The sequence below is a fragment of the Dryobates pubescens genome, chromosome 5, assembly GCF_014839835.1.
Source record: "Dryobates pubescens isolate bDryPub1 chromosome 5, bDryPub1.pri, whole genome shotgun sequence".
Lineage (NCBI taxonomy): Eukaryota > Metazoa > Chordata > Aves > Piciformes > Picidae > Dryobates > Dryobates pubescens.
Genome location: NC_071616.1, coordinates 17,645,541 through 17,750,144, shown reverse-complemented (window position 1 = coordinate 17,750,144; position 104,604 = coordinate 17,645,541). Strand labels below are relative to the sequence as shown.

At 40.7% G+C, this 104,604-nt stretch overlaps 3 protein-coding genes and 1 non-coding gene across 7 annotated transcripts; 1 reads left to right on the top strand and 3 right to left on the bottom strand.

Moving 5' to 3' along the window:
- Positions 1-7,084: 7,084 nt before the first annotated feature.
- Positions 7,085-56,249, bottom strand: ARID4A (AT-rich interaction domain 4A). 4 transcript variants are annotated; one of them, XM_054161703.1, is made up of 24 exons: positions 56,197-56,249; positions 54,839-54,949; positions 52,308-52,373; positions 51,256-51,346; positions 40,557-40,636; positions 40,348-40,442; positions 39,604-39,736; positions 37,699-37,778; positions 35,902-35,978; positions 34,318-34,484; positions 26,276-26,348; positions 23,708-23,802; positions 23,465-23,562; positions 21,750-21,978; positions 18,228-18,478; positions 16,187-16,384; positions 14,917-15,001; positions 13,952-14,153; positions 13,690-13,752; positions 11,401-12,531; positions 11,121-11,225; positions 9,897-10,112; positions 9,529-9,675; positions 7,085-9,113 (listed from the first exon to the last, which is right to left on the bottom strand). In XM_054161703.1, the coding sequence occupies exons 1-24, from the start codon at positions 56,200-56,202 to the stop codon at positions 9,010-9,012; spliced, it is 3,903 nt and encodes a 1,300-aa protein (XP_054017678.1). In that variant the 5' UTR covers positions 56,203-56,249; the 3' UTR covers positions 7,085-9,009. The 4 variants fall into 4 exon arrangements, with proteins under 4 accessions (XP_054017678.1, XP_054017679.1, XP_054017680.1 ...); XM_054161704.1 differs by having other exon boundaries at positions 14,021-14,153; XM_054161705.1 differs by lacking the exon at positions 13,690-13,752 and having other exon boundaries at positions 14,021-14,153.
- Positions 56,250-69,473: 13,224 nt separating this feature from the next.
- PSMA3 (proteasome 20S subunit alpha 3) lies at positions 69,474-82,991 on the bottom strand. The gene is made up of 11 exons (XM_054161702.1): positions 82,885-82,991; positions 81,645-81,727; positions 80,352-80,475; positions 78,553-78,654; positions 78,352-78,425; positions 77,649-77,721; positions 76,946-77,011; positions 73,532-73,578; positions 70,395-70,462; positions 70,188-70,252; positions 69,474-69,660 (listed from the first exon to the last, which is right to left on the bottom strand). The coding sequence occupies exons 1-11, from the start codon at positions 82,903-82,905 to the stop codon at positions 69,616-69,618; spliced, it is 768 nt and encodes a 255-aa protein (XP_054017677.1). The 5' UTR covers positions 82,906-82,991; the 3' UTR covers positions 69,474-69,615.
- Positions 82,992-83,122: 131 nt separating this feature from the next.
- Positions 83,123-83,195, top strand: TRNAK-CUU (transfer RNA lysine (anticodon CUU)). Its single transcript has one exon. It is a non-coding gene; the product is annotated as a tRNA-Lys (tRNA).
- Positions 83,196-89,102: 5,907 nt separating this feature from the next.
- ACTR10 (actin related protein 10) lies at positions 89,103-103,081 on the bottom strand. The gene is made up of 13 exons (XM_009908269.2): positions 102,961-103,081; positions 100,100-100,172; positions 99,528-99,610; positions 98,425-98,533; positions 96,688-96,795; positions 96,247-96,314; positions 95,866-95,945; positions 95,425-95,460; positions 93,801-93,880; positions 93,637-93,710; positions 92,418-92,499; positions 90,741-90,942; positions 89,103-89,626 (listed from the first exon to the last, which is right to left on the bottom strand). Exons 1-13 carry the CDS (start codon positions 103,035-103,037, stop codon positions 89,445-89,447), a joined length of 1,254 nt encoding a protein of 417 aa, XP_009906571.1. The 5' UTR covers positions 103,038-103,081; the 3' UTR covers positions 89,103-89,444.
- Between the last annotated feature and the right edge of the window lie 1,523 nt (positions 103,082-104,604).

Below are 104,604 nucleotides of genomic sequence, written 5' to 3'. Positions count from 1 at the left end.
CGTTTTTTCATTCTTCTAACAAGTATTGTATAAAAACAATTTGATTTTCTACAACTCCTAATTTTCATAGGGCAAGTAAATTAAAAAGACATCTCAGATACTTATAAGTCCTTTATCCTTAAGTCTGCACTGCTTTGATATAACAATAATATAGGTATCTTTTTGAGACATATGCATATTTATTTATTTATTCCTCATGAGGAAATGTCTACAGCAGTTGCAACTCCCCCACCCCCTTCAGCTTCCCAAAGCAGCTGCAGCTTCCTCTATACTATCCTCCACCCTGCCTAAACAGCTCCTGCTCCACTACCACCATTTTTGCACCCATCCTAGAGCCTGGGGTAAGACCCTCAACCAGCCAAGATACCACACAGAGGAGCTCAGCCCCATAAGGAAGCCCAGCCAGCACCCGTGGATGATATTGGAGTAGTCATCAATTCTGGCCCTAACAACCGGGGGGCCACCAGGCCCCCCGGCCTTTGTTGTCACCACCACCATCACCCAGTGTGCACCATGGGTACTCACCAGTGAAGAGAGGAGGATCCCTCAGCCCAGATGGGCTCAGCTTAGGGCTTCTGCCTTCCCTGAGGGGGATTAAAAAGGGGAGTGGGTGGGGAGGGAAAGTGGACACACCTGGGGTGGGAGGAGACTCCAGCAGAACCCAGGTGCTCTGGGATTTGATGGGGGAAAAGGGGGAAATGGAGATTTTAAAAAAGAGGTGGGTGGGGTGGAAAAGGGGCAGATATGGTGGGAAAGGGAGGTGGTTCTGGGCTGATCCCCAGCAGCATGGGCAAGGATGAGATGGGATTCTGTCCCTCTGCTCTGCAGAGACCCCACCTGTAGTGCTGGGGCCAGCTCTGGAGTCCTCAGCACAGACATGGACCTGTTGGAATGGGGCCAGAGGAGGCCACAGAAATTATAGGCTTAAAACTTACCCATTCCTAAGGGGAGTATTTTTCAGGACATGAATGAGCATTGAGATCATGTTTTAAGCTGTGCATGCATGTAAACAAATGGCTTGTTAGGGGAAGGAAAAAAACAAACCCAAACAAAACCAAAAACCCCAACACCCTTGTGTAATGTAACAAAGTATTTCATACAAATTCCACATCTTACCCTTTCTTACATAACTGGCATAGCTGGCAGGATCACGGCAAATTAGGTCAAGCTGTACCCAGATGAGGGATTAGAGGAGGAGTAGTTTAGAAATAGCTGAAGACACTGACAGGACTGGAATGTAAATGTTGGATTATTCTGAAGAGCAGGGAAAGACACAGGTATCACCAGTAACATGTAACTGTTCTTCACCAGCTAGGCTCGGTGAGAGTTAACACTCTACTTGATAAACAGCCTGCAGGTTCCCACAGCTGTAATGGAGCTCTAGTGCTGATTTTCTTTGCTGCCAAGGAATGAAACAGAAACTATGTGTCATAATGTTTCTGTGGCTTTTTTTGGTAAGGAGCGAGCTGTACCGGTGAATTAAAGCCAAGTGTCACAAAACAGATGCTCTTCACCTTTGACAACTATTGCTATAGGACAAAACTAGTATAAGGGTACTAAATATTATAAACAGCAGGTAGCTGCAGACCTGGAGCAGAACCAACCAGCACAGCCCTGCTCTGAAACAGAAAGAGGATTTCTCTGAAACTGGGGAGGAGGAGGAATAGCAACATAAATAGCACTGAGATAATTCAAAACAAAGAGGAAGCCAGGAAAACCCTATTCTTAGAAGGAGTGAGAAACAGCCTGCTTTCACAATTAAGACTGCCTTATCTGTTTCCCTTAAATGACAGAGAAGTAGCTGTCATCAGGCTGTGACTAATCACAAAATCCACCACTCAGTGGCAATAAAACAGGCACATATTCATAGAATGACAGAATGGTTTAGGTTGGAAGGGATCTTAAATATCTGGTTCCAACCCCTCTGCCACGGGCAGGGACACCTGCCACTAGACCAGGTTGCTCAAGGCCCCATCCAGCTTGGCTTTGAACACTTCCAGGGTTGGAACCTCCACAACTTCTCCAGTCCACCTGTTCCAGTGCCTAAACACATTCATGTTGAAGAATTTCTTCCTAATGTCTCTGTTTTGATTGGGATTAAATTAACCCCAAAATTTATTTGCAGGTTCTATCTGGTTGCGAATTCTACCAGGATGCTTATGGGCAACTTTAGTACAATTTAGAGAATTCAGAAAATGGAAAAGGCTAAGCCACAGGATAGCTTTACCCCACTTACAAAACAGGCAAGCCAGGACCCTAGGGAAAGCCAGCGAGAACGCCAGGTTGCCAGGCTGTACTCGGGAGGACGGAGCGGGAATTTGGAGATAGTCCCTAGGTCTCTCTTCTGTGGCAGGCTCCGGGACTGCCAGTTTATAATCCAGTGTGTGGAAAACGCAGCACAAATGCAAAGGAAAAGGGACCCGCCGAAAGCAAAGTGTGATTAGACACAGCTGCCACGAGGCAAAACTCGCGGAGCGACGCTGTCTGAGATGAGCAGCGCACGGAAGCCGCGCTGCGGGCCTGTCCCAGCCAGCAGCCGCCGCTTTACGGCAGGCAGGGTCACTCCAGCAGTAGGCAGGGAGCAGGACCCCAGGATAGGCAGACCGGGGGAGAAGCCAGGTCCAAGTGCTGATCTCTCCAATTTCGCCGCAAATCCAGAGCAAGAGCAGAGCGAGTCCAAAATGAGCGCCAAAACTGATCCAAAAATGTGAGCCAACATAAGAGCCAGAATCACAGAATCAACCAGATTGGAAGAGACCTCCTGGATCATCCAGTCCAGCCTATCACCCAGCCCTGTCCAATCAACTAGACCATGGCACTAAGTGCCTCATCCAGGCTTTTCTTGAAGATCTCCAGTGATAGCGACTCCACCACCTCCCTGGGCAGCCCATTCCAGTGACAAATCACTCTCTCTCTGAAGAACTTCTTCCTAATATCCAGCCTGAACCTCCCCTGGCACAACCTAAGACTGTGTCCCCTTGTTATGTTGCTGGTTGCCTGGGAGAACAGACTGACCCCCACCTGGCTACAACCTCCCTTCAGGTAGTTGTAGACAGCAATCAAGTCTCCCCTGAGCCTCTTCTTCTACAGGCTAAACAGCCCCAGCTCCCTCAGCCTCTCCTCATAGGGCTTGTGCTTCAGACCCCTCACCAGTTTCATCACCCTTCTCTGTACACATTCCAGTACCTCAACATCTCTCTTGAATTGAGAACTGGACACAGCACTCAAGGTGTGGCCTGACCAGTGCTCAGTACAGGGGAAGAATAACCTCCCTTGTCCTGCTGGCCACACTATTCCTGATACAGGCCAGGATGCCATTGGCTTTCTTGGCTACCTGGGCACACTGCTGGCTCATGTTAAACCTACTATCTACCAGTACCCCCAGGTCCTTTTCTGCCTGGCTGCTCTCCAGCCACTCTGACCCCAGCCTATAGCGCTGCTTGGGGTTGTTGTGGCACAAGTGTAGAACCCCGCACTTACTTAGCCTTATTAAATCTTATCCCATTAGCCTCTGCCCACCCATCCAGCCTGAAAAGGTCACTCTGCAGGGCCCTCCTACCCTCCAACAGATCCTAATGTGCTCCTGACTTGTGTCATCTACAAATCTACTGATGATGGACTCAATCTCCTCGTTCAGATCATCAATAAAGATATTGAACAGTATGGGGCCCAGCGCTGATCCCTGGGGGACACCACCAGTGACTGGCTGCCAGATGGATGTGACACCATTTACCACCAAAATGAGAGCCAAGGTGCTCTCTGGTCACTCTATTTAAGACTTTCCTAGACAGTGTGTCCAGTGCCAATATATACTGGGCACGAAGAACCCAGTAAGTCCCAGTGCCAAATCCCAGCGCAGGCTTCTCCCTCAGGTGAATACCTGTGAGAGGCTTCAGCTGCCGGCGGGAAGAACGGAGCCTCTTTACCTGTGCCCCAGGAGGAGGGGAAAGCAATTTCACACCTTTGTCTTCCCACATCAAACCTCTGCTGATGGAGGTGGGGGAAGGGGAGTTTGAAGTACCCTGTAACAGTCTCGTCTAAATTCAGACCAGTAATATGAAAAAAACCTGAACTAATTTACATATTCCTCCAAAGCAGGAGATGAGACTAACTAATGCTTGTGGAATTTGGGGAGCTGTTTTTCAAAACAAAAAACCTTCCAGTAAGTGATATCTACCTAGTGGTAACTAATAAAGGTGAGTAATTTTAAACTCTCCCAGAGACCTCTTAAGAAAATCATCCTATTTGGTGGCAGATAATATGGCAGAATGTCAGACTCTGTCAAAATCTGAGGGCAATAGCTGGATAAATAGCATGAGCTAATTATAAAACATCTTTTTTTCCTAAGCCCTGGAATTACAGTGAGTCAGTCTCTGGCATCATCCCCATTGGTTTCACTGCTTTGTTATGTTCTTTACATCTCCAGAGGTAGAATTATCCTGCACATTGTAGCAAATAATAAATTCCCAAGTACAGAGAAGTAAAAATAGCCAAGAATTTACCGCACAGTGATGCACGGGCACAGTGAACAGTGCAACACACTTTCGTTAACACATTCAGCATTCATCTCAGCTTGTGTCTTCTGCCTCATTCCTCAGATTTGTTTCGAGTTATCAAACCAAGAGTGCTCTTTTCTCAAAAAGAAAGCAACAGCGTTTCCTACTTACTGCTGCAAGCAAAACAAAATAAAACCCACCAGTAAATGCTGCCCAGAAAACCCACTTGGCTGCCTCAGCTAGCCAAGAATATTTTTAATGCAGAAAAGGAACATTTTATAAGAATATTCATTTCTTTAATGCAAGATTCCATCTGGTTGACAAACTTATCTGGAAAGAGAAGGCACTCTCAGGAGTGGATAGTCTGAGAAGCAGGAGATGACAATCCTAAAAGTCAGACTTTCTATTTTGGTAGCCATCACTACGGGGCTCCCTACAAGTAAAAAGAGAGTATGTATCCATTAAAAAAACTTCTGCCCAGATTATTCCACTACTGCACCTTTAAAAACATTAAAGTGGAACTTGTGCAAGACACCACAATGAAGAAGTGATTTAATCACCTGTGATACTTTTAGGCTATGTCTTTCAATTTTTTTCACAGATCTTGAACAGAAAGTAGCAAAATATAAATAAATATTGGGTGTAAAAAGGAAAATAAAGATAATACTAAACAATGCCATCGGAGGAGATAAGGGACTAAAACTAGTTGTACCAAAACAATCTTCTCCTCTTCTCTCACTTCTTCACTCAGGGGGAGATACTAACTTCCTTCTGCTTGAATTTGGCTGCATTGTTTTGGTTAGTTTAACTCCTTTCTCTTCTCCCATTTGTACATGGAGGTAGGGGGGAGGCAGGGAAGGAGAAGGTAGTAGCTTCCCCTGGTCTTTGACTAGGGGGTTCCTTGTGCTGTTTATTAATTGTAAATATCTGGAAATATTGTAAATACTGTGTGTTTTCTACATATTCAATGCATTCCATTGTAAATTGTAGTTTTGCTTGTAAATACAGCTTTCATTTGCTTCCAACTGAGCTGGTCTGGCAAAGTTAATGTTGGGGGTTAAATCTCAACCCACCACATCACCTTTTCCTCTTCTGCTGTCCTTCAAACTAATGGTCTGTGCTGCTCCCTGTGAAGGTCACATTCTGCTTTGTAAAGACCCACACTTTGATTTGACCTTGTTCTGCTTTCCTTTTGCTACTAATTACTACTGCAAGTCTGTCTCACCTCTGTTGAAACAACAGCTTGTTTTTATTGTTCTGACACTTCTGCTGATCATTCAGACTGATGAAGCAAGAGGTGGTTTCTCACACACCAGCACTCTGATGGACAAGCCAGAAACAAGTGGATATTTAACTGGGTATTGCCAAACTGACTCATAAGTATAAAATTGCAGCTGGTTTACTTCATGGAAAGGAAGTAAAACAAGCAAGGAAATTAACCTTTCCTTACTTTATGTCCTTGCATGCAAATGTTTCAAATATTTTCCAACTTTCAGATATATTCCCATATGAAAACACTAAATCTGCCAGAGATCTAACAAATCAGCTGCAGGAGGTGGGGGGGGAAGGCTGAATTCTCTTGCAGCCCTATTCTTTTTAGCAGTTCTACCAGTCTTGGATCCTGTAATCTGAATTGTGGTATGGTTTTTTTACCTCCTAACTGAGCTTGAAATAACAGCTATCATTTTGAGAAAAACTGTGAAAGAGTAGAAGGGAAGAGAACAGCAGGAAGTCTGCCAAGAGGGTACTTTACTTCTGATTGCTCTTGCAAACATGACACCTAAGCTCTTATTGAGGGCAAAAAATTCCAAATTCAATAGAATCAGAATTAGTGCATCCTCAACAGCATAAACTTTCAATTAAAGCAGGATAATACATTTTGAAATTTATTTTATTTCAACAGAGCAGAAGCAAGGGGATTATTGTAAAGTGAGAAGTGGAAAAAACCAATGGGGTTTCTTGTTGATTTCACCTTCAGTACTGCAGAGTCCCATATTATTTAGTTAATCTTTTCCCTGTGGTGCTTTGAAATGCCATAGGAAACTACTTGAAACATCTACTGAGTCATCTGGCTGACAGATAAGCTGCTTGCCAGAAAGATAAAACCAGGAAGTCAGTAACACACTGGAGGCTTTGCCTCTGGACTTGCAGATTTAGTGTCCTGCCAGAACAGTGATGCTGGCTGTTACTGGGGGAGAGTGTGGGTTGTCTGTTCATGAGTACTAGAGCAAGGTACACAGGTGGAGAGAGGAAGTAAGGAAGTTCTCTATGTCAAGGAGCGATCATCTGTTAGAATAGGCTTCCATGTTTATGAAACCACACCTTCTGTCTTCCACGGGTACTTTGGACCTTCGTAAGAGAGAAAGGGAAGCACACACTGACCACCTACACTGCTCTACACTGAAGTAGAGTTAGAAATCATTCATCATCTCTGCATGTTGTACCTACCTAAGATCTCACACAGTCCGTAGACAGAGGTTAGGTATGTGCAAGAGATACAATTCATCCTACAGTTTCACTGAGTTTGAAGATCCCTTCTGCAAATAGTATCCTGGAATATTACAAATATTAGCATGGAAGATAATCTGAGAAAATGTGACCCATGTTATTTCCTTTTGAATGAGTATTGCTTTTTATTCACAGCTATTAGAAGATGAACAGTAGAAGTTAGCTCTGAAAAAAAGGTCTTTACAGTGATTTATGGAGATTAATTTCCCTATTTAGGTAAGTCCAGACATTTACAAGAACAACCACTTAAAAATAAAATATAAAGCCTATGTTTAAAACATGGCCTTTATTAATGCTGTCTTGTGAGCTCCATATTTATCTTACATTGAAATAGTTCTGCTTTGCTTAAGAAAAGACAGAAAAAGTGCATTTACAAGAGTACTTTTTCTTTAATTTTCTGCGAAAATGGAAAGAATTGGAACCACAAGTTGACAAATGCTGCAAAATGAAATTTCCAGAAACATCCATCGTAGTAATGCTACGCCGTCACTAGTGTTTCCTTCTGCCTTTATGCTGTGTGAACCAGAATATCCTGCTATACAGTCTAGAGCATCTAGGTTATTACTCTACAGCATATTAAACACAGAAAAAGAGGCGAAGAGCCCCTTTCAATGTACAAACATGGATAAAAAAATTGATTTAAAAAAAAAAAATCACTTTTTATACATCATGTATATGCAAACTGCTTTAAATACATGGTCTTGGAGGAGTTATTTACAAACTGTATCCACCCGTGGAACAACCCACGGACAAAGCACGCAGAGTTGCTTTACTTTATGGTTGCATCTCAGCTTTGGGAGATAGAAATTCATTCGGCAGTACAGCAAACATAAAGAGCTTGTGACAAAGTATCTCAAGGGCAACCCAATAAATTTTGTTCCTCAAAACAAGAGTACTAGGACTGCCAAAGTTTCCACATAAAGCCGTAGTTTAACCCAGATGCCCGCTTCCAGACTGGGGGTGCGGAGGATGCGTGGACAGACCCATGTGTGGCTACTGGGTAGCACCTCCTTACGAGCCCATCACTGGTCAGGGGTTTTTAATTGAAAGAGTGAACTAACCTAGAATTTTTATTTTATGTTTTTTTTTTTTCCAATTTTATTAATATTTTAAAAAATACATAAAAATACAACATCCAATGTCTGAATAAATATATTTAACAAGTTGCAAGATACCTTATTTTACACAAAAATTTCAGCTTTAGAAATCTTGTTAAATAACTTCACTGTTGTTATATATTTCATTTTTCGTCTTTTTTTGTAACAAAATAAAAACTCTGAAATTACATAGAAAAAAGACAAAATATTTTTGTCAAGGGATAAGATAGTCCACTGAAAACCTATTCACAATTCCACTGTAAACATTAATAAACATTAAAATATTTGCATAATTGTGTGCTCAAAAATCCTATAAAAAGTGGAAGACTTATTACAACTGTAGTTTTCAGTCAACTACACTTCCTTTCACAATTTATTTTGTCCCATTTACACCTTTAAAACTGGGCACACTGCTGAACACATACTTTGGCAGTTCTGTATAGCAAGTGCTTCCACAAAGAGGAACTACTCACCAAGAGTTACCGTACAGCTTGGTGAAAGTGCAGCAGTTACTCAAGTCTTTTGACAATACTCTGGTGTCTGCTTGGTGCACTTGCTTTTCTAAGATCTCCCTAGAACACCTGAATGCTTCACTGGACATAACTTCTTAAATTTGATAAGTGCCCTTTCTCTGCATTAATTAAAAAAAAACAAACAAAACAAAGACAAACACAATGACAAGCATGTCACATTGTGCCTACAAACCTTCAGTTACCAATGAGCTTAAATTCTCTGAACAGTAAATTAAACCGAAGAAGAGGGTAGGAGGCGAGAACAGGTACAGTCCAGCAGTGGAAGTGTGTACAGAATATACTTGGCAATGTCAAACCAGTTGAGTGCTTTCTGTGGTTGAATTTCAGGATTTATGTCCATGGCAGCAAGTTGCTGGCAAGGCAAAGAAATGTGTATCACCTGCATTCTACAGCAAGCACATTTTGAGGAGGAGAAGATGATGATGGACTCATTCCAGTGTCTGATGAAGCAGATGACATGGAAGCTCCTGTATGTGACACTGAATACAAATAACAACAGATCAGCATCAGGTTATCAAAGCACATGTCAGGATGAAGGTTTCCTTGTAACTAAGTTTTTTAAAAGACCTCAAAGCAGCTGAGTCACAGAAAACTGGTAGGAAAGTTTTTATCAGTTGCTTTCCCTGCTATATTCACATACATTTGAGCAGTAACCTCACCTCCTGCACCGCAGACCACAGCTGCAGCAGGAGGTCCAAATTTGATACACATTTACAAAACAGTGGACGTTTTCATGCCTGTAAAGCCACAAATACTCTATAAATATGTACAAATGACAACTAGGTAAACGTTAGAATGCTTATTTTTCAAAAAAATACTGTCAATTAAACTCTGAATTATGTATTTTCAGGCAAATTAAACCTCTCTGAGGGGAAGTATAAATCTGAAAGTTACCTTCTCTGTCTTTCTTTTTCAATCGTTTTCTTCTCCTGTCTATGGTCGCTACTTCCGACTTCAAGGACATGTAGTATTTCCGTATTTCCTGTAGTTTTTCTTGTAAGAAGGAGATCCTTTCAGTGCTGCTCATATTGTCTAGTTCATCTGAGAAGAGGGAAGAAAGAATAAAAAAACTTTATCAAGGTGAATTTGAAGAAAAGCAATTCTTGAGAGTATACAAGATGCAGCATGGAATATCACACACTTCCGTAATTTCACCATAAAAGGCCTATACCTAATCTAGAATCCCAAAATTTGTTCTGAAAAAAATGGTGCAAGTTTCCTTTTAGATGCCCTATAATCAAATCACTTAAAAATAATCTTACTGAGCTGAAAACTCCATTTGTACACTCTAGGTGAAGCATTCGGGTGGTGGTGTTTCTCTTTGTGTTTATCCTTCTCTCCATCTTTGATGTGAGGTGAAATCACTCTCGCAGGTGATCGAGAAATCTTCTGTGGTTTGGATGCATTTACATGTTTCACAGGAGTACATTTACTGGAACTGTCTAGGACAGGAAGGTCCTCACTGTCACTGCTTTGTCCTGCAGTAAGAGAAAAGTATTTGGACTTCAAAAAACCAACATTGACATTTAAAAAAAAAGAAAAAAAGTAGTTATAGTCACACACACACAAAAAATTAAGAAAAAAAGGTTTCTTCTTGCTCAGAAGATTGCAGACTGCACACAAGGAAGAGCATTTCAGATTCAATGTGTAACCTTATCAGGCACAACAAGGCACAAGCACTGAACTCTCAAGAGAGCTGATTGTTAATGCAGGAGAAGTCAAGGGCTGACTGGGCCTCAGTTAAAAAGCAATGGTCATTTTTTTAAAGCAGCAGCAATAAATAAGCTTATTAAAATAAGCCAAGACAGCTTATCAGTGCTCTGAAAGTCACATATTTGGGGTTTTTTATATCAGGCAGACACTAGAATCTCATTCTTAAAGATTAATACTGTATTAATATAGGTAGGTAGCACGTGATTGTATTTACCAAATTGCTTTCTACATCTAAGAGGAAGAGTTTTCAACATGACTGAAATCATAAAAGCTTTAACATGTAACAGCAAATTTTAAGCTAATATATGTAAATATTTTAGATTCCCACAACAATTGCAAAGTTTAACATAGGTGTGTAAAATATGTGAATATTGTATGTCAGAAGTAATGCTGCCACAGGGCTTAAATATGCAGCAATCACTAAAAATGATCTACAGGAACACAAAAATCAATGTTTCTGTAGCAAGTTAAAACAGAGTCACATACTTGAGTTAAAACCCACACATGATTCCATCAGCTGAGAAGTTATTTTTAGCATCAAACATTTTTTCCCTCCATACTTCAAAAATGGGCTTTTTCCCATGGGAAACACCTGTCCTAGGACTTGTTTCTCCTCAGAACAAGCTTCCCTATCCCAAATTCATAACCAAACCTATATATAAAAATCAACATAATGGTAAATATTTAGTAACTTCTAATACTAAGAACAGTGGGCCCTTGTACATGCTGATAGGCCAGCACAACCTTCTTCCTCTCTCCCTCTGGGAATGTACCTGTTCCATTCTTTTCAGTTTTGGCTGCAGCACTTGTTCGCTTTGGAGTACGCTTCTGTTTTTTTGCCAGTGTTCCACTATTGCTGTCGCTGGGCCTTTTTTGACCTAAATGAAAAAGAAGAAATGATGCCTCAAGCATGTCTTCTAACAACATGCTGTTTTTATAAGGAACAGGAAAGTTTAAAATCAGAAGCCAGAACAAGCCAGCCATTTCTAGCTAAGTGACACCAGATTTAAGATGACTTAGAGCAGAGAACAGCTGTGCGCAGGCACCACTCACCTTTCTCCCCGATATCCCTCTCTTGCACAGCTATGCTACAATTGCTTGAGGTCGTACTGGCTTCAAACCCATTAGCAGACTCGCTTTCACACAGACCTTCTTGAGACTCTTCTGCTACACTGTCCACTTCAATAGTCATGTCACTTTCACTCTTGATACTGCGCGACTCATCCTGACTAAGCATAAGCGGTGAGGCCACTGAGAAGCTCGGCTGGACAGCTGCAGGTAAGGCAGATGGATTTGAACTTGAAACATTTGGCTCTGGCTTTTCTGATACCGTGTCTTCACTTCCGCTCTTCTCCTTTTCATCCAAGTCATCCAAGTCTACTTCATGGCACAGCAAAGTTTCAGGACCAATGTGAGGCATTGCATCATCCTCGTCCTTTAAGGGAACATTTTCATTTTCCTCAGATGGATGTTCGAAGTTCTCATGCCTTGGCTCTTGACTGTGCTGAACAGATTCTGCCACCAGTGATGGCATTTCTTCATTTTCAGTTCTGAGGGACTCTTCAGCATTCAGCCCTCTACATTCTTCTGCTCCAGTACATTCATTGGTCCTCTCTTCAGATACAATATTTGGCACTTCCATCTCACTCTCTCGTCGATTTCTCTTCTCTGGCGATGCCTGTTCCAAAGTTTTCCTTTTCAAAAGCTTCTTATCTTTTGTAAAAGGTTCTGTTTCACATTCAGTAGTGCTGGAAATGTCTTTACAGTCCAAGGAAGACACATCTAATCTTTCAGGTTCTGTTAGAGATTCATTTGCCACCTCTTCTTGGCTTCCTGGTGCAATCTTTGCATTGTCTAGAGAGGCATCTTTTGTCTTGCTCCTTCTCCCTTTTCCTTTAGGTGATTTCTCAGCCTCTCTTTTGATTTCTTCTATTTGTTCCACTTTATTTCCAAAAATCTGAACAATTTGTTCATTTTCTTCAACTTCCAGTTTCAGTGCTTCTAGTGGCTGTACTTCAGTCCTGTCATTTTCTTTTAATGCATGAGGAATCTTTGGGTTTTCTTCATCAAGCTTCTCATCACGTAGTTTTTCGCTTTTTTCCAGTTCTGAAGTTTCTGGAGAAAATTCTTCATTCAAATTCTTTTCAGATGACTCATCTGCTTCACTGTCAGATGAACCAGAATCTAAAAAAGATGCATTAAAAAAAGGACACAGCACCCTAAATCATCAGTCACAGCACAATGTTATTTACTTTTTACCTGCTACAATTCCACCCCCCCCCCCCGCCCTGTGTTTCATGGTATTTGTATCTGTTTACAATAAATTATTCCAAACTTTAAAAATCTGGTATTATTCAACACACTATAGGTGTTAGTTTGACTCAAAATGTCTAGGAAACTACAATAGCAGGAATAGTGCCATCAGAGTTCAAGTAGCATTTGGACAATGCTCTTAGTCATACAGTTTAATTTCAGGCAGTCCTGTGAGGAGCAGGAGTTGGACTCGATGATACCTATGGGTGCCTTCCAGATTAAAATATTCTGTAATTCTACTGCTAAGATTCTCCAAATAAACCAATATAAACAAAGTACAGTTTATAGTAGCAAAAATAGTTTGGCAACTCCCATGACCTGGTGTCTTTCTACTTGTGGGTATTGCCTCCTCCACCTGACACAACAAAGACTAAAAACAAGACTCCTCCCCTATATGCACAAAAAAACCCCAAACTAAAACCACAAGCAAAAACCCCACACCAAACAAACAAGCAAACACACACCAACCAAAACCCAAACAAGCAAACAAAACTCCCCCAAAACCTTCCATTCAACAATATGAACATTTCTCTGCTCAACTATTGCATGAATCATGCGCCACAGACAAAGCAAGTGTTATTACGTTACCAGAAGGTTATTTTGGAACCTGTACTGAAAGGAGATGCTGATTTCACTTCTGTTCTTGTTCACACAGACTCAGAAACACCAAAAATATTGTTGCCATTTGTATATAACTTACAACTCTGCTAGATGATGTAGTACTGATGCTGAGGACTTAATTACCACAACAAAGACTACCATTATACCACTAGATTTGGTCTGTTCAAGATTAGGACTGAAAGGTCTTGGCTAAATATGGAACAACTTGCACAGACATTTCCATGCTACAGCTCTTCTGTGAGCAAACAGTGCTCCTCAGCAGTGTCAGCTCAACTGCTTCCTCAATAAAATTCATGGGGAGAAATAAAAGAGGCAGAGGGGGAAATAAGGTCAGAAATAAAAATCAAACATCTTTTCCAAAAGGTACTGAAAAAACCTCAAAGCGTACACAGGATTGAGATCACTCACCGTTTGATCCTCTATCAGAATCAAACATTCCTGAGCTACGTCTTGTCTGCCTGCGAGGTGTTGCTACAATCAAAATCAAAAGTATTAATTTTTAGCGTGTAAAATCTGCAGCAAAGCTGTGTTCTGTTACACTGCTCATACACTGACTGGTTAAGCAGGACTTTAAAGCTGCTGACAGCACTGCGTTCGCTGACGATGCCGTATTAATTACATCACTGTTTACATGCACTTCCATGCCAGAACAGCAGTGCACCAGATGTACCTTCTGTTCCATTTGGTAATGGTGAGGAATCTGACAAGTTGTTCCGTGCACTCCTGGCTCCTGATTTACCTTCGCTATTGGGCGTTTTGGATAAACTGCACGTTGTGTTTGATGGAAGAGTAGATTTCAGAGGGGGTCGTCCACGCTTGGATTTTTGTTTCTCCTCATCCCTCTTCTCATCCTTTTCACTGTCTTCTTTATTCTGAGGAGGAAATGATGAATTTTTATCTGTGACCGTTTTAGGCTGCGCCTTTAAGAAAGGGACAGTTGCTGGAACACTCTGGCTGAATGTTTTGAAAAACAAAGATATTCTAAACGAATTTCATTGGTAGATTAGTAGAATGCAACTTCAAGTTTTAATTCAGTTTGAGTCTCAGTCTCAGTTGTTCTGTCTCTTTTTCAGCCTGTCTGTTTCTGTCTCTCTCTGAGCAACAGCTGCTGGATGGAGTTAACCTTGAACTAACAGATAAGAATAATTCTTGCATATGCTTTCAGCTAACAGAATTTCCTCCTTAATAATTACCTTTTCTCTCTCTGTAATCCTTTTTGGGAAAGAAGGGAGGTAGGGGGATAGAGGGGGTACAGGGGGGGCGACCCTCCGGGTAGGAGGAGTGAGTTTTGTTTCTGTATTACATTCTTTTGCTGTATATTTCTGTATATATTGTAAATACTGTATATTGTGTATATATTCACTGCATTTCATCCTGCTTGTAAATATAGCTTTAATTCATTTCTGCTTCTCTGACTGAGTTAGCCATGGTTTCTTTGTGTGTGTGGGGGGAGAACTGAACTTTCTCTCACCACCACATTATCTTTCACTGTTGATCATCAAACCTTTCTTCCTTTCACTTGATGCTTCTATTAAAAAAAACTAGACAGTGGATTGAGTAACTTATTTTTTAACAAAAGAACAGTGATAGTCATCAAGTTTTGTGCTATGAGGAACTTATTGAAATAACCATTACTTTTGTTTTTTTCTTCTGTTTTCTCTTTGGTCCTCCTTTTTCCACAGGCCAGATAATCCGATCAGCTTTCACCCATTCATCGTATCTAGAAGTGAGTAACAAAGTACTGTGAGCACTAGATGTAAAAACAGTTGTTTAGCTTCAAAGAGTGAGTTACAGAAAATATTTATTAAGAAGGAGTAAGAAAGCACAGCATAGATTTACAAAGATATGCAGTTTCTGACATTAGAAAGATAAATCACATTTGTAGCTCTTAAAAATAATCACAGAGTTGGGGAATGGAGGTGCAGACTTCACTGTCTCTCGCCAGGAAAAAAGTGGAACTCAAGACTGGGTCAGCTGTAAAGTCAGTCAATAAATGCACATCATATACAGAAGGCAGTTTGCAGCACTCTATGCCTCAGATGTAAATTACACTTTTTTTAACCTTTTAACAGTAGTTTTTATATTATAGCAACAAACTGGGCGAGATTTTGAGAAGAACAAATACTGCTAGTGCTTGTCAAAATCTCATGACTTATTAATAAGGTAAAGGGACACATGTAAGTATTTGAGGGATAATTTCACACACAAACTTCATGTTGCCACAAAGAAATCTCTTTGTTTACTTAGAAACGTATGGATTAACATCTCAAGTTATATGCCAGAAGTGCTCTGTTTTTAAAAATTAATTCTGAGATCATTTTGTCTACATAATCACAATGCTCTTAACGACATCAAAAAAAGCCATTTCTGCAGCAGTGTTGACTATAAAGCAAGTTTGCCAAGACAGCATTTGGCCATTATTTTTTCCTGTAGTTTGTGCTTGCTTAGCCCTCTCCTGCTCTCTCTACACTCAACAGCCATTCTTTAGAAATCACAGGTAACATTCCACACAAATTTTGTTGCCAAGATTAAGCCTTATACACTTAATTGTAGACATCTCCACCGTTACCAATGGTTCCCTTAAATAAAGAAGTCTGAGTGCTAACACCTGCTGACACAATACGTTACAGGGATGCTCCTGTGAGGACCCAGGATATCTCACTTCAAGCTGGATATAAACATGGAGACATAAAAGTTAACTGCATTCTGAGATTTCAGTCCAATAATGTCATACTATGAATGAAATCGCTACCACTGAAAAGCGTAATAGAGGCAGATCCTGTTACCAAATTGATAATTCATTTTGGAGCCAAGTCACTGTTCACCTTTCTCTCTTTTTTTTTTTTTTTTTGAAAATAATCTTTTTAACAAAGACAAGACAGGAAAGACAATTTCTGATCCTCACCTTACATTCCAACCGTAGTAATGAACTAAATATAAAATTTCTCCATCATCAATTTCTGTGCTTTTAATACTGGCTTCATAAATTTTTTGAGTCTTTCCACGGCCATATTTTACTTTCACTTTGGTTCCAGTCAGGCAGGGTTCTGCATCCTCCTCATCCTCTTCACCTTCTGATTCTCCTTTGTTCTCAATTTCCTCCCTGCAGCAAGGTGTATTTAAAATGCCCACTAGTTAGTGAAAATCAATACTTTAACATTTAACTAGCATGGCCAAGCTACTACAAAAGAAAAAGGCTGCAAAAATTCTTTTTAAAAAAATCCCCCACCCCCCCCAGTTTTCTGTACCCTGCACTGCCTCTGAAGCTAGTGTGGACATAGCTTTTTCAATCAAGAACAGGACTTGGAAAGAATAGGGGTAGGTGTCAAAAATATCCAGGAAAGTTATAGTATCGACACGATTTAGCATGTGTACAACTACCTCAAAGCTTAAAGATTATTTTTAAGTGAGTATTCTGATAAAACATGAGTAAGTTAACTCAGTGTTTGGCTCCTATGTAAGGCAGGGACAAAAAACTTTAGTTTTTAAAATAGACTTGATTTTGACACACTATTTAAGAATACATTTTTCTTCTACAGTTTGCTTAATAGGCTACAGCTTACTTACAGTGCATGTAAGTCTGAACTGCCATCACTGCGATCCCCTCATGGAGGTAAACACCATTTGATTTGAAAAAAAAAGTTGACTACAGTGTTTAACCAAGTTCAAAAGCATCTACACAGCTCTCATTAGCTGTATCTGCATCTTATTATAGCTGTAACTAATATTTAAACATTCCACTCAAACGTATTTTCAAGCATTACAATCTAGCCTAATTTTTAGCTATACTTCTCTCCTTATTTAAGGATGAATTTAGCATAATAAAAGTTAAAACTGGAAGTTAAATTTAGTATAGTAGAAGTCAAACTACAAAAAAGTCACCAAGAAAGAAAATACTGGGGAAAAAAATGGAATGGCTTTTAATGGAATATATTTGCTGGCCTTCTGTTTTAAAGAAGCAGAACAAGTACCATCTGCACCATCTAAAGGAACCTCTTTGATGACTTCATCCCTCCAGGACCTGCTACATGCCCACCCTGTACTTTCATTTGAAGCATTTCTGCACTACAAGAGTATTTTATTGACTGCAGAGAGACACTTTCTTTAAAATATCTGCATTTGTTTGACGCCTTTAGAAGCAAATACTATATACAGCTTGATAGAAGTACTGCATGTCAACTTGTATCCAAAACACGGCCACGTGGGCAAGAAAAACAAGGTAGGAAAGCCAACTTAAAGCAAGTAAGACATTGCCCTTGGCCACAGACAAACTTGCTAAAAGGAGGTCTACTCTGGAAATAAATTAGTTGCCTGGTCACAACTTGTTTGTAACCAGGACTGTAACTGCAATTTAACTTGTCAAGCTTAGTTTCTAGATGGTGTTTGCCCTTCCATTTGTCTCCATCTTTTCCTCTTCAAGCTACCTCTGTGCTTCATTCAAACTCTCTTCTCCTTTACTTTATTAGCTGGTCCCCTTTCTGACTCCCTATATAAAGTAACGAAGCAAGCTGTAGGTTCACCAGCCTTCAGTAAACACATCAAAAGTGCAGGAGAAGAGGGGCTCTCTTTTCTAGTTTTATTGCAACTGCCCAGAAGAGTAGGCCCAAGCAGCTTCTCCCTATCTGTACAGCACCTGGGTATACTTACAACCCAGTCTACTTGGTGTCTGTAAATACTAGTGTCATAAAACACCATCGCAACCTTGGCAAGACCTTCAAGAAAATGCAAGTGAAAAATGCTGTCTGGTATCTACCAAAAAAAGGTGTTTCCATGAAGTACAGCAGACTCTGCAAGCTAGAAATAAAATTTTTCCCTTCCAGTTTGGCTGTGTGAATTATGCCCCTGGTTTCCACATTTTAGCTGTAAGATCTCCAACCCCTGCTTAGAAAACAGCTCAATCATGACACAGACATACTCATAAAGAGGTGATACAAGTTAATGTTTACCTCTCCCTCTGCCTTTCTTCCTCTTCATCTGACTCTTTATCAGAATCCTCCTGTTTTTTGATTTTTTTCTCTTTTTGCTTTGGTGTAGTTTTTCTCCCTAGTGGAGTTTCATTTTCTTTCTTTTCTGCATTCTCGGGTGTCTCCTCTACATCTTTGTTTTCTTTGTTACTGTCTTTTAATTTGTCTTGTGTTTTATCCTCTTCACCATCTTTTTTAGCAGGGGCTGCATCACGGGCAAGTCGTCTTCGTCCCTTAAACAGAAATATAAGCAGTTTAATGACTCTTGTCAATTGTCCTCTGCAAAGCCCCTCCAAATCTCAGCAAGAAGTCAAACACACTGTTCCTGTACAGAAGAAAGGCTAGAGAAAACACACAGTATATCACAGATATCACAGTATCACCAAAGTTGGAAGAGACTTCAAGGATCATCGAGTCCAACCTGTCACCACAGACCTCATGACTAGACCATGGCACCAAGTGCCACATCCAATCCCCTCTTGAACACCTCCAGGGATGGTGACTCCACCACCTCCCTGGGCAGCATATTCCAATGACGAACCACTCGCTCAGTGAAGAACTTTCTCCTCACCTCGAGCCTAAACTTCCCCTGGTGCAGCTTGAGACTGTGTCCTCTTGTTCTGGTGCTGGTTGCCTGGGAGAAGGGACCAACCCCCACCTGGCTACAACCACCCTTCAGGTAGTTGTAGAGAGCAATAAGGTCACCCTTGAGCCTCCTCTTCTCCGGGCTAAACAATCCCAGCTCCCTCAGCCTCTCCTCACAGGGCTGTGCTCAAGGCCTCTCACCAGCCTCGTTGCCCTTCTCTGGACACATTCAAGTGTCTCCATGTCCTTCCTAAACTGAGGGGCCCAGAACTGGACACAGGACTCAAGGTGTGGCCTAACCAATGCAGAGTACAGAGGCACAATGACTTCCCTGCTCCTGCTGGTCACACTATTCCTAATGCAGGCCAGGATGCCATTGGCCTTCTTGGCCACCTGGCCACACTGCTGGCTCATGTTTACGCGACTGTCAATCAGCACCCCAGGTCCCTCTCTGTTTGGGAGCTCTCCAGCCACTATGACCCCAGCCTGTAGCTCTGGCACGGGGTTGCTGTGGCCAAAGTGCAGCACCTGGCACTTGGATTTGTTGAATGCCATCATGCTGGGCTCTGCTCATCTGTCCAGTCAGTGGAGGTCCCTCTGCAGAGCCCTTCTACCCTCTAACTGACCAACATCTGCTCCCAACTCGGTGTCATCTGCAAATTTGCTGATGACTGTATCAATCCCCTCATCCAGATCATCAATGAAGATATTAAAGCGGATGGGGCCCAGCACTGATCCCTGGGGGACGCCACTGGTGACTGGCTGCCAGCTGGATGTGGCACCATTCACCACCACTCTCTGGGCTCAGCCCTCCAGCCAGTTCCTAACCCAGCACAGAGTGTTGCTGTCCAAGCCACGAGCTGACAGCTTAGACAGCAGTTTGCTGTGTGAAACAATGTCAAAGGCCTTGCTGAAGTCCAGGTAGACCACATCCACAGGCCTCCCCACATCCACCAGGTGGGTCACCTGATCAAAGAAAGAGATCAGGTTGGAGAGGCAGGACCTGCCCTTCCTAAATCCATGCTGGCTGGACCTGAGCCCTTGGCCATCCTTCAGGTGCGCAGTTATTGCCGCCAGGATAATCTGCTCCATAATTTTCCCTGGCACTGAGGTCAGGCTGACAGGCCTGGAGTTTCCGGGTTCCTCCATCCGACCCTTCTTGTGGATGGGGATCACATTGGCCAGTTTCCAGTCATCTGGAACCTCTCCAGTGAGCCAGGACTGGTGGAAAATGATGGAAAGTGGCTTGGCCAGCTTGAAGCCCTGTTATAGAGGTAAAAAAGGGCAAAACACCAGCATTCTGCTTGGTTTGGAATACAGCAAACAAGCTTCTGGTTAACTTCTGGAGGCTTTGAGGACATTTTTAAGATCTGCTGCCCTGACAGAAACAGGCAAAAGTGCCTTGCTCAATCACAGCTATAGCATTAAACAAAATGAATGTATAGCACTACTGAGAGAAGGCATCTTCCTTAAGCACCCTCAGTCCTGACAGCCACCTGTTGATTTCATGGAGTAGGAAATTGTCATCTTTAGAACAACTGGGAATATCACATATTTCAAAGGTTTTTTAGTAGCCAGAAAATTGTCTGGAACTGCCTGCAACTGGTTGTTGGGGAGGTAGTACAGGTTTATCATTTTACTGTAATCATTCCCTTGGTAGGGTCATTTGTAATTAAAACATTTAAAATACATTCTGAATGCAAGATTAATTATCTGGAGACCATCCACAGACAACAGTAATGAAGGCATTATAGTAATTAAGATTAACTGCAGTATAATGGTAAATATTTTGGAGAATAATAATTCATAAATAGCTAGTTATTGGATTAATAAAGTAATAGCATTCATAACCAAATAGTATTTAACTACTAATAAAATTAACACCAACAACCAGTAGGATGACAAAAAAAATTCTTCCATTTCTTTATCCTCTCATCAGCTTTCTCCAAAACCAAAAAATATCTGAACAAAGCAACAACATTAAGGCTGGCACAGCTTAGAAAACCACTTGCAGTCAGGCAGAAATACAATACATATTACAAATCTAAATTTGTCTTTTCATCTATTAAGTTTAAAGGCCATTTACGTGCTTGAAAAGCTGGTTTGCAAGAAGTATTTTCATAGATTTACATTTTAGTTGAACACAGCCCTTACAGCTTGAAAAATTTTAAAAGAATCAATTAATTGTCCTTCAGTAATCATGCCCCGTTAAGGAACAGAAAATATCCTTGCAACAGAATTAGCCGGAGTTCCTAAGAGTCCTTTTCAAACACCTTAAAAGTATTCTTGTATTCTCCACCAGGCTCAGTACCCAAAAGCTGAGGGGTCAGTGGTCCTACCCATGTAACTACTAATACAACTCTCACCTTTACAGCATTCAAAGCAAGACAAAATTTAAGTGCTCCTCCCTCTACTTTTGTATTCTACTTCCTGTAAACCTGCAGTGTTTCTTTTAATAAAGGAAGAGATACTGGGATAAACAACTCAAGAAAAGTAGGTCTTCCTTTGATTCTTAAAGCTGTGGCAGTCCCTTGATATTCCTCCAGATTCCATGCACCAGTGGATATCCTCTCCCACAACCAAGCCTTACCTGCCAAATTCCCCTGATCCAATGATACACAGCTCTTAGTAGCTCTCAAGCCATCCCTGAATTAAAACATATGTGACACCCAACACAGCTTGAGCAAGTCCCACAAACAGTTTAGAAGATGAAGAAATAATCAAAACTGATTCTATTCACAGATAGAACAGAATTAACTTAACACCAACTCTGCCTTCACAGAACCCTGTCCTAGACTTCTACAAATACACCAATTCAAAAGTACAATTGCTCCGCAAGGGAAAACTCATTATGTAAACTGTTCATTATACAAAGAGGTTTTGTTAAGCACTAAACAGAAATCAGTTCCAACCACTTACCCTTGGGGATCTCAGTTCTATTTCCTCTTTTTCACTCTCACTGCTGGAATAATTATCTTCTGCTTCTTTTTTAACTTCTGTTGGGGGCATTTTTTGTTCCTCTTTCACACTCTCCTCCATTGGTTCCACGTGTTTCTGTACGTCCTCTACCACTTTTGGTTCATTGTGATGGATGGTCCTAAACTGAATGTTTGCAGAACGGCAGTACTCTTCAAAACCATAAAGATACCTATAGATACAAAGAAAGCTCCATTTATATTTCATGTTTTCTTTTCTGCTTATTGAAGTGCATAAACCTTATATTCCTACTCACAAAAAGGCAAGAGTAGCTGTAACTTCAGGAAACAAAACAAAACAAGAGAACAAGCCCAAACACACAAAAATACACAGCTAGAGAGGATTTTGAAGCAGAACAATTACACACACAAGTCAAATGGTGAGAAAGAATACACACAGGTGCTTCCCACCAAATTAACTTTACTTTCGTGCAATTAACAATTCATGACCATAAAGCCTGGTCTGCAAGTGTGCAGTGACAGCTCCAAACAGCCTGGTGCTAAGATATGGACTTACGGCAAGTTACAACAGGGTAACAAACTGCACCAGTTTGTTCGCTGGTATGTGTGCACACTTTAATCCACTTAGAAGTGAGCGAAATATGAACTAGCTTGTTCATCAAAGCATACAAAGAACTCCTACCAGTTGCAACATTCTATCACATGTCCATACAATGTAATTATTTCCATTGTAATAGCAATCTACCACATATTTACCAATTACGCTTTTTATGATACTCTTCTCTGTAAAATACAGACCTTAAATAGGGGCCCAGTTCAAATCCCACTGAAGACAGTCTGAATATTTTCATCTTCATCAACATTAACGTGAGTTGAGTCAATAGTCATCCCTATTCAACCAGCCAAATTTCCTTAGGTTCGAGTCAAGAGAACCTCATTCTTCCCTTGCACTCAAAAAGCCCAATTGTTTCTTGTTAAACTTCCAGGAGAATAAATAATAAAAATAATCTTTATTTAGAAAATGAGCTTGCAAAGTGTCATTCCTAAAAGGTTTCCATTTCAAAAGATAACACACAATTTAAAACCAGGGATCAGAATAAAAAGGTTTATGCATTATTACAGCATTGACTTTCTTACTCAATACTCTTCACATCCACCACAGCAATGTACACAGTCATGCCCTAAACCCATTTTTCTAATCAGATTCCACAAAGATAACATTTAAATACAGAATCTGAAACATGTACAGCAACGTTTTTCAGGGAGTTAAAGAATCTGGCATAAAATTCTCCTTGCTGAAGGCAGCACTGACAGACTTCACTAAACATGCAGCTGTGGACAGGGTGTTTTTGTTAATCACTGAAAACTCAAAGCTGAATTTACCAAAGCTTTTAATACAAATTTCACTCTTGAATTCTGAAATGGTATCATCACATGTGGAAAATGAGTGATTCTTGACAAGAAAATGACTGGAATTATAATGTATTAGAGCAACAGGAGCTTACGCAGTCCTGAGCACTCCCTCTTTTCCTCAACTGTTTCAATCCTTGGCACTGGAAAAGGCTCAGAACCGCTCATTACCTATTGAATGTCAACTACTGCTTCATAAACGACCAAAAATTGCCTGAATATTTTACATGCTACTGAAATAAAAACCCAGGAATAACAGTATCATCATCATGCAACATGAGAACTTACTTTCTATAAGCAGTTTTTACATTGTAGGAAGCAGCCGAGTTCAAAATAGGAATGCCAAGGTCCATATAAATTTGCTTCCATACAGCACCACTCTCAATCTTTGGGAAAGGAAGAAAAAAACAAGAAAGAAGTTTTCAGGTTTTGTTAACTAAGAACATTAAGGAAACATATCTAACACAGCCACAAGCCATGGCCTTTAAGAATGAATAGCAATTTTTAGCTGAAGAAACATCCAGCACTTACATTGTCACACCCACCCTGCTGATAAACCAGTCTAAAAAGTTTGAATAGATTAAGGTCCTTGTAGCCCAGAACAGGTGGTTTATTGATAGGAGTACCTGCAGAAAATAAAACCACAGATAAAAAGTTAGAACAAAGACAGCAATTGCTTCTTCCATTCTGATTACTAGTTACATCTGATGGCTAATATCTTTCTCCATTTTGAAATTTGTATTTAACAGTTCTAAGATAGGTCACAAGTCAGCAGTTTCCAACCACCAGTTAAGACTTCACCCTCTTTTGAATGCATCCCTAATTTCTAGGTGGTTTATTAGCACACTGACAGCAGCTGCTTAGTAAATGTGATTTCTCAACCTCCTTTTCAGCTCTGTGCAATAACTCCCATCCAAATGGTTGCATCCTATTGTTCCTCCTTGAGCAGGGGGGGAACAGCAAGACCTGCAGTAAGCTCTACAGGTCACCTGATGAATGCTGGAATACAGCAATGGGCAAAAAGATTAACTCAAAACACTGTGGTCTGAAAGGCATTTGGAAGAAGCAGAAATGTTGGATTAGAAAGAGATGTGCAGGCAAACGGCCAGAATGTGAAAGAGCACAAAGTCCTAACAGGACACAAGTACTTGTGACAGCTCTGTGAACGTGAAAGAACTCAAATCAGATGAGTAGGAACAATACACAGAACAATAATTAACTGCTAAAGGAGAACCCAATATGACTTGGGGCAAGTGGCTGCATATGTTGACAGTATTCCTCCCAACAAGGAAGGATATCAAACCTCTTCCCTGCTGCTTCTCATCTTCATGCAATTATATTTGGAATCATTAAAATAATTTTAAAGGACTTTGGGGATACTGTCATGATTATGTAAATCAAAACATTTGTACTGAGAGAAGAGAATGTGGAACAGATATGGAGGAAACAGAAATCTTACAGAGAGAAGTAGGCAGGCAGGGCAAAAGACCCAGACCTAGAAGAGTCCTGTACATTGCTCCAGTCAACATACTAGCTTGAAGAATAACTTGAAGACTTAATCCAGAAAATCAGTGCACAAATGCATTCTTCTTTTGCCTCTACAAGCCCCTGACATGATCCCTACTTGGTTTGTAATCTAAAAGTGGTTAAGAAAGGAGTGAGGAAGGAGGAAATTGTAAGAGGGGGAAGAATCTGACTACTAGAAAAGAAAGGCAAGTGTGGATTAGTCCAGCAGCATAGGGATATTTTTTTCCTGCTTGATATAGTCCCCTATTTCCCCAAGGCCTTCAGAAACACTAGATACATACAGGAGGCCTCAAAATCGTATTAGATTAACTCCATTACACTTTGCTATAATACACAATCAATTTCAACACCCATGAATGAAATGCCAAAACCAGGTGGAGCTGGAACTAATGTTTATCATTCTGTGGTCTACGACACACCTCATTAATAGGGATGCAAAGCCTCTTTTACAAAGGTAACTTGATTTCTTCCCAATTTCAAAACCCAAGGTAAAAAGAAATGGAGAAATATTCAGATACAATATGCACTTGACATTTTGCTCTTACTCTGTTTTTTTCAAATTCAAGTACATCAACTATATCCTGCTACAGAAATATCATTTAGGTAACTTTTTCCAAGGAAAAAGAAATTAAAAAAAGAAAAGGAAAAAGGGAGCATTTACATTTGCAATTTACCTCCACCAGTGTTATTGCAGAATTGACATGGTGTTTGAATTGAAATAGCAGGTTCATGAGTAAAATTAATAAAACAAACACACTTAAAAAAGACAAAACTCTTCCCAGGCTTAAACATGCTTTAAAACAAGGAAGTGTGTGTGTGCAGTCAAGGAAGAGAAAACTTTCCAATTTCGAGTCAGTCTCATCACAACTGTAGATGTGAATGGTTTATGCAACGGTTCTCTCAAGTCAGAAGGTATATGCTATATATATTGTGCATGCATTTCCAACATATAACTTCTGCTAGGACATTTATTGCTCCAGTTTGTTACAGTCTCACCTAATTCTGTAAAGACAGACATACAAAATTTTCATGTTCTAGCTACAGGACAAAGTAGAATCTTTTAAGTTGTCTCTTAGGGTGATTAGCGCTCATACATCTGCACATGACTATAACAGTTCTGCAAGACTTCAAGATGGCCCTTCTTCCATTCTCTGCTGGTTGAATTTCTCATCATCCATGAACAGCCTCCTCAGGTACTAGCCTGAGATTAACAGCAGCAGAGCTCCCAGCCACGGCTGTCACAACAAAAATTCAACCAAGAGCTTATTTAACAGGGATTGTTAACAGAAAAAAAGGTTCTTGTGAAAGCAAAAGAAAGGCAAAACACCTCAGGGAGGATTTGAGTTTCCTTTGTGCACTGTGCTTCAAAGTACTGGAAGCAAACCTGCCACGTGCAAAAATGGGTAAAGGTGTTTTTTCTTCGCATCCAACCAGCTATTACCTTTTTTCATTGACAGGAGAATACACTTGTAAAAACATCTATTGCATGTCACAGCAATTACTGAAAACCATTTTAAAAAGTGAGAGAGTAAAAACTACTGGTTTTTAAAATTAGTAAGAATTGAGTGTTACCTCTGTCTTCCATAAACTTGTAAAGCTGTTGGAGGAAGTTGTCCCTCTCTTCAGGATCAAGCTCTTCCTCAGGCTGTGAAAATAAATGCAGTCATAATGAAAACACAAAATACACAAAGTAACATTTCATTTGTGCAAAAGCCTGACAGCAAGAATCAAATTCAAACCACTTCTCATTTGGCCTTGGACCCACGGAATGGTGAAATATGCAGAAAACAAAATTTACTCAGACTGAAGAACGCACCTTGGGAAAACTCAGGTCAGGGAAAGCCTCAAGCCTTGACAGGAAAAATGTAAGTGTGGCCCTCGAAATTAAAACACTGCTGCACTTAACATAATGCTGTGATGCAGAAAAGACCAGTATTTACAAGACTGAAACAGTTCACAGGACACTAGTGTTTGGGGCTTTTTTGTTTGTGGGTTTTGTGTTTAACTCATCTTCCCTACCCCGGCTCTAGCTAAGGCTGCAGAACAATTCCTACTCCAACAATTCCTAGTTTTGATGTTCCAGACAGCACTCATTTTGTGATTAAGCTCCAACGCTCCACTTCGGCTTGTATTTGGAAATGCTTTTATAGTCCCTTTCACAATTCCCTGAACACATATTCCCATAATTTATTAATATACATCCCTTAGTTTTATCATTACAACTTAAATCCTCAAAGAAATAAACACTTATGAACCTTATGGTAAGCAGTCCACAGTGTGAAATAAAGATTTTATTTCATTCAAGTGGAAATCATGAAAATAAAGTACAATTATTAGGTGGGAGAGGAAATAGCATCTACATACACTTCATGGAATTCTGAGATGCTAACAGAGACTAAGAGGGAGGGTGGAAAAAAGCAAGTAACTGGGAGAAAAAAAAAAAAAAAGCAGGAAAAAAAAAAGCAGCAAGAGCGCTTTCCCCTGCAACACTTCACGCATGCCACTTTCTTCCTGCCAGCCTGGCAATCACAGGGATTGCTGGTAAGGCAGCACAAGGAAGACTGCAGCTGTCTCAGAGGAAAGATGTACAGTATGTGTCAAAAAAATCTTATCATCTCATTATTAAAAATAACAGAAAAGTCACAAGTAGTTCCAGAAGGAAACCAGAATAGCAATTTCAATTTCAGTCTTGTCTGCATTCTGTAAACTTTAAGCTTTGAGGCAGGAAGACAGGCAATGAAATGTAAATGTACATGCTACCGCCTTGTTAACCAGAAAGCAATCTGCCCAGCATCAGAATGAATTTCAGCCCTGCCTGCTCCAGTGAATCCTGAGCTTCAAACCCCAAAAGGGATCACCTGCAATCAGGCAGGCAGAGACATTACCTTTTTCTTATTTTTCTTTTCCCCCGCTTTGGGAAAGAATTGGAGGAAATTAAATGCGTAAACACAGCACAGTGCAGTATCAGTTACCATTCGCTTATACTGCATACTAGAGGGATTCCATAAGGAGAAACAGTTGACTACAGAATTAGTTTGTTCTTCCAGGTTAACAAATGAACTATTGCTACAGAATCCACAGCTTTTTTCTCTCCATCTAGACTGCAAACCAACTTCAAGACCTGGACATTTCTACCATCTACTGCAATGTTTACTAATTAAAGGCAATACAACTCAAACTATGCAAACTAAATACATCTAAGTAACAGCAGACATTCAGAAATACTTTTGATGAGTTGAATTCAAACCATTTCTTTTATGTGTTCATAAGTTCAAACCAGAACTGTAGATCAGAACAACAAAAGTGTATGTTAGAAATAGCACTTCTGCAGACTGAAGGTTAACCACTTCACTGACAATGAATATTTTCCTCTAAAGAAAAACAATAAGGAAAGAAGAAAAGCTTTTACATATAGGATGAGAGAATATAACCCGATTGCAGTACTCATCCACCTATGAAAGACATCCTGAATCCTGTATCCACTTCTCATTTGGTGTATGAGCTAGTTTGGCATCCCTTGAGAGAGGCTGAAGCATGACTGGTATCAGTTCCAGAGTAGATGCCAAATCCTTCTGCAATGTGGCTTGATTAAGACCTGAACGGCTGTCACCAAGGAATAAACCATGTATCAGCACTTTCAATGCCTTTGTCTGCTACTAGCCAAAATTAGGAAGTCCAACCTTTCACAGATATGCTTATTGCAACATTGAGATACATGGATTTTTATAAGAGATGGGACTGGGAATAAGCAAGCTCACAGTAACATTTGTTCAAAATCAGTTCTCCCATGAGTTCTGTCTCTCAATTTCATTTTATTCCTATACAGATGGTGCAAAAAGGGAGACTGCAGCCAAAGATAAGTCCAAGAGAATGGCAAGACAATCTGAAATTTTGTAAGTGGCACGAGTTCAAAATTGAGACCTTTCTGCTCATCCAATACCCATAACTGAATGCAACATAAAACTTTGTTTCAGGGTGAAAATTTCATGTAAGAAAAAAAAAAAAGGGCAGGGGGGGAATCTCCAAGATATCTTATCTTTATTTGTCATTAAAACTTTCAAATTTTATAGGTGTGATGTTTTCCCCCTCTGAGTAGCAGGTCACATCAGTTGCAGAACATTGTAAACAGTAAAACAAAATAATCAACATTGAACACAGAATCTATGTGAAGGGACATAGTCCTTTCCCAATTCTATTTCTTACTGCCTTCTAAATAATCGTAACAATGGTCGAGTATTTGGTAAAATTCTTTTGAGAATAACAGCCACCAAATAAGCATGACAGACCCCAGAGAAACTTGTAGGATACTTGTAACTGGCTTTGCTTCATTTGTTTTCAAGGTGCTTGATTCACCATGAGGTCTGTCTCTGTCTTTAGCATGACTTTGAAACAGGAACATAGCTCTGTTATTTTGAGTCATTGTTTACAGAAAGATGGTAAAGCTGCTGTGGATGTTAACCTGTAGAGCTGAGTAGGAGAGCAAAGGATGAAATAGTTTCCTCTACACAAAAGTCTCCACTTAGAAGCACATGTCTACTCAATCAGTAGGAGCCTACAGTACCAGGGATAGATCTGTCTTTTATGTTTTTAATAGACTGACAAGACCATAAACCCTTCTGCGAAATTAACGTAAGCTAAAAGGAAGAACAATGAGTACAGGATTTGGAGTTCAGCAGAGTATATGATCAAGACAAGCTGCCAGAACCAAGAGTTAAAGCAATTCTGTTTCTTCAGAGTACTTACACATGTTTTCATCACTTGCACATTTGCTTTCTGATACTAAGCTTGAACACTAATTAAGGGAATGAAAAGAATTAAACTGATTGCAACAAGTTAACAGCTTTACAGCATGTGGAGTTGAGAGCAGTCTTTAAAATGTTTATTTCTGTCAGCAAGAACCAGGAATTCAATCTTCCTTAGCAATGTCTTGCACTAGATCTGCACCTCAGTTTGCAGCTTCTTTGCGGTATATTTTGAGAACATTTGTTCACATAAAACTGCGATCAAAAAAGTCTTTGCAAAGAACATTTGTGCATGGTCTGATGTAGGCCATGCTTCACAGTAACCAAAACCCCTACACAAATACATGCATGGATGAGAAGGATGATCAGCTAATCAGTGTTTAGAAAATTCTTAAAGGCTATTCCGTGTTTACACATCACAGGTGCTTTGTGGGGTTTATATATGTAAATAAACCACTTGTTTCTGGATATCACACTTCATTACCTTTGGAATTACTGTATTCTTGCATATTACTTTTAGAGTCACCTGTTTCAATGTTATCTTAAAATTCAGAGGCTACAATGAAAATGGACAATCCAGGTATCATCTGATGTGGTCTCCCCATAGTCACTCTGAGAAAAGACAACATGGAAACAAGAACTATTCGGCATCAAAATGTAAATGTTTTTAATAGATGACTAGTGCTAATTTGTAGGAATCTGAAGTCTCCTAAAACACATCATGGACTTCAAATTGTCATAAGCATTTGCTAAGGGCTAATATATGGTAGTGACTTATCATGAGCACTGGAATTCTTGCATATTTGCAGAACAGGAACGTTGGAAAATGCTTCTGGTATCTTCCCTGCTCAATGTAAAGTAACCGTGACCAATGTTTCTTGATGCTGTTGGGATGACAGAACCCTAAAAATCCTATATGAATGCACACTATGTAACACACTACACACACATCCATCTGGCAACTGTCAAAATGAAGACTAAGAGAAAATTCCTCTACACAGTCACCTGGAGGTGCTACAACCCTTTCTTCGTTAAAAGGCATGGGGAGCAGCTAGCTAAAATATTATTCTGAACTTTTTTGCATGTTCCATTAAGGAGAAAGAAGAGAAAGAACAAGAAACTGCTATTAAAGTGACATATGTAAGTTCTCTAAAAGGTGGTGTTACAACCAATTTTACCAGTCAGACAGAAATCCCTTTTCCTGCTCTTGGTATTAAGAGAGATACCATTTTGAAACTTGCAAACACAAACTCTGAAGAACAAATTCCTTATTTTCACTCTGATCTTATGTGAATGTAGCTATTAAGAACACATACTGAAAATATATTTCAACTGCATGTTGAAGTCTTGATTCTTTTGGAATCAGAATAGTGTACAAAGAGACTGAGGTGAAAAAACAAATGTTGCCTACATGTTTCCTTGTAAAATCAGGAGCATTTGATTATTTAACCCTGAGAAAGAAATGGGTATGATTTCCTTCCTCACAGAACAGCTTAAATACAAGTAAATGAAGTAGCAAATATAATCCAAATTTTAACAAAAATCAGGTAATATTCCAAAAATATTTCCATGGGGAAGATACTGGAGTTCAGATTTTCCATTTAGCTGCAGTGCATTCTTTGCCAAATACTCAGCTACTTCTCTTATTCTGACATGCTGAAAACTGGGTAAGAATCAAAAGCAATATCCAGATTTTTATCTGCATTCCAACTGAGTCACTTTATTAAATAAAAATTTAAAGATTTTTTTTTTCTATAGTACCTCCATATTTTTCACTTTTTATGACACAAGTGCATTCTGTTATTCAGATCTCACATTGTGAATTAAATATAACCCAGAGTTGCACCATTTATTGCAATTGTTGCCTAAAATCCAGCCAATTGAACATGCTGAGCAGTTCCATGTAGCACAATCCTCATTAAAGGCAATGACAAGCAATTTCCATGTTGCCCTCCTTCGTAGTCAACTCTGGACTACACAAATCAATTACCAGTGATGAAGGGGATTAGCATCTCACCACCACCACCACATTGATTCCCACTCCTTAGCTTACAAACAACCACCACAGAAGCTGGAAACCCTGTTGCACCAACTGTACCATACTCCTTCAGATGCCATGAAGAGCAGCATAATAAGAAAGACAGTCTCTGTCAAAACAAAGTTACAGATTTTAACCCAGCTACTGGCAAAATGGTAGGATCCAGTATCACCAGCTACTGTAGACCTCTCTGCTTCATTATCATTATAAAAGATCCTACTTCAGAAAAATGGGAGCCTTTCCATCTCCAGAATTAACTCTTCTGACTGACTTTATCCTCTCATTATATATTAAAAAGGTCTGTGCCCATTTGACTGATTTAATGAAGGCCTATCATGGCTGATCAGCAGCTGGCCAGGCCTTGACAGCAAAGCTGCTGTGCATTTCAGAAGATGAGGAAGGAAGAAGATAATTCTAAAAATCTCTTTCCTCTCTAGTCCTATGGCAATTTGAAGTTCTAAACAAAAAAATCCACTGAGAATATTCTCAGAGAGGATGGACAGAAGTCATGTTTGACCTTGATTAATAAAGGAGAGACTCTACAAAAACGTAACTGCAAAATTTGAGCAATTCAACATCTGTAGTGAAATAAGGGAGTGGAAAAAAAAAATTCATTCACTTGACTCTTTCTGCAACTACTATTATCATGATAAATTCCTTAAATGCTGTCTAACTGCAATACCTAGAACAGCCCACAATTAAAATACACACATTGTATAGTAATGGTTGATTTAATGGGCCAGGGTAACAGTTCTTCTCTGACAATCTAAAACGATCAATATCTATCTTCTGCTACACAGCTACAGCATGAAGATGCTCGCCTTATTTTTACATGCCTAGTTGTCACCTGAAAAGAATGGATTCTACAGCTTCTCGTATCAGCACATCTGTCTGGAATCTTTTGCTTCACTACTCCACATTTAGATTATTCGTTACAAATAACCTATATTTCTTTTACAGCAATGGCTTCCCCCCCACCCCCCTTTTCTTTTAAAACCACCAAGCTCCCCCCTCCCCCTTCTTTGTTTAAAACACACAGCACTTTTATGCAATAGCCATGAAAAATTGTATTAAAAAAGGATACTAGAAAACTAGTAGAGCAATCCTTGGTTTTTAGTGACTGATACTCTGCAATTTTAACCAACGTTAATACAGACAGAGCAACACAGACTGCAACAGTTCACACCCTGCAAAATGTGGCCTATTCAGTCCTTTTCACTGCAAACAGAGGAAAAACCCCAGAGGATTTTACATCCTGCAAACATTTATCCTTACATTTATCTAATCATACCATTATTCTCATGCAGACATCTACTCCATTTTCCAGAATACTGTTATCAAGGCAAAAAATCAAGACCTAAAAATAGATTCTTATTGTCTTTTATTTTTTTTTCCTTTTACCTGGAAAGATCTACCCTAGCTGCATGCTCCACCAGACAGTTCCCACATCAGAAATCTAAGTCAAACCCACGTTCTTAACAGCCACATTAACACCACAGATGAAAAACACAAAATCCTTACCTAAGAGCTGCATTCTTTCAAATGTAAAATGGTTTTACTTCCTCTCTATCTAATCTGCCCACTGCCTGAACACATTTCAGCCTGACTTCCAAATATTTGCTCGCTTTCTCCCTCCCTGCACGGCATCCGCAGTTACACGGCATTACTTACATTCTCTTCCATATAAAAAAAATAAAAATAAAAAATTAAAATAGTAATAAAAAATATCAGACATTACATGAAAGGCAAAGAAAAGGGCCAGCCCATCTCAAAGCATCTGGCCAGCCTCCCCTGGCCGCCGGCCAAGCCTCCGCTCCAGCGCCCGCTCCCCCTTGGCGCATGCGCGCTGCCCGCCGGCACCCGGTTGCCGCGGTAACGCTGTAGGCCGCCTCCGAGTCCCACCGGCCATTCCGTGCCAGGGTGACAACACCGCGGGCGGGGAGGGGACAGAGACGGCAAGACACACACAGGGGAAGGCCGGGTGACCTTCCGCCGGAGATACACTGCACCTGAGTCTCCCGTTTAAAGGAATGTTTCCCTGAAAAATCATACGATGAGATAAATGAACCAACGAATAAATCCTACAATCGCACCCCTCTTCTTTTTTAAACACATCAGGAATAAAACCAGGCTGAAATAAAGGGAAATTCTGTCACTGCAATTTTGATGACATGAAGACACTGGCTCACCTTGTGGAACAAGAGCCACTCAGGAGTTTCACAACACAAACCAGTATTTTACCACAAATATTAGACAAAGTTCATCCATGTTGTAACACGATTCTATGATTCCCAATCTGCAACAGTGGGTTTCACAAAACCTGTTCAAAAGGGAACCTCTGTACGGTTCTTGAATAACATCTTAGGCCTCAAACAGCTTTAGCAGGCACTGAATATTGGCTCATACTTTCAGTCAGCTTACTGCTTTAATAGTTTAGTTTGCTGGGTTTTGTAATTAAACCACTGTGAAAACAAGTTACTTTATTTATAGAAAGTACAAAAGAAAAAAGATCAAATTTGAGTTTGGATTACTACTGTTCGGCTCAGCATCAATTTTTCGTTTATATCTCTCCTTTTGACCCAGATTCTCTCACTCCTCTCTGCCTTGAATTCTTAAATTCTGAGATTTGTCTCCAGTTTCAGCACTGAATAACAGAAGGCAATCTGCCACTGCTCACAAGCCCCAGTAGAGATGGTGGTAGCAAAGAACAGTTCTGAAAAGGCATTGAAGGGAGTAAACCGCATCTGAGAAGTAGATGACGAAACGTGCAGGACCTTCAGGCATGCAAATTATTAAATTATCATTGAAGGATAACTGGAATTGCCCAGACTTACCACTACTTCTTCTGTTTTCTCTTCTTTCTTTTCTTCCTCTTCATCAGTTTCTGCAGCAGCTCCATCTTCCTCATCACTGCTAGAGGACTCCAGAATTTCACTTATGTCCATTTTCCAGTTCCGAGGAACGCCCCTTGTGCTGAGAAATATGCTTGCCTCCTGCAGCCCTACAAATAAAGGGCCCTGGTTTTACCTTATCTGCAGCATTCACTGTCACAAAGCATTTTAAATTACCATTCCATATTCTTGTAAATCATAATGCCATGTTAAATACAAAATTACATTAATAAAATAAGATACTTCAGTTTTAGACACTCGGTAACTCCATGAATTTATAGGTGAGAACTTCCGTCCACACAGCATAGCACCCCATGTTTTTCTAGGTATAGGTCCCCATGAATACTAATGAATTTTACACCTGTGCATTTGAATAGTAGCAATGCAAAGCACCTATAGGACCAATACTTATCCACATATGGTCTGTGAAGCTATGAACTGCTATGTTTCCATATGAAAAATATAAACACTGAAGCAAAGCTATTTAAGAAAGTCAACTCATCACAGTCAGATAAACCACCTTGACTTACTTCATTCTTTTTCAAATATCTTCATTTCTTAATGCTTAGATTGAAGAGCACTGGCTGAAGAGATGTGACATTAATGTTTGGAACAGGAAAAATACACTAGTAAGGGGAAAAAAATAACCCTTTTTTTCCAATTTATTTTAAATCTCACATCTGATTATTTTTTCGTCTGTTCTAAAAGTTCTTGCACTGTAGATAATTATAAAAGTATATAAGAAATCACTAAGAATTACACAAATCAAAATTACTTTGATCTCTCCTTTGTGAGTATCACTAAGTCTTGTAAAGGAGCTGTTCCACACCTTTATACAAACTAGAGGAACTGCTGTTGAGTGTTTTTGTTGTTAGGTTTTGTGTTATTACATATTTTAAATATGTCCGCTTAGCAAATTGTGTGGTTTGAGATCTGACTTGGAGAAACAACACTAAAAGTTTAAGAACTATTTATATAAGAGTGAGAATCTGGCCTTTTACAATCTCACTACAAATATGTATTATTGTAGTCACGTAATCCATCCAGAAAAATCAAGTTCCGCAACCACACTTTTAAGTCAAGCATCAATCACAGGAAGGCTGCTCTGAAGTTTACACCTCGCTGTCTGAGTGTTTTTAATGTATAGACCAAGAGTTTTCATCAATAGCACAAAACTTTTGTGTTAGGAGAGATGACTATTTATACTCCAATGTAATTTTAAATACAATATGTTAAAAATGCTGTATTAACTTTCCATGAATTTGGAGTGGATCAAAAGAAGGAAATAAACATCAAATAAAACCACAAATCATAGTTAAAAATTAAAAATCAAATAAGCCTTCTAATGGGTGTTATTTTAATGAAAAGGCAGCTATATCCAAAGTTTCTTTAATCTATGACATTTTAAATTGCTTGCAAAACATCCAAGAGCAATTATCAGAAATAATCAGGCCATTTATCTGTACAAATTAAAAATACTGTTGGACAAGATTACTTCCTAAACACCTAGAATTTATTCTCATTTACCTTTTTTAGGAGAGGACTCAGATTTTGGTAAGTTTTGAACATCTAGTTCTTTAATGTCTTTTCTTGCTACTGAGTAACTGAAAAAGAATGAGGTTTTGTTATTATTTATAAATCATGGTCAAGTAAGCATTTGTCTGAGAAAAACAATGATTTCTGAAATGTTCAAGATTCACGATTCGCTTTCAAGATCCTTTCTAACAACTAAATGCATAAGGCATTTGTTATTGTAGGTCATAATACAAGAGTCAAAATCAGAGGAAGTTTCCAGTCTTCGTTTAAAACTCAAGACATTAAAAAAAACCCACTTGTAGTTAGGTAATTAACCAAAGCCTGTAGAACTTTTGTTTCACATGTTTAACCTGCGCACATCTGCAAAGGTAAAACACTCTGTAGGCAAAAAGCATTTTATAAATTTCAAATATTCACCCAAATCAATGGCTGCTACCCAAAACTGCAATGTAGTCAAGAGGAAACAAGCTCTCTGTTCAAAAAATGCAATTCTACTAGCACAGAACAACAGCGAAGCCAAATTCAAATCTCTGCATTGATAAATAACAGATTTCTATTTTTAAACTATGAAAAAGGCATTCTCACAGCAAAATACATAGAAGTTGCTCTGCTCTAAAGTTAGACTGAGTATTCAGTTACTGAATTACTACAATAGAAATGCTAACCAACCTGTAACTAAAGCCTTGCAAGTGAGTTTTTATAGTAAGATTATTATTATTTCAGCAAAAACAAAGTCAAACTTCAGGAATTGGGGGCTGCCATTTTCTGAACTTAAAGCATATACTATGGGGCAGGGAGGAAAAAAAAACACCAACCAAACAACAGAGCCATGTCTGCATTATCTTCCAGTAATAGTCTGCCTTCAGCAGATAAAGAAATTCGATTTTTCTAGAAGGCTGATGATACACATCTACATTAAGAAGCCAAAATCACTGAAATCCTCCATTATTTGAATTATGTTTCAGTTACCAAGTAGTTGCACCCTACTCCAAAAATAAAATAATAATAGTAATAGAAAAAAAATCACAAATTGTTCACTTTGCAAGAAAGAGAAGTGATAGCGAACCTTTGGCAAGGAAGTTTTTGGTTATGTACTGAGACAAATACATTAGAAATTAAGAGGAATAAAGCTTTAAAATGCAGTCTTCATACTCCTGAATATATCACTCCTGAAGACACACATTTCCCTGTTCCTGCTCCCCTGTCCCTTCTGAGGGGGGATGGATTAAGAAGACCTTTCTTACTTTTCAGAGGAATCTTGGTTCAGATTCTGTAAAATTTTAGATTAAGCAATCACTTTACATTCCCATCTTTTAATGAGCAAGTAGATTAAACACTATTAAACTTTGCTATTTAAAAAGCAACAGACATCTGAGCACTGAAAGTAATGAGTCAGATATCCAAACTACAATCATTCATAAAGACGTAATAATTAAGACATAAAGGGCAATAATTAGAAGAAAACTCACACTTCAAAGAACATGAATCAAGTGTTCACACCTGGGTTTTTTTTCAAACTTGTTGGGGTTTTTTTTTTGGTTTGTTTGGGTTTTTTTCCCCAAGAAGCAGCACCAGGAACTTTATTAATCCACTTTACCATGGAAAGGTGGGCAAGTAAGCACAGCAGTAGTTTGCTGGAAATGGAGTATGAATGACAAATGTGCACAACCAGCTATACACAAAACTGTACCCTTTCCTTTTGAAGAAAATTATGTCTTCAGAAGCAGTATGTAATCAGTTTTGCATTTTTCTCCCACATACATCTAATGAAAATAAGCTATTACTCACAATTTGGAATCTGCAAACGACCGAACTAAACACTGGTCCTTTTTCACAGTGACATCGTCGTTACAGCTGGGAGACACAACCTGAAGTGTTAAACAAAACAAGTTTTTAAGAAGGGGAAAAAAAAAAAACAACCCAATAGAATAAGCTGATCTTAAGAGGAAAGATGGACAGCAGGAAACAGCTATTTTCCCATTTCTTCCAGTGCAATTTCCAGTTCTGATAAAAGAAATCTACTCCAGGCCAGTAAGGAAGAACTTCAGTCTCAATCTATTAACTTTATTTGTTATGCTTATTTCATTTGTACACTCAAAACTCCTCTTCTGGGATGACAACATAGATCCTGTGTATTCACTGTTTTGCTCTTTTGCTCACACAAAGCTAATTTAAAGCATCTTTTTAACAAATCACAAACACACTTACTTTGTATCACAGTTATTTATATCTTTTTATTTGTTGTCGGGTTGTTTGGGGGGGTTTTGTGGTTTGTTTCCTTTCCTAAGGTGTGGATAATACAAGCCCAGTGTCAGATCTAGTGTGTACTTCCACAGCAGCATCACCTCAAATCTAAAAATGTGGTAGTAAAAATGCACTTGCAGTATTTGTATTACCACAGACAGAACAAGTCTGCACTTTGCTCTAGGCCTTATACAGACAGAAAATATCAAATACAAATTAATTTCTCAATCTAGCAGCACTCAATGGAAGCTGTGCCACCCCATTCAGACGAGTCAGAAATTTTACTCCTAAATCAAGATAAGACATTCCTGTTTCTCAGGTAGCTGAGAACAAAACAGCTACATGGCCTCCAGTAACTTAATCCCTTAGTCAGAATTGTATTAAATTAAAATCTGTCATTTATGAAGGCTTATAGAACAATCAGAACATGCATAACACCACACTTCACATTTTAAACTGAGCTAGACACATCAGCTAGACACATCAGTGTCAACTATTCACCCTACAGTGTAATGTTCTTTTAAGGAACAGAGGTCTGAGTGGTTAGTTACTTTTTGATCCTACATTCATGTAGAGAAATAAAATCTTAAACTAAGAGGATTGTAACAGCTGAGCTCATTCCAGCTCACTCTGAAGACCCAAAATAACATACTTCAGAATGTACAGTTAGCTAACTAAAGTCTGCAGAAGTACTGAATCAAGCCTTCATTTTAATGCTCCAAGTAATTACATTTGGATTTTTTTAAACATGTCTCTGAGCTTGCCTGACATCATCAAAAAGAATTATTCAAGAAAGCAACTTTTATTATGCATCCATAAACTTTTCTGTGTGCATACAGAATCTGCAAAATGTTTATTTTTACAGTACAAGTCTATTTGTACTTGAATTTATGCAATATAAATTAGGAGCAATGGCAATGAACAGCTGTAGCCTGTATCAACAGTCAAAATTAATAATCAACATCTACTGCTGATATAACTGGCCACTTATGTAAATGAAAGCATGAAAGGAACTAGTATTTCCTAAAATTGAAAGGAAAAAGGCAATCATTAAATACAAAGGTAAAAATTTCACTGCAATTAAAAGTCATAAATTTAGCTGCTCCTAAATTGCCTGGGAGTGCAAGATTATTTTTAAAAGAAAAATATTGTTATGTACATTTTATGTGCAGTTCTGAAAAATTTAAGACCCATTACATTATAATACACAGAAATATTGATTTTTTGCTCTTCTACTCTTCACAGATACCGTTGAAAAATCACGTTTTAACAAATATGGGCAGCAGAGCTTGGCCTGACTACATTTGCAATTTTGCAGTGGAAGTTCTGTTTGGAAACCATCCTACCCAGGAAAACCACTGTTTGAACAACGTCATTAAGATGACACTCTCATCTAAAAAGCTAGCAGTAGCATAACACTAGAGAGGTTAGACATCTCAAGCAACTTACCAAAGCTGGATACCACTCTGCCTTCTCAGCGTTACAAGTCACACTCACAACTTTGCCAAGCAATTCATCATTGAGACGCCTTTTATCTTCATCCTCCTCTTCACTGCTTTCTTCTTCCTTTTCATCTTCAGTACTAAATGATTAAAACATACAGTATTTTAAAGTTTTTGTCTGATGTTAATATTAAAAAGCAAATACAGCTTATTATCACATCTTTCTTCCTGAAGCAAAGCTTCAGTGATAAAACCAGAATTTTAAGAGCTAAAATGGCTCAAAATACACTGAAATATTAAGTGCACTTACTAGGAGGAATTGTGCAGAAATTATTTCCAACTTCCAACTACTAGTATTTTACAACAATATCATATTGAAATTGGAGACATAAATCAGGATTTGATTGCTCACAGAGGTTAAACAGAAACGTTCTCTAACCCCAGACATTTTAAAACACTTTTTACCCTGTTTCGTGCAGTATAAAGGTGGTGAAACCCTCACATTTCCCGTCATAAGTTCCAGTTATATTCAAAGAACACAAACATCATGGCTACAAGCAAAAAACTCCATCATAATACTGCTAACAAATGAACGCATCTCCATGAACTGAATTACTGAAGTCCGTAAGCTGTGCACACAACCCACATGATAGAGAGCATTCAGACCAGTACCAGCTTCAATGGTACTACTTCATTTTAGGAAAAGGAAGGATAGGGAGGAGGAGGGAAACTGAGAACTATCAAAACTCACACAGGGAGAGATGATCTTCTTCCTCTATTAGATTTCTTCCCAATAACTGGAGTTCCAAAGTGCTCTGGGTTGGTTAGTGGCAGTTGATCTAGTGTCTACATAAAAAAAAAAAGAGGAATCAAAATTAGTTTGCTCTTTCTTCTTTTTATAATATATATATATAAATTAACGAGTTAGGTATTTTCACTGCCAGTCCATCGTTGTCTTACCTCACTTTCTGCGAAGTGCCTTTCTCCCTTCAAGCATAATGAAGTTCGTCTCAGTGTCCTTTCATCACCATCATCAAAAACTAGCATGAAGGCAAAAAACCCACATTGATACAAGATGATCAGATCTCTTTTCCAAGCTGACAAAACCAGTCTACTATTTATCTCACCTGTTTATTCTCTAAACATGACTTTCAAGACCTCTATTTAAATGTTTCTTTAGTTCACAAGCAAAATGATGGGGGATATTCAGTCTAAGAACAGAACATTTTCACACAGAAACTCAAGCCAGTATAAAGCAAGGCTTTTGGAGGTAATAGTCTAATTTAGACATTCTTCTTAGCAGCACACTGCATGTTTCAAACCATAGCTACTTGATGCATACCACTGATTATTATCTGACAATCCTGGGGTTTTGTTCTGTTTCGGTTTATGGTTAGTTGTTTTTGTTTTTTCCACCCTATGCACTTATTCCTTACTTATTCTTCCTTTTAATCCTCTCTCTTGTTCCAAACCCCAAAAAGAGACAAACAAATGGGAATTAAAAGCAAGTGTGTGACTGCTTTTGCTGTCAATACTGTGTTACCAACAGACTGGGTAGTAGAAGCATATTAAAAATGACGAATTTATAAAGAACACTTCGTAGACATCTTGTTCTCCTAAAACTCGTGCGTAAAGGCAAGTTCCATCAATTTCCATCAATACACAGCTGAAGATGACTGGAATGCTATGAGGTTACTGCAAGTTTTGCCTGAGAAAATATACAGTTTACAAAAAATCTTTTAATGAAAATTTCCTTGCAGAGAAAGAAAGGCTGCTAGTTCCCCTTCTGCTCCAGACCACATCCCACTGTCTAAACCATATTAACAGGCCTTTTTCAAAGAGCAGAGACCAGGTGGCTGCAGTCTGGAATTCCAGCAAGGTAAAAGTTTATTTGTGTGGGGTCAAAGTGCAGAACACTACTCTACATTTAAACTGCTTGAATCGTGCTTTGTCCAGTAGGGGAAAAAAGTGTGAGTATCAAATATATGTGCATTGCTGGCAAAAAAACAGATTGATTGCAGCAGGACAAGCACTTATTAATCAAATAACTAAGTAAAACAGTCATTCTCATACTCAGATTAAAACCATAGACTGCAATACTAACTATATTAAAAGGTATGAAGACAAATTTAGTTTAGTTTGATAAGATAAGCTTTAAGGTTCTTCCATCTTCAGAGGAGATGCTGCTGTCATATGCACCACTACTGCATTGCCATAATGGCTTATGTTGTAATACTTGTACACACCAAGCTTTTCCCCTTCCAAAAGTCTCCTATTTTAAGAACAGCAAGGTATCGACGTTATATAATTAGTTATAATAGTTAATATTTTCAAAACTTTAATAAATACTAGTAAGACCTGTCAACCCTAATGTCAGTGTGTTACTCTCATAATTTAGTTCAGCTACAGCTCAAGGAATCCACCACTACAACTTTCTGCAGTAATTTGGAACACAAAGTATGACCTCCCCCTCTCTTTTAAGTTTAAGTTTAATTATGCCCTCCAAACATGCCACTTACTAGCTCGCCCTGTACTTCAGTAACAGGATTTCTTTGGCATATTTGCAAGTTTTAAGGGGGTTTAGATGTTCTGTGCATCCTACAGTGTGTGCCATTTCTCATTGCTCTGATGAGACTGGAAAACAGACTACCAGCATCATCCTTTGGTAAACATATTCAAAACTAAAGTACTAATTTTTCCACAAACAATCATTTTAGAGGACAAATAGCTGGTTATTTGCAACAGGTAACTTTATGAAAACATCCAGGAACTCCACGCTTGACCAAAAAAACCACCAAAACCAAAAATAATCAAGGAAACCATTCATAAACCAGATGATATAAACCATTTTTTTCATCCCTAGAAGATAAAAATCCTATAAATACTGAATTTCAAGTAAAACAGGTCAGCCAAAAAAACCCCACTGGACTCTATTTAAATTAGGATACATAAGGAAATTAAGTCAGTTAAGAACCACGTGAGATATTCTGCTTTCCTCAATTACAACAAACATGTAAGCTTACTTAGAACTTTGAAACTCATGTAGATAGATATTCCTGACCAATACACGGCAATTCTAGACTGAAAAATGTAATTGCCATTGCAGAGGTGTCAACTTCATAAATTTACGTTTCACCTCCATGCATAAAACAATGCGGGGTGGGGAGGGGGAGATAAATGCTGAATAATTAAGTATTCCTAATCAGCCCTCAGACCCACAGACAATGACTGCATGAGTATGCTCTCAGAGCTGGGCAGTCACACTCTCAATCCTATTCCTAGTTTCATACCTGAATGGAAACAGGTCTACCCCATGCCTCTTCCTACATGAATTTTCCTGCTGTTTTCTCTAGTTGAAGGTATAAAACTGGCCTATTATACAACAGCTGCTTGTCCCTTGCCAGGCCACTGCATTTTCACAGAATCATAGAATAGACAAGGTTAGAGAGGACTCTAGAGATCATCTACCCCAGCTTCCCCACCATGGGTAGGGATGCTTCTCAACTAGACTTAGCTACAAAAAAAAAAAAAAATTCTCAAAGCCTTTTCTGAAACCCTTCTCTCACACCTGAAAGGAAAGACACTCTTTCCAGTAGGATTCAGTATGTCCTTTCATTTGAGAAGCACTTATCACACAATTTCAGGACAAGAAGGTGGAGAGCAGAAATTCTCAGGCCCCCTTCCTGAACTGCAGCAGGGCAAGGAATTGGTGTAACTGTTAAATGAAAGCATAGGAAACTATCTCAGTTCTGCAGCCATGTGAGCGTCCTGCCTAGGGGAAAAGGAAATTCATGCTAAGAGAGTAAGTGTGTGTGATTCCTTCAAAGTCATCAAATGAAATATGTTCCATTTCACCTAGGTAATTTTATTCCAGAACTAAAGTTTCTCTTACCCTCACCCCTCATTCAGGTTAAAAGAGTGGAGAGCGTCAACATATCCAACAGCCAAGAGTCTCATATAAATGTACGTAAATACACCTAGACATACAGAAGTTACTAAACTATAAAGTTTTTATTCAGTCTGTGTGTGCTTGCTTACCCAACAGACATCATCAGCTCAGTACAGAAAATGCTTTTAGACAACAGAATTCTTAATAATCAAAACAAGAAATAGCACAGCATTATCACTACTTCACAGACTTGGCCTTTTTAAAATCATTAACAGCAAAGTAAGAGCTAAATTTAATTTTCTAGCTTGATGGGAACCTGTAGAGGCAGAAGGGCTATGAATGCAGAAACAGAAGGCACTAATATTTTTGATATTTCAAAGTCATTTAATTGCTTCAAGGACAAACATACTTTGACCATGTAAGGGTTTTTAGAAGTATAAGAAATAGTCTGCTCATTCTACAGCAATTTGTGGGCATGTGCACCTGCAACTGGCAGCAGAGCTGCACAATTTGAAACAAAACATCTCTGCAAAACAACATAGTGTGTAATAAAGCAGCAACAAAACAAAGATTTCCTTAGCTAAATTAGTAATCACTTTATAAAGTGTCAGTGGAGAAAAAATAGCACCATTTTTCATACAAAAATATCAATTATTTTAATTACAAGACTGGGGTCAAGTAAAAAGTCTCCCCAATTAAACATAATGCATGAACTATTTAATTGTAGCTACGTTAAACTTGCTTCTCCTCTAGGGAAAATACTTTGTTACACCTTACTGAGAGGGTAATCAGAAACACACAGTGATGATCTCAACACCTTTAAAAATATTTACCTTTCTTAAACTAAGCAGGCCGTCAGTTTCCATCTCACTTTTAAGAGCATCTACATCACCGAAGTACCATTCATATTACTGTGGTCTATGTCTATGCATGACATTAATACTAGCATTAACATTTTTTCAATGTATTAAAGATTTCATAAATATAATTATAGGGCAGATAGCAAATTTTGTAGCTATGTGATACTTTGATAATACAATTGAAGTAATGTCACAAGAACTTAAAACTTTCTAAGCTGCAAATTCATTCTTCCTTTTAATCTCATCCAGAGGACTATTCAACTCTAGGTAAAATGCCTATTACTAACAAACAGAAACTAAATCCTGTTAACGCTGAATAAATTGTATTAATTAATCATTCCTTAAACAGGCTCTTGACACAACTCCAGATTTTCCAAAAGCAGAAATTCCAGAGGTTGTATTCTGCAAGAAAGAATTTACTGAACAGTCTCAGTTGTATTAATGAGGGAAAGAAACAGGAAGAAGACAGGCAAATTTCCTCATGCACATGTACTGTAGTCAAAGTGCCACAATATTTTTCTTAGAAGGAGAACTGCCAATCCTGTGTTTCCAAAGAAACAAGTATGAAAAAGCAGAAGCCCTTTAACTGCTCCCAAAGCCACATCTTTTAATGGGCATCTACTTGCTGGGGAAACAAGAGAGCATCAACTGACCACTTTGGTAATTGCTTCTGGAAGAACAATGACATATCCTAGCCAGCATCCTATATACTGCTGTTTAGAAGTGAATATAGTAGAAATGACAGAAAGAAAAGCAATGTTTCTCCTGGCCCTTTCATTCAAATATGTTCATTAATGACCCACACTGACAGAGCGGGGGGAAAAGATGACTAAGCAGCACAGCCTGGAGAAGCAGTCTCTTACAATGCTTGTTCTAGTCCCAAGAATGAAGTTCAAAGTATGGAGTTCAGAACTGTGCTGTATCCCAACCTTGCTGATAGCAACAGTGAAGAAACAGAATGCCCCCCTTTTTTTTTTTTTCCCCCCCTTCTTCCTTTGTGGAAGCTTAGACAAGCTGAAGCTAAGACAGAAAACCAAAGCTTCCCATTGGGAATCAGTGCAATACTTCTAAGAAGTCAGACAAGAAAAAAAAAATTAAATCAAATCTTGCTTAAAAGCCGAGTACTTCAAAAGTGCACCAAATGGTGTAACTTTCAAATAGGATGAGCAGGTATCATCCCTTCCTTGTCTGTGGCAAGCATATATATGACATTAACAAAAATAATAGGAACATTATCCTCACAAAAACTCTGTGAACATTGGTTCACATTTATTTAAGAAATATTAACAAGCTGGCTTGAAATAATTTTTATGAACAGTGAAGAAACTTGCCACAAAATACTGTGAATCAGTTTAACTGTATCTTATTTCTAAATATCCTTAAGATTAAAAAAAAAAGGGGGGGGGGGGGGAAGGGCAAGAAAAGGAAGAACATAGAAGAACATGAACAATAACATCCTCATAATAGCTATGATATTACTTATACACAGAACAATCAATGTTACCAGAACAAGGCAGTCCTGTAATAGGGAAGTGAATAGGAAAAACAACCCTCCAGGCTGCATCTGCTTGTTAACTTCAGATTCAAGTCATCATCACAGAACCAAAAATTGGTATGGATTGAAAGGGATCTCTGGAGATGATCTGGTCTGACTATGTTACGGTACTGTTGTTGCCCAAAGGAAGAGAGATTCTATATTGCACAGCAAGTAAACATTTTTTCTTATTCCCCAACCCCTCTTTCAAATTTACCATGACAACAAGAATATGTACCAAGAAGGAAAAACTGTTCCAGTGTCATTATGCATGCTTAGCTATTTTCATTGGCTGCCTGACAAAGTAGTCATCTGTGAACTACCAGTGATGCTGTCTATGAATGTCTAGATCAATGAGTACAAGTTTTGCCGACTTTTGTTTGTTTTCAGCTGTGGAAACAATACAGAAAGTACCAAGAGTCATGCAACACTTGTTGAATGTCCTTGTAGACAAGGACTGTACTAACAACTGATTCATCACTGCAAGAGGGCTTAAGAGCAAGATACTGCAATGCATTATGCTACTGAAGAGGTTACAGAACTCCATTTAGAAAACAACAATCATTTTACAAGAGCTTCAGTTCCTCTATAGAAGTATCACTGAAAACATAGAATTGAGACCTTCTGACAGAAGTATCACTGAAAACATAGAATTGAGACCTTCTGACAGAAGTATCACTGAAAACATAGAATTGAGACCTTCTGACAGAAGTATCACTGAAAACATAGAATTGAGACCTTCTGACAGAAGTATCACTGAAAACATAGAATTGAGACCTTCTGTCACCTTACAAACAAAACCCTACTATCTGAAACTCTCTTTTTTGAGATGTCACAGTAATCTTACTATTGCACATAAAGAGATCAGAAAAAAAATTTCTACCTCCTTGCTTTCCCTACAGTAGTGCTTGTACACAATTTTTTATTTAAAACCCAGTCCACATGTAACAAAGGTGGATACATAACAAGGGATCTATCCACTTGATGTGTAACAAGGTTTAGTTAACATACCTTTTCAGCATCAAGTCTACTTCCCTACCTGCAGGTTGCCTACACACACCCAAGTGCAAAACGTGGTGCTATTCTTTGTTTCTAGACTATTCAGAAAGCAATCCACACTGCTACTGCAGTTTGTGTCACAAGTGCATATCCCATGAAAGGACTCCAGGGAACCACAGGGTTTCCTCAAAATCCACTCAGGTAACACTCTGAAGATGAAAAGAACGAATTTGATAAGTGAAGGTGGAGCAACTGAAGAGTTCCTCTGCCACACTTTTGAGTTTAGACTCCTGAATGACACAGACTGAAGATGAAATGGTGCTTCTGGGATGTAAAACTCAGCAGTACATGGGGAAGAACTAGTCAAACTAGCCACACAAATGTGACTAGTGCCTGGAACATACAAAATGTGTGCTGTTCAAGTTAGAAGACCCCAAATCAATAGGCCTCTGGCATGAGTTAAATAACCAACTGGTGGCATTGACAAGATTTTAATCACCCTTCATACAGCAGTAAGATGTTAGGACCTTAAAAGTTGTAACAGAGCCAGAAACTAGTAAATTTTTGCTGTTAGTACAGGTATGTCCACAAAACATCAGAAGAGGGAAACTTTATTAAAATAGAAAAATGCAACTATAAATAGCTCATTAGCAACCCTGCTCCTGACAATCCTAGGATACCACTGTCAGTTCATTTTCTGATAAATATTCTCAGCACTATGAACTGGAATTTTCAAAAATCCAAGCACCATGAAATAGGACTGGAACTGAATAGTTAAAACCTTTCAGTTCTGTCCCCTGCCCTCCTCGCAAAGGTATGTCAGAGCAGTGCCTGGCTTACAGCAGTGCCAAAGCTGGGCCACGTTGATGTACACCACCATACCAGAGCCAAAAAGAAAAAAACTCTGTTGGCTTTGCAGCCTCATGCAGCATTGAAAAGAATGAGAAAAATAAATTCTTTGCCATTTATGTTAAAATATTCTGCTACTTCGTGATACTGTTTAAAAGAAGGGGGAAAAAAAGTCTCTCTCTCTTACATAAAAGTACTGATAAAGCCTAAAAGTCTTAATTCTCAAAAACAAGAACAAAAAAAAAAGGATTCATGTTCCCTTTCACTCTAAACAGTATATAAAACCTTACTGTTGGCAGCAAGATCTACCAGAAACTGCAAATGCCTCTCACTGTTCTTTCTCTTTATGTCCTACTCATTTCAGAGAAACAACTACTGAAAGTTAATACATGCTTTCTCTTTCTTTAGACATACTTATCCATGATTTTATCTCCCAAAACACAAGGAACAAGGCTCAATGTATTTGTTAGGGTTTTTTCCCTTCTTTGCTTAAAGTTTTAGCTACAGTTAAAGCACAGAACAGTATCTAAGCATATGCAAATATTGACCTGAGTTTTGGCAAAAGTGATGACACTGATTTTGATGGGGCAATAAAAAAGGCCATTCTAACAGGAATTCTTTGGCTGCTGGAGTAACTGAAATACTGTTGCTCACTTTTGTATGGACATTATGTTGCTTCTAGTTCTGTAGAGAGGTGATACAAAAGTGTTTCCTTAAAGAACAGATAGGTAAGGATTTGTCTTCTGAAATTCTGGCAGTGTTTGTAAGATTCTAGCGAATGTGAAAGAAGGAAAATATAACTATGGACTTTGTAAGGTATGGTCTGAGCTGTGGAAGGTTTTTGGAAGTAATTTCAGACATTATTTCACTATTTAGCTGAAACCTCTTACAAGCTAACAGAAAATCAGGTGGATGGTAAGCCAAATAAGCCAGAATTCAAACCTGGCTCAGCTGAAAGGGGATTTGACAAAAAATTCTAACAGTGTGCAATTATCACCTACCAATATATCAAGCACTTCAAAAGCATGAATGCAGCACTTCAAAATCTGTAAATTAGTAAATCCATCTTAAATAATAGTATTTTAAAGATTAAAACACCCAATTGAACCATTGGTTAGCTAAAGCACAAACTGTTACTGTCATCTCACTTTAATTTCAATTGAGCAGATAAGAGGTTTGACTTGTGCAACAGCATTCTCCAGACTGGCTAACTTTCACTCCAAGCAGTGTCTGTTTCTTCACCTACTTATACCAAAAGTTGAAATTCACAGGATAATTCCAGTATTCCCAAATCACAGCTTAAACTCTCAATACAAGTAAGTGGCAACAGTAATAACAGTAGTATGATGTGGGGAAAAAAATAATGTGAAAAGGCGATTCCATGGCAGTCACAACAGCAATAAATTCTTATTTATTTTGCATATGTGAACACCACTAACAGACAGGAGACACTTTTTCAATACACAAACTGAGCATCACTGTGGCTCTTTCATTATATTGATGGTGAAGCAGCCTACTACAGCAGCTTCAACATTATTCCTACTGTTTTGTCTTCATGAACAAAGCAAAGTTATTTCAGCTGACTTTTCTTCTTTAGATTCTTGTCATAAAATGAACCTGATTTGCAAAAGTGAGCATTACTACTTCTACCTAGACAGGCACAGTTTGTTTTGGTGGATTTTTAAATTATAGTTGTACTTAGTAAATGTTTGTATGTATTACTGTTTTCCTTATCCATATCAGTCTACTTTTAGATCACAGAGAAAGAGATGCTACATAACACAGCAAATAAGTAGTGTAGGAAAAGCACCAGAGAAACAAACTTTCCCTGGTGCTTTCCATCTCAAGCCTGACCACATTCAGGAAAAAAAAAATTTAAAAAATCTAGAAATCTGAAGGCTGTCTAATCCGTTTCCTTCTCAACTGTTTAGCTTTGACTGAATCAGTCACTGAGACTACTGAGTAGTGAAGCCCACCACTTACCCAAAACCAAACCAGTTCAACCCTGCTTCACAACAACATAAACCAAAAAGGACACAATGAAAGCAGCAGGCAAAAGATAAAGCTTATTTTTTCTCACCTTGGTGTTTATGTGCTTAACCTAAAACTTCCCAATTTTAAAAGTAAAATACTATTTTTCTGTACGACACAAACCTGTCACAATCGGTTTGCAAATATTACCTGTGTCTTCAGTACCAGTAAGTACTGTGTCACATACAACTCGCAAGTATGTTCATAAAATCTAAATACCTTTCTAATGTATTACAACTGCACTGTCATAGGTACCAGTATACACCATATACCAGGTGCCATATATCAGTACTGCATACTAACTTACCATACCACAACTTAAATATCCCACACCCCAAGTTTTTTCACTAGCAATCTTAATCCATGTGGAGGACATGGGTGTACTTTCCCTATTCTGCTTGTCAAAAATACAATAATAAATTAGCCCACTGGTTTCCAGTTCCTGTGAACCTGCATTCTAATAATTAGAGAAAGTAAAAACTACAGCATGCATGCTTTACCTCTTGTATTCTTGGGGGGAGTTCAACCTGTTAATTCTAAACAATCAACTAATACAGGGAAGAGCATATATTCACTGTTGAAATTACATGCTCATCAAGCAATGATTACTGTAAGAAGTGTAATGCTCAAAAGAAAGACAACTCCAACCAAAAAACCCAACCCAAAATCCCCAAACAAAAATCAAAACCTCCCAAACAAACTAACCAACCCACAAAACAAAAGTAAAAAACCCAAATCACAGAACAAAAATTCCAGACAAAACTCACCCCCAAAACAGGGGATTTAAGTTTCACATGTCAAATGTTAAGAAGTTAAATGTTTATCAATTAATAGTTTAAAGTCTTTTTAAGCACTGAAGCACAAATACGTTGGCCTTGGTTTATTGGTCCAAATTCAAGGAGGAACCATGAAACAAGGAGTGCAAAACTGTTTCTCTCTTCTGTCTCAGAATGGTGAACCTCTAAGTCAGTATCAACATGAAGGTCCTCACTAAGCATGTCACATCACAGTACTAAACACAAGTACATGTTACATTTTCTGCACTCCAAAACGACCCTGCCTTCCCTCATCGTCTTCTCTTGTTTCATGCAAAACACTATCTTCAACTCTTCATAAAACAGAGGACTGACTTCAGGATGCATAGTGGTACTACCTATGTTTTTCTTGTGTGCATATAAGGAAAGAAGGCTTGCCTTTCAGTCAGAGCCACAGCTTTTCAGCTAGAGGGCTTCCATCTTAAAATCTGCAAAATTTATCCTGAATTCCAGTCAGTGGAACTGACATCAGTTGTGCCAAACAAAACTTGATTGTTCAGCCCTGCAATTACCTGTGCAACGGCCTCCCTGAACAACAAATAATTATTACTCTATTTTAAATGGAAATAGAAACAAGACCTTTTCCTTAAACTCCCCTCCAAAATCTCAGATCTTAGAGTACAAGATACAATCACTTACATTATTACCTACAGACCATAAATGAAAGCATGTGGCTACTCACCTACAGTATACCAACTAGCATCTGTCAATTTGCTGATAACAGCTTCTTGAAAGGATCCATCAGGCATTTTGGTTTCAACCATTGCACCAACCTGCAAAAAAGAATATTCCAAAGTTACACGTAATCTCAAACACATATATTGGAGGAAGAATACACATAAACATTAATTCTGTATACATAAACATTAATTCTCCCAGCAAGCTAGATTAATTCTTTTAAAAAGACTCATTTCAGCTAAACGTTACTTCATAAAATGCAGTTACTTAGATGGTAAGAACAAAGGTCCTTAAACAAGAAAGCTGAACTGCAAGGAGACAGTAAAGCAGTAAGAAACTCAAAATATCCAATTTTAGCATGACTTACAGCATCACAAGAAATAATAGAAGTCTAACTGGAAATAAATACTCAAAGTAATTACAACTTTGCTACTGATATGCATGAAATTACTACTACTTCTGCCAGTACATTGTTATACCATCAGAATTTCAGTAGCAGCCTACAACATGGATTGGTGTTCTGGCAGCAGCTACAGAGAAAAGACAAATACAAAAAAAGATTCTCTCCTGTAAAGGGCTTTATTTGCAGTCAGTGGTTTAATAAATGCAGTAAAATATTTTAGTAGACAACTGTTACAGATCATAAAAATACAAATCACCATGCATTTTTATATAAAACACATCAAATATTTTCAAAGGCAGAGCAATTGTATTTATTGTTGTTCAACAAGCTGGAACCTTCAATTTCGTAATTAAGTTCCCAATTACTTACAAATTTCAAAGTTTCATTACTTTTAAGAAGTTTCATATCTTATAAAACTACACAAAAATCACTGTGTTTAAAACTGCTTATGTATACATGTAGGACCATAAAACAGCCTCTAAAAATCTACAAAAGTTAAGACTAATTACTCAGAATCAATCTGATCTAAAGCAGTGAGCTTCTGCTTACTGAAATTCTGTAAAACAGGTGCCCACCTAAACAGCATCAAAACACAGAATTTTACAAATAAATTATGTGATGAAAAAAAACCAAAAGGCACGCAATATACATACTCTTAGAGGTCCTTTCACTTGGTCATCTTGCACTAACTGAGTAGAATTATCCCCCTTCAGGACCACCTGAAACATATTGATGAAGTTCTTAATGTGCATCTTGCTTTTAATAAATAGCTCACAAAAGTATATGAATCTGTACAATAATCATCATTTGGAAAATGATACCTTTAACAATGAAATTGATTCAAACATTATTGAACACAACTACTTGGCATACATGGTTATATTGACAAGAAACCCCAACTATCACACTTAATATTTAATCTGAAACATTAAAAAATGGGGCAAATGAAACATCAGCCATTCCAAGGCAAAAAAATACGCTTTGATCTGCGTTTGGATATCAATATAAGCCAGAGTATACCTAGGACTGGGCTTCCTGATGAGAAGATTAAGCAGCTTTTTTACCTCTCTCTCTACTTCAACTGTAGCACTTTATCAACAATAGACTACTAAACCATCACCAAAATAAAACGCTCTTTATTATACATACATCAAAACATCACCGAAGTGACCACAGTAGCATCATTTCTGCCACCTTGAGCAAAAGAAAGTTTCTATGGTAAAGATGTGAATCACTGCAAGTGTAATGAAAATAAGTATGGGTTCCAGGGTAAGTAAACTACATTTCTCTCTTTAAAATCCTACGCCTGAGATGGTCATGCTGATGACACAGAGTGAGTGTAAGCCCATGCAATTTGAATCCCTGAATTTGCAGAGAGACCATTTAGAAACATCAGTATTTAGATCTCAACACAACCGCTTCACTGCAGTTTGTTACAGCACCTGAGGGGTTTTAAGGAAAAACATCAAAAATTCCTATTTCTTTAGAGGAATTAAAAGTTGCAGGAGCTTCCTTTCCCATCTATAAAGATGTCCAAGTTTTCAGGCTCCTTCAGTTATTCTACAATCAGAGTCTTCACTGTAGTGTGGCATGCTCAAACAGGGCTGGGATTAGCACACAGTCAGGCTAATAATGCACTTTATGCAGTTTTTATTCAACATTTTGTATCAGCATTGAGATGAATACAGGTTGTCCTGCTACTCAGGAAAAGATTACTGGACTTCTTGGACTCTTTGTGCTCTTGGCAAGCATGCTAGGGTGTGCCTATACGCTCTTCATTACAGTATCAGGCTTAGCTTGTTAGAACTTCAATTGTTCTAATTGAGATACAGTGACAGGAATTTCCACCAAATCACAGTGGCCTGATACACTTTAGAATCTTACCTTGGAGAACTACAGCATATGGTACTAATAAGAAAAAGAAACTCATATGTACTAACGGCCTAAATACTGCATTAGACCAAAGATGCAGATACAAAATCAAGGATGTCAGACCAGGAAGGACAGCATGCTGCTTCCTACGAAGCTTCTCATTAACACACATTTCAAAGAGCATCACAAATTCTGTAAGTACTCATTAAGAACAAGGGAAAAGACTTCAATATGTGAACTGTTAGGTTTGTTTCCACTGATGAAAAGCTCTCTGATAAAGAGATATGATCTATATGTGTAACTAACTGAAGAGGCTGATTGCTTGTTCTTCTTGATCTAAGCATTAAAGTACACAAAAACTTAAGATGCCTAGTTCTAAAAAGAAGCTTTCATCTCTGTTTGTGGGGGGTTATGGCTCACTAATGCCTTACTTACACATCCTGGACAGCAGACAAGAAAGTAAGAACTGAGAAGATTTTGACAAAGCGGAAAACCAATTTCTGTATTTACTTTGGATTCTTATTTAACTGTTTTCTTCTTGTTTTCCCATAGCTGCCTTTACAACAGGACTGCAACACCAAAATAACAACTTGCTTTTTTGGGTTCTTCTGGCCTAAGACCTGTAAATATGAATGAAAAATATGTGCAAGTATTATGCACATGTGGAAACTCCGCTACAACCAGAGCACGCTGGTTTAGAAGCGGCAAAATGCTCAAAATATAACAAATGTTATCTTGAACATTCCCAAAGCCTACTCTAAAGAACTAATTGCCTTTTTCTTTTTTTTTTTTTTTTGCTGTTGATTTATTTTGGCATTGCCTCATAAGCTCCAAGTTCTAAACCTGAGAATGTCAGTTGGAATGAGATGGGAACTTTTCCTTCTGAAGAGGTTGCGTTTATTCCTTATTACTCATGTAAAGCCCTAATCCTCTGTTTATGACATTAAAACCCACTTCTGTGAAACTGATGCATTCACAAGGAGAAAGCAACTGTGATCAGAAAGAACTAGCAAGAATAGGTAATCTGAAAGGTCATTCTTGATCCAGCACCCTCCTGAAAAGATTTAAAAACCCACCACCATTACTCAAAAAAACAACCAAAAACATCCAACCACCAAAAATAACCATAACCCAACCCAACACCAAACAAGAGCCACTCTAAACCAAACACTTCAACGTGAAAAACTACATTCAAGTGCTCTCTAAAATTCATACAGTGAGGTGGCGATCAACATTTCTTAGTCTTCAGGACTAGGATATTCTCTGACAGTCCCTCAACACAGTAATACCAGCACCAACCACAGTATACTACCTTGACTTTCACAAGCCTTTTCACTGTCTTAATCTTTGCCTCACAGAAGGCACCACGGTACTTGGCACTGACATCAGTTCCCACTGTCAGGTAGGCAGGCTCATCTGCTGCCTGTTCAGAAACAAAAAATACGAGCAAAGTTTAGTTCTTTGTATTTATTCTTACAGCTACATCATTACATACCTAGCTTTACAGCCAAACTTCTAGACCTACTGAACAAGAGTGTCTGTACTTGGAATTGCAATCAGACTGTTCTTTAAAAGGAAGAAGAAAAAAAAAAAGGAACCAACAAACAAGTTACAGGAAATTTTGCTTTACCAGTGATGTTGACTACTTCCCCCCTTACATTTTGTCAGTCCAATTATTGTCTCAGAACTATCTTTGAGAGTACTAGACTGATACTTGGAATATCTTGTTATAAAGAGGAAAAGTAACCAATAATCCAAGTAATTTCTAAACGACTTACAAAAGGAAAGTATTTCAATACAAAGAGTCAGTGGAAAAGAATTGTACTTTTTTTAGCTGTATGTAATCCCAAGGCATGGATTATTTAAAACATTTAACATTGAACATCCCCATATTTACAATTAAATCCATAACATTCTATAGATAGGATATTCTTTCCCTGTTGACTAAAAGGAGTCCTCAAGAGAAATTTATTGTCATTTTTCAAGCACCTGTTAATTGCTATTTTTCTTTCTTGAAATGCCTTCTTCAAAGCTTAATTGCTTGTGCATTTTAAAGAGAGAAAAATACTTCTCATCACATTTTCCTTGATCTGGACTTTTATTACTCGACATTTCACTTTACTATGCTTTTAGCAACTGATAAACAAGGATAAAATTGCCCCATTGAACGTGTCTATCCAGGCAGGAAATCAGCAGAGAATACAAAATAATTGGTTTTATTTTTATTTTTTTCCCCCGTTAAAATATTGTTGTTATTTTTTCAACTCTGAAAGAGGGGAAAAAAAAAAAGTTTTTTTTCTCTTTTGTAAATAATACAGCAATTGTTAAGCCTTTGTACTGAAAAAACCGGCACCAGCTAAGGCGGGACAAAAGCTGCGGTTTTGCAAACTTGCAATAGCAGCTGCTGATACAGGAAGCATTTAAAGACAGTAGCCCAAAGGACAACAACTCAAAGACGCTGTGAATTTTCGTGCTACTACTGCAAGATGATAAGAGCTTAAAGCTCACCCACACCTCAGCTGGAGAGCAGAAACAGGATTTACAGCATGTACCAAAGCCCTAGCCAGCGTGATCCTACTGTTGCTCAGCCGAGATGTTCGATTAAAAATGAAATCAGAGCAGCTAGCTAGAGGGGAAAAGGAGCCGTTCCCCGCCCCGGAGTTAGCCTACCTTCATCTTTAAAGGTTATTTGAGAGATTCCAGCTCCAAGACTTCTCCTCCCCGCCAGCACACGAGAAAACACTGCAAAACAAGAGGGGGAGCGAGAGGCTGAAGGCTCAAGCCGTGCGAGCGTGGGTCTCTCTGTGAGGGGGCAGTCGGTCTGCGGGGGGAGATCAGCGCAGGCGGGCGGTAAGAAGGCAGGGAGCCGCCGCCCGTCCCAGCCCCGCCGGGCCGTGGAGGGAGCGGGGCCGCAGCCGCCGCCCGCCGCTTCCCGCCCGGCGGCCCCTCGGTGTGTCACGTCGCCATTGCTCCCGCTCCCCGCCTCAGGGCGGAGGGGCCGGGGCGCGCGTTCCACCCGGGAGAGAAACCCACCGGCCCACATGAGCAGCTCTTCACTGGCTGTGAAGGGGGGGGGCAGCGGGGCCCGCCGCCGCCTTCTCCGCCCCTACCCGGCCCTCACAACTTTCTGCGGCCCATGGAGAGACGCGCTGCTGAGCCCCTCCTCCCCGCCCCCCTCACCCGCCGGTCGGCCGGGCAGACTTCTCGCTCCCGCCCCGCCGGACAACCGCCGCGGCCGGCCGCCCAAGCAACCCCCACGACGTCGCAGCCTTCGACCCGGGGCACAACAAGGGGGAGAAGGAGAGGCTGCAGCGGGGGCAGGCCGGCGTAGCGCTGCTGTAGGGGGCTGAGGATAGAGGGAAGACGGCGCGGGCGGGTGGTCTCCACCGCCAAGCGCCGGGGCAGCCTCGGGAACGGCGACGAGGGAATGCGGCCAGGGGCGCTCGGAGGGGACACGGGGCGGAGTTCGGCGAGGAAGGGAGTCCCTGTCCCCGCCGTGAGAGGAGCAGCGGGCATCTCCCTTCCCTCATAAGGCAGAAGGACGCGCTGGTACAGAGGAGAGAAGGCGGAGGGGAAAAAGGGGAGCTCCCGGCGCCGCTCCGCGCCCCCTCCCCCGGGACGGCGGCGGAGTTGTGGCTACCAAGGCTCCCACCGCCTCCGCTACCTCCTACCTGAAAACTCGTTTCGAAGTGGGCAGCCCCGCGCTCCCCGGCCCGGCCCCGCCGCTCTCCCAGTGCCGCGGCCCCCTCCGAGACGACGACAGCCCCGCGAGCGGCGGCGGCTGAGCGCGGCACCGCTCCACCCCCTCCAGCCCGGACTCGCACCGAATCACCAGCGACGAGCCCAATAACAAGCTGTTGAGCAGAATCTGTCCTGCCTGAACTCCCATTGGCCCCCTCGTGACGCCCCGGGGGCTCTGCCCCGCCCGGATTGGGCGCCGCGGACAGCACCCCCATTGGTCACAGGGTAGGCGACAGAGTGTATTGGCCAGCTATCGACGCAGGTAGAGCCATGGAGACTTTTGATTGGTTTTCCTTCGGCGCGCTAGATGATTGGTGAAAGTTGACGTGAAGTCAGCGCTCCCTCATGGATAATTGGTAGGAGCTGGATCCGGATGTAGCTCTGGGTGCAGTGATTGGTCACTTCGGGGAGACAGGAAGAGGAACAGCGTGATATGATTGGTGAGAGCGCTCTCTTGGAGACGCGGTGGGGCGGGAACGAGAGGGAGTGAGGGGGGCGGTGGAGGGGCGGAGACAGCGTCCTGCGGTGGCAGCGGCCCGGGGCATGTCGAGCGCATGCGCTGCGGTCAGGCTCCCGGCGCCATTTTGTGTGAGGCTCTTTCCCATTTTAGGCCGCGGGAGCAAGGGAGCCGTTGTTTCTCTTGTGGAGAGGAGGTGGGGAAGCTGCGGAAAGCAGCAACGAGCTCAGCGGGAAGCTTTCTTTGCGCTTCAGAAGAAGCCGCGCCTCATTTCTTCCCCACGGCCCACCTTCCCCGTCGGATGCTGCTGGAGGGCGCGTCGCCCCCTCTCACGCTCGGTGGCGCAGGAGGGGGCCTGGCCGGACCCGGAAATGAAGCAGCGGCCATGGAGGGACGGCGGCGCCTCTGGCGGTACGCGGCAGAACCGCCTGCTGGGAGGGCGCGGAGGAGTCTGTCGGCCAGCGGCCCGGTGAGGCGAGGACTTGTCCGCGGCCGTCTCTCGCTGCATTCTCCGTGGAGCCCGCCGGAATCGAGCGGCGGTGCTGAGGTGGTCTGAGCGCCCCAATAGAAACACCGTCGGGGCTGCAGGTAGGGGCTGCAGGCGCCGGCCGTGCCGCCCGTGCCGCTTTCCCTTCACGTCGGTCTCTCAGCCGCTGCGGGCGGGACATGGGTGACTCCGTTTCCCTCGAGGAAGGTGTTGTAACGTCGCCATTAATTATCCCCTGCTGCCCGTGACGCATTTGGGATCAAGTCTGGGAAGGGGAACGTGACTGCCTCTTGCTGCTCGGTCGTTTCAGCACATGGTGCTGGGGGTTGTGATGGGTGCCTGGCTGGAAGCCAGACGACTGAGGTAATTTCTCCACCGGAAGATGCAGCAAGGACAGGGAAGACTAGTGGTAGGGGTGCCGAGAGTGCTTGTCGGGGTGTGTCGGGGGCGGTTGTAAGCCGGTCCTTCCGTACCTGTGATGGATACTCTGAAGGCGCTGCCTTACAAGGCAGCGTATCTGCACCTCTCAAGAGGCTACTAAGGAGAATTTGTCCTAGAGACTCGCTCTTAAACTACTAAACAGGAATTACTAATTAAAGCCTATAATGAAATTATATTGTTGACGTTAGTTTCACATTTTTGCTTATATAAAACTTGCTCTGTTGTTGACTAATGCAGATGCATTTTTATTCCACAAAGTAACAAGCATCTGTCTGACAGTGTTCACTGTTACCTACAAGTCATACCTTAGCTTTATCTAAACCAACAGCAGAGTGACCTGTCAGTAGTAAGAGATCCATTGTGCTAGTTTGTCAGAAATGGATTGGTGTAGTCTCCGTATCAGTTCTGCTTTAAAGATGTTTTTTTTTTTTTGGTTTGGTTCTTATTAAAACTCATGTTTTATAAAGTAGTGAGTAAAGGATTCTCTAGGGAGTTTGAGTCAATTGCTTAACCTGGGGAAAGGGTAGCTTTAGAGGTCTGATGTTTGAATCTGAGTCATAAATACCAATATTCTTGAGGATATCCATAAAATGTGTAAAGGTTTTTGAGGCATTTAATGTTGAGGGAACTTTGATTCTGTACTGGAGTTCCACTTCACACAGCAAATAAACAAGAGGAAGAATATATTAAATTTAGCCCAAATGTTAACAAAACTAAAAATTCACTTTGATTGTGACTTCTGATCTCTCTGTAGAATAAGTTGACCAAATCATGACTTAGATTGTGAGCTGTTTTTTGAGGCACAACTTGTATCTCTAGTACAATTCAATAAATAACAGTTTGTGACAAAACTAACCAGTCTTGTTTCTGATTTCTAGTAGAAACCCCCTGGCTACCTGGATATATCTGTTACAGCCAGCATGCTTAGGCACTTATCTGTTGTGAGCAGAAGGACTCTATGCCTGCATAGCCAGTTGGCAGGAGAAGTGACTTGTTCTTTTATGGTACTTAAAGCAGCTAAGAGTGCTGAGCTAGGCAGCTCCACAAAGAGCACAAATATTTTCACACAAGATAGGGATGATGTCTAGCATAATGGAATGAAAAAGCTGTGCTTTTGGCAAACCAGAGAAAGGGTCACTTTAGGGGTTAAAGTAACTTTTCATTGGTATGTGACTGTCAGGACTCATTTATGCCAGTATACTGACATTTTACGTCCTAAATGTTTGTCACTGTTAACTATCACTGAGACTTCAAGACAGATTGTCTATACTGGATTGTTGCAGCTGTGTCCCATCCCCCAGCACAATCCCTTATAGGGAAACAGTTGAAATGAGTGGAAGAAATGAGTAGCAGATTGTTGTGGTGAGCTGCTTTATCATAAGCTACTCTGTAAACTTCACAAAGTTTATCAAGTTAACACTAGCAGCTCTAGAGTGAGACAATTGTAGTAAATCATTTTAGTATCTAATCTCTCTGAAGTAGACATGCTGTAGTTTGATGTAATTGTTCAAAGTATCAGTACTCGTGTTACATGGGCTTAGTACCAAAGCTCTTGTAGATGTAGTACCAGAGATTCTAGGGATGTGGATTTTGGTCTTGGCTTGTGCACATTAGCACAGTGAAGCTTCCTGACTCAAAAACAGTAAACAAAAGCATGAAACCTCTCTATAAACATAATGCTAGTCTTTGGTCATATGTAATTCTAGAGCTTGGGTGATAGCTGTAAGGAAACCAGAAAAAATAATGTACTTAAGGGTCTGGTGCACTGGAGTTGGAGTATACAGATTTTTTTTCCCCAAAATAATCTACAGACATTGCTCAGTAGGAAAAAGCAAGTATAGGAATGTCTATATCTCGCAGTATTATTTATAACCAGAGCAAAATAGCAGCCAAATAAAACTTGAATTTATCATGTGGCTTTGTTTAGTAGTGGGAAAAACAAAGAGAAGAGAGATTTCTGGGATAAATAAGTAAAAGGTTTAAATCTGTTCCGTAGTTGTTCGTGACATACTGCATTTACATGGAGATTAAGAAGTCAGAGTATGCAGTCACAGCTAAAACATTTCAGAAGTAGTTAAAATACTGATACGGGTTCTACACAGCTTCTTTGTATATACTGAAATACTATGCTACTCTGTCAGACTTTGCAGATGTTCAGATGTTCAGGAGACTTCTTTTATTTGAAATATTTAGTGTTTTGGGGGTTGTGGGGGTTTTTTGGGGGGGGTAGGGGAAGTTGGTATTTTTGGGGGTTTGTTTGGGTTTTTTTTTTTAAACATTTTTTCTCTTGCTGTTTCTATTCTGTAAGTAAATAGGCAAAGTTTTTCCAGTGGTGGTTGAGCAAGCCTCGGCCTTGTGGTTCAGAACTGCTGCCTGCATGGAACTGCTGTTTCTCTGTACAAGAGAAGGTCAGTTGTACGCTTTGCACAAAGGTTTATTATCTAAGTGATTGCAGATTGCTCAGATGAGCATGGTAAGAAGTTGTGAAGTACTTTGTGTGCAGGTATAAACAAAAATATTCCAACAAATGTGAACCTGACAACAAAAAGTTCTGTCAGCAGTAGCTGGATTACAAAAAATGAAAAGTCAAGCTTCCTTTTCTAGTCATGTAATAAAGCCTATGCATAGCTCTTAACTATCAGCAGTAAGTTCTTTCATGTTTATTAGTGTGTATGTGAAAGAAAACAAAACCACCTGGTGATGCTAAATACTTCCCTGAAGTTTCCCCAACTCTGGCACATTCCTGTCCCCATGGTCAGAAAATGGGTATTTACTTATTCAAACATAACTGTGCATGCTGGTTTTCATCATTTCCTTGTGAATGTTGCTGCCAGAGAAGACACCAAGTTTATCCACTCTTGGCAAGCCTGAATCAGTGCATTATAGTCACTGAAGTTCAGCAGTGGTTTCTTGAATCTGGTGTGGTCTGTTGCAGCAGTGCAGCATCTGTTCTGGATGTAAATAATCAGGAAAATGGACTCTCTAAATACTTGTGTGAGGAAAAATTCCAGAATCAGTTTTGCAGCTACAATAATCCTCACTTCGTAGTTACCTTTTCTGTTAACACTGGTAAAACGATGTTACATGCTCAGCATGTCAGAGCGGCTTCAGGAATCTCCAGGGAGTAGTCCCATTTTTACTGAATAAACTATGTCCAGGCTTTGTTGTGCTTTGTGGCTACAGATCCTAACTACAATCCCACATGTTAGAAAATGTGTGCAGAAATCAGTGATGCATTAACTGATGTGTGTTACTAGCAGCCCAACAGCAAAGGAAGAGGTTTTAGTTCTCAACCGATGTCACTGCTGCTTTCCTCCTAGCCTGGTAGCTGTGTGTAGGAGTTTTGGCATGTGTCATGCAATCTTTTCATTCCAAACATAAATGTTCCTGGTTTTTGAAGACCTGTTTGGCAATACTGTGTTTGGACAGAAGAGCTGTGGTGTAAGAGACTATTTTTATTCTTTCTGGTATGTAATTTTCTGTTATGATAACTATCACATTTGTATCAAATGTTAATGTTAGCTAATTTAGCAACTATGGGAAAAAAGTGCCCGTTTGTGTGCCAGGGTTTACTAGAATTGGATTCTAAAGCCAGTTTTTGTACTTTGTCATGCTGGTAATTTACCTGAGTGTAGATGTTAAATTTCTCTTTTGTTGCCTAGCAAGGGAATGCAAGACATAGGATTTGATTACAAATCCATGGAATTTCTTGCATTATTTCTGAGGACTACAACCTCTTATTGGTGACAATACTGAGGCTGTTAAAACTACACTGGGAAACTCATGCAGTGTTACAAAACAGTACAGGGTACTATAGGAAGCTGATGATTCCTACAGCAGCTTTAATGCAGATGTGACAAAGGATCTTGGTTGTCATCATCTGCCATCAAGTGATCACTCTTTCAAAACTTGAAGTAGGTGCTTGAAGTCAGATAATAATTTAGTTGCTGTTTGGAGTAGTGACATTTCTTCACATCATTGCAGGAGGAACATACTCACATCTTGTTCAAAATAACAGTTTGTCTTGGAATGCCATCAGTAAAGGCAAGGGATTAGATTTACCTGTCCTTAGTGAGTAATCAAATGTTCTGTTCCAGGCTTTATGAGTAAGTTTTGTGGTAGACACGATGCTCTGGAAATGTATCCTCTGCATATAGACAAATGGGCAGTGTTAATGCACCAGCCATTCCAGTGTTGTAATAGTTTTTAAAACGCTGTACTTTTAAACTGTCTTCCAAATTACATCTACAGCACACAGCTTCTTTTTTTTTACCTCCCTTCTGAGCTGTAGACATTACTACTGACATGTTTTATCTGTAGAAGTTTTGCTCTTTCAAGGCCAGACTGGGGGAGTGGTTTTCTGGGTAAATGTAGTTACCAGTCTACAGAGCAAATACAGGTTTAGCGTTCCTGAAATAAACTTAAAATGAAAGCAATTAAACTTGCATCTGAGCCTCTAAATAGTCTGTATTCTTCCTAACAGAGTTCAGTCTTCTTTATAAGTACTATTGCTTGAGTAACCTCACATTGAAATCACCATGTACAGGATAAAAGTTAAAGACAAAATTTGTATTTTGGGGAGTAGCAATTACATAGTTCATTGCTATAAAAACTAAGAGGAGAAAAAGCCTTCAAATTTTTAACATTTAAATGAGGTTGCATGTTGTATTTGAAGAACCTTACTGTAATCTTCTGAATAAATTAAACTTCTGAAGTAGAAGGTTTTCCTCCTTAAATGCTCAACTTTGATGTCTACTTTGGAGCAACTTTTCAGCCTTTTTATGATACCAGACTGGGAGAAAATGCGTAGGTGAACATCAGACTCTAAATAGGTGTCTGTTGCTGCTATTTTACTTGGGCAATGAAAACTAACTCTGGACGAATTAATTTATCAGTAGCAGTGTTAATAGATTTTGGGTTTCCCCATTTTTCAGAAGTAGTTTTGAGTGATCTGTTACGGCAAACCTGAAGTAAGGATATTCCTCTCTTATGCTACCTGTTGCTAGTTTGTATCTTGAAAGGCTTTTTTTCCCCCCTCTCCTTGATGAGATGACTTGCAGCAGAAGTGTCCATGTCAGGAATTACAAAAAGGATATAAAGCAGTTTAAAACTATGCTCTCATATACATAGGCTTTTTCAGACACAGGTAAGCTGCCTGTTCAGTTTGGATTTTTTTACTAAAGTATGTTTCCATACTTGCACAGATACAAAATTAGGGTTCTAATTCTAATGGGGAGTTCTAGGAAGTGGTCCACCTGCCAGCATAGCTGTCATTCAAGCTTGTCAGCACTAATAAGCTGGCGATTAAAATACCAGATGCTTGCCAATGCAGGCTTTAGAGTAACATGATCTGACTGAATCAGGCCTGTAGATGCATGGTCCTGCCTTGTAACTGGTCTCCAGAAAGCCATGTGTGCCACTAATGGCATGCAGTCTAGCACAAAGGAATAAGCACTGCTTCAGCAAAGCATGACTGCTCAGCAAAAGAAAGCATGTGAAGGCACTTTAGATGGTTACATGGCCTTTATTCTTAGGTTTCTGCTGTCCAAATGACTTCAATCACTTAGGGTTAATTTACTTTTCAGCCTCAGCTAGCAAGACTGCAGTTGGTCAGTATTGATTCCCTTTTGAAAAAAGGTATTAGTGTTCTCAGTCTTTTGAATTAATTCTTTTTAGCTGTAAGTAGCTGCTGGTGGTGAGAATCTACAGTTTGGCCAGTGATTACGTTCTGGATTTTTTCCTACTTCGCTACCTTTTTCAAAAGATACTTTTTTATTTGTTTGTATTGCTGCCCACAAGTATTACTACACACACAGAGGATATTACAAGGAGCTGATTTCCAGGTAGCAAATCACCACTGTGCAATGCACACTTAACCTGTGAGTTAATTGCAAGACTGTACTCTGCGTAGGTTTGTACCTTCAGGGATGTGCTTTCCCCTGCAGTGCTTCTGTGCAGTCCATCATCCCATTAGCTACAGCAATATGCTGAAAGGAGCTGTGTTGTGTCACATCCAGAACTCTAGAAGCACAGAATACATGCCTTTTTTGGAGAGCTGAATTATTCTGGTTCAATGACAGATCTGTGGGAGTGATTTCCTCTTTACAAGCATCACAACGGGGGACAAACTGGTATGAGCTGAAACAAGCATTTGGCTGGGGGAAGTAGTTGCTTGTTAAACTGACTGACAAAAGAAACATGTTGAGCTATGTTTTGATTCTGCCTCATAAAACAGCATTTCAGATTTGTTTCTATTCCTGATGCATATAGAAAAGTATATTGGGGAGGGGGGAACAGCATTTCAAGCGGTGTGCTCTGCAAACTGTAGAAATACCTAGAATTGGGGCTGAAATGGAGCTTTATGTAACATTCTGTTAAAGTCATCTAGTGCTTCCCTTGCTCTTGACACCTGTTAATGCAGTCTGATGTACTAGGTCTCTGTCCTTCCCTGAAATAATGAAGTTGGCAGATTTCCTGCTTTTCTAAGAGTCCTGCAAATAAGATAAATTTCACTTCCCAAAACTTAGGCTTCACTTGGGTGGGTTTAGGGTTTGTTTTTGTGTGTGCGCATTTGGAATGCACAGGCTTCTGGGTGAATTTACTGTAATTGAATCTACTAATAACCTGAAATTGAGATCTTGCATATCCAAAATGAATTAGTTAACCAAAGGATATCAAACTTTAAGCAGCAATAAAGCACCTCACGTTCTTTCTAAACTGTTACTTGGTTTATATTACCATGTCACCTGAAATGACATTTTCAGTGGGCAGTTCTTATGCTCTCTTTAGAGACTTCAGAGGATTTTTCTGTTTTTCCTGTATCCAAATATATGCACTTGTTTGGATTATAAACTTATGTGATGCTGCTGCCTGCTTTATTCTAGTTGTCCCTTTTTGGTTGGCACAGCAACTTGAAAGAACTGTTTTTTTAAACAACTGTTTCAGAGTCCTTTAATAGCAGTGTACTGAAGATGAAAGAACAGTGCACAGTGGTTGCCTCCTCCATCTAGAAATAGACTCGTTTTGAGCTTGACTGTAGATCCTGTGTTCTCAACACTAGAATATATTTACTAGACAGATAGTAATGCTACACTCTTACCTCTTCTACCACCTGTTCTCTGCAATTCTGTATTATAGGACCTAGTAAGTAGCAAGATCTTTTATGATGGAAAATCAAGAGCAGTTGATGTCTCAAAATAGCTCTCAATTCTTAAGGAAAAGAAACTTCCTTGCTCCATGCAACTTGAAAAACTGGTGGGTGGAGGGAAAGCTAGTCCTTGTCTTACAGTCATATGCAACTGAAGGAAGAAAATGAGGGGGAGAGAACAGTCTCTGTACTGTATTTTTGGTGCTAGTACAGTCTCCAAATTGTCATGACAACTAACACTATTTTTCTCTTCAGAATCTTGACACCATACCCTTTATTTTAAGGTCATGGTTTATCTTCCAGCTGATAAATGCTTAAGATGTACTGTTTAATTAAATCTTTTGTGTTCCCTTCTCTTCTGCAAGATAAACGTGTAACCGTAGACTTACAAAACAGCATATGTAGTTATTCCAAATCCCCTTCCTTAGGGATGGTGACTTGGATTGTACAGGCAGATAGCATCTCAAGCAGTATCACATCCATAGGGACAGTCACACTTTCAGCATGTGGGTTGTTTTAACCTCAGGCCATAAAGCTATTTTTGGTGATGAGAAGGAAGTAGCTAATGACCTGATGCTTGGCATACTTAGATCTGCACGAGGCAAATTCTGTCTGAAATGTGTTGGGTTTATTTTCTGAGAGTCAGCACCAAATACAGATCAGTATTTCTTTTGGAGATACCCTTGTGGGTATCAGCCACACAGGAAGTTTTACATAGAAGCTTGTAGAGGAGCCCTTTAACAGCTCAGTCTTACCATAATTTCAGCAGCAGCACTAGCCAGTGTTAATGGAGCTGTTATTCAAATTAGTGATCTTTATGACCGTGTAAAGGTGTAGTACAAACAATTAAAATTAATTACCATGATGCAGTAGGCTAAAATTGATTTTTAAACCCTGCAAGTCCAGTTGGATGTTCTAAAACCTGTCCTGGTTGCAGTCACAGAGACGTATGTAAGTAAACTAGAGAGTGTAGCCTTATTTTCATGTCATAAGCAGTTCATCATAGTTCCTTTGATTCTTTTCAACAATGCTCTGTGGAGTTGCTGACTAAATAATTGTAACAGGGAATGTGACATACCCAGTCTTATTAAATATCAGAGTAGTGATTCATCAGGTGCTGAGTAACAGTCAGTGGATGTATGAGACTTAAAGGGAGAGGAAACACCTTGCTGTACAGCCTGCTCTTGTGTCATTGTTGGATCTGTGTTTATGGAATACTCCTTGGGGAGGAATGACTTGAGACATGTTGGTCTACACAGTCTTACTTTCTGGTGTTCTGTTAAAGCTTGTGCTTTGGGTCTTGAGCAACAGAATGCACCATTAAAACCCTTAGCTTACTTTGGCATGGCAAGAACTACAGTCCTGCATTCCAAGTGGCTATGCAACTTTCTCCTCTATTATGCATTCCTGTAAATGGCTAGAGTCCCGACTTAAAGTTACTTGTGGAGCCCAAAGCAAGACATGCTGCTTGGAATGGGCAATTACGTTTTTCTGATAACTTTAGGACTGAAGCTTCCCAGTGCTTTGGGCAGAAATAATCAAAATGGAGCAGCTAAGAATTGCCTCTTGCTCAAATCTCCAACTGAGGAATGTTTACCTTGCCCATTTGTTAGCCTTGCAGAGCGCTTCCATATTTCAGTGTGACACTGAAGTTATAAAATGGGCCAATTTCAAGCCAATTATAAACACAGACCTCCCTCTCCTGAACAAATGCAGATCTTTTTCCCCCACTTTGCATGCTCTTTTTCCCCCTCTGCAATCAATGGAAATGAAGTAATAAATTTTTTTTTTTTAATAACTATAGATTTAAGATTAGTTCTCAAAACTCTGCTAAGCCTATATTCTGGTAGCTTAGTGATTTAATTTGGAAAAGAACCTGACAGCAATAGTCACCTTGGTGGTGTTTAACAAACTGTTGCCATGACAGGCAAGACTGCTGTACAGCACTTTGTATGTATTAATGCCCACAGACTCTTAAATTGCTTCTCCTTGGACTTTCTAATATAATTTTCCATAACAAAGATTAGAGCAAGGTTCCTCCAAAGAGCTTTTTAGATTGCCATGTTCTGTAGTATGTAGCTGTTTATATATTTTGAATAAGCAAGTAGGAGGTTCTCTACCTGTATCTCTTCATGTGCTGTGGAACATCTCCCTTCTACTTTAGCATGTAACTACACGTGACTGATCTTGCTCTTCTCACCGAAACCTGACTTGTGTAATTGTTGTTATACTTCTGTCCCCAGTTCTGAATGGCTGTCACTGGCTTTCAATTTCTACTTAGCAGTTTGACAGCAACATTTTAAGTACAGAATAAAGACAAAATGAAGAGAATCAAGTAGACTCTCCGCTGTCACATCCAGTGAGTGAAAGCTCAACCCTCAGATAATACTTTAGAGTGCTGAGGAGAGTTTCCTGACTAGCACTTGCTAGTGAATCAAACAGCTGAATGAGCAATAAACTTAAGTAGTAAATTCAGTTTGGAGAAATGCAACACAGAACAAAAGGCTGACTCAGTGCAACTGCTATACTATTGCCTCAGGAGGAAACACCGAAGGAGGCTGTCTGTCATGATGAATGTTAGCTCAAGCAGGCCTGATCAGGAGTTCCAGCAGCCTTTGAAAGCTGCTCTGCTGAAGATGGAAGTGTTAGCTGAGTCAAGCTACCTGAAGGCTTAAGCCTGAGAATCACTAAGTACTGAGACAGACCCATCGCTATTGTCTTTCCCCTGTCACAAAAAGGAAGTAGAACCTGTATCTTGTAATCCCATTAGAAAAGAGGCTGTAGGTGGCCAGGTGTTGTCTACAGGTTAAAAAAACCAACCACAAACCTGCAAGGGAGAGCCTTTAAGGGCTGGTGATCATTAGTGTATAATACTAAAGCTGAGGAGTTTGATTCACTGAAGAAGTATGCATTTTAGATTAAGATGATTGTTAGCATTTTTACTGCATGTACAAACAGAACTTCTGTTCACCACCTTAAAAACACAGTTGAAACTGAAGTTTGTTATCTAGTCTTTCAAGATTTCTAAGTGCATAGAAGTTTTTCTAGGAAGTAGAAAGCAGGAAAGCTTGTTTCCAATTCCTAAGAAGGGCAACGGTTGATAAAGCTTGTTCAGAAGTGATTTAAGAAACTACAGCTAAATGAAGTTGTTCAGAAATAGTTAAGCTTTCTAAGCATTAATTCCAGTTGTGCTGCTTAATAGATCTCACAGCTTTAGAACTTAAGCACTGTTTCAAACTGAATTACTTTCCAGTTTCTCCTACCTTTCAGGTAAGTACAGGCTTAATACTTCCAATTAAAATTCCTTTTCCTGAACTCTTGCTTGTTACAGAGGCTGTTTGGAATTGTCACTCAACCTGTCACCAGCTGGTTTACAGTTAGGCATGTTCTCATTTTTGCCAAGAGCAATTACAGGCTGCCTATGAATGAACTGCAGATGGTGGGACTGGTTAATCAAGGAATAACCAAGTAATAGTTTTTACTATTAAACTGTAGTACAGACAAGAGACTTGTCCAGTTTCTAGGCAGATTGTTTTTTCTGTACTTAGGCTGGGTCAGAGTGCTGTAGTAAGAAGCAGCAACACCTGACTTCCCTCCTTAATGTCTGTTTTGATACAGAGTACAGCTGATTCTTGATGATGCTGGCCTTTGCTCTTTTGAAATAAAAGCTAACAGACAGTAAAATGGAAAATTTATTAGTGCAAGTTGGTTGCTCAGTTTCTCCCAACAAGTACATAAGCATCCCATGCTTAATACGTTATAAGCAAACCTGCTGTAAATTAAGAAAAGTTCAACTTGTCTTGAAGTAACAATATGTTACATGTTGTCATCATCTGATTCATCTTCCTCTTTCAAAGATTCCTATTAAAAAAGAAAAGTTTAATTAAAAAAAATAGTTTGGCATATAAGCAAAACAAGTTTTGCTGTAGCTTCACAATCCTCTCAACCTCTCCAAAGCTTTGTGTTCAGCAGACTTGTATGTATGCTTAGGAAGTAATATGAAGCACCACCATTACTTTTAGAGCAAATGCAAAGCTGTTAAATGCTAGAAATTTAAACTTCTCCAGCTGGTTATCTATAAAAACTGTTCTAGGCAATAAGACTTACCACCTCTTCCCACTGACACCATGGCTGAAGAGTTAATACATTTATTCTGGAAACAGAAACATGCTACCTGTGCAAGCCCACTCAATCACATGGGTTTTGACAGTAAGAACTAACCCTGGATTACAGTGTAAATGTCACTGTTCTGTCCTCTGAATAACACCAGCTAATGCTGAAGTGATGTGTGCTCTAACTACATTTTCCAGCCATTGCTAGAGTAGAAGCCTAATTTTCAATTACTTCCTTCTACACCAGACTGAGATGATACCAAAGTCAGACCTTACCTTGGCATATTTTTCTGCTTCTTCTCTGATGTCTTTGGGAACAATTTCATGTTTTCCATTGGTTACTGCCAGTAAAAGAAACACATATTAAGAAAAATCTACACAAAGACCTTCACACAGAGTGAATTTAAAAAGCAATGTTTTACTTTTAGTTGCAGAAAGTTATTTTTTGCCCTATTGTTTATAGAAATTACAAAAATGCATTACTTTCTCCAACCCAGCTGAGTTCCAGCTCAAAAGCTTTATCCTTTACTTCATCGTGAACTATGTAGATTCTGGAAGGAACAGAAAAAGTACAGATTAGAACAGGTTGATCAATAGGCTAAATATACTTTCACCAATTTCTTCTTTTAGTACTCTCCTTATGGCTAATACAAGCTCTCCCTGTGCTTTCTCCCCTGCCTGCACACACAAAAAAAAAGCCCCATGTGACATTTTTGAGGCTTGAGTGCAAGTACAACAATACATTAAATGATTATAACTAAGATGTTCAAGTTATCTAAATCAGAACAAACATTATTCAACTACTCATAGAATACCAGGTTGGAAGGGGGGTCAAGGATCACGTGGTCCAATTTTTCTTGGCAACAGCATGATACAGGCCCAGCACCCTGCCCAAGCAAATCTTGAAAGTGAGCAATGTTGGCAACTCCACCACCTCTCTGGGGAGATTATTCCAATGGCTGATTATTCTCATTTAAAAAATTTTCATTGTCTAACTGGAATCTCCCCAGGGGTAACTTGTAGAATACTGCACAACCGAGGCTACATCGTCACTGCCTGCTTCTGCTAGATTAGTTAGCATACAGAATCACAGAATGGTGGGGGTTGGAAGAGACCTTTGGGAATCATCTAGTCCAACTTCCCTGCTAAAGCAGGGTCACTTAGAGCAGGTTGCCCAGGATCATGTCCAGGTGGGTTTTGAAAGTCTCTAGAAAGGGAGACTCCACAATCTCCCTGGGCAGCCTGTTCCAGTGCTCTGGCACTTTTGAATAAGTTTTTCCATATCCCTGTGTAGAACTTCCTGTGTTCTGATTTGTGCCTGTTGCCTCTGCTCAGGTGGGCACCACTGAAGATTCTGGCCACCCCATCCTCTTGACACCCACCCTTTAGATATCAATCAGCATTGTTAAGATCCCTTCTCAGAATGCTCTTCTCCAGGCTAAAGAGCCCTAGGTCTCTCAGCCTTTCCTCATCATCTTTGTACCCTCCATTGGACTCTCTCCAGTAGTTCCCTGTCTCTCCTGAACTGGGGTGTTAGGAGTGTCCTACATGTCTTCTGTAAATCTTACTTCAGTTTATACTTAAGACTAAATTCCAACACCAGATTATCTGTGTCTAATTAGAAGCCTGTACATAGATCTCCATACAGACTGCCATGCTTATTTATGGCATACATGACAGTGATCAGAAGGTAGTCCACAAGTGGTAACACCACATAGGAGTGATTTCATTAGGCCAGATGGTACTGCCTCAGTCTGCAGATAAAAATGTTACACTGTAATAGCAATTCTGCACCATAGTATTCAGTCCTCAGCTGCAGAGCACGCAGACAAACTGTAACACCTCTGAGTTGAGCCATACACTCAAAACAACACAACTTAAAACCACCTGTGCCTTCACTTCTTGAAAAGACTGTATTCCTCTGTTTCAGAAAGCACAATTAAGTCAAAAGTTGAGAAATACCAGCTATTCTGAGCCAACACAGCCTGGACACGGTGGAGGAAGGAAAGATGCCTTTAGCACCACACTAGGTAGAATCGTCATCAGGCTGGGAAAGACCTTTAAGGTCACCAAGTCCAACCATTAACCTCACACTACTAAGTCCACTGCTAAACCTTGCCCCTAAGTACTTTCAATTAAAATTTGGTTAAAAGTATTGTGAAACAAGTATGAAGAACAAAGTTAATGCTGGTGTCCTAGAAAATGAAACTACATCTTTAGGCTCTTCTCACATACTCTCACCACCCTTAGACTGGACTTAGTGGTCACTGTCTAAGATGATCGATAGGCCTTTCTATGTGTTCAGATGGTTACAAGCACCATTACAAGCTCCAGAAGAAATTGTTACTCTGGACTCTTATTAAAAGAAGTGATTAAAATATTTGCTATCTTACTAAATGCTAAAAAGAAGCTGAACTTGAGCTGAAAAAAAAGGAACTGCATCTATAGCTATGTGTTAAGCTGAAGCAGAACAGAAATCTTTCCATTATTTGAAACTTCATGCCTTATTTATGGTGGTTTAGAATTGCTAGTCCTTGCTAGATTTCAAGAACAGAGATCCCACACATTGTTCTACCTGCTGCCATGACAGCCTCAGACACAAACTGTGAAATAACACCAATCACAGAAGCAAATTTTTTACTTCTTTATAACCTTCTAAGCAAGGTTGTAAGCCACAAGGCTTACAAGCCTTGTAAGCTCCACATGGCTGGAGATTGCCATTTTGGAGCTGCAGGTTATTAAATCTGTGACAAGCACAAAACATGCAGATACCTGAAAGGATACTTGTATGTGTTTGAAGAAATACTAATTGACAAATATTTTCAAGACAGTTTATTACTGGCCAATTCACACTCTACCTAGCAGAAAAACTCTCCTCCTGGGATCCTTTTTCCCCTCAGCTAGTACATGACATATTGAACGGTACCTTTTTCCCCTGTAAATACACTGTCCTCACCTAGAGTTTGTGGTATATTATTAGTGACTACAGGTGGCTATATTACTGATGTGTTGTCCTAAACTGTATCAGTCAATAGCAAATCAAATATTTCTAGTCTTTCCATGTGGTATCTCACTTAAATGAGACCAACTATACCCTATACATACACTTAAACAAGGAGTTATGCTTTGGTCCTTTCCTAAGCACTTCAGTCTTTTTTAGGCAGATAGGAAGGCTGTGTCAGAGACCTCAGCTCCATTTATGGAGTGCTACTTCACTTCTGAAGCATCAATCTGCATAACTGAAGCGCACAGCTCTTTCTTCAGAATCACGACACTAAGATGTTTCCCGTCATCTGGTTTATGTATTTTTAAACCAGTGACTACATTCAGAGAGTTTAACCTTTAATCCACTGGTGCTACAAGTTGCATCTATAAAAAGTAGCAGATGAGATCAAAATGCCTATTTTTCACATCCTTTGGCATTTTTCAGAACTGAGCAGCGTATCTCATCTCACAACAAGGGGAAAAAAATACTAGTAGCAGAAGATACTAGAGTCAGCATGAGGACTCATCTAGTAGAAATGAAATCTGGAACCCAATTTAACAGCTTCAGTTTGAAACCACAGCCAGCTCACCAGTACGTATTTTTGTTGAGTTGGAAAAACACGTTGGAGACTTACATTTTTGCAACCTCTTTAACAACATCACGGCAGGTCATCTCCTTCATCTGTAGACAAAAATTACACAGCTGAAGAAAAGATACTGTTTCCTGTTTCTACAGGGCCAGAACAGAAGTGGCTGTGCACATGCCTAATGAGCTTACTGTTCAGCAGTGAGAAGAGTGACAAAAGGCTATGACCAGAACCAAATTTATTCACTGTGAAGAGTCTTTCAGCCTGCTACATGTGAGTCATTCTTCCAGTGAAGAATTTTACCACTGAAAATCCTGTTATGTGGAAACCTCCCCAACTTAAAAGCACTCACCAGCTGGAAGCTTAGCAGCTGAACAGATAAACTTTAGCACTATGAAAATCTGACTTGTTCTTAGATGCTTCATCATCAACTGACATAAAATAACCAGATGTACAATATGGGGGATGAATATTCTTGTGTTTAATATTCATGTTCTTTCTAGGCAGTGCAGTAACACTTTTGGTATTACCAACATTTCCTGCCAGCAATTTTGACTTCTGATGTCTTAAGAGAAGAATATTGTTCCAGTGTTAACAACCAGCTGCCTGAGCAAGGTATTGGCATCTCATCTTGTATTTTCTCACTGTTCTATCACAGTCTTATGACAGTTTCACATAGTTTAGAAACGATGTCTTGTGCCAATTTCCATGACATATTTTTGCAGGTCAGATCTTGTGCCAGTCAACTCTTCTGGACTATGAAGCATTAAAATATTCTATTAGATTCCAGTAATGCAGTTTACCATCTCTGTCCAAACCTCAAAACATTTTCAAATCCGTAGTATAGAAACTAGTTTTGGGACACTGTTGAAGGAATTATGGTGACAACACTCCTTTCTTCATGTTGAGTGTCACTGCACTTTGTAAAGCACGTGCCACAGAAGCAGTGTGCCAGAGAAGTGCCCATGTGTGGTTAGACAGACATGCCATCACACTTCCTAAGAAGTTTCTTCAACAACGACCCATTGTCCCAGCCCTTAACATTTGTGACACTAAATCCATAAACACACAGAGCACTTTGCTGCTCTGTATAACTTGTGTCACAGACATTTAAATTACTGTGTATTGATGCATATAAAGTTAGTAATGAAACAGGAAAACCCAGAGGTCTGCTACTATCACATATTCACAAGGTATGCATTCAGCAGACAATCAGAGGAAAACCTGTAACAGTTTGTCACAGGAGTTAATTATGTCCACACATCAAAAAGGTTGTTCACTGCATGTAAAGCACTGTAGAAGAGATACAAGTGCTCTCCACATGACTACAAGCTTTCCCACAGCTGAAAATACCATAAAGTTGGCATAAAATCATAAAAGGTTGGAAATGACCTGAGATTACTGGGTTCAACTGTTAACCTAACACTGTCAAGTCCATCACTCGGTGGTTTCATGTCCTTAAAGGACATGCTTTCATGTTCCCAAGTGCCACCTCTACAAGTTTTTTGAACACTTGCAGGGATGGTGATTCCACCACTTCCTTAGGCAGCCTGTTCCAGGGCTTGACCACTCTTCTAGTGGAGAAATGTTTGGTAATACAACTTGAGGCTATTTCCTCTCATCACTTGGGAGAAGAGACTGACCCCCACCTCACTACAACATCCTTTCAGATAGTTGTAGGGAGTGAGAAGGTCTCCCCTCATCCTTTTTTTCCCTCCAGACTAAACAACCCCAGTTCCCTCAAATGCTCCTCTTAAGACTTGTGCTCTAGATCCTTCACCAGCTGCACTGCCCTTCTCTGGAAAGGCTCCAGCACCCCAATGTCCTTCTTACAGTGAGACACCCAAAACTGAACCCAGTATTCAAGGTATGGCCTCAGCAGTGACAAGATGCAACAGATGTGACCAATGCAGTGTCTTCAGCTTGCACTGTTGGCTGCCTATGAGGGTTTTGTGTAGTGTGCCCCCTCCCCAGTACAGTATCTGCTCTGCCATACCTGCAAGGTGGGTTTAATGTTTTAACTACCTGCTTGCCTCTTATTTTCCAGCTGTAGTCACCTCTTCCACAAGAGTAAACCTTAGCTGACAGTCTACTGTAGTTGGTACTATCCCACAAAAGCTTTTGTACTTCTGCCTTTTTTCCCGTTTCAGTTTTGACAATCCATCTTGTCAAAGTTAAGTCTGAGCTGGAAACCTGCCTAGTCTATGGTTAACAGAAAGTATCAGCATGCAAGACTGGACTTGCTGCACATTGCTGTGACAAGATCATATGCGTTCCTGAAGACATTCTGCAAACACGGCACTAAATACATGAATGCAGTTAGGTCACACAGCACACCACTGTTCCCATATACTCAATTTTACAGGCTCTACTGTTAAGTCCAAGCAATACACATTCTTCTTAGGAACTTTTTGAAAATCTCAGCACTGCACAGAAAATTATTTTTTGGGGGCAGATTAAATGTTACCAGCATATTATTATCTTTCTGCCAGTTTGCACACATGGAGACTGAAATTATGATTTGCCGAATGCCACAATTCCAGTACCAAGATCAGATCATCTTGTAGGCTTCTTACTTCTAAGTTAGTATCCAATCATCTGACCAGACTCAAGACTGAGTGAATCAAGTTCAGAAATTCTTCCTGTAATTGTTCAGTTATGATGCTACAGCACCGGACTCTTATTAAAAGTGTAACAACCATATAAACTCCAAACCTTTCTATGAACAGCTATGATGTCCTGCAGACTGAAATCATAGATAAGAGCCTAGCAGAGTATCGAGTACTACATGAGACAGACCAGGAACAGGATTTTGTCCCACATTAATTGTCTCTGATTTCTAGAGTGTCAGATTAAAACATAAGAGGAAGAAGGAAGGTTTCTTTTTATTTTAACTTAATTCTAAAGCAGCTTAAGGCACATTTCCATCTCTTACAGTCATCTCTCCACAGATTAGTTTTACACAGCCAACTCTTTTGTGTGCTCCTCCAGAAACTACAAAACAATTTAGTGATGTGTACTTGTAGCATCTCCTTGCAACACTGACAAGTTACACTGTTGCAAAAGCAGGAAATGCTGAACAAAATCGGCTTTTTTTTTCTGTATCAGTGATGGTGTGCTGCATAGCTGTACTCTTCTTCCTAGTGTTCATATGCCCTACGGTTTTCATTCACAAATAAAAATTTGGTTACTTTCACATTCATTCCAGTACTTTGCACACTGGCACACACAGACGTGTGTGTTTATGCTTCCTGTTTCAAATGTTCACTCCGTACAGACTACCGATTGCCCAGGGGCAAGACTTGGAGAAACACTGCTGTTCCAGAGGCTACAACACCTCCTAAAATATACAAGGGAATATTCCATCTGTTGTTTCTCCTGTGTTTTGTATCTTTTATGCATCCAAAAAGTAACATCATAAGAATTGTCTCGAAAGAGCACAACAAAACTGTAACATCATACCTGAAGTTTCTCGATCTCTGTTTTTGCAGCCTGCCTGGCTTTACCAATGGCACACCCCCAATAACCCTAAAAAGGAAACAAGAAAATGTAATTAAATTCTAATGTGGTAACTCTTCCCCTACTCACATAGTGAGGAAATCCAGTAAACCCAGGTACTGTTCTCTCTCAGGACACATTCCCAAGTTGTTGAATAGAACTCACTCACTAGATTTAGTGCCGCCACTGTTGACAGAAAATATAAGTGCTCGGTAGGTCCTGGACAGAAATGTATCTGCTCCATTTGATGAAACAGACAGTTTTAGAATTGGTTTTACAGGAAATGGAAGAGCTAACTATAAATAAGAGCCTGATCTTATTTGTCTTACCTAAAGTATTTGTTCAATGGGTTATCACTACAAAACTTGCCCTTTTTGGACAGCACATGGGACTTTTCATTAGATATAGCCAGATGGAATGAAATCCCATATTTCTGAGACACAAGCTTTAAAAAGTTTCTGAGAGACTGCACTTTTATGAAATGCACAACATGTGTTTAACATGCAGATGGACAAAACCCATCTCTGTTCATAACAAACAGTGATTCAAGCAGATCTTCCCATGCAAAGAGAGAGAACAGCCCTTTAGAAATAACACTGAATATCCCAACTGGGAATTTGTCAACGGTGAACTTATGCCAAGACAGGAGTACTTTTGACACACTCACGTATGAAACTCCTGATGGATCAATCATGTACAACTGTGCACCATCATCCTCATCATAGGACCCCAACATGAAACTGGAAGGGAAAGATGAAATTAGAAAATTTCTTCAAACCAGCACTCACAGAATTAAAGACTAAACCAGCTCACGTTTCCTGCATTCTTCCTGGAGCATAACCAACTGTCCTGCTACATTCTGTTAAGCAATTTGTCTGAACAGTTTAGTGTTGTCACCACAGCCCAGCACCTGCAAGCCAGCAGAAATATTTTACTTACCTGTAAAAAGGCTTTTAAAGGTCCCTTCCAACCCAAAGCATTCCACAAACTAGACAGGTCTCAGTTAATTAATCCCTTTGTACCAGAATTGCATAGCAGTTGGAACCTGCTTTTTAGCTACTGATGCAAGAAGGATGACTGCAGAGGGAAGTTCTGCTTTCATCACTGTCACAGATTTAATAGCATCAATTCTTCACCTTTAAGAATCAGGGACAAACTGGCATCTACATAGAAGCCTGGCATACTGTTATGCAAATCTGAATTCTTCACCTGAGGCTTTACACAAACAAAAAGGAATGGGAAGAGAATCTGTTTGTAGGATGAATTCTAGGTTACTAATTCCTAGTTTGAAGAAAAAGAACAATCTAAATAGCTCTAATGACTGTGAAACAAAGTATCCTTACAAATAAGGCTAAGTTTGAAAGACTTACCTACAGCCAAAAGGTCTGACAGCACTGTACAGTGTGTATGCATGCACATACATAGCCACTCTGTCTGCAAGATGCTAGGCAGAAAAAGGGGGGGAAAACAAAACAAACAATTTATAGAAATAGATAAATCTCAATAAAGTTTAATTCTCATATCAAGACTGAAAACAAAAAAATCCCAGGTGAACTGCATGAGTTTCTTACCTTCAGTGGAATATCATAGCCATAGTTAGATCTAAAGTTAGATGCCTCTTCTCTAGCTATGTCTGCCAAAGAACGAGCATCTGCCAGGAGTCCTGCTACTGCCTGAAATGAGAATTGTCATCAGCTAGACCAACACAGCTGCCAGTAACTCAACAAAATAACGGACAAAAGTTCAATTATGTGACTTAACGGAGATCTTTACTGAATCTTACATACTACTACAAGTGAATTCAATCATTTATCCATTCACTAGCAAGCTCTAAACATGTCAATATGATTATATATTAATAGAGAAACTGGACACAGGAATTTCCACCTCAACATAAAGAAAAACTTCTGTATTGTGAAGGTGCTGAACTACTGGAACAGGCTGCCCAGAGAGGCTGTAGAGCCTCCTCTGGAGACTTTCAAAACCCACCTGGATGTGTTCCCATGTGGCAACCCCTAGGTGATCCTGCTTTGGCCTGGTATCTGGACTCTATGATCTCCAGAGATCCCTTCCAACCCCTAACATTATCTGATTCTATTAATAGATTTTTTCTCTGGTAAATTCAGTATCTAAAAGCATCTTCATGTTATACAGCATCCTGTGATTTGCTTCCACTATGCTAACCCAAACAATATATATTATAAATATTCATATTATATGTGAAGTATTGTTTGTTGTCACGGAATTACAGAATGATTTGGGTTGGAAGGGACCTTAAAGACCACTTAGTTCAAATCCCCCATGCCATGGGCAGGAACAGCTCCTACTAGACCAGGTTTCTCAAGGTCCCTTCCAACCTGGCTTTGAACACCTCCAGAGTTGGTGCCTCCAAAACCTGTCTGGGCAACCTGTTGCAGTGCCTCACCACCATCATGGTGAAGAATTTTTTTCTGCTGTCTAATCTAAATGGAGCTTCTTCCAATTTGAAGCCATTACTCCTCATCCTGTCACTACCCACCTTTGTAAAATTTTTAGTTATGTATCTTTATAAAATGTAAAACATTTGTATAGAAAATACATAAATTCTATCTCTCTATAAAATTTCATTATAATACTTCATCTAAACTTCAAAAAAGACAAATATAGCAATATACTTTCCCCTCCCCTCTTTTGTATGGCTACTTGAATTAGAAACGCATCCAACTCTGTCTGATACTGACCATGTCACCAGCAGATAGTTTCAGGCAGTTGTAACCACTATTTCTTATCATCATTAATATGGATTAGCCACTAATTTACAGGCCAGTCTTCACAGAACTCAGCAGACTGACACACTGCTGAGGAGAGAATCTTGTATACAGCATGTGGTAGAGGCTCCAGCTCTGGAAGTGTTCAAAGCCAGGATGGATGTGGTCTTGGGCAACCTCATCTAGTAGGAAGCATCCCTGCAGCAGGTTTGGAACTAGATGGTCTTTTTAAGGTCCCTTTCAACCTAAACCATTCTATGGTTCTATGCTTTGCCCTTAACACATCTTATTTGTTAACTGTGTTTTAGAAGTACCACTTTTAACACCTGTGTTTATATTTACATTCAGATGAAAACAACAGGAATGCTAGAAGCATTTAAAAAAGAATCTTAGCAGCCTCAAAATACATCTGTCTTCCATTTTTTATTTGGATTTTATTTACATATGTGCATGCCATCAAGAATAAATTACAGAAAACACTGAAAATCCCACTGGCACTTCTGACTGTACACAAAAGCACATGTTCTTCATGTTCTTACTGATTCTCTGATTCACAGATTTGTACTTTTGACCTTTTGACTTAACCTTTCAGTATGAAAACATACAATGAAACGGCACCTTACCATTCCAACATGTCGATCGACATTGAAGAGACGTTTATTGGAACCCTCTTCGTAAAGCTTGGACAGAACTAGTTTTTCTACTCCAAAGACAACACCATCTTTGCACCTTATCCCAATTGCTGTACTGGAAGACAAAATAAATGTAAGTTTCTCATACAGAAACAGAACTATAGTGTAATTAACAAAATATAACTAACAATGACTTAATTTCCCCAGAAACAGATTTGTTACAACTGCACTTCAGCACAGAGGACTGTAAGGAGTGGGATTAAAAGGCTCACTAAACCCAAACATTTTCTTAAACAAAGGAGGAGGGGACTGCCTGAAGTCCCTACCCAAATAGTTCTAAACAGATTATAGGCAGTGGTGGCACTGTTTGGAGCTATGACACAGCTGCTGCCTCATCAGTGGGCTGAGTGATGATACTGTTGACCCAGGAGACGTGACAACCTAAGAACATGGTTTAGTGGTGGACTTGGCCTTGCCAGGTTAATGTTTGGACTCAAAGACCTTAAAGATCCTTTCCTACTTAACTGACTCTGTGATTCTTTCTCTAAACCTCAAACAGTGCATCACAAACCATGAATTACCAACCATGTCCTACACAAAATGCTTTCACCAATCCTTATTTGCAGCATGTGGCTACTATCAGACTCGTGGGTGATCCAGTCCATGTCTTGCTAATCAATCATCTTGCTTCTGGAGCACAGTTGGGATTTTCACTCTACAGCACTCCTTTGTATATACTTGAGGGAAGAGAGATACAGAGAAGCTCGCATAGCTTTACCAGAACTCAGCTGTTCTCAGTTTTTTGAAGAACACACATGAAGCTGTTTAAAATTTCTGAGGCACTGAGCATGTCAGTCTTTCAGTGCCACAATTCACATCAATAAAATGGTCCTTTAGATAATGCTTCGGCAGCTCTACTGCTATAAGAGCTAAGCACCTTTCTCACAAAAACAAGACCTGCAATCAGATTTTTCCCCAAAGCATGGAATTTTTATTGCCCTTAACACACAAGGAAGTTTACTGCCTTCCTCTGTATTCTCCACAATAAATCTGCTCCTGGCAAGCAAAAGTAATTCTTAGCAAGAATGAAAAGTAGTTTCTAGCAAGAAAATGTGATTATACAAGTTTTACACAGTTAATCTGAAGCCTCTTAAAATGAACCTAAGGACACAGCTGCTCAGAAGTAATTTTAACAACATAATTTTGTCTACAATGCCATCATGCTTGTCTAATCCAGTTACAGTGTTTTAAAAGCAACCAGAGACACGAGTATTTGTATCTTACCTACTATTTTCCACAGCTTTCATAGCATATTCAACTTGAAATACTCTGCCATCTGGGGAGAACGTGGAAGCTGACAAGTCGTACTGAAGAAGAAAACACACCACTCAGGAAAAACCATTATATCCCAGTATTTCCAGAAGAAGTCTAGTTGTTCAAAAATTGCAAGACTGTCACCTAGATGTCATTGATGGCTTTGAAGTACCAGAAGCAGGCTGCCCCCTTGGATAATACGCATGAACAGCAGCAAACACACACTAACAACTACAGTAGGTTGTTGCATCAGTGTTGGATATACCCAAACCTTAAATCCCATTAATCCTGACGTTGCACAGGACTGAAATCACCATGCATTGTGCAACACCTAAAACCTGTAAGAACTTTCTCTGTGCCTTCTAAATGTATTTTATGGGATTTAAAACCATAGATAGTTATTAACAGGGGTATATTTATAATGTTTAAGTGTATCACGCACAGAAGCAGGTTTACTGTCCACCGGCCGAGTACCACCTGGGTACAGGGCTCTGGGCTGGCACCAAAGGCAAAAGAGCGCAGCGCTGCGCTACTCATGCTGAGCAGTCCGCACCCGCGACTCAGCGGCCACCTTCGATTAGTCCCAGGTGACAGCCGGCTCGAGGGCCACCTAGGCGTTCCGGCAGACACACACCCACCCCCTGCCCGGGGTGCAGAACAAAGCGGCCTCTCCACGGTCGATCCCCCGCCCCCTCCCGAGTACAGGCTCGCCCCGGGGCCGCTTCAGCGGCTGCAGATCCCTTTGGGCCGGCTTCACCCCGGCACTACCCGGTCAGAGAACACCCGATCCCTGCCCAGGCCATGCCGATGGCGGGGCGAGGGGGTATAGCCCTACCGGAGAGCACCTCGGGACCCCCGCGCAGCTCCCGCCTCCCGCCCCCCACTGCCCCCCAGGCCCCTGGCAGCGGCCCCGCCTCCTGCCTTTGGCTTCCTCGGCCTAACGGGCCGCAGTGACTCAGCAGTGGCTCCGGCCCGAACCCCGCTGCGGCGAGCCGGCCGAGCTGACAGGCCGCCCGTGCCCCGCCAGCCCCCGCGGTAGCGGCGCTCCCTGGCGGGAGTGAGCGCACGAGGGGTTCCTGCTTGCCCCGGGCCCTTCCCCGCTCCCTACTTCGCCGCCGGCACAAACGACCCTCATGCCGGCGCTGGGCCTGGCAAGATGGGCTGGCTGCGCTGCCACCCGAGCCCGCCGAGGCGGCCAGGCCACACTCACCCCGGTACCGATGGAGCTCATGGCGGCGGTGCGATCAGCCACAGCCGGACGGAGCCCCCCTCCCGCCCGGCCTCGCTCACGCTCCGCACAGCCCAACAACAGACGCTCCCATTGGTTCCCATATAGACCAATCGTCACTGGCCAAGAACAAGATGCAATCCTCAGGAGTTCCCGCAGCGGGGCGTTGACATTGGTATTCATATGGTGAAGGATATGTGGTGGAAGGCTTCCAGAGAGCGCCCGGCTAGCTCAGTCGGTAGAGCATGGGACTCTTAATCCCAGGGTCGTGGGTTCGAGCCCCACGTTGGGCGTAAGTGTTTTGCACCTTTCGAGGTCTCTGGGCGGGAAAATGCCACCTGCACCCCTGCTTGCCTCAGCGACTCTGAAGGAAATTGACACACACCCTCCCTCCTTCCCGAAGCCACCGTCCCTCTTGCAACTATTGCGTGGATCGTTTTGGCAGGGGCTGTAAGAAATAGTTCTGAAAAGAGAGATTTTATAAATGGTCCTGGAAGACAAATATAAATGCACATACAGCCCTGCAGGCCTGGCAGAGGCTGCCACAGAGGGCAGTAGATCTCTAAGGCAACCTGATAGAGTTGAAAATGCCCCTGCTTACTGCAGCTATGTTGGATTAGATGACCTTTAAAAGGCCTTTCCAACCCAAAATATTCCAAGATCACTCTCTACAAGGCCCTGAAAGGAGGTGGAAGCTGGTTTCTGCACCCTAATGAGAAGTCATAGGATGGGAGGAAGTGGCCTCAATTTGCACTAGGGGAGGTTTAGGTTCAATATTAGAGAAAACTTTTCCAACCAAAGGGTTCTCAAACACTTGGCACAGGCTCCCCAGGGAGGTAGTTGAATCCACATCCCATTAGGTGTCTAAAACACACAGAGATGTGGTGCTGAGTGACGTAGTTTAGCACCTGACTTGGTAGAGTTCCATAATGGTTGGACTTGATGATCTTAAAGGTCTTCTCCAACCAAAACATTTCTATAATTCTGTGACCAGGAAGCAGGAATCAAATATACATTAATCAAGCAGGAGGAGATGTGGGGTCCTAGACTAGAGAAATGGGAAGTTACCAAGTGTATGGAATTGAGGAAGAAAATGTGGGACTCCACACCTGTGATAGGGTTATACACACTGGGGAATGAAGCACTAGAGAACAGCCCCATAGAAAGAGCTCTGGGGGTTTGGACTGATGGCAAGTTGAATAGGAGTCAACAGTGAGCCTTGGCAGCCAAAATGGCCAGCGGTAGCCTGAGGTGCATCAAGTACAGCATTGCTAGCCAGTCAAGGGAGGTGACTGCACACTCCACATTGCACTGTTACAGCCCTACCTCCAGTTCTGGGTGCAACTACTGCACTAGTGTGCTCCATCTCAGGTTCTGGGGGCAGTTTGGGCACCTCAATACATGGACGTCAAACTATTTGAGTGTGTTCAGATGAAGAGCAATCAAAACAATGAAAGGTTCTGAGGGCTAGACTACAGAGGAGTGCCTGAGGTCACTTGGATGGTTCAGCTTGGAGAATTGAAGGCTCGGGGTGACACTGCTGCAGTCTATAGCTTCCTCAAGAGGGGCAGTGGACAGAGGTGCTGATTTCCTCTTTCTGCTGACCAGCAGCAAGACACACTGGGAAGTTCAAATTGGACGTTAGGAAACAGTACTTCACTGAGAAGGTGGTCAGTCAATGGAACCAGCTCCCCAGGGCTGTGGCCACAGCATCAAGCCTGTCAGAATTCATGAAGCATTTGGATGATGCTCTAAGCTAAATGGTTTAGTCTTGGATACTCCTGCAAGAAGAAAGGAGTTGGGCTTGATAATCCTTATGCACCCCTCCCAACTTGAGATATTCTATGATTCTATAAAAAGGGAGATGAAAGGAATGAGTTAAAGCATCTTTCCCAGAGACCAGCTTCCAGAGTCACAGCACAAGCACCAGGCAGACTGCAACTTACTGTGCTTGTGAATACTCCAAAATAGTCCTCCTGTCAGCAGGACATAGCTTGGCTGGAACTGTTTGCAATTAGCTAACACCAACCTTCAGGAATGGCATTCAGCCCAGAATTTGAAGTTTCAGAAGAAAAACCTCCAGTTACTGCAGGGCTTTGTCTGTGTCACTGTCCTTCCTGATAAAACATTTGAATTCACTGTGAATTTGTCTGCTGTGAGGATCCATGGATCCCTGCCATGCCAGTAAAGGAAGAAATACAACATTTCAGCTTTATTTAAAACACAAACACACACCACCACCACACACACAACCAACCAACCAACCAACCAACAACAAAAACCCCAGCCAAATCCCTTTTAATGCAGTAACATATTTAAGGTGTTAACTCTCAGGGCTTTCCAGGGTTAGTTGTTCTGAAAAGCAGATAATAGTCTTTCCTCACCCATGTGATGAAATAAGAATCCTGTTTCTGTCCTTAACAGATCATGAGATTCTGCCCTTAAACCTGCCAGTAACAGAAGAGCTGGGATTTCTGGTTGTGCAGTGTGAAACAGCAGCTGTTGAAGCTGTTCATTGAGGCAGAGACCCCACAGGGTAAGAGTAGGCAGAATGAAAAAGAGGCGGCAGAACATGCCACTCTTGTGAAATTCCCAAAGTACACATGTACAGCTGTACAGAAATACCCCTAAAATGGGAAGGGCTAAGAATATTCTGAACTTCCTCAGCTGCAGTCTGCTGTGGTTCTGGAAAATGACATCACTGCACCACCACCAGCACAGGCTCTGTAGGAGTTCAGTCTCCCCTACAGATCCTTACAGACATGAGTAATCCCTCCCAGCTCCATGGGGCTTGTGCTGATGGCAAACTGTTCTTTCAGGGGCAGCCTCAGTAGGCTCTGCCTAAGTTCTTAATGAGGAAAGACACAATCTGGGTCACTGAGCTGCCTCTCAATTATTCACATTACAAAGGAAAATGAGCAGATCTTGGGTCTGAATGTTCCTTTCCCAGGCCTAAAGACGGCTCTTTGTGCCTTGCAATGGAAGTAGCATCAATTTAGCAAGCTTGTCATTGCATCACAGGTTGGGAACATATTAAGAACAGGGATGTAGCAGCCTTGTCTCCAAAACCTGCAGTTTTATCTATTTTAGTTTATTAATCATAACTGTTGCAATCATAAATACATCCTGAAGTCACTCAGAAAACTATTGATATCCCTGATCTTTGCCAGAGATCACTCCAGGCAGGTCTACCTCATGCACTAACTATTAAGATTCCATCACTCCTCAGTCCTGTAAGGAGAACCAGAACTCACCCACAGGCTTCCTTACCAGAAGCAGTTGGACCCTTGGAAAACAGGTGATGGTGGAGCAGTGCAGCTAAGCAGCACACCCCACAGCATGACCCTGCTGGAGAGGATGCTCTCATCCCTCATGTAACCCCATAGTTACAGAACCATTGTCCCAGTATAGTGGCGGTTGGAAGTGACCTCTGCAGATCATCTAGTCCAACCTCCATCCTAGAGCAGGGTCTCCCACAGAAGGTTGTACAAGACTGCAATATCCAGGCAGGTTTAGAATCTCTCCAGAGAAGGCGACTCCACAACCTCTCTGGGCAGCCTGCTCCAGTGCTCCTGTATCCTCACAGTAAAGAAGATTTTACCTTATGTTTAGGTGGCAGTTCCTGTGTTTAATTTGTGCCTGTTGCTGAGCACCACTGAAAAGAGTCTGGCCTCATCTTCTTGATCCCCACTCTCTAGATATTGGTAAGCATTCGTAAGATTCCTTCTCAGTCTTCTTTTCTCCAGGCTAAACAGAATTTATGATTTGTTAAGGGGGAACAAAGTGCAACCACCATGAAGGTCCTGGACACTCAAGAACATAAAGGAAATGCTGGGTTTTGAAGAATCTGCTGGGAAATGGACATGAAGGAAATTAAACCATTAACTGTATGCTTACAGAGACAATCAAGAATTCAAAATACAAGTTACAACATTTACAGAGGTGTCCAGATACAGTGCTTAATCCATTGTTCCAAATCCAAACCTGACAGAACACAACACAGTATGTGTTGAAGAACCTGGGTTTTTTGGTCATGGTACATCGTTCTCCTCAGGCTGCTACAGGAAAGCTTTTTGTGCATAGCACTATGAAATTTCTTGACCTTGAAATCCAGAAAGTGCTTGGACTGGAGACTCTCACATCACTGCAAAGCAACACTGCCCAGGCCTGACTGTACTTTAAGGTCTAAGAGCCTGCTGGAGCGTGTCCAGATAGAGCAACGAAACTCTTGAAAATTTTAGAGCACAAATCTTGTGAGGTGTGGCTGAGGGAACTGGGGTTGTTTAACCTGGAGAAAAGGAGGCTTAGGGGAGACCTTCTTGCTCTCTGCAACTCCCTGAACGGAGGCTGTAGTGAGATGGAGATGGTCTCTTCTCCCAAGTAACAGGTGATAGGATGAGAGGAGACAGCCTCAAGTTGTACAAAGGGAGGCTTAGGTTGAGTATTGGGAAAAATTCCTTCCCCAGAAGGGTTGTAAAGCCCTGGAACAGACTGCCCAGGGCAACGATGGAGTCACCATCCCTGAAGGTATTTAAAAGCTGTCTAGATGTGGCGCTTAGTGACTTGGCAGTGCTGGGTTCATGGTTGGACTCAAAAATCCGGAAGGTTTTTTCCAACTTAAATGAATCTATCGTTCTATGAAATGGTCTCTAAAAGACCAATCTCATCCCAGGACTATAAAAGAACCATTAACAATTACTCACAGCTGTGCCTGTCTGGTTTTCTGTGCTTTCTGCGTAACACAGCTCATTTGAAGTAGGAGGAAGGCAATTAAAAAATACACCTGCCAGCAGCTCTGGAGAGAAATAATCCATGTAAGTACTGTCAGACCAATGCTACCAACCAACGAAGTCTCACCTATGACAGACTTAATACTTCAAGCAACACCTCTTGTTTTTTGTAGCTTTTAACCTGAAAAGCATCAAGATAAAAAGGGAGTGTTCTCCTACCATGTGCCAACTACCACCACACGTGAAGGTAATGTATATATGAAAGAGAATGACAAAATTGTGCAGAAGCTCAATTAAATGCTGGAGCATGCTGCCCAGTGTGAAGTTCCTCCACAATTTAAATACAGGCTTAACTTCAAAAAATGTGCTTCAGGAACCACAGGAAATAGTTAGCAAACAACACAGGGCAATCAGTCACAAAAAGCATGTAGAAATAGAAAACTCCACCACATCCAGTAATTTTCAAACTACTACAATGTGTCTCCCCAAATCTAAGATAAATAATTACTCCTCAGAGTAGGATTTAAACTGCAGCAACCAACAGATACCAGCAGAGTGACCATTTAACCAGCGAGTCAAGTGTGGCACACTGGTGGCAAGTCCAGCAGCATTTCAGGCCAAGGAAAACCCCTCTTCCAAGACAGGATGCTGCTGAGATGCCCTGGCACTGCTTGGAGTGCTCAGCAGGAGTCCCAGCTCCACGTGCAAAGTGATTTCACAGCAGTATCAGGAAGTATCGTGAGAATGATGACAAACCAAAAGCCGCAGCATTAGCAGCGGAATGGAATTGTGTTTGTTTTCCAGGGGAATGCTCCTTCTCCTCCAGTTTGTGAAGTTACAGCATTGCTTAAAGCCTATCAACCAGCCAGCAATTCCTAAATGCAGTGTTAACATCCACTTTTTTCCACCGTAAGCAATGAACTTAGAAATTGCAGTTTCATTTAATACATATTGTTGTGGGACAGTAAAGTTTAATGTTTCTGATAGGAGAAGGAAGGCAAAGGAGTGGCTTCTGAGCTTGTTATTTCAGTAAGAGATTCCAGACTTCTTTCCACCCCTGTTTATAGCTCTTGCATAGAATCATTTGGGTGGAAAAGATCTTTAAGATCATCAAGTTCCACTATTACCTAACTCTACCAAGTCTGGTGCTAAAGCATGTCCCACAGCACCACATCTGTGTCTCTTCTAAACACCTGCAGAAGGGGGATTCAACCATGAGTGAATCAGTTCTTGGAAGAGAGATACTGTAAGAGTTGTTAGCATTATGTGAGAACTACAGGCAGAGGAGGTCTCTGCCAAAACTCTCCAAGGAGGACTGCGTCTAGGAGAAACACTGCTCCAGCACTTTTGCTAAATAGTCCCAAAAAATGTCCTCACATGTGATGCAAGGGTGGAATATTCTAATATGGAATTTGACAGAAAAGCTTCCACCAGTGTTTCCTGCAGTAATCCATCCTTCATATCTCTAACCATATCCAAAATCAAAACGTCTTAAGCCAGATTCTCTCAACAATGTCATTTACTGTACAGATAAATAACAGACAACTCAACAGGCTGCAACTCATGATGGTACAGAATTTCTTCAGAAGTGGACAGAATAGCATAGTAGTTGCCAGAGTTAAGTTTTTTAAGAGATAACTGGATGTGATTTTAAATAGCATTAGTAGCTACCCCCATACTCCCCCCAGACATCCACATGGTTGACATTTAACTTGTTACACACATGTTACTTAATATAAAATCCTAAAGGTGTCAATGCAGGGATATCTACTTGAAATAGATGAGGAAAATCCTTGCCTAGCATTTAGGGACTTATTTCTCAGTAGAAAAAGCCCTCTTCATCAGTGGTGGGGGTGCTTTTCCAACATCAAATATCATTTCCAGTGGAGGATTATTAAGACAGCACCAGTCGGGTATGCGGCCTGTCTGGCTGTAGTATTCTTTGGACACAGATCGGCTCCCAAGTATGTCCTGAAGTGCTCCAAAGATGGCTCCTACATTAATAAGGGGGAAAAAAAAAAAGAATAAAATGTTGCTTTAATTTGATGCATTGAGTGCCCTTTTCTACTTCTCCCCATCAAGAATCAAAACTATCCTTTTTCCACTCCCAAGAATTAAAGAAATGACAGGATCTCATCACATTCCTTTTCAGTGGCCCAGCTATTCATAAATTGCTTCTATTTATGTTCCCTGAAAGTAACTGAAAAAGAATTGCCTAGTCTCTGCTGAGAAGAAAACTGGCCTAGCAGACCAAGTTTCCTGGAAGTTTTGATTTTTAAGCACTTCACACAAAACAACTAGTGTTTAAGGAAATCTCTCTCCAAGAAGCGTCACATGAGACCCACAGGAACTTCACACAAGCTGTGAGAAGATTCAGGCAACAGCAACCCATTAGCACTGCCAGTGAAGAAAAGCATCAGAGAAACTGGTGCACAGAAATTGTTCTTGCTTCGAATCCTAAAAGTAGATTTGAAAGGTTTCAAAACTAAAATTTTGTGAACGTTTGCATTTTGAAGTGTATGGAAATAAAAGTTAGTTCCTCACACCCACCAGATGGGCCCTGCTTAGTAACTGAAAGTTTAGAAAAGCATTGATTCTTATCAACCACAGAACCTTCCTTAAAAGATTCGCTAGCAAGAGAAGGCCCTTCTCTTTCCCTAACAGTATTCAATATCCATGGTAGAGCTGCTGTATTTATTGTCACTTGGCGATCAGCACAGCAGATAGCAGCCTGTGGCCTCCCCACAGCTCACAGCCCCTCTGTCACTGACGAAACTTCTGCTACCAACAAGCAGGTTTTCCCGCAGGCAGCAGGTCCCTCTGGTGCCACCATATGGCGCCAGCCCTGCACTGCACTTGAGCCAACTTCCATCACATCATTGTCACCTGTTAAAAGCTCCCACAACCTGCAGCGCCTTTCTGCCTTCCAAATGTCGCTGAGGGAACTTTACTCTAGTTTCCTGCAGGAGGACATAACTCCACACAGCTCCAAGACAGCTTGATTTCAATAGCTCACCTAACTCTTACTGCTACTGATGCATTCCAAAGCCTACTTGCAAGATTTTTTTTCATTTTGTACCTTTGCTTAACAGTTGTTTTTGTTCTTACCTCCCAGCCAGGCCACACAGTTGGGTTTGGCAGGTGGAGTGTGAATTCTGAAGGTTTTGGTGGCAAGGACTTCTTTGTACTTGGGTTTCTCCACCAGGTATCTGATTTCAGCCATAAGCCTGTGAAGGAATCCTGGCAGCATGGCAGTGCCACCAATAACTACCAAGTTCTCTGCCAACTGCTTCCTGGTGTCTATAGGACACTAATGTAATAAACAGGAATAAAAAAAAAAACAACAAAAACAAACCACAACACAAATTAACAACACTTTAACTGAAGTTGCATGAACAAGCATTCAAAGGCCTACTAGATATCCAGTCAGACTTTCTGTGCGCTGCAGTTGCTGCTTTCTCACACTTAGAGGAAACATAACCAACATAATTTTTCCACCAGATTTCCCAAGAAAACCAGGCATAAGGAATTGCCCAGTGAAGGCTTTTATGGACAAACTGTGTTCCTGTAAAGCCCTTTATCTCAGAGAGGCCAAAACAACAGATTAGAGAATTACTAGTGACAGTAATTCCCACAGGTTCTGGGAGATGTGCCAGAGAGAGGTGAAGCCTCAACCAGTGCTCTCAGAGATGGAACACTTAACACATGTGACTGACTCTTTTTACTTTCATGTGCGAGTATGTTCCACAGAAGTCATGGGGGCACAAAAGGTATCTGCTGGAGCTTGCCTTAAGCATCAGATAATCCAACTAGATGACATAAAAGCATGAGAAGACCAATCTCGGTCAGTTCTGCTCCTTACAGAATAGCCCTGTGCTGTCCCTTTGGAAAATTTCGGGCTGCCATATTTCTCTTGTCCACTGGATGCTATTTAACACTTGTCTTCCCTCTGGCCAAAGAGTAATGTAAAGTAAACACCTAGAGATGTAGAGGTGAGGAGTCCAGGCACAGATCTTGTTAAACCATTTCTTCTCATAAGGAATTCTAATAGGAATATTTGTCCTGTCATCCAAGCCTATGGCTCTCCAATAAATTATGTCTCAGCAAACGAATTTAAATGGCATCAGTAACTACAGGAAGTCAACTTTAATTAGCACACATGCACCACCACCTAATGAAAATTTCCATTTATAGTGGCTTTCTAATGCCTTTTCCCCTAAACATAACAAGAAATAAAACATTTGGATTTGCCAAGAAAATTGTCCACAATAAATCTAACAGACTGCCTGTAATTGAGATGTCTAAATTAATTTTGTTCTATTTTAGGAAAGCCAGCAGTCTGCAGGGCTTAAAGTCTGACTTTGAGCAAAACACCTTGAAAAGAGAATAAAGGGAGTATCTGTGTCGTTTCAGTTCAAGCAGTGTCATTCCTTTAACACCAAGTATTAGCTTCTCCTTTGTCATTTTGTAGAGCCTCACCCCTAGACAAACACCATCTGCTTTATTCCTCTGTGAAGCAAGCACCACCTTTCTTAGAAGACTCTCCTAGACATGTTGCAGTGTACCAAAGAGTAAAAAAACAATCACAGAGCGGATGACACATGGTGACTTGCCACCCCTCAGAAACTCATCGTGTGGCAGAACTCCAGGAGTCATCCTGTGCTCAACTTCTCCAGCCAATGGTGACCTGCAGTCAGAAGGGCGTTACTCTAGGTGGAGTCGTTTGTAACAGCAGGTTCTCTAACGCTGGAGGCATTCAGTAAATTGTTTTCAATATAAAGATACCTGAATGAGTGAGTCTAAGATCAAAGTGGCAACAGATGTCTCTTCATTATCCTGTTCAAACAGTATTTCCACAACAGAGTCTCTGTTGAAAAGACAGGAAATGAGTGTTAATGAGAAGCAACACTACACTGTGAGCTCACACTCCCCAACTGCAGAACTGCAAATAACTACAGACTTCCTGCTGACAACTCATGCACCAGGCAGTGCCAACAGGGAGGAGACACTGTCCTGCTCACTTCACTGAAGCTGTCTCATCGTCATGATTTAATACTCTGTTTCCCTCATCTCTCCCATCTGTTTGCTCTCATCTCTCCCTACCTGTGAGCTCTCCAGAGTTGCTGACTCCTCTTATTACAGGCACGCGCTGTGCCCCCGCACAAAGCCTTCAGCTACGAGATGTTAAAAGCATAGAGAATCATAGCATCGTTTGGGTTGGAAAAGTCCTACAAAACCATCGAGTACAAACATTATCTACTCTAACAAATCTGCTGCTAAACCATGTCCCTCAGCGCCACATCTCTGCATCTTTTAAACACCTCCAGTGATGATGATTCAACCACCTCCATGGGGAGCCTGTTCCAGTGCTTGAGAACCCTCTCAGCTAAGAAGTTTCTTCTAATATCCAACCTAAACCTCCTCTGGAACAACTTCAGGCCATTTCCTCTTGTCCTATCACTTGTTACTTAGGTGAGACTGACTCCCATCTAACTATGACCTCCTTTCAGGTAGCTGTAGAGAGTAAGAAGGTCTCCCCTTAGCCTCCTATTCTCCAAACTAAACCACCCTGTTTCCCTCAGCTGCTCCCCATCAGGACTTGCTCTCCAGACGCTTCACCAGCTTTATTGCCCTCTTCTGCACATGCTCCTGCACCTCAATGCCTTTCCTGTAGTGAGGGGCCCAAAACTGAACCCATTACCCAAGGTGCAGCCTCACCAGTGCCAAGTACAGGAGGACAAGCCCTGTCCCAGTCCTGCTGGCTACACTACTGCTAATACAGGTCAGGATGCTGTTTGCCTTCTTGGCCATCAGGTATGCATTGCCTCATTCATCTGGCTGTCAACCAACACCCCCAGGTCTTTCTCTCTGGGCAGCTTTCCAGCCACTTTTCCCCAAGCCATGCAAGAGCTGCATTAAAATTCAATTTTACAGAAATGTATGTGCTTTTAGAGTTGAAAACACACCCTCCTAAAGCTAAATACTCTGCTATGGCATTACTCACCTGATTGGGCCAACTACATGGAGAATCTTTTCTCCATCTAATGGATAGTCCACATCTGGAGGAGGTGAAGGACGCTAGAAATGAAAGCAAAGAGGCATTATTTTAGAGGCCAAAAAGGCTACAGCCACTTCAAAAGATTAGCATAGGCTTCACTCTCCACTCACCTCAGCACTGCCATCAATGTTGAACTTGGCTGCTTGGATTTTCAGTCCACGTTGGAGATCACTCACAAAACAGGTGCGGACTTCATAAAAGAACAGAAAGGGGCAGAAGAGAGATTTTGTTGGATCCTTTCATCAGCAATGAAGACAATAATTTTGCTTAATTTATAGCACAACACACACTTCAGACTCTCGCTGATCAAAGCCATTATCAAATACATGTAAAGAAAAATGGTCTCAGCACTTCAGCAGAGTTCAGATGCTATCTAGACTATGAGTTACATGAAACTGACACCAAAACTGTGCTAGCCAAGGTATGATTTCTTTCTCAGACAAGCTACATAAGATTTAAAGAGAGGGATGTTACTAATCATGCTTTCAGTTACTACATGGTGACAGGGGTTGTTCTCTGCTGTCAAACACACCACTGTGGGTCTTGCACCATGGCTTCAAAGGAGACACTGCTCATTTTTCAAACAAGCTGTAACCATGCAATGTATTTCCTGCAGCACTCTAAGAATCACAAAATGGTTTGGGTTGGAGGGGACCTTCAAAGGCCATCTAGTTCAAATCCCCTCCAGCAAGCAGGGACATTTTTCACTCCAGTGTTTAGCAACACTGCCAAGAGCGAAACTTCATTTGTATCTCAGCTCTTAGTGTACATTTACTTATTAGTACCTGGCACACATGAGGTAGCTTCACAAATGGCTATCACACAGACACAACCCTTCAGTACACAGGCAATCATAATTTCAACCCTACTATATCTGTTCCAAAAGACTGCATAAAACCAGAAGTGATCAGAAAATTGTGTTCACATCTAGGAATTAAGAGAAGCAACTTCCACTTAATGAGTCCCAGCTGTATTTAATTTATTTTGCATTTGACTGATGGACTACTTCCTAATTTGGACCAAGAGATATATACTAGTTGCTAGCTTCTACAATTATCTATATTTTTATACGTACAACACATGAAATGTCACACAGGAATTCATCCAAATTCTGCTCAAAGATAGCCTCTATTTTTTTCTGGAGCAAATGGAATCCTTGACTCATCTTGCCTACCCGATTAACATGCCAAAATCTCTTCTACATATTTTTTTTGATAGAATTTACTTCAAAGCAAACTGAGCCTTCCTAGTTACTTTACAAACAAAACCACCTTAAAGCATTCTTAGGTCCTGATGTTAGGACTGTTTAAATGTTGCACTTGCAACTAAAATGGATCTCCGATACCAGGTTTTGAACATGACATCTGTTAATTCTGTCCCACAGAGCACACACTGTATACATTCACAGGCAGCAAGCAAAATGTCAGTAGCTGAAATACACAACAGCAAGTTAAGCTGGCCTGCTGATCACAGGAGACATACAATAGTGTAATAGCCTTTCTGAATTTGTGTACTGTAGGTATCTACAGCCTACATCTTTACCACCATAGGCTGGACCTGAAAGAGGAATTCAGCACAGTTTTGATTTCAGATGAAGAACACTGCAAGTTATTCCAGTGATATAAACAGAGAAGATAAAACACAGTCCTAACTTTAAAGTATTGCACACTTGTTAGTACCACACTCTAGTGCACAATTTAGTAAACGAGAGTTTTGTGAAGCAGAAAGTTTTACCTTTTATATCCTCTACTATGTCTTCTGGAACTGAGCCTGAAATTTAAAAAAAGTAACTTAGAACACAAGCTTTTCAAGTAGAAGGAGAACTTAAGAGTGAAATTAAGTTTGAATTACATTTAGGACATTGAAGTTTCACTTGGACAGCAGATTTGAAGGATTTCTCAGGAAGAAAGGGTATTAAGAACAGAAATAAAAAGGTTATCTTCTCTCAAAAGAGACTGAAAAATTGCTGAACGTTTATCTCGGCCTTCATTCCAACCTGCTGTTATGAGTGGCTTATCAGAAAAAGAATACACTTGCTAAATACAGAGAAAGAAATCATGAAAATAGATCACATAAGATGCAGTGAATAGGAAACTCGTTTTTTTCACTGATGGTATTAAACCACCTCCTCCAGTGCAAGTTCACAGCACAAATGCTACATCAAACAGACCTTACCCATCACAGATGGAAGGCTTTGTCCTTTGGCTAATCCTGTATCAACTGTGCACTGCTCCAACAACTGATACTCCAGCTCCCTGAAACATGGCACATTCAGTTAGCTAAAGACAGCTGTTGATCAGGCTGATTCTCTGTATCACACTTAAGGGATAGTACTTATTCCTTTCAGTTACATTCTTCTAAATATAAACTGAAGCAGATCTAGTTTTCACAGCTTTTACATCGGCAAAGAACATAGTGGTAACTTTAAAAATCAGATGCTGTGACAGCAACAGTTACGATTTAAGTCATGCTCAACAGGAACCTTTACTCATTAGTCAAAGATGAACCATCATGAATAAATCATCAGTAAGTTGGAAGGTGTAACTGTGAACTTACTTGTGGATAGCCTTTCCTCCCAGAGGAAGAGCACCCCAGCAGCTCAGAATTGGAATTCCCTCATAGATCTACATGAAGATCAGGAAAAGCTCCTTCTTGGTTTTAGTGTTTTCAATCTGGTGGAACTTAATGCCTTTTTCCCCTCAACAACTGTCTGAAAACTGCTTTTCTCCAACATTATTTTCTAGCCTATAAAGGCTGAAGTTATGAACCAGGCTTCCCAAATTTTGAAGTTATGAACCATTACACCGAGTTTAAGGCAACACAGATTTAGCATGTCAGCTGTTAAGAGATTCTCCATGTCATGATATCTCAGAGTCAAAAGCCAGACTGGCTGATCAGTTCCTATCACCTTTTAACACACCTGAAGTCTATACAGATATCATCTTGTCATGACAGCCTTAATGGTGAAAATGTTGTTTCTGTATTATTAAAGGATACAGGCAGCACCAAACTTTCAGCATATCCACAGTCTAGCACCATGGCAGAATTGATCCCAAGTGTCAGCAGAGACATTAGATGACTTGGAGCAAACAAAACAGAAGGTACCTAACATGAAAAACAGAAGGACAATTGGCAGGAGGAGAGAAAAAGAAACAAACCACCCAAAGCACAGATGCTTCAATGTCATATTAAGAGCAAAATCCAAGCAACTGTATCTTGAGGTTTTTAAGCAGTGTAGTAATGAACAAAATACAACAGGATTCTAAATTCTACCTTCACCTTATCTGTGGGACATACCAGTGACTCCAGTAATAAGGAATCTTACATGGGCTTGTTAAAAAAAATAAAGCAAGAGATAACTACAGAGTTCATCTTAAGTCACTGATCAAGTTTCTTACTGTCATGGTCAAAAAATTACAGAAACTAAACCACAGCTACTTAAAATGTTGTATAAAGACTTGAATATGTGAACAAATACACCAGAAAACCCATAAAAATGTGCCTTATGAGAACACACTTGCACACAACCTCACAGGAGAGACTATTTAAAACACTCTCCCCAAAGCAATGTGGAAACTCAAGTCAAAATGATGTAAGGAACACTTCTTTCTCACAGAATTCCATAACTCAGTTTTTCTAGATAGCAACAATTCCTTTAACGGAACATCTTGAAGTGTAAGCTACATGATTGATTTCATTAAGTCCTGCATTTAAGGGCAGTATTACTGATATCTAGCCCAGAGATCCAACTTATAATATCAGCCCTGTATTAACATTAACTCTTACTCTCTGCACTGAATGCAAATATGACCCAGAGAGAATTAACCTCACATCAGTATCAGCTAAATTCTTAACAAATGACAAAGACTCTTCATGAAAATATGACTTCCCCAGTCACAAATCCTTTTCAACAACCAATTTTGCATGTGAATGCTTTATCTGAGACATATTTTTTCCTGTAACAGGACTAAGATGACGAAGCCAAGTCACTCAAATCTTTCAGCCGTTTCAAGAAAGCCAAAAATTTCATCCGGAGCAGGAAAGGACTATGCAAAAGATTAGTTGCTAAAGCGAGCTGTGGAAGCACAGTGAAAAAGTTTTGCAGACAAACTAGTAGCTCACAACTTCTTATAGAAGACCCTTAACCTTTGTTCTGTCTGAAATGAAGAAATCCAGATTCACCATCTGAAATATTTTCTGATAGAACTAAGCAGGAATGAGTTTCAGACTTCTCTTCCAGAAGACTCATTAAGCACAGAAAATACTAAACTTCGGTTAATCTCTCCTCTAAATGAGTATAGCCAGAGATTAGATCATGTGCTAGACAAAGATATTGACTCTGGTAGAAGTCATAAGATTTGCTGACAGAGCACTAACAAGTGTTTAAATATAAATTCTGGCTTCAGGCAACGCTCGATGGGGATTATTGAATCTGTCTGTAACAGCACAATGTGAGCTGTATTTTTGTGCGAGCCAGAGAAACCCTTTGGAGCCTTGTTAACAGCGCCTGCTTTGGGGCCTCAGAGTCAGAACAAAACAAACCCAACTTCTAGTCCAGTTTCCATTGCCCTACATCCCCAAACAACTATCAGCTTTCTTTCGTCTTCTTTCTGCCTCTCTTATTCTTTTGGGTTTATTCTAATTTTGTTGTCCATATCCACTAGTGGCTGTAAGCAAAATATCTACCAGCAAGAGCTACACTGCGCATACAGAGTAGCTATCTAAAATATGTACCTCAAAGTGCTTGAAAAGGACCCTCGTGAGAGTGTCTCTGAAGTGTGAGGGGCACAGGACAGATTCTATGATCACAACACGACGGTCTCTGGGATTCACCAGCAGATGCCTACAAAAAAAAGGCAAGATGCGTAAAACAAAAGTGGTAGCTTTAAGCACGCATCATGAGACTTATCTTATTCTCACACTTCATTCTCCTCCAAAATCCTAACAATTTGCATTTAGATAGCGTTTTCTACAGCAGATCATGAAGTCTTTCTCTCAGACTTGAAAACCCCAACACTTTCCTATAAGATAGGAAACTGAGTCATAGAAAATGAGTTCTAGAGTTATCTGCCAGCAGTCTGCAGTTCTGAGTATCCATTACACATTTCAAAATCAATATAAAGAAGTGCAAAACCAGGCACAGATAATAGCCATTAATTGCTTGTTCAGTGTCAGTGTGCCCATAAGAGGAAGAATGATGACACAAATGTCCTGATTTCAGTGGAGGAGGATGGAACTGTCCTGATTTCAACTACAACACTATGATCAAGGATCAAGAAAGAAAAAAAAACCCAACCTGCACCAGAAGATCTGAGGCACAGAAATTAAGTACTGCTTTCCCTGTGATAATTTTTACTGTGTGAAATTAAGGATTGGAAGTAAAGATAAAAGAGTAAGTTCAACTTCATGATTCACTAATGGTACTAAAAATACAATAAAAAGATGTATTACTGAGGTAAAAATATTCCACAGATTAAGATTCCTCTTTCCAAACCACTGTCACATGGAGAGAGCTCTGCATTGATAAAAGATGAGTTTCAGCTTTACTAAAATCAGTCTAACTTAGGTCATGATCTTCCCCTATCAAGTCCTTTATAAGTGCCACAGTTAAAAGGGAACTCACGAAGTATGCTCTACTTCTGATGCTGCAGGACACTAACACTTTGTAATGTAACCTGAATCTCAGCACCACAAAATTCCTCCTGCAAAAACACAGCCAGGCAGCCACTTGCAAATTTTTCTTTGTCTTTTCTTCAGTCACACTTCTAACACCTCTCACCATGCTCACAAAAAGAGCCACAAAAGGCATGAATAACTAATATCCAACTATTTCTTACCTGAAATACAGCATGTGGATAAATTCCTTCAGATATGAATAGAGCTCTTCTGTATTAATGTTGTACTGAACAACTTTGACAGGCTGTAAAGTAAGAATATCCACAGGCAGTGATTACATATAAACAGATATATACATGGGGCCTAAATCAATATATACAATAATACATTGTATCTGAACATATATGATCTGACATGCAAAGAAATACTCACTCCTGCTTACAAAGCATTTCATAAAGTCACCTTCTAATTAAGCTCCAGAGTTTACTCATGATAATTTTTCATATTGGTAACTTATCTCAACATTAGTTTTCCAAAGTTGCCATTCTCCACTAAAAGAAATAACAAAAAAACAGACCTAGGGAAAAAAATGTCTCAGTAAATGCCCCATACCTAAGCTGCATTGGTAACGGGTTTCCCTTAACTTGTAGCACACTTACTTGTATCTAGTTACAATCTGCTAACATCAGCAGTTATAAGATAATGAAACCCAGCTTATAATGGAGAGAAAAGATACCTGCAAATTCTTTCTGTACCATAACACATCAAACACTGTAAAGGTAAAGTAGTTTACCTTTGAGACATCAGGTTTCTTTATTTCACTGGGAATAATGCATCTTGGTCCAGTTTCTCCTGCAAACCCACACCTAAAAGACAATGTTGAAAACCTTAAATCATTTCAAATCATTATTTAACATACTAGGCCTAGGAACCATCAGAGGCACTAATTAGGGATACTTCAGTGAGTGCAAAGAGGTGTTTTGCACACAGCCATCTTGAATGAGACAGATTTAACACCTTTGTATTGATACCCTCTCAGCTACATTCAACAAGTTTTCTTCACTTAAGGACTGTTATATTCAGCTCTGATGTGCCTCCTACTTTCCACTGAGTACAGTTTTCTGTTTACAGTCATCCCCCTGCAGCCTTCCTTTCAGCCTACTACATTTCCAGAGAAATACCTTCCTGTGTCTTTGACACAGGCCCACAAGTTTCACTAAAGCTCCCAGTAAACACAGGCAAGATTAAGTAATTGTCTCTTCTTTTGTGTTGCATTTATTTAGAGGAAACAAAAGACAAAGCCGTGATGATCACCATGCTGATCCTGTGGCCTATTTCACTGCTGATCAGCACTGTTCCACAGACATGTTTCACTCCCACCCCCATTTCTAACTTTGAAAGCATCCCTTCACAAGCATCCTGGGCTCTCTTCCCCCTCCACACTGCTTTGGTGAGGCCAGATCTGGAGTACTGTATCCAGTTCTGGGCTCCCCAGCTCAAGAGGGATTGGGAAACACTAGAGAAAGTTCAGCAGAGGGCTGCAAGGAGGATCTGTTTTATGATGAAAGGCTAAGAAACCTAGGGCTGTTTAGCCTGGAGAAGACTGAGAGGGCATTGTATTAATGCTTACAAATATCTGAAGGGTGAATATCAGGAAGGAGACAGACTCTTTTCAGAGGTACCCTGTAATAGGATGAGGGCCACAGGGAACACAGGAAGTTCCACTTAAACATGAGGGGAAACTACTTTACTGTAAGTGTGACGGAGCACTAGAACAGGCTGCCCCGAGAGGTTTCTGGAGACTTTCAAAACCCACCTGGATATGTTCCTGTGTGACCTGCCCTGAGTGGTCCTGCTTTGGCAGGGGGCTTGGACTCGAAGATCTCCAGAGGTCCCTTCCAACCCTTACCATTGTGTAATTACTGCCTCAAGATGACTGGTTACTATTGCAGGCTTCCTGGCAGAACAAGAGGGCTCCACATCCCACTTAGATGCAACATAATGAAATTAGCAGCAACATCAAAACAAATTTTTCAGAAACCCATCTGGTTTTCATAAAGCAACTGCACCTTAAAAGACAAAAATATCATAGGCTGAAGAAGCCAAATGAAAACCAAAAGAAACTCAAGATTTGATTAAAAAAGAAAGAATAGTGTTTGACATTTGTTTCACCACTGCCACTCACATTAAGTAAAAGCCTCAGATGAAAACTAACAGTAGAACACACTAGTAGAAAACTGTAAAGCTGCTGGACGTACTGGGTATCACAGGTTGGTAAGAGTTGAAGTGGTAGACACCAGATTCCTGGTGTCTACCCTGGTTCCAGGTCAGGTTGGACTGGGCTCTGAGCAACCTGACTTAGATGAAGGTGTCCCTGCTGACTGCAAGGGGGTGGACTAGATGGCCTTTAAAGGTCCCTTCTAATTAAGCCATTCTGTGATTCTATTTTTCAGTTTTGTGTTTTAGCTTAAAAGTAGTACAACTCAAGGGGGAAGGAGAAATGCTCATTATTTAGTGATTTATGTCATAGACCAAAAATTTAACTATACCTCTGCCCACCACAAATCAAAACAACCTTGTAGTGTTAGAAATCGTCAGCTCCCCACACACTCATGTCCCAGGCACATGCAGTCCTCTGGGAAAAGAGGCTGTTGAATCAATCTGGCACCATGCTCCATGTTAAAATACTCTAGAAATGCTTCCCAAGTTTCAGTGCTGGAGAGGCATCTTTCACACAAATACTGTTGGCTTTAGGCTAGGCACACATTTCTGATTGTGTCCATGTGGATGAATTTGCCTTCTTGACACCCTGAGGATGTCTCTGCTTCTCTAAAGAGGCAAGAGTTGTTGGGTTTGCATTTGTATTTCTATGACATTTGGTTTTGTACTACGTTGTACTTGATATTTTTTGAGACGGTGTAATAGCAGACCATCAGACAGGCTTGTTATCTAGAACTTCTGACACCTAGAGTAAATTTCCCCTTGTCCTGTCACAACAGGCCCTGCTAAAAAGATTATCTGTATCCTTCTTACGGAAACATCATAGAATGTTGGAGGGGACCTCAAAGATTTCAAACATCCCTGCCATGGGCAGGGGCACCTCCCACTAGACCAGGCTGCTCAAAGACCAATCCAACCTGGCCTTGAACACTTCCAGGGATATTCCATAGGCCCCCTTACGTACTGAAAAACCACAAAAAGGTCTCTTTGGAGCAGTCTCTTCTCCAGGCTGAACAACCCCAACTCTCTTGGCCTGGCCTCAGAGCAGAGAGGGTCCAGCCCTAATATCATTGTTGTGGCCTTCTCCAGACCTGCTCCAATAGACCCAGGTCTCTCCCGTGCTGAGGACTCCAGAGCCGGACCCAGTACTGCAGGTGGGGGCTCAGCGGAGAAGAGAGGCAAAATCCCCTCCCTCCACCTGCTGCCCACGCTGCTAGGCATGCAGCCCACGATGTTTGGTCTTCTGGGCTGCGAAGGCTGCTAGTGTCTGTTTGCAGCACGTAGATCACCACAAAACGGGGAAGAAAAGAAAAAAGCCCACACAATTATTCATCCCGACAGCCGGCCCGCCCCGCAGCCCCAATAGTAGCTCCACGGCGAAGCGTATCGCGACAGAAAGCGGGCAGACAAGGCTGGGAGCGCGACGCCACTCACTTGGTGAAGGCCTCGCCAAGATCTATCACCACAGCGGTCTTCTCCCCGCCGCTGCCCAGACCCTCGTAGAGCGGCATCGCGACCTCCTTCCCTTCAGGCGGCAGGGCCTGCCTCCTCCTCGGCGCTAGGGGGCCTTCTTCAAGCTCGGCGCTGTGCGAGGGGGCCTTCCTCCTCCCCGGCGCGCAGGGCTGCCCGCGGCGCCTGTCCGCACAGCCGATGCTGCCGGGACGCGGAACGGTGCGGCCTTCCCTTAGCTCCGCCCCGGCGGCGGACAGGGCTTCTGTGAAGGGGAAGGGATGCTTGAAGCCCTCGAGGCGAGGCAGGGCGGTCGGGCTGGCGCATCGCGGGGCTGGGTGTGAGGGTGCGAAATGACAGCAGCGACTTGGTGGCGAGAGCTAGACGAGTGTAAAGTTACACTGAATCGGCCCTGCCGTGGTGTGTAGTCGTTTCTGTCACTGGCCGTGCATCAAACCATCTCTTGTGTCTTCCTATATCCCTCATGAAAGCTTAAACCCACCCAGGGCCCTGCGGTGCATGCTCTGGCTGCTGCGACATTTAACGTGAGAAACATTTAATACAAGGCTGAATGCATAGATACCCACAGGGGTATTCACAGAATCACAGAATGCTAGGGGTTGGATCATCTGGTACAACCCCACTGCCAGAGCACGATCACCTGTACCAAATCACTCAGGAAGACATCCAGGCAGGTGTTTGAATATCTCCAGAGAAGGAGACTCCACAACCCCTGTAGGCAGCCTGTTCCAGCGTTCTGTCACTCTCACAGTGAAAAATGTTTTCCTCATGTTTACATGGCGCTTACTATGCCTCAACTTCCACCCGTTGCCCCATGTCCTCTCAGAAATAAAATACATTGGGGCACAAAAGCCCCATCTCATCACAGTTCCAAGAGAGTGGTGATGAGGAGTGAAGGCAGGACCTTCCATATACAGTCAAGTTATACATAATAAACCCCACCATGGAGGGGCTTAAAAGATGTGCAGATGTGCTGAGGGACATGGTTTGGCAGTGCTGGATTAACAGACTTTGTAATTTTGAATGTCTCTTCCAAACCAAACAATTCTATGATTTTATGTTATCATCTATCAGAAGACAACAGGCTGTTGAAACTAAGATCTTACTCAATTTCAGATGTATGAAAGAATGTATGTGCCCACATGCTGAGGTTTTAGCCCCATCAAAATTAGAATGTTAAGTTTTCCTAAGTAATCTTAATCTCTGCATTATAGCTAAATGCCTGCTCTGCTACAGGTAAGGTCAGCCACCACTTGTTTACAAGTGAGTTATTGAAAGTGTCTGAACTACACAGCTTTGCTTAGATGGTATCGACATCGTTGGTCTGTAATAGCAGTTCATGAAAGCCCCTTGGCATGAGTTTGTGGGAATGGGTTTTCTAAGTACTCCAGGGTGTTGATGGAAACAGACTGAAGGCAGGAAAAGTACATGCCACAATGCAGCACATGAAAGCTCCCCAAGAATTAATAAGCTCCACAGGACAGCAATCCTGCTGAATCCTCTGGAAATAAGATACCAAGAGTTTGCTGCATCTGTGTAAGGCTGACAGCATGAGCAATGGGTTGTCTGACTGCTTCCCAAAGGTGGTGGCTGCACTATGCTGACAGA

What these genes read in the sequence shown, in the direction of transcription:
- ARID4A (XM_054161703.1), bottom strand. An exon ending in AAAGGCTTGTGAAAGTCAAG is followed by an intron (nt 52,374 to 54,838) that starts GTAGTATACTGT and finishes AATATGTTTCAG; the next exon opens with GTGGTCCTGAAGGGGGATAA. An exon ending in AACAGAAGAAAAAAACAAAA is followed by an intron (nt 14,154 to 14,916) that starts GTAATGGTTATT and finishes TTTCCTCCTCAG; the next exon opens with AATAAAGAAGACAGTGAAAA.
- PSMA3 (XM_054161702.1), bottom strand. Translation starts at nt 82,905, where the DNA reads ATGAGCTCCATCGGTACCGGG. An exon ending in TGAGCTCCATCGGTACCGGG is followed by an intron (nt 81,728 to 82,884) that starts GTGAGTGTGGCC and finishes TTTCTTCTTCAG; the next exon opens with TACGACTTGTCAGCTTCCAC. An exon ending in AAAGCTGTGGAAAATAGTAG is followed by an intron (nt 80,476 to 81,644) that starts GTAAGATACAAA and finishes TTTGTCTTCCAG; the next exon opens with TACAGCAATTGGGATAAGGT.
- ACTR10 (XM_009908269.2), bottom strand. Translation starts at nt 103,037, where the DNA reads ATGCCGCTCTACGAGGGTCTGGGCAGCGGCGGGGAGAAGACCGCTGTG. An exon ending in CATGTAGTTGGCCCAATCAG is followed by an intron (nt 92,500 to 93,636) that starts GTGAGTAATGCC and finishes TCTTTTCAACAG; the next exon opens with AGACTCTGTTGTGGAAATAC. An exon ending in TCTTAGACTCACTCATTCAG is followed by an intron (nt 90,943 to 92,417) that starts GTATCTTTATAT and finishes TTATTACATTAG; the next exon opens with TGTCCTATAGACACCAGGAA.